Source organism: Brachyhypopomus gauderio, chromosome 2 (assembly GCF_052324685.1).
Source record: "Brachyhypopomus gauderio isolate BG-103 chromosome 2, BGAUD_0.2, whole genome shotgun sequence".
Taxonomy (NCBI): Eukaryota; Metazoa; Chordata; class Actinopteri; order Gymnotiformes; family Hypopomidae; genus Brachyhypopomus; species Brachyhypopomus gauderio.
Genome location: NC_135212.1, coordinates 41333882 through 41465692, shown reverse-complemented (window position 1 = coordinate 41465692; position 131811 = coordinate 41333882). Strand labels below are relative to the sequence as shown.

The window sequence follows — 131811 nt, the reverse complement described above, 5'->3', positions numbered from 1 at the left end:
GGGATGGAAAAATAATTTTGGGCCGGATTTGCGCATGAAACTCCTGGGCTGAAAAAGTGGCCCACTCCGGCCATGCCTGTACAACACATACATAACACACATCTGTCATCTCCTTCGCATTCTGCGGGTTTTCTGGTGAGGATGGAACCGAATCGGTTCAGTGCTACTGGTGTTTACAAAGGCCTGAACTATGAATAACTAGTGATCCAATGCAAAAGTCCAGAACACAAATAAGAAATAAGTTCACTAATACACAAATAAGTTCACTAACAAAGTAGCACAGTTAGTGAAAATACATATTCAGTCAACATGGCATGGCTCACAGTTCCCCTAGATTTGAATTTCTCATTGCAGAAAAGTTTAATTAAATAAAATTTTAAAACTGCTAATACTAAACCCTTGATGAGGCACTTGATGAGGTCTATATTACAGAATAAAAGCAGAATGAAAAGGGAGATGCACTAAGCTCATGGCCCATTAATAAATTAACAAAAATGAGCTGAAAATGTTTAACCAAACGAAACTTTGACAGCCATAAACTCTGCCCTGCATGATCACACTCAATACATTAATTAACCACTCACCCCATGGCCTATAAGAACTTTCTTGGTGTAAATTAATTTCCATAAGAGACAGCAAATAAATGTTGTCCAGCCATAAAACATCCTGACCCACAAGATGAGAAGCAGTATGGCATTGTTCTTGACAATTATTAAACACTAAAGTTTTTTCATTCTCAGCCCTACTGGCTGTCCTGTCAGTCCTCAGTCCTTTACACAGATTCACTTTTTCAAACAATTATTCTGCATCGAATTACATTATATGCACCGTCAGTCAGGTATTCAGCAAGGAATTTATCCATAAGGTCTTAAAAAAGGTTGGATTAGACCTCTTCTGAAAAAGTATTATTCTCAGCACTTACAGACAAATTTCAAATATATAGGTAAAATAATCGAAAATGGAATTGTCACAATGCCGTCTTCACGCTGACAGATACCTTATGTTTGATTGTACCTTGTTTGATTGCCCACATCTCCCTCGGGTGTTGGTAATTATTAGTCACACAACCTATGATAATGATGTAATTATGTTAGTCCTTATGTAAGCCTGCTGTGTCTGTCGTTATCATGACATATAGTTTACTTTTGTTCTTAATTGTGCACGTTTATGTTTGGTTTCATTCATTTTCAATTCAGTTGGAGACCTGGCCCTTTGCTTCCTCCTTTTTAGTATGTTCTTCACCAGTGACAGAATGGCTGAACAACTCAGGAATTATTTTGTTTTCGTTCCTTTTTTTTCTGTGTGTGTGTGCATGCATGTGTGTGTGTGTGTGTGTGTGTGTGTGTATGTGTGTGTATGTTCTCCTCTCTCTCCCTTTTTTGTAGTGTACTCAGTAGTCAAGTACATCAGCGCAGCTTCCCCTGGCTCTTTCCGTGTGGACAGTGTCACAGGTGGCACGGCCTCTGCAGTTAGAAGTGTTAGTGTGAAATTTGTGCTATGTGTGATAGTTGAACTGCTGTGGTCATTAGCTAGAACAGAATAGAATAGAATGGAATCTTGATTGTCATTGCAATTAAGTTTGAAAGAATTTGAAAGATGGCGGTGGTGTGTGTCTGTTACTCTCGCTTTGGTTAAGGTAATTATTGTTGTTACGCTTTGGCACCTTGCATATTAAAGCACTATTGATGTATGATCCCCAATCTCTGGATTTTAGACATAATGTCAGATGTGTGTTTAAGCATAGTGGACAGAAATCTCTGTCCATGTTCCTATCTGGAATCTTGACCCACCTGTAACAGGCCGCGGCTAAAATCCCCCCAGCGGAAGTGTTTAACTTTTTAAACATTAATGACTGTTTTAATTTAGAGCAGAGGTTATCTGGTCCCATACATGGACATGGACATACCTTAGACCTTGTTATTTATCATGTTTTATCTGTGTTAAACTTAGAGATCTAATGGATTCTCTGATCACATGCCTGTTCTGTTCTGTGCTGCAGTTAAATCTCACACTTCTGCTTGGCTCTGTTGGAGATTTAACCCCTTTGCTGTTGGTTGGTTCTCTGCTGCTTTCGATCAGCTGTATGCTCCACTTGACTCAGACTTTGTTGATATGGAGGAGCTTAGCACTTGGTTTCACTCCACCTGCTGAACCTTACTGGACTCAGTGGCTTTATTACGAACCAGAAAGCCTTAAGTTAAACCTGAGCCCTGGTTTAGTGATAGAGTTCAACTGTCATGAAACTGAACACAGATGGAAGAAAGACAAGCTGCAGGTTTCATTTCAAATATCAAAAGACGTATTCTTACTAGAATACTATCAAAGAAACCAGAAGAGAATACTTGTCAAATATTATCTTGGCAAATCGTCATAACCCACATGTGTTATTCCAAACCATGGATTCTGTTGTTAATGTCCCACAGTCTGTTTGTCAGGAGGCATCCCCTGTATTGTGTAATGACTTTCTGCATTTTTTTATTGATAAGATCGTTACCGCATGAGCTCCTGCCTCTGATCCCTCTGACTCCGCCCCCTGTCTAGCTGTGTTTGACAGGTTTGAGCCTGTGACTCACTCTTGGGGGATGTGGTGGGCATTATAAGGCCCACAGGTTCACCCTGTGATGCTGTTCCTGCTCACTTGTTCAAAGAAGTTCTGCCTAGTATATGGCAGCAGGTTCTGTCCATTATTAACAGTAGTATGGTCTCGGTCTAGGGTGTTGTTCCTGTGAGTTTCAAACATGCTCTACTTAAGGAACCCGACCTTGAACATGCAGTACTGGCTAATTACAAGCACATTTCCAAGCTGCCTGGAGAAAGTTGTTTATACAACTTTTTTGAATTTTTTTCTAGATGATCATAATATCCTGGAGTTTTACAATCTGGTTTTAAAGACTGCATAGTACAGAATTAGCATTGCTAAGAGTTTTTAACAACATTCTACTTGCCAATGATTGTGATGATGTGGCATTTGGATTACAACATTTAAGTTTTCCAGTTGCAGCACTTAGTGGGCATCTGTGATAGTGCTTTGGATTGGGTTAGGTCCTATCTGTCACACAGAGTGTGAGTTTTCCTCAGCTCCCCTGTCATATGGGGTTCTACAGGGCTCAATTTTAGGAAAGAGCTCTTTTCCTACTTTCTCTGCTTTTTATTCTGGTTCCTGTTTGAAAAAATATACCATCTGCTTCCATTGTTACACTGATATACATTCCACTGAAGCAAAAAGAGACCTCTATTAAATCAGTTATGTCTTGATGACATTAAAACCTGGAAAGCTTTAAACATAATAATTTTAATGAAAAGAAAACTGAAGTATTGACTTGGGCCCTTAAACTCTCTCAGAGGTCACCAACAGGCGGACCACGGTCCGGATCCGGACCCGAACGCAGTCCTGTCCGGGCCCAATCTCATTCCTGATTAACTGGATACGGACCCAAATGCCATCCCATCGGGTCCCAGAATAAATTGTTAAAAATATTTTTTTATTTTGATGGGAGAATTAATTGTAAAACGGAGCATTTATTTCAGGGCTATTGAAAAACACTTCATCACAAGTGTTACGTTCGCCGCCACCTCCCCTCAACAACAACTTACGTTCGAATGCCCCCCCCCCCGGACCGCAGGTCGGAGCTATCTGCCTATGTGAAGCCAACAATATAATTTGGCTTGACAATTATTTTGTGAAAACCTTTTTTCAAAAGGTAAAGTCTATCCTTTCACCTGAGTAATCCACACCTTCATCATGTCTCAACTTGATGACTGTAATGCACTTTATTTTGGAGTCAGCCTGTCCACTTTCAAACGCCTCCAGTTAGTGCAGAATGCTGCTGCCCAACTTTTACCTGGATCACACAAGAGACAGCACATAATTCCCATTCTGGCCTCCCTCCACTGAGAGAGAGCACATAACTCCCATTCTTGCGTTCCTCCACTGGCTGCCTGTGAATGTAAGAGTTAATTTTAAGATTCTTTTATTTGTTTTTAAATCTTTACATGGACTTTCCCCGCCCTCCCTCAGTGAGCTGCTCCGCCCCCACGCTCCCGCTTGGTGAATCAGGTTAGCTGATCAGATGCTCCTGGAGGTCCCAGGGTCAATGCATAAGCTCAGCTTTTTCAATTGCAGCTCCTCACTTGTGGAATGATCTACCGTTACAAATTAAACAGGCCTCTTCACTACCCATTTTTAAAAGTCTTAAAACCTATTTTTACTCTTTGGGAAAATAAGACTTTAAAATTTGCCTTTGGGTTTTTATTATATGTATGTATTTTTATTATTTTTATTTGTCTTAACTAATTTTATTCGGCTTTTACCTTATGTTATTTAATTGGTACAGTTAGTTTTGTGCAGGACTTGAGTTGAGTTGAGTTGAGAATTGTGAGACAATGAAATTCTCCAGGTGCCAAAATATAAATAACACAACAATAAGAAAAACAATAATGACTTCCTGAAGGCAGGTGAGTGAATAACCAGTGTCCTGGATGTGAACTGTCCCTAGTAACAATCATGACACTCTTAATGCAGGACTTCTGGTAAATGTCCTCTAGCCCAAGAAGCTGGGTGCCACTGATCCTCTCAGAAATCTTGATACACTGGAGAACTTTCCTGTTCTCTGCAGAACAGCCGAACTACGGCTGACCTGTAGAAGCTCACCAGCAGCTGATACAGGAGTTGCGCCCTTTTCAAGCACCACAGAATGTGTTTTATCTCCTCCTGACGTCCATTACTCTGTACAATGTTCTAAGGTATCTCATTGTTAATGCCCGTATTTCCTATGCTTGTATCTTTCTTGTAGTGCTTGTACATACTCTTTGTACTCTGTCCAGGGCTCTTGCTTATCTCATGGTTAGTATTCATGTATTTCCCCTCTTATAGTTCCTACTCTCTTGTTTAGTAAATCCTGTTCATGTAGTTCCCTTTTCTAGTTCCTGCTCTCTGGTTTAGTTTTCCTGTCAAGTGTTATTCCCTGTTCTAGTTCCTGCTGTCTTTTTTAAGAAATCCTGTTCCTGTATTTCTCTATTATAGTTCCTGCTCTCTAGTTTAGTTATCCTGTCAGTGTTATGCCATGTACTAGTTCATGTACTCTTGGTTGGTAATCCTTGCTTGTGTAAAACTCTGCTCCAGTTTATGTTCCCTCATTAATCCCTGTCCTCGTTATATATATTCCCTAGTTTCGGTTCTCATTCATGTTAGTATGTTTGTTATCTAGGTTCCTTCCGTTCAGTTGTCACATATCTAGCCAATCACGTGTCCTTTGTGTTTGGCATGGCGATCCTCTGTAATAAAGCTTCTCCAAATTGTGTACCCTCCATGTTGCTATGGCGATCCCTAATGATTGTCGACCTTGTTAGTGATGAACCCTGTCCTCTATTGCTCGCATATCCACCTCCTGAGATGGTGCTGAGTTTGACTTATAATCAATGAAAAGCATCCACACATAACTATATCAGTGATCTAGCTGTGTCAGGGCAGTGTGGAGGGCCACACTGCATCCTGAGTTCATCTGCTTGTCCTAAGCAAACTGGTGCTGGGCCATGCATTAGTAGTTGTACTGTCTGGAATGCTATTGTAATGCCTGAGTGTTACCTGATCTACCTTCATAAACCAAACAGCCCCAACTACGTACAAAACATACATTTTATTAAATCATACATTGCAATAGACTCCTCCAGATGAACAAACATATCAGGGCATAGTCAATACAAAATTCTGGTCTCTCGTAGTTAAAACAGTCTGTTAAAACAGACACAGGCCATTACCTACAAATCAAAAACAAAACATTTACACCATAAAACCATACATTCACCACTCACCCCCAACCATCAATACCAACACTAGGCACAATATATTAATTATATTACATTTTGGATAAAAGATTAGCACTCACGTGAGGGGCAAAACCACCTCTGTGTATCTTTGCTCACTGTAGCTGCCACACCTCACCATCTGTAGTAACAACAGAATCCATTTACCAAACCCATACAAATAATCTAAAAGACAAATACTATGCACACAATCTAGCAGCACACATACCCACCAAGGACCAGCACAGATCTTCAAGGGCAGCCCATATTCATTTTGGGAATTATGCTAGCATCACAAATTCCAACCATTACACTCTTTTCAATCAAAAAAAGAGCCGTCTTGATTGCACATTGCCCTCAGCGGTGTTACACTAAAGTCCTTAATAGACGTGCCCAACATAAATGAATGAATGAATGAATGTTCAATTTGTATAGCGCCTTTCAGGATACCCAAGGCGCTTTACAATTGTTACCACAGGTACAAGTCTCACACATCCAATCACACACACACCGGCGTGTGCCCCCACTACAGTATTTATGTCCCTTGTGATAGAGATGTCCCTTGTCATAGTATCGTGATCGTGAGCCTTGTTGAAGCTGTGTTGTCTGTTAACTGTATCAGTTAACAGACTGTATGTAAACAACTTTTGTCCTGTTAAGTTTTGAGTGTAGCAGTTGTAGTGTAGTGTTTTTGAGCAACCATTTATTGAGGAGTCAAACCCATAGCCTGCAACAGCTACTCCAGATGACCTGATACCTGGGATGGATTGCCCTAGGGGACGTCCAGGCCTGTACTTTTTGATTTCTTTTTTTTTCTGCACGTTCTTCACCTGTGAATGTAGCACATCCTGGCATGAGGATATTGTGGATATTTGCATGAAGTTTGGAAATTCTTGTTTAAAGACCACCACCTATTAAATATAATATTAGCAATATGCTTTATTTATTACTTACTTGAATGATACCACCAAAGAATTTTTTGTCTTAACAGTAGATTCCTGTTAAGGCATATGGAGTTTTAACAGGCCTTGGAGTCTGAAGAATTATATCGCAAATACAAATGACAGTCTATGTTTTTAAATACTTCAAAATCCTCCAGGATGATGCAAAGACTGTGACCCTTTTTAAGGAGCTTCCACTCAGATGCTCATCAAAGTGAGATTGTACTGTGCAGTGGCAGTTCTGGGGAGGGGGGCCAGTCACAACATCCTTGGCCCCCCTAAGGCCCCTAAATGAGGTGTGGCATGAGACACATTATTTTTGTGAATATCAATAAAGACTAGGTTAGATTAGATTTGTAGTGTTGTAGTGTGCCTTCTCCACATGGCATGAGACACTCTGCTGTTTTAGAAAATATTTATGAGAGTATAAGTGAACAAGTGAATAGAAGTGAATAAAGTTATTGCTCATCATTATTGCACTTTGTCCAGTTGTGTTGTGTTGTGGTGGTCTGGTCCAGGTTGTATTAACTGGTTGGTTATACATTACTCTCCTATTACATTGTTACCCCTCCTCCCCACCAGAGAGGATTTGTACAGTCTGAAATGGCAGCTAAGCCAATTTTCACGCTTTATTTTGTGAGTATTCAGACTAGAGGTGTATTTAACTAAGGATTTTCATAGTCGAATCTGATTCGTCAGGTTTTCCCTTTCTTTAGTCGACTAATAGTCGAATCAGGGTTTTTTTTTTTATCTACAGCACCTTAAACGGGATCCCGTTCTCATTCAGGACTTTTTTCCACTTCAAAGTAAAAACCTAAAACACTCAGATAAATGAATAAACATGGTAGGTTGGCTTTATTCAGCTTTATATATATATATATATATATATATGTGACGGATGTTCGACGTCAGGGATCCCTGCTGTGTTCTCAGTTCTCTGCGTTGTGTAACAGCTGCAATAAGTGTAGCGACCACAATCATTTAATTTTTATTTCGTCTCAGCACGCAGGATTTGTGACAGTATACAAACATTTCTGTCGCGAGTATCCCCTAATCGGGATAATCGTAGCTAACAGTTAAAAATAACAAATTATAATGTAACTTCTCCAGCCACAGGTAGCATAAATCACACTTGCTCTGTGGCTGACTCAAACTCTTTATGGTCTCTTACTGCTGACCATATAAGACAAAAACAGAAGACACATATAACCGCTTACCTGCAATAAGTGTAGCGACCACAATCATTTAATTTTTATTTCGTCTCAGCACGCAGGATCTGCCCGTAAAATGAAGCTAGTTAGCCAAACTAGCATCATGTATTTTGACAACAAACCTTAAAATATAATCTCGAATTAATGCCCATTTAATCCTAACCCTGTATATTACTCTATTTAACAATTTACAGATTCGTTATTGACCTCATCTTAAGTAAAACCATTTACTTAACACTCATTTAATTTAACATGAGCGGGAGGGAATACCTACTTGTGACAGTATACAAACATTTCTGTCGCGAGTATCCCATAATCCCCTATTCCTAACGGCTGCAGTGCTGACGTCAGATTAGTGGTGGCGACTTATTTTAGCAGGAATTTCACAAATTATTCCACACTGTTACATACACCCCCCTGAAATTCTGCTAACCACAAAAAAAGGGGAAGGCACAAAGTCAAATAAGACAAGTCCAGAGCAATGATGTACAACAATGCCAACATCAGAAATTCTTCCATAAGAAGTGCTTAAGGATAGGGAGGTACCAAACCCTACACTTAAAACAGGCAGAAAGAGATGCCACTTACATCTCACATGTGATTACATACAACTGCTCACTATGTGTATCAAAGAAACATCCATAGAGGAAGACGAGGAAAAAAAAAAATAAGTCAACATGTCACTTATCATCTAAATTGAAAGAGAACTCTTCACAAACTCAAGAACAGGGCTCAAAGATGACATATTAACAACTCCTCACAGATAAGCCTCTGTGTGGGCCTAACAGTCCTCCCAACTCTAGTGATGACTGAAACAGCTTTCGAACTTTGAGGCTGAATACCAACTGTCTCCCCTGGCCTAACTCTAACATTGGGTGAAGGGTCACTAAAACTACGGGAAGGTGAATCAGGTAAGTGTGCGGTGATGCAAACTGAATCTTGATCTGTGTTTGCGTCTGTGTGTAAGATGCCTCCCGTGGCAGGGATATCAGGGTCATCATGCAGCTCTTCAACTAACTCTACGCCCGTCACTTCAGACAGGTCATCAGCGACATCTGAGGTGTCTGAACCTCTCTGTTCCTCATCTCCAGGAGACTGTGCCAGCCAAGCCATAGTGCGTGAGTGTGAATCTGCCTCATCTTGCACTGATTCATGGAGAGATGCACTCCCGCACATCGCATCATCCGTCTGGGAAGCCTCAGACGACCTCTGGCCCTCATCTTTGTCCTCTGAAGTCAGAAAAGCCACTGGCAGCAGCAAGTTTCGATGCACAACTTTCTCTCTGCCGGTGCGGACGTCTCTGATTCGATACACGTTGACCTCAGGCCTGACTGACAGTACATCGAACAATGTGGAGTCCCATCTGTCAGCTATCTTAGTCTTCCCTTTTCCACCTCGATTGGCTAAGAGCACCTTGTCTCCTACATCTAAAGGTGAACCTCTGACCTTGCGGTTATAGAGCTCAGTGTGGCGTGCCTGTTCTCCCAAGGTGTGCTCCCTTGCAATTCGTGCAGCCTCGAGCATATCTTTCTTGATACGCTGGACAAACTCATGATGACTAAGGACCCTGTCATTCTCTAATACATGGTGAAACATTATATCAACAGGCAAACGTGGGATTCGCCCAAACATCAGGTAAAAGGGGGCGAAGCCTGTGGTCTCATGCACGGTGCAATTATAACTGAAAGTCAGCATCCGAAGCATCTGAGGCCATTGAGACTTGGTCTTAGGAGGCAGAGCTCTAATCATGTTACCTAAGGTTCTGTTGAAGCGCTCAGCAATCCCATTACCCATGGGGTGATATGGGGTCGTGTGAGATTTATGCACGCCTGCCATCTCCAGCAGATCCCTGATAAGCCTGCTCTCGAAATTAGCCCCTCGATCAGAATGAATGCGCTTAGGGAAGCCGTAGATGCAAAAAAAGTCATCCCACAAGCGTCGTGCAACCTGCTTGGCTGATTGGTTCCTGCAGGGGAAGGCATGGGCCATCTTTGAGAAATGGTCGGTGACAATAAGAACATCCACGTTCTTTTTATTATTCAGCTCTGCAGTCCAAAAATCGATGCATACCAGCTCCATCGGCTCTGAGGTACGTATGCTTTCCAGAGGTGCACGATCATGGGGCTCAGGGGTCTTCCCTAAAATGCATCGTTGACAATGCTTCACATAGTCCATGATATCTCTAGTCATGCCAGTCCAGAAAAACCTCTCACGGGCCAAGGAAAGAGTTCTTGTACATCCTTGATGGCCTGCGACATCATGTACGCCATGAAGAACTTGCTTCTTCAGAGGCTCAGGTATGACAAACTGAAAAACCTTCCTGTTCAGATGACGATCTTTCATCATTCTGTATAGTATTCCATTCCTAATCCTCAGTTTCTTCCAATGTTTCAGAAGCCTGACTACACCAGCAGACTCTGTTGCACTTTCAGAACGGGTAGGTCTCTTATGTCGCTGTACGTAGTACACGACTCTGTTGATTACAGCATCTTGTTCCTGTAAAACCAGCAGCCGACTGTGTGGTATAACAACGGATGGATCTTCCTGAGGAAGCTGCAATGACGTTGTGCTCACACCAGACAGTTGCGAAAGGCCACCACTGAGTTGGGCGTCCAGGACTGCTGACACTTCGTCAGCAGTGATAGAACTACCAGCAGGTTGCAGCGAATCACATGGAGTTGGTGCACTTCCGGCACTCTTAACTGCTTGGCAGTAAGTAGTGAGACGGAATGCATCTTGCACCCCATCCTGTACGACACCGCTCACCTCTCTCAACAAGGATGCGTAAGGCTCCTTCACCACACGGTGGCTTATGCAGGACCGGACAAATGGTTCTCGGCTCAAAGCATCAGCAACAACATTTTTTGCACCCGGCACATACTTCAGGTCAAAATCGTATGCTGCAAGCTTGGCCACCCATCTCTGTTCGCAAGCATCTAATTTTGGTTTTGTCAGGATGTACATTAAAGGGTTGTTATCTGACCATGCAGTAAAATGACCTCCCTTCAGCCAGTGACTGAATTTGTCACAGATTGCCCATTTCAAGGCTAAAAATTCAAGCCGATGGGCGGGATAATTCAACTGTGATCGGGATAGTGTTTTACTGGCGAAAGCTACAGGTCTCGCAACTGTTTCTCCAGGTGGGACCTGGGAAAGAACTGCTCCAATCCCATCAAACGATGCATCCACAGCTAAAATGAAAGGTTTTGAGAAATCTGGATGGGCCAATGTAACACTGTGCATGAGACTGTGCCTCAGGGAGTCAAAAGCTTCCTGACACTCAAAGGTCCAGTCAGCTGCTGAGAGCTTGACTGGAACAGAACATCTCTTGGCCCGCTTTCCTCTACGAGCTGTACCATTCGTCTTAGTTTCAGAGATCAGTCTGAATAGGGGTTTTGCCTTGGCTGAGCAGTCTTCAATGAAGTGCTGGTAGTAAAGAACCATGCCCAGGAATGACCTCATTTTCTTCTGAGAAGGTGTAATGCCATCACTTTCCATTAGGTCGGTCTTCTGGACACGACAAATGGCTTCAACCTTGCCAGGATCAGTCTGCACTCCTGATTCACAAATGACATGGCCGAGGAACTTCACAGACCTCCTCAGAAAATTGCACTTCTTGGGTGCTAACTTGAGGTTGTGATTCTTGAGGCGGGAGAAGACCATCTCTAGGCGGTCAAGGGCTAGCTGTTCTGTCGGGGCGAAAACCATGAGGTCATCCAAGTAGCACAAGACTGAAGTGAAGTTCTCATCCCCAAAAATAGTCAACATCATTCGCATAAATGTTGCTGGGCTATTCGACAAGCCTTGAGGCATCCTATTATATTCATGTAACCCGAAAGGAGAGGAAAAGGCTGTGTATTTTTTGTGTTCCTCATCTAAAGGTACATTATAAAAACCAGAAATTCAAGTCCATGGTGGAAAAGAAGACATTTCCCCCGAGCGCAGCAAGAGCATCTGCCTGGTGAGGCAGTGGGTGTGCATCTTTCACAGTTCTTGCATTGAGCCACCGAAAGTCTGTACAAATCCGCAGGTCGCCATTCTTCTTCCAGACAAGAACCAATGGTGAAGCATACTCACTGCAAGACTTCCTAATAATGCCCTTCTCTTCCATCTCGCTCAAAGTTGTTTTCAGTTTCTCATAGTGACTTGGTGGCACACGACGGTAGGGCAGACGGAACGGCCCCTCGTCAACTAGGTGTATTTTATGCACGAAATCCGTAGCCTCCCCACAGTCCATCTTGTGTCGTGAAAAAATAGACTCATATTTCACAATGAGATGTAGAAGTCTGTCTCTCCACAGGTCAGACACTTCACATGTATTCAAATCCAATTCCTGTAAACCTAACTTCTCCAACACCACCTTCACCTCATCCTTACATCTGACAGTGGGGGAATCGATCAGACCTTGATGGTTGACCTGAATGCTGTCGGGCCAAGAAAGGTCCTCCACAGCAACACATGGAAACACATCTGCGATTTTTGCATTTTTTCTCAGGGTCACAACTTCATGGGTGAGGTTAACAACTTTCACCGGCAGCCATCGATCTCCCCACATGGGTGTAATGACTCGACCGACCAAGATATGTCGTGGTCTGCATCTCGCTTGGCTAGGCTCTACGATCACAGTGCTGCCCACTGATATAACTGTTGACTCAGGCAGCCTGCCCCAGACAAGGTACTCCTGTTGTGGCTGAAGTGAGACACATTGTTTCAGTCTGAGGGTGCCGACCCTGTCAGGCACAGACTGGCCTCTCCACCTCTCGACGCAAGAGATGAGGGAAAGGAATTGGTGACACTCATCATCCCCGGTACTGACAGACTGACCCATCATCCGCCAGTAGCTGTCCGTCTGTCTCATCAGCTGTATGAGCATTCTAACAGCATTGCTACCCAGAATCATCTCATCATTCTGGCCAGGGACGACGAACACTGGGATGAGCATCTTGCAGCCGAATACAGTCACCTCCAGCTCATACATAGCCTTTGGTCTGAACTTGTGACCACCGCATCCAATCATCAAAACATCATCGGCAGGACATCGATGCAAACTAGGGTTGTGCTGCAGAAGACGTGCTGCAGTGGACTCGCTCACTGTACACGCCATGGAGCCACTGTCAATCATAGCTCTTAGGCTCACTGTATCTGCTACAACTACTGTGGTGTAAAATAAACTATCTGACTTGTGAATCTTTTGCACATTCTGAAATATAATAGTCTTGTCTGTCGGAACGTCAGAGGTAAAAGATCTATATATGGACTCAAAATCATCTGTAGCAGCACTGGGAGGGTCAAAAACAAGATCTGCATCGTCCTCCCCCTGATGCAGATCCATCAGTTTCCCATAGACTGAGGAGGAACTGACCTATTTCTCTCAGGGCACTTGTTCTGTGAATGATCAGGTGAATGGCACTGGAAACAGAGCTTATGGTCCCGGCAGTGAGTAAAAGCAGTGTGCGTGCCATCACCACATACAGAACATGGCATACTATGCAGACCACTGACTTTAGGGAGGTCAGATTTGCGCCACTTCTTAGGGCTGGCTGGAAAGGTAACTGACTTTTCTGTCAAAATTTTCTCTAGCATGCCAATGACGCGCTCTAGAGCAGAGGAATCAGCATGTTTATCCACATGGGAATTCTGAGACTCTGCTGATGATGCTAAACCATGGGACAATTCCACTGCATTCACAGACACTCTGCCATCAGGTTTGGTGATTTCGCAGGCAGTTTTCAAGTTCATCTCAGAATGATACTCATCCAGTGTGTCCTGAACCTCTTCAGCAGACCACTTGTCAATCGTCTTAGACCTGAACGTCACAGCAAGTTCCTTAGAGGGGCAGTTCCTAATGAACATGCGCGTCACTTCTACATCCGGGCAGTCAAATGTTTTACCCTGTTCTTTCAGTCTGTCAATAGCAATATCTACTGCCTGATTGAGTCTGAGCCAATAATCATAAGCATCTTCATTGGCTTTAGGGAACGTGGTATAAAAATCTGCCAGGGGGAGTGGCGAGCGAGGGACAGAATCAAAGTGCTTGCGCAACAGCCCGTAGATGGCTTCAGGACGTGCAACAACATCAATGCCACTATTACGTGTTCCAAATTTGACGACATCTCTTGCTCGTCCCCTGAGACGAATGAACATCTCCTCAGCTTGATGCTCAGTCTTAATGTCCCCCTTTTTAATGTAGTCTTTCATTACATCTTCCCACTCACGCACCGTCACCAAGTCCGAACTATCTCCCCTAAAAGTAGGTGGTTCCTTCAGCTTCCTGTGAGACACTAACTGAACTTGCGACAGATCAAGACGCTGAGCTGAAGAGTCAACATGCTCATTACGTACATCTGCAGTATTTGAAGGGGTGGAAGTGCGCGGTGAGCTAAGGTGGGTAAGAATACTGTCTGCTAACTCCCGCCCTATGTGTCTGATCAGATCTCCCATTTGACTAATTACTTCAGCAGACTGAGGACCAGGGCTTGGATTACATGTACTGTCAGCCTGAGGGTCAAGAGCAGCAGTACTGCCAAGTGTTTGACAAGGGACCCTACTCTCAATACTCAAGGGAGCCCCCACTGGGTCTTGAATCCTCCCCTCAACATGAGTGCTACCCCTCCCAAGCGGGCTGTCAAACTGCAGTGTAGCTGCAACACTCCCTAAACCCCTACCTCTACCTGCACTAAAATGCATAGGTGTCCCTGCACGACCTCGCATATAACTCATGGCTAAAATGTAAAGAGCACACAAAAAGCTAGCAGGATTACATACAATTCCAAACTAATGAAACAATGGCAGGGAAACAGAGAGAGAGGAAAAAAATATATAATAATAATAAGAAAATGAGCGCACAATTTAAGACACGGGTGAAAAGTCCAACCGGCTCAGCACAGCAGTAGAACCGTTCCGATGCAGGAAGAGCTCTATCCCGATCCGGGTCACGGCACCAATGTGACGGATGTTCGACGTCAGGGATCCCTGCTGTGTTCTCAGTTCTCTGCGTTGTGTAACAGCTGCAATAAGTGTAGCGACCACAATCATTTAATTTTTATTTCGTCTCAGCACGCAGGATTTGTGACAGTATACAAACATTTCTGTCGCGAGTATCCCCTAATCAGGATAATCGTAGCTAACAGTTAAAAATAACAAATTATAATGTAACTTCTCCAGCCACAGGTAGCATAAATCACACTTGCTCTGTGGCTGACTCAAACTCTTTATGGTCTCTTACTGCTGACCATATAAGACAAAAACAGAAGACACATATAACCGCTTACCTGCAATAAGTGTAGCGACCACAATCATTTAATTTTTATTTCGTCTCAGCACGCAGGATCTGCCCGTAAAATGAAGCTAGTTAGCCAAACTAGCATCATGTATTTTGACAACAAACCTTAAAATATAATCTCGAATTAATGCCCATTTAATCCTAACCCTGTATATTACTCTATTTAACAATTTACAGATTCGTTATTGACCTCATCTTAAGTAAAACCATTTACTTAACACTCATTTAATTTAACATGAGCGGGAGGGAATACCTACTTGTGACAGTATACAAACATTTCTGTCGCGAGTATCCCATAATCCCCTATTCCTAACGGCTGCAGTGCTGACGTCAGATTAGTGGTGGCGACTTATTTTAGCAGGAATTTCACAAATTATTCCACACTGTTACATTATATATATATATAGGATGAGACACGGATCCTTGCTTTGGCGACCAACGTCACTGCTTTATTTAGTAGATGTTGCGCAATAGCGCACGAGTAACATCAAACACATACACGTAACGGGCAGACTGAGACAACGACGAGCACAAGACACCGCGCAAACGCACATTAAATAGACAGACCACATTAGCCCCGAGTGATTACGAGATGAGCCACAGGTGGGACGGATGAACACGGATGTTAGAAAACATTAACAAAAAAAGTCGCCGTCAGTGCGCATATGGAACTGTCAGACAGGCATTGTGCAAAATGTCTAAAATATTTTAAATAAAATATGCCTGCCTGAAAATATCAAAAATTGCCACACAACAGCAAAAAATGATAAGTAAAGGTTCAAGTAACGGGGTTTAAAAAGCAAACAAAAACTAAAAATGTTTATAGGCCTACTTCCGAGACGCACCGCGAGGAGACGACACGACCAAAACGACAAATGGCTGAACTGTTTTTTTCTTACGCGTTTTAAATGGTATGCCATGTTGGTTGTTTACTTTGTTTGATTCATCTGTATCTTTTTCAAAATACTCCCACGCATTTGAAGTTTTTTTGTAGCCATTATAATCTCGGTAGATGCTGACTATCCTGTAGCGTGTTTAGCTCCGCCCGTTTGGATTGTGCAACTGCAGGGTGTGATTTATTAATGTGTAGTAAGGAAGATGCCTATTGTTAATGTGCACACATCATTTAAAAATATTTATTAACAAAAATTAAGATGATTTTATTTGACCAAAGGCTATATATAACGAAAACAAAGACATTTCATGTAACAACTAATGCTTAGCAGCATCCTTGGGCACCCTCATGCAGTTAGAATGGTACATTCAAATATGACGTTCATAGTCGACTAGGGGGTATAGTCGACTATAGTCGAATCAGCGACTATTGCAAGTCACCCCTAATTCAGACCTCTCTAGCTACTCTTTTAGGGGCTTACGGCAATTAGCGACTTTCAGTCACGTTACCCCCCTACCTCCACCCCCCCAACAGACCTACCCCCCCCCCCCCCCCCCCCCCCGGTTCAAGGGAGGCGAGGGTGTCAGCAGAGTGTCTTTAATATCCATAGCAACTGAACATAATAACAAAGGCAAGAGAGTGAAAAGCGCTGTTGAAGATGCAAGATGTGTATCATAATTAAACAAGGTAAAGTCCGAATGGCAGGAGGGCACAGTAATAGAACTCCAGCAGGGCAGAAGTGTCAGGGCTTCAACAATGTGCAGAGCTGAAGATTTGGACCTGTGGATTTAAATTGAGAGAAGAATGGCAAACAGAATGGAGGAACAGGTGTAGGTGATGACTGGGCATGTCATAAAGTGGGGGACTGAGAATGAGGGAGGTGTGTGGGTGTGTGTGTAGGTGTGTGTGGGTGTCTCCCCTGCGCTCTGGGACCTGCCCACCATGAAACCTTGAACCAGACTACTACTAAACAACAGGAATTAAAAGCAACACCTAGAAGTGCAAATAAACATAGCCATTAATAAACATACAGTGTAAAGTTCAAGGACAAGTACTAATCTACTTTGTTAGGAAGTACTCAACAAACAGCTGAGTCTTTGTATACGTTTGAATTTCTGCAGTCCAAACAATTAGTGGAAGATTGTTCCACCATCACCGAGCCAGGACAGAGAATAGTCTTGAGCGTTGTCTTCCGTGAGACTTTAAGCATGGTGATTCAAGATGTGCCATATTTGAAATTTGGAGTGCTCATGGTATAGATAGGGCTCTGACCATGGAAATCACATAGGGAGTGGCTGGTCCATTTTTGGCTTTGTAGGCAAGCATCAAGGTTTTATATCTGATGCGTGAAGCTACTGGAAGCCAGTGAAGAGAGGGCAACAGTGGAGTGACGTGTGAACTTACAGGACATGTGAACACAAATAGGGAGTTACAGTAGTTGTCAGGTGTCAATTGTCATCACCCATTCATTCTCCTGCCCCACAGCAGGAGTCATCTACTGTTTCACTTGCAAGAGATCAGTTTTACATTTGAGAAATCAAGTGAAAGTTTGCTGATCAGTTTGTGAAACACATTTGGACACATTTGTTACTTTCAGAGGCAAGACACTTCAATATTAATGGACAATGTACTAATGACATATCTGTTTGCACTGCCAGTTTTTACTATGGCAGCAATTAAATTAGGAAACTCAAAGAAAATGAACTGAACTAGTGTTGGTACTGTAGAACCCCGTAGAATGGATGTGACATATACATATATCCTCCTCCTACTAATTCAAAAGTGTGCACAGCTGCACAGCTGATGAAGAACCTGTCTAAAATACAAGAATGATTGTATTCTTCACTACAATTTCTATTCTCTATACATCATACATAATACACAATTCATATCATATATATAAACCTTTGCTTTTATTTTATTTACATTTCCTCATATATATATATATATATATATATATATATATATATATACAGAGGCAATATATATATATATATATATATATATATATATATATATATATATATATATATATATATATATGAATACATATATATATGAATACATTATGTACATTGTTGTTGTCACGTTGTTCACATTTTAGCTTTTAGCTCACAAATCCACACACTCACATGTACATGAACATACAATATACTAATAAGACATTTTCTTTAAGACCAATAATATATGTTCAACAACAACAAATAAAAAAGGTTTAGACTTGGAGGCCTTCATATATTATACACTGCTCAAAAAAATAAAGGGAACACTTAAACAACACAATATAACTCCAAGTCAACCACACTTCTGTGAAACCAACCTGTTCAGTTAGGAAGCAACACTGATTGTGAATCAATTTCACCTGTTGTTGTGCAAATGGAATAGACAACAGGTAGAAATGAGAGGCAATTAGCAAGACCCCCCCTATAAAGGAGTGGTTCTGCAGGTGGGGACCACAGACCACTTCTCAGTACCTATGCTTTCTGGCTGATGTTTTGGTCACTTTTGAAAGTTGGTGGTACTTTCACACTCGTGGTAGCATGAGACGGACTCTACTACCCACACAAGTGGCTCAGGTAGTGCAGCTCATCCAGGATGGCACATCAATGCGAGCTGTGGCAAGAAGGTTTGCTGTGTCTGTCAGCATAGGCGCTACCAGGAGACAGGCCAGTACACCAGTAGACGTGGAGGAGGCCGTAGATGGGCAACAACCCAGCAGCAGGACCGCTACCTCCTCCTTTGTGCAAGAAGGAACAGGAAGAGCACTGCCAGAGCCCTGCAAAATGACCTCCAGCAGGCCACAAATGTGCATGTGTCTGCACAAACGGTTAGAAACCGACTCCATGAGGATGGTATGAGGGCCCGACGTCCACAGATGGGGGTTGTGTTCACAGCCCAACACCGTGCAGGACGCTTGGCATTTGCCAGAGAACACCAGGATTGGCAAATTCGCCACTGGCGCCTTGTGCTCTTCACAGATGAAAGCAGGTTCACACTGAGCACATGTGACAGACGTGACAGTCTGGAGGCGCCGTGGAGAGCGATCTGCTGCCTGCAACATCCTTCAGCATGACCGGTTTGGCAGTGGGTCAGTAATGGTGTGGGGTGGCATTTCTTTGGAGGGCCGCACAGCCCTCCATGTGCTCACCAGAGGTAGCCTGACTGCCATTAGGTACCAAGATGAGATCCTCAGACCTCTTGTGAGACCATCTGCTGGTGCGGTTGGCCCTGGGTTCCTCTTAATGCAGGACAATGCTAGACCTCATGTGGCTGGAGTGTGTCAGCAGTTCCTGCAAGATGAAGGCATTGAAGCTATGGACTGGCCCGCCCGTTCCACAGACCTGAATCCGATTGAGCACATCTGGGACATCATGTCTCACTCCATCCACCAACGTCACGTTGCACCACAGACTGTCCAGGAGTTGGCGGATGCTTTAGTTCAGGTCTGGGAGGAGATCCCTCAGGAGACCATCCGCCACCTCATCAGGAGCATGCCCAGGCGTTGTAGGGAGGTCATACAGTCACGTGGAGGCCATACACAATACTGAGCCTCATTTTGACTTGTTTTAAGGACATTACATCAAAGTTGGATCAGCCTGTAGTATGTTTTTCCACTTTAATTTTGTGTGTGGCTCCAAATCCAGGCCTCCATTGGTTAATACATTTGATTTCCATTGATGATTTTTGTGTGATTTTGTTGTCAGCACATTCAACTTTGTACAGAACAAAGTATTCAATGAGAATATTTCATTCATTCAGATCTAGGATGTGTTATTTGAGTGTTGCCTTTATTTTTTTGAGCAGTGTATTTCAGGACAAATAATTGCTGTTTTTACACTGGAGGATCTAACAGAAAAAACAAAAACATTTTGTAATTCGGGTGTAATTTTATGTTCTCTCCATATCCATGTAGGTTTCCTTCCATGGTCCAAAATGACAGGTGACTACTTTAAAATATCCTGATGTGGATGACAGTATGTCTGCATGCCCTACACCCAATGCAGCCCCCCAGGGTTTCTGCATGAGAGCATGCAGTGTGTGATTGACTGTGGTTTCTGCAAGACAGCATGCTGTGTGTTATTGGCTGTGGTTTCCGCATGACAGCATACTGTGTTGATTGGCTGTGATTTCTGCATGAGAACATGCAGTGTGTGATTGGAAGCAGTTGCTGGTTGAGACTGTTGATTGGACGTAAAAAATGTGATGTGTGATGTAATTAGGAAATTGTGAAAAAATACTTTATGAATAATTAATAAATGCTTTCATTTGCTATTACATGCAAATTAATCCAGTAGTCTTTTTCTTTCAGTCTTGCTTCCAGTAATCCATAAATACTCTTATCGCTTGATTGGAGAAAAACTGTTTCCTCAGGTCCATTTATTGACAGTACCTCACAAGTGTAGCCAATTTGAACCAGTCCTCCATTAAGCAGGTTCTTGGTTCATGGTCCAATTCCAGCACAAATCACTATGCCACAGTTTCAAATTGCCATTGGGCCAGTTTGTTCAGTGCTGTAGACAGTTGATGATGAGTGAGGGATCTCTCAGCTGCCACTAGAGATTGTTCTAGAGAGTAGGTGACACTCCTCTGCAATTTTTGGAGAGATAAAAATGGAAACAAATTAGTGCAATAGTGAAGTGGATTCACAATTGCGGTCGACATACTCAGTAACAACATTGCAACAAAGAGATGACTGAAGAAACAAACCAGCCAGGAAGCCAGGTCTGAGTCTCATGAGTTCATTGTTTGGTAATGTTTTTTATTACATTAATTAGAGTACATCATACATTCAACTGCAACTGTTTCTCTCCACCTGCTGCTTCTGCTAAATGCTTGTGTGTTTGTCTGACATTAAAACTTCATTCACTTGTCTTCACTTGTTCTCTGTTCTGTTCTTATCTTACAGTCATTTTAACCAGTCTTTCTGGCTTCATCACATCATCCTCTGACATTACGATCACACCTAATCAACCAATGTAGCGGTTCTAGTCCATTTGGGTTCGTAACTGTTCCACAGCATGGATACTTCCTGTGATCTGACTCATGAAGGACTCACTACTGTTGATTTTTAAATTAGATTTGATGTGAGGAAAGTGTTTGACAAAAGGTCTCTCTAACCTTTTAGAAAGGCTGTACAAGTTTGGAATTTCACCACACAGGACTAGTTTACCTTATCTGACACAAAACACACTGCATTACTCTACACACGTTACGCAAGACAATTATCAGTTCCTTTCTCTTCAACATATTATATGGCATTTTATTTTAAACCTTCATGCTGGTAACATAATAATCTATAGCAACATGACCAAATTATTACATACTGGCCGTTTTCCTTATTGGATCTGCACTTCAAAAGCTTTTCTGGCACCTTTTAAAACAACATATTCACTTCCAAACACTCACTTCTTACTTACAAAACCATTAAAAGTCTGGATACACATATTTTCCTTCACCCCCCTATCAAATCACCAGTTCAAGTCACCAGCATTCACTGCCAGTTCAATGCGTCACCGCTGATAATTCACTCTATTTGTTGTACTATTTACACAGTACTGTGCCAATAGATTTGTTTTACCAATATATAATCATATTATAATCATATTACCTCCAGTTAATGTATTCACTTTTGTAGGTGCCTTTTCAAACAAATTGAGCCTGTGATGACCAAGCTTGCAATGACCAAGACAGCAAAGATTGCAAACAATGGATCTGGAAAAATGAGAAGATGTTATCAGTGAAGAACCTGGACCATCAGGCAGGCCAACATATAATGAAATTCATCAGTGAAGAACCTGGACCATCAGGCAGTCTGTAATACCACGGGCATTGAGTGATTTGGACATGAACACGTGCTGAGAAGAGCCAGATTTAATATGGGCAAATCCAGAGTAAGAAGTTATTATTTGAAAACAAATACACAGGGTTTAAATATACTACTTAACAAGGAATTAAAGACACAGCTGGAGAGAATGATGAGTGGGTGGAGTAACAAATAGACAGGAAAGGACAACCGAAATGACAACAAAAGCATATGGGAAATGTAAACACAATCACATGGAATGAGGAAACAAGGAAAGAAGAGACATGATTGGCAGGTGGGGGCGGGGCCAGACGTGGCACAGTCTAAGGGCGTACTCACACTAGGCACGGTTTGCTGGTTCCGTGCTGGGGCCCGGTTATCCCCCCTCCCCACTCCCCCTCTGGCCTGCACTCACACTCGCTTCATCAACCCGGCCCGAGCACGCTTACGTCATCACAACGCCGCTTTATTTGGAAAAAAGCGCGCTCGCACAACACTATGGAGTTCACGATTCTCTTTTTATTGTATTTTTGGAGTCGTTTTGGGAGTGCAGAAACACGGTGCAAGCACAGATTTATCGATAATTTAACACAACGATTGTCTGCTAATCGCTTTGCCGCTATGACTGTTTAACGTGAGCGTCGCATCACTGATGTCATGTTTGAGTTCCAGCGAAATGAACCAATCAGACGAGGCACCAAGCGGGCCCGGGCACGGATAGCGCTCACACTAGAAGCGAACCGTGCCCGAGTCCACATGAATCGTGCCCTGGCCCACCTCTTCAAAGCGGGCCCGAGCACGGTTAACTGATCCGGGCCCGGGCACGGTTGGAGCGCTCACACTAGCCAAACGAACCGTGCTTCGGCAGGCAACCGTGCCCGGGCCCGGATCGCAGAGCCTAGTGTGAGTACGCCCTAACATATAATGAAGTTCCATAATTTGTAATTTTGTGGTGTAATCTTTAATTTTATCAAATATGAAAAAAGGCATCAACCAATATATTTTCATCATTCCCCCAAAATTAAGATGGTCAGAAAACAGATTCAGAGGATAAATTGTTAACTAATACTGTAATAAAGCTGTTCTGTAGATCCCATGACACATTCATGGTTTCTAAGGGGATTTCTGCCTCTAGGAATGTCAGTCAAAATTTCTATTGGTAAGCATATTTAGTGTCAGGTTTAAAGGAGTGTGATATAAAACACTTACTTTTGGGAGTATCACTTACAAAGTCTGAAGAGTCTGAAAACAATATATAAAAATATTAAAGTTTAAAGTCACTGTAGGACATGGACAGAGTGGGACATAGAGGGACACAGAGTGAGACACCAACAGAGTGGGAGACAGAGTGGGACAGTGCATCAGGAATGTGATCCTGAAGCTCTGAAGTGTTTGTTGCTGCTGTATGATAAATTATGGAAACAAAGGTTCTGTACTGTTAGATTGAAGGCCCACAGAAGTATTTAAGGTTCTTTGTTAAACATACATGACGATCAACTATCTGTTCCTTGCCTTTACTTACACCATAACATATAGTGGAAGAATTGACAATATTTATTCATTTAAACCTAGTTGCATTAGGTAAACCTATTCATTACCTATTCATTAGGTAAACTGTTGACTTTTGAACTTCTTGTCTTCTTCATGAATTTGCCTGGGCATTGATTCTAGAATATGCTGGTTGTGTTGTACAGAAATGTTGAATTACGCTGAAATAGCCAGATTGTGCAATTGCTGCAAAGTGGATGTTTGTTTTTTTGCTATCATGCACTTCTATCTCATCACCAAGATGAATGATAAGGTTGAAAGCAATGTGGTAAAACCTCAGTCACGTTCCGGAACATTGGATCATGGTATGTGCACTTCTATCATGCTAGAATTGTTAGTTTGACTCTGGGGAAACTTTATATATATAAGCTATCTAAGGTTGAACTAGTTGTCAACAGTTCCATACTGGATATCCATATTGGATATCAGTATGGAATGTCAAAACATTCCTTGCACCACCCCACTGCCAGCATTGGCCTGTAGTGTGAACACCAAACGGGGCTTCATGAATTCATCCTGCTTGCACCACATTCTAATCCTTCTTTTAGCAGAATCAGAATGTGGAAAGAAAACTTGGATTCAAAACACAAAAGAAACTTGGATTCATCCAAACAGGCAATTTTTTTCCACTCCTTATCAAGTCTTATTTGTGCCTGAAAGAATCAGGACCCAGCAATGTCTCGAATGGACTACAGCTGCCAGAGAAAAGTGATCAGTGTTGCATTTCCCATCTGTTTGGGAACACTCTGCATCCACCTCTGCCTTCTCCTGATCCACATAATTTTCAGTAAACAAAAGTGTAGCATATGACTTGGAACTTATGGTCAAGTGTACTTAATAAACCACCATGGCAGTGTTCATGCTGCTACAAGTGTTCATAGAATGTGGTGGAAGGCACTTACGTTTATCAGTAGAAGTGGGAGATGTTTGTAGCACTAAAAACACACACAACACATAAGTGAAATATTTAGTACTATAACGTGACTGTATAGAAAAATCACAAGTTACAGGTTTGTCATGTAACTATCTGAAAGGAAGGTAGTGCATAGAGATTCATTACTAATAGCCACTGAAAATGTAGTAATATGCTTAAACTCCTGATATGCTATAAAATTTCATTTATCGATCTGGCCTAATGATATTAATTTCATTATATGAAGATGGTTTGTGTTGTCTGGCTAATGAAGATGAATGTCTAGATCATATTAGGAAAATATATTACCATTAGTTATATGATACAGTATGTAATAAATGTTTATACTACATTCAGAAAACTATCTGTAGCCTATGAACATGACATTTGTACACAACAAAATACAAACGTGAGTAATTAAATATGGTGAAATGTGAATAATGAAACATGAAACAAAATGTTATGTTTCAGGCAGGTCTTTCTTAATTTGCCCCTGCCTGTCACGATATTGTCTCAGGACTGCACTGTTCTGTTTTAGCTGTTCCCAGTACTGCACACTTCTTGTCAGAGATCTTGGATGTTGTTCCTGGGATCTGCAGGAGCCATTGTCCCAGTATGGAGGCTCATAGCACCTAGTATTCCAGTTAGCACAGGAACCACTGTGGCTTTCACTTTTTGCAGCTCATCTTTGAGCCATAAATATTTCTGAAGCTTTTCGTTCTTGCTCCTTTCTGTCACTTGGGATTGCTACATATAACACTATGGCCTTTTGATGTTTGTCCATCGTTGCTATCTCCAGGTTAACCATTACCATTTTACTAGTCTGTATCTGTACCTCCCACTGGGTCTTAATTTGGTCACTCTCCATCACCTTCATGGGTGTTTGCATGGTCAGTGTAGTGCATGGGTTCATTGGTTCTTGGTTCAGGGTGTGGGGGTGAGGATATCCCTCCTTTTGAGAGAAGATTATATGTATGTATGTGTGTGTGTTTGTGTTTGTGTGTGTGTGTGTGTGTGTGTGTGTGTGTGTGTGTGTGTGCGCAGAGCGAAATTTCTAAAGAGTGAAGGAGTGTAGTGTGAGAGACTTACTTGAAGTTGGAGGAGCTGAAGAAATTGAAGGGCCTAACAAAACAAAACAATGTTTCGGCATTAAACACAGTAACAGACTGACAGACAGACAGGATTACAGCTAATAAAAGCTTTAATTAAAAATTTATTTAAAAACACAGATGCAAACTACACATACACATGCACAAAGGGAGGGGTGAGGGGATGTACTGTGACATATACTGTTTGTTTTTACTTTAGAAAACTTACTGTTTTCTAAAATTAAAGGAAAGGAAACTAAACAGGCTGAACAGAGCTGATGAACACAGCACAGGCTAATAATGACACATGAAAACACAACAGAGCACACGGTAGCGGAACAAAGACGTAGAGCATAGGCAGCACAACGACCACAAACCACAGCTTTCTACTGAGGATAGAACAATGACCAGCAATGAGATATAGAAAACACATACTTTAAATGTGCACGCTAAAGAAAAAATTATGAAGATGTAAAACCAATTAAGGGCAGGAAAAAATGAAAACAAGGAAGTAAAACCATATGACCAAAAGATATGAGGCAGGGCCATTCCAGCAATGGAGGGGGCGTGGAGGTAGAGATGAATGGTTTTGAATTTAAGGGAGGAGTAAACTGTTTTAAATCTGATTAGTGAATTCCACTACAGAAAAGAAAGACTCACAAACTCGCAAGCATTTAACACATAAGTCAGTCATAAGAACAGCACTCTTGCATGTTGTAGCTGTTGTAAAAAAATTATTATTTGCTCACTGATCTACTGTCAATACACTGAGGTAGGAGGAGCACCTGGTCTGTCTAAAACAGCGGTGCCCAATACGTCTATAAGCAGTGAAAGCCTGCTACAAAGAATTAGCAGGTGTTTATGCAGACATCTATAACACCTCACTGTCTCTCTCTATCGTGCCAGCTAGCTTCAAACTAGCTACCATTGTGCCAGTCCCAAAGTCAACCAGCATTACCTGTCTAAATGACTGGCGACCTGTTGCCCTGACCTCCATCGTGAGCGAATGCTTTGAGAAGCTGGTCAAAGACATCATCTGTTCCTCACTGCATGCCACCCTGGACCTTCTGCAATTTGTGTATAGGAGAAATAGATCCACTGACAATGTAATTGCGCTGACGCTGCACACTGCCCTCTGCCCTCTCCCACCTGGACAAGAAGGACACGTATGTGAGAATGCTGTTTGTAGACTACAGTTCAGCATTCAACACCATCGTTCCTTCGAAGCTCGACAGCAAACGCCAGGATCTGGGTCTGAACAGCACACTGTGCAGTTGGATCCTGAACTTCCTGTCAGACCGACGGCAGGTGGTAAGGATCACATCCTCTCTGACCCTCAACATCAGAGCCCCCCAAGGTTGTGTGCTCAGCCCACTCCTGTACTCTCTGTACACCCACCACTGCACTGCTAGACACAGCTCCAATGCCATAATAAAGTTTGCTGACGACACAACGGTTGTGGGCCTGATCTCCAATAATAATGAATCGGCCTACAGGGAGGAGGTAAAAATCCTGGAAAACTGGTTCCAGGAGAATAACCTCTCTCTAAACATCAGTAAGACCAAGGAGCTCATCGTGGACTACAGGAGGCAGGAGAGACTACACCCAGTGATTCACATCAATGGGACTGCGGTAGAGAGGGTCAGCAGCTTTAAGTTCCTGGGTGTTAACATCAGCGAGGACCTGACATGGGCAGTGCACACCACAAAGATGTTGAAGAAGGCCCACCAGTGCCTCTACTTCCTCAGAAGGCTGAGGATGTTTGGTCTGAACCCCAGCATCCTCAAGACCTTCTACACCTGCACGGTGGAAAGCATTCTGACTGGCAGCATTACCACCTGGTACAGGAACTGCACTGCTCTTGAGAGGAAATCTCTGCAGAGTAGTACGAACAGCACAGTCCATCACCGGGGTACAGCTCCCTAACCTCCTGGATCTATACATCAGCCGCTGCCTGAGGAAGTCCAGAAGGATCATGAAGGATCCCTCCCATCCTAGCCACTGTCTGTTCTCTCAGCTGCCAAGTGGTAGGAGGCTCAGAAGCTTTAAAGCCAGAACCAGTCGGCTCAGAGACAGCTTATTCCCCCATGCCACCAGGCTACTGAACAGCCAGTAATCTCGGATTTGACCAATACACACCCTCCATTACATGCATGAGCACACTGCACCTCTGCACTGTGGGACTTTTGGACTTAATAATACCAACCAGAGACAATACTTTACCCCTGCACTCCCATATACTCACTCCATACCTTGCTCTGACATCACTACAGCATCATAAATCATTGGGATTATAGACACCTCTATACAACATTATAATCTCCATAACCTGTTACATTCATCTCCATTCTCTGTGCAATATCACATGTATATTTATTATATATGTATAAAATATATGTAATAATATATATGTAGGCCTCGTGCCTACGACCGCAGCACAGCTGTCATGGTGAGGCGGCCCCCTACCGGCCGCCTCTGTCCACAGCGGCTGTGTTGTTGTTTTGTGACGTCGTGTACGCCCCTCAGGTGGGCGGAGCCCGTGATCCGTTCCCACCTGATGGTCGTTTGTCTGTCTATATATGTCTTGTCTTTGTACCAGTTGACCGCTGGTCATTATATCCTTAATTCGGATCTATTGCACGGGTTTTAGGTTTGCACACTTTATATTAAACCATCCTTTTTCCCTGAGACTTGGCGTGATCGCTTCCTTTTTGTTGCTCACACCTGCCCGTCACAGAATGACCAGCCACCCTTCGGAAGCCGCCGAGTCTCTTTTTCTTTCTCCTTCGTTCGTGGTCATGTCTCGTGGTAAGTGTTTGTCTGCGTGGTGTCTGATTGAAGAGATCCGCCGTGCTTTTGTGTTGTTTGTGGCACGGCGAGGGACAGGGCTCTCGCCCTGGAAATACTCTTCGTGTTTGTTGTTTGTTTGTGTGTGTGAAGAGTTCCGCCGTGTTTTCGTGTTGTGTCCGTGGCACGGCGAAGACCAGGAATGTCTTCCTGGCGATAACTCTTCGTGTTGTTGTGAATGTGTGTATGCGTGAACGGACGTGTCGATCGATATGCGCGCTCGTTGTGTTATATGTTACATGTGGTGTGTGACGCTGGTGCCGCTCCTCACCATCGCCTCGCTCCCCTGTTGTCTTGTGTTTTATGTGGGGAGCGACTGCGAACGTGAGCGGCGCGTCACTGTGTCTGTTTATGGAGAGCGCGCGTTTGTGGGTCCCGTCTGTTTGTGTGTACGCCGTTTTTTGTTTGCTTGTCTAGTCTTTGCGTGTGTGTTGTGTCCTAACGTGTTGTCTAATGTTTGCGTGTAATTCCACGCATGCTCCTCCCCCTGAATGTGTGTTTGGGGGGGGACCGGCTGTGGTCCCGTGCCATGGGGTGTGGCACGGAGGGCGTCTCTCCCAAGGGAGGCCCTGAATAGGGTAAGGCGCGTTTGTGTTTTGTGTTTGTGTGTGTGTGTGTGTGTGTGTGTGTGAGGGTGTGTTCTTTGTGCAGGTGCTTCTCCTTGGCAGTGTTCCTGGACCTTGTGGGGGTCTCCATCTGGCAGGAGCCCCCTTGTGTTGTGGGGTGACCGGAGCCCGATCGTGAAGAGCCCCTCCCTAGAGGGCTGGGGCCCCCGGATGTTTGGGGACCATGGGGCTCCGGTCTGAAAAGCTCCTGCTGGGGATGGAGATCCTCCCTCCTGCCCGGGGTGACCAGGAGGCCCTTGGGGCTGCTCCCTAGCCCGCGTCGGGGGTGCTCTGGGCCTCGGTCTCTGGCGCTCCTGGGTTGGGTGGAGGAGTCCACCTTGAGATGAGAGGCCCCGGGAGGGGTTGGCTCCCCAGGAGGCTGGGGTGACCCCTAGCAGAAGGCAGGGGTCAGCTCTGGGAGGAGGTAGGTCCAGGAGGTGAAGTAGCCACGCCTTGGAGAGGTAGCCTGCACACCCACACACACACAAGGGACGAGAGAGGAGCCGTAGCCCCTCGTCCTCACACCCATGGGGCTTACCAGCTGAATGCCGGTTAGGGCGTGAGGGCCCTGTGACCGACTGGGGCATGGTTTTGTGTTGTTAACGGCCCGGTCGGTCCAGGGTCCCGCCCAGGGAGGTGAGCTGACTAATGTTATGTGTTTTGTGTTTCAGCTCGTGGACTGCAGGAGGTGTGTCCCTGCCTGTCCTTGCCTTCCTGCCCCTTCGTGTTGTTGTGCAGCCGCTGTGTGCCACACACCCAGTGGAGGGGAGTGCGGCTTGGTGGGGGGGTCTGTCACGGTGAGGCGGCCCCCTACCGGCCGCCTCTGTCCACAGCGGCTGTGTTGTTGTTGTTTTGTGACGTCGTGTACGCCCCTCAGGTGGGCGGAGCCCGTGATCCGTTCCCACCTGATGGTCGTTTGTCTGTCTATATATGTCTTGTCTTTGTACCAGTTGACCGCTGGTCATTATATCCTTAATTCGGATCTATTGCACGGGTTTTAGGTTTGCACACTTTATATTAAACCATCCTTTTTCCCTGAGACTTGGCGTGATCGCTTCCTTTTTGTTGCTCACACCTGCCCGTCACAACAGCAGTGCCAATATTACACTCCCTCTCGTGTATTATTGCGTAATTAGAAAACATTTTGATTATAAATACATTTTAAAATATTACTAATACTATTACTGATATCACTAATAACTCCAGAAATTAATTACTAATAATTACGAATACTAATATATACTATATATACTAATCATGATGAAATGTCAGGTAAAAATAATTGCTATGTCACAGGCAGATAACATGCAAAAATGGAAACAAACGTTCCATTTTTAAAAAATTACAATTGACAAGAGACAATTATGAAACAAAACCAAACATGTAGAAAAAGAATCTAAAGAAAGACAACGCAATGTTGCTGTCCAGCAGTCATTCTACATAAAGGGTTATAAAAGGACAACACAACGTTACTGGCCAACAGTCATACTACACAAAGAGATTATAAAAGGACAACACAACGTAGCTGACCAATAGAAACTTGCTGGTGTTGGGGCAGACAGGACAAGCAGGATGCCACTCATACGTGACTTATAGCTGACCATGATTACTTGGTGTTCCGTAAGACACACATGCCTTGTACAAAGGTCCATCACACAAAATAAAAATCAAATATCCTAGAATGGTACAGGTTATGGCTATGATATTTGCCTGCTTGTGCTCTCTGAGGTCTTGGATGGCTCAGATTCCCAGACATACTGTAACTAAATTCCACTGAAGAGCTTGAATTCCTCTAGTCAATGGGAACATCTCAGAATATAGTGGGCTGTCTGAATTTTCAACACAATGTGGCACATATTGTATGATTTTTTAAAATGAATAAATATTCTGTTACTTACTCTTTATTGGGGGACATTCTGGAGTCCAAATGAGTCACAAAAAACACAAAGAGTATTTTACTGAGCATTAGAAAATTGTAATTTGAAGACAGTTTTAGATATGAAAATTCACATCTAAACAATGTGTGACATACCTGGCCAGGGTGGACTCAAAGAGCATATGTCGTAATACTTGGATTCAAAGTCAGACGAGCTGATGTAATGTTTTGCATAGAATTTGTGGCAGTTATGTTTGTCACAAAAGTCTTTGATAGATTTTAGGCTAGATTTTGTCATCTAGAAAAAGCAGGAGAGATGATATGGTTAGAGATAGACTTTACCAGGGGTGTCATTAGATGTTGTCTAGGTATTTAATGTTATTCTTTCCCCAATTAAGCATGCATTATTATTTTATGTCACGGTATGGAGGCCCCCTGCTGGCCACCTCTGTCAGCAGTGGCATTATTTATTTTTTTCTTGTGTTTGTGACCTCAGGTCGGTGGTACCATTAAGGAGTTCACCACCCGAGGGTCGTTTGTCTGTGTATATATGTTTTGTGTTGTTACCAGCTGGCTGCTAGTTATTGTGTCTCTTTTTGTGATTGTCACATGTTTTGTGTTAAGTTCACCTTTCTGTTTCAAAATGACAATTTTTTACACTTTCTTTGCCAGTCACACTTTAAATTATAGTAATTATAATAATAATACTATAGTATACTATACTATAGTATTATAATAATAGTTCGACTTTATTCTAATTTTGCCGCCATGTCTCCAAATTTAAAATATACTGAAATTAAACTAAAATAACTAAAAATATACCTTCACATTTTGAGCTGGTGGTAATAGACAGCTTTTCCTTTCTCATTTTGCTACTATCCTAGAAGGTTAGACAACCATTTGAATGAACAAATCTCGATTGACACCTCTCCATTTACTGCAGAATCCCAACCAGTTTGTGTTGCTCTGTGTGATTGAATGTCTCTGTCAGACAATGCTTCTGAAAACTATACAGGAGTATATACATGGTCTAGCAATTGTCCGAATTGAAGTGGAGGAATCCTAATTAATGAAAAAATGCTAATTAACCATTACTTAAAAAGCAACCAAAAATTACTTTAGCATCAATCAATGCAGCATTTAGGGCAAGTGTGAAGGATTTTTTTAATTTCTTCAATTCTCCTGGGGGGCTTAGATCCCTTATTCATATTTCTAGTGATGCCCCTGGACTTTATCATAAACGTGCACAAGTTGATGATAACCCAATGTCCTTGAATTTTAAAGGATTGTCCTTGAGCATGAATCTTTTCCAAATATTTCCAAATCACGTATCCAAATTTAACTAGCAGTATACTTACAAAGAGTTCGAGTATATGTTCAAATGTCCATATAACTTTGTCACGGCTGTCAGGGCAATTCTTTATATCCTGCTTACATCCATCATTAAGTATGTCTTTATTGTTCTTCCAGGTGGAACAAAGAGTATTTATGACTGAGAGAAATATATGCTGCTTCTACAAAAGAAACCGAAAAACAGTGAAAACGAATTAACTGGATTAATCAAGCCATGTCTGACAAAATGTGCAAACCTTCAGCCAGCTTTTTAAAGTTAAAGTTTAAAAGCCTGAGAAGGAATAAGGAAACATGATGAAACAATTGTAAAAATGTATAATATGTAGTGGTTCAGGTATTATAAAACAGGTGATGATCATATTTAAGAATATAAATGAAAGGACTACAATACATATAATTTAAATGCTTTGGTTTAAGTGAGTTCATACCAGTTTGGCAACATACTCTCTAGCTGCCTAGATACTATTATTCCTGTTATATGGAAGGTTTTTTTTTCAATGAGAAATAACCTTTATGTTTTTCTGGTACTTTTCTCCTGTCACAGTACAACAAGCTCCATGCAGGAGAGACATGCAAATACACACAAACAGACTCAGAACACCTGGCCCACCACAAATCACCTGGATACCCATCACTGCCCACACCTGATCCCCATCATACTTTCTTTTGTTCTCCTTTATATATACATCCATCAGGTACGTGCCATCATTGCCGCACACTGCCGTTTTGAGCCGTACGGCTGCCACGTGATTTTATCTACAGTGGTACCTCGAATTACGAACAGCACTTACAAATGTTTATAGTTTTATAGTTATAAAAACTAAATTTTTGCTTGAGTTATGAATCTTGCTCAAGTTATCTGAGTTCACAGATGCAGGCGCATTGCTTTCATTCCCACAAGGCCCTCTCATTCATGAATCATGTTCTTCTCACGTGTTATTGTGTGAGATTTCTGCAAATTTACATTTTATGTAAAGAAAGTGAAATTGTTTTGTTTACTGTAAAATGTACAGTTAGTGCTGTATCTATGCTTCGTTCCGTGCCAGTCTGTAGCCTACCTGTACAGCACAGTATGTATCCCTTCCTCCCTCCCTCTCTCCTCAGCCACTCTCCGTTAGTCTGGCTTATCTGCCGCCAAGGTAAGATTACAACGTATTTTATACATTTTTCTTTTATTTATTGATTTATTTTGTTGTGTAATTTGAAGTTTTACATTTGTATTTCTTAATCAAAAACATGTATTTTGTCATAATTTAGGAACTATTGGTGGCTTGTCAGAGGGCTGGAACGGATTAATCACATTTCCATTATTCTAAATGGGGAAAATTCTTTCGGGTTATGAAATTTTCTACTTATGAACATGGCTCTGGAATAAATTAAATACGAAACTCGAGGTACGACAGTAGTTGTTGTTTTGTTCTTGCACTTATGGAGAATAAAGACTCTCCTAAACTTTGCTTGTCTCTCACTCCCTCTGTGATGTCATCGTAACATCTCCACTGCTAAAACTAAGTCCCAATTAACACATCAAGCAAGTAGTATCTTACAATTATCTACTCACAGATGCATTTATAATGCAATTCATACATCGAGTTTATTTATAAAATACTGTAACGCATTTATATTCTTCCCATAAGATCTTACAAAGCCAGCAATCTGATTATACTGCATGCAGCATTGCATTTATACAATATAGAATACTCTATATTCAGTGTTTTAATGTTCTTTATTCTTCTTATATCCTATATTCGGTTCTATTGTGAAAAAGCTTCTGCTCCATCCTACCTTTTCAGACTCATGAGGATTTGTGAAGTTCTTGACTTCAAACAGATGGTCTCGTAATAAATTACGTGTCTATACATATACAAAAACACATACACAACGAATGCTAATGTTATCAACCCACATCCAAATATAAAATAGTCCACAATCCTTACATTTTTAATGAGCACCAAATATATTGTAATGCAGCTCGAGCTGCCGAGTGAGGAGGCGGATACAAACGCTAAGGAGAGCGAGATATTTTAAAGGGAATTCTATATTTGAAGTCGTTAGTACAGGCACGGGTCATAACGGGAGGGCAATCAGTGTACGACAGGTAGATGGGCATAATCACACAAGAACAAAACGAGGCAGGGAAACACCGAACAAAACAGAGACAGTGAAATCCACAAGGGGCATGAATGAGCAAATGAACAAAGAAACAAAACAACCGATAACAGACTAGGGGAACACAGGGATTATAAATACACTGGACTAAACTAGACACAGGTGGAGACACTGAAGACATGGGCATGGCAGATGAGGGAGAAACCATGGAGACAGACACGCAGGGAACAACACAGACACGAGGAGCAGCAACCCAAAGTGACAACTAGAGAGGGGGGCGTAGCCCTACGTGACATATATCAGTAACTCAATAAACTTGACATAAAAGTTAAAATAACTGGTTAATAATGAAATACTTACTATGGTTTTATTCAAATTCTGTTCACAGAGTTTTCCACAGACAGTGAGTATTAAAGTAAGTCCCTGTGAAAGAGGAGATCAGACAGTGTTCAGAATAAACCCAGTTCTGAAACCCAGGTCAGACTGAACCCAGTTCTGACAGACACTGGAATTCTACCCTAATCTGACTTACTTCTTCCACCTTTCCTCTCATGTCTTTTACCTTTAGATTTATTATTTTATGCTCTATATGATCTTGTTCTTTTTTACATAAAACATTTCTGAAATATTCTTTTGAATGTGATATACTAATACACTTACATTGCCTTGTCTAATCAATTCTTTTTTATTAATTAATTTATCATTTTGCAAAAGTACAAGTAAAATGTATCTTTAGCGCAAAGAAGAGTTTAGCATTCAGCATTAAGGCCCAGGTCCATATGTAAGCAAAGGTTAAGGCACTACATTTGCATCTTTATAACACAAAGAAACTCAAATATAAATAACTACTTTCAAACATTTTCAGACCTTTGGGTGATCAGGACATGAGATCATCAGGACATCAACCAACAACCTACACCTGAGCTATGACATGAAACAGATGCAGTAGAATCATGTAAACTCACAAGAAACACAGTCCAGAAGGGTTTGCTGCTCATTACGTTAATGAGGCCACCAGGAGAGCTCATGTCCTGCTGGTCCTGTGCACCTTTGACTTGGTGCAAAGCATGGATGAATGGAGCAGTGTAGTGAGCCTAATTACCAAGCCCATTGACTTCTGTAGGAAATGAGAAATAAAAAAGTATTCAAAGTCCTTTTAGAGTATGTGGCATCATGGACATCATGGAAGCTGCAGGAGTCAACAGAGAAACAGTACAGCTCACAGAGTAATGTAGAGCCTATGCAAATGGAGCACCAGAACAATATAAGTGTTTAGATCAACAGGTGCAGGTGATGAGTGAGGGGTGTGTCAGTAAACCGGTGACTGGGAGTGAGGGATTGACTGGTAGAGGTGTGAAACTGAACGGGCATCTCTCCTGTGCTGTGGGACTGGCCTACCGTGACAGAGTATTGTGTTTGTTAATGTATAACTGGTGTCCTAGTTATACATTCAAAAAAATAACTCAGCTTGGCAGTAAATATTACTACATACTACTTTTTTTTAAGTTAAAATGCTAAGTAATGGGATTTACTTGATCTTTATGAGTTTCATATTTAATTTATGCTAGTAAATTGTGTAAAAAAAATTAAAGTGTATGTTTCACTTAAAGTACTGTATTACATTTATTCTACAAGCTTTTTGTAGCATCTCGGAAAAAAGATAAATAAATAAGGAATTTTTAAACTGAAATCCTGCTCCTATTGCACATACACAAATTAACAGATGAGGCATTTAAGAGAGAGCGAGGGAGGAAGAATTTGGTCCACAGTTAGCGAAGCTCATCGTAAGTTACATTTTAACTAGTTATTCAACTGATTTAGGAACAGAATAGCAACGAAAACCTTATAAACCATATTGGTGTTGTCATTTTATTTTACATTCACTTTTTTGGCATTAAGTCCGTACATAAAGTAAAAGTTGCCAGCGATGCACTTTCTAAAAATCATATTCTGTTAATAGAACAATTTTAGACCACAGACGAGATCATATGAACATTTTTATTACCATAGGCACAAAACACTGATTGGTTTGCAAGATTAATGCTTCTTTCATTTTACCTGTAATTTGGTTTGTGTACATAAAAACAAGGAACAATAGATTTTGCATAACATAGTGGAGTACAATGTAAGATGACTTGGAAATGTAGTGGAGTTGAAGCAAAATGTCATTAAATATAAATACTTGAATACAGATACTGTACCGAAGTATTTTTTTGATGTAACAAATTACATTTACTTAGTTACTGTCCACCACTGCATGGGATATTATGCTGATATGCTGTTTTGTTTGTGAATTTGCAGATTATGAATAAAACTATGCATCCAAATTGGAGTACACTTTTGAAGTTTTTCAAAAGATTTTCCTTCAGTTAGATGCCATGAAGATGTCTCCAAAATTGGTGTCTTTGCGAAGTAAAGTCCTTTCATGACTGGTTGGCCACTGCTGTTTGGTTATGCTTTTGTGCAACTTAATTCAACTTAAAAGCAGGTTTTCTGAGGCGCTGTCTGAGATATTTTCTGAAAGCAGCTGTTATACTTGACCATGTTTTCTAGAAATGTACCAATAAGAAAAAAAATTATGTTCACATATTTACTAAATCAGTTTTACTTTGTTTGCCTTTTTAACATTTTACTATAAATTACTTAAATTTGCTCTTTTATAAGAAAAATATCTTCTGCTGTGCTAAAACGATTTGTTCAAAGATCAGTTTTCAAAGCCTTTGTAAATATGTTTAAGTATTTGAATGCTGCAGTGTTCACCTTCAGCTACATTCTTATTTTATTTTATTTATATACTGCCTTTGAACACAAGAATTTGCGTTCCATGTTCACATAAAAAATAAGGAATCTAAATGAGCCTAGAGCTTATTGCATTTTGTAAATAATTGAATGGTTTATAACTATGAATATTTACATTTCACCAGAAGTTTAATAGATTATTCATAATAAATTATTGATGATTTGAAAAATGTTATTAATATTGTGTGCAAAAATGAAGTAAAGTTTACTAAAAGAAATGGCTGATTGAGTAAAAAATGAAGTAACGTTTACTTACTAAGAAATGATATACTAAAAAAAATTAATGACTGAAATTCAGTTCACTTTGGTAATCTATGTAACATTTAATTCTTGAATCCGAGTTACTTAGTTATCTGAAATTAAATTTCCACTTTCAGTGTAGGAAGACCCCAAACGAACAGCAGCCAAACCACCACAACCCTTGATAAACAATGGAAAAAGACACAATGAAAACCATCCATTGCGTCCACTGTGCTTTTTTGGGAAAGGCTGTGGGAGTCACTTGACACAGTGAACACACTGACCACATGAGTCAGACAAATTATATCATAAAGTGCATAGAGGACTGTAACTGGAGTGATACATTTATTTATAATTAAGTTGAAATTCTCTCTCTATTGCTTTTTTCATATATGAAATTACAGAGTATGAATGCCTGTTAGAATAAATGTGAATAAATTACCTATTTATTCGAATGCTCGTAGGATAGGAGTAAAAAGACCTTACCTCCTGTGAGAACTGCGAACTTTTGAACGCACAAGGGTGTATGTTTTAAATTGACAAAATTTAAAGTGACAATTTTTTCTTCGTCTCATTTAAATCCTGCTTTTGGTCTGATCCTAGAAGCGTCAATGAACGTTTCTGCGCTTCACCAAATTTCAGTTCTCTTTTCTATAGGCTTTGAAGTCCCAGCCTTCCCTGGCCTCGTGTGACGTTGTACTCTTTTACTTTCGATCTTGATACTGCTCGAAGTTTTATGTTATGTTCAGCCTTTGGAAAGCCCCCCTTTTGGTCTGCGATGGCGCGTAAAAAATCCCCTAAAGTTCGATTTATAACAAATGTGAATGTTACTGAATGGAGGTTGTCGTCAAAAGGTCAAAATGTTTGCACAAAAATGCACGAGTGGACTGTCGGAGACTTCAGAACGCATGAATCACACCTGTAGACCCAAAGCGCAGTGCTACGCTAGTGAACATAGCGTGTCCAAGGTAACATAATAGGCTTTGAAATCGTCTCTACACGAAGGTTATAGCCATCAGGGTTCACAAACAGCACTATCAATCTGACCAGCCCTCAGTGTTCTGAAGCCAGCGCTGAGGAAAGAATTTTAATAAGGAAGACAACTAATTATTAAAAACAGTAGAAATAAAATGCGTCTTAAAACAACTGGTTCATAATAATAAAATATATGTATGCTTGCTGTTGATGTTGTTCTCTTTGCAGGGTAAGAAGGTACATTGGAAACAGTCAGAAGGAGGAACTTTGGGGGTGATGAATATGTTTACCAGCGAGTAGGAGTTTGTGCTTGGGGGAGGGGGGTGGTTTAGAGACAAAATTCCCCTAGTCCCCCAGCACCAACCCTGTACCATCATGAAATGTACACAAATCAACTGATATTCTTTTACAACCAAATAAAAATAGCTAGGAAGACCTATTTTTCATTGACATCCATACAGACAACATTGAACTCCTCTTTATCACGATCAATATGTTGAATGACCATGGCCCACAAGAATAGTTTTTTTTACAATTTTGATGAATTTACTGACTTTTTTTAGTACTACAATATTTTCCATTAGGGAACATGTTTGCAATAAATTGCAAATAAATATTACCCAGCCACAGCTCCTGATGAAAAAACACTATGTGAGAGTTAATCATGAAACACTTAGTGTTTTCACTTCTCAGCACTACTGGCTGCCCTCTTAGTCCTGTACTCATTAACATATTCAAACAATTAAACATACTGTCAGTCCTGTGCCCATTACCATGTAAAAAATTTAACATACTCTAGTACTGTGTCCATTAATATATTCTAACAAACATACTCTTAAATAATATTATAGGCATTGTCAGTCAATTCAACAAGGAATTTATCAAGTCTTAAAACAGCTATGATCAGCTCTCTTCTGAAAAAAGATAATGGAATAGAACTTGTTTGCATATAAAATTATGGGCAGTTTAGTCATTAGGAACAGAAAGGCAATGCTGTGACGGTATTCTTCCTACCACCACCACCCTGTGGACACCTTGTTGACTGCCCAACTGGAGAAGCTACAAGGGCAATCACAGGAACAATAAATCCAGTGTCCAGGTCCTGAATTGACCTCCTGTCAATGACTAGAATGAGGAGTTTGTCAGGGAAATTCACATGAAAGTCCACAAAAGCTCAGGATCCATAATATCTCAAAATCATAGCAGAAATCCAGCAATACTGCTCAGCGATACTGACCATATCCATCCCCATCGACTATATGGTGGAGATCTCATCATCTTCTGTAGTGTAGTATTTGTTATATGGGCATTCTGTCATACTCGATAGGAGAGGGTGGTGTGTTGCTGTGCAAGACCTCGTTCAAGACCAATTGAAGAGACATGGAATGCATGTGAGGTGTGAAAATGCAGATGAAGGTTCAGTTGATAGGTAACATCATAAAGGCACTTGAGAATATGAAAAGATCCAATGTGTCTGTGGGAGTTAATACTGGGTGTAACCATGTTCTGTCTTCTTTATTACAACACTGCTCTTACCTTTTACTAAAGGCATCCATCTCTAACCTAAAGGGAACTTCAGAATCAGGATGTTTTGGAACTCGGGACTGGCCAGTTAAGCTTGATAACTGAACAGATGAGTTGTATGTGATGGGGGTTGGGGATTATAAATTAGGATTTCCTTACATAAACAATAATACATCATCTGAGTCACAAAGGACATCATTAGTACAATCCTGAAACACAGACGCTGATATGCTAAGATCATAAAGCATCTCTGTGTACTTATAGTGACCTCTAGTGGTTATGAAGGCAGTTTTCCACTCCTTGTCTTCCTTTTTGAACCAAACTGTAAGCACTTCTGAGATCAAGTCTAGTGAAGTACAGCTGCACAAATTAGCAGTAGAGGCTAAATATATTTCTTGGCAATTTAATTTAGATTATGGTAGTCGATGGATGGGGCGAGACCAAAAACACAACACAGACGGATCACAAGGTCTGATCATTTCGTCATTGGCATGCATCCATCAAAGCGATGGATAATGGATTCTCTCAGTGCCAACCAGACAGTTTGACATGTGCTAAAGGAAAAGTGCAATGCTATTTGTCTGTAGAGTTGGCATCATTATAACCACTGTATTTTTATTGTTATTCTTTTAACTGTTTTGTTTACTGCTTTTGAAACTGCCCAACGTTTTGATCAAGTTCAGTTTTAGGACACGTCCTTGTAAACAAGTGAGGGACGAAGCAGGATGCCGAGGCAACAGTGCTGTATTTTTAGTTAAATTTTTATTCACAACAAAAGAACACGCAACACGTACCCAGGAAACTAGGACAACAACTGACAAATGGTAAGGACAACATGCACATTTAAATACACAAAAACACATACACGCAACACATAACGCTACCAAGACAAGGGAAAGGTATAACAAATTTGTTAAAGTGAGCGAGAGAAGGGACATTTATTATTATAGTTTTTCTCAGTCGATTTGGTTCATTTCTCAGATCAGAATTGAAATTCTCAAAACTGTTCATTCAATCTCCACATCTCCTTGTCACTTGTGCACATCATAATTGCATTTCTTATTGTGTTTGATATTTTGCAAATGCTTCTGTACTTCTGCAAATGGACAAGGACAAGTGTCTGTGGTTTTTTACATTATCAGTTGCTTATGTCACATTTATCAAAATGTGTTGTATGGATTGTCTGTTGAATTGTCTTACACTCCAAAACCTTTAGTCTTTAGGTCATTGCCTAGGTCATTATGTGCAAAAGTGCTGAACATGTTGTCATAATCTTTAAGGCATCATTTTACATTTATTTATTTAGTTTATTTTTTTGTTACATTTTGGTCATTTATCCTAATTTGAACATTCAGTTACAGTAAGAAAGGGAGTTTGTGAAGGTTTAGATCAACCAATGGTTTCAAGCAATGGTTTCAAGCAATGGTTTCAACCATAGGTCAGAGCTGCGTCTCATGAACCTTTACAGTTTTTCTCAGTCGATTTGGTTCATTTCTCAGATCAGAATTGAAATTCTCAAAACTGTTCATTCAATCTCCACATCTCCATGAAACGTGTGTTGCAGTAATCCAGTGTAGAAGAAATTAAAGCATGAACCAGTTTTTCAGCATCAGAGACATAGAGGGTAGGACGAAGTTTGGTGATGTTTCTGAGGTGATAGAAGGAGGTCTTGCAAAGATGCTTGATGTGTGCTTCAAAAGTTAGATGAGGGTCCAACTTTATTCCGAGATTGGTGATTGTTGTGGATAGAGGAGTAGTTTGACCAGACAGAGTTACACTGGTTATGGGAGAAGACTAGATCTGATGTGAAGTGCCAATCAGCATCGCTTCAGTTTTTGTGCTGTTCAGCTGAAGAAAGTTGTTCTTCATCCACATGTTTATATCCTCCAGGCAGGAAGTAAGTGTAGCTAGGGATGTTGAAGTATGGACAATTGTGTCAATTCTCATGTAGATTTGTACATCGTCAGTGTAGCAGTGAAATGATACACCATGTTGATCAATAACTTGGCCCAGGGGGAGCATGTATAGATTAAAAAGGATGGGTCCAAGGACTGACCCCTGGGGGACCCCACAAGTCACTGCTGAGACCTTGAGTTTCCAGTGGAAATGGATTCTAATCTGTCTGTAAGATAGGATTGGAACCAGGTACATGCAGCATCTGTAATTCCAATGGTGTTATTTAACCGGTTGAGGAGTATGCCATGATCAATCATGTCAAATGCAGCTGACAGATCAAGAAGAATGAGCAGGGATGGTGAGCTGGAATCGACCATCCTCAGAATGTCGTTGGTGACTTTAACCAGAGCTGTTTCAGTACTGTGAGCAGAGTGAAAGCCTGATTGGAATTTTTCAAAAAGATTATTGTATTTGAGATGATCCTGAAGGTGCGTGGCAACTACTTTTTCCAATACCTTTGACAGAAAGGGAAGGTTAGATATCGACCTGTAGTATGTAAAAACTTCAGGATTAAGACTTGTTTTTTTGAGTAGTGGTCCAATTATGGCAGTTTTCAGTAAAGATGGCACATGACCGGCTTGGAGAGAAAGATTTATTACCTTTGTGATCATAAGACTAATGGTAGAAATGTTTGCTTTGAGCAATGCAGTTGGAAAGGGGTCCAAAGCGGATGTGGAGGGTTTCATCTTCCTAATAATGTCTTCAACCTTTTGCTGTGAGACTTCTGGGAAGCACTTGAGAGGCTTGGAGACCTTTGGCCTTCTCTTCTGGGAGGATACTGATGCGTTCCCAAGACAGCTGAGAGATATAATCTCTCCAGTGTGTCCTGGGTCTTCCAAAGGGTCAACCACCTCAACTAGCTCCTCTCTACGTTGAGGAGCAGTGACTCTACTCCAAGCCTCTCCCCTCTCGGATGACCGTGCTCCATACTTTATCTCTAAGTGAGAGCCCGAACACCCTGCGGAGAAAACTCATTTCGGCCGCTTGTATTCGCAACCTCATTCTTTCGGTCACTACCCAGAGCTCATGACCATAGGTAAGAGTTGGAACGTAGTAAATCGAGAGCTTTGCCTTTTGGCTCAGCTCTCTCTTCACCACAACGGTCCGGTCCGCGATACTGCAGCCGCAGCACCAATCTGCCTGTCAATCTCTCTGTCCATCCTTCCCTCACTCGTGAACAAGTACCCAAGATACTTGAACTCCTCCACTTGAGGCAAGGACTCATTCCTGACCCAGAGAGGTCACTCCACCCATGTCTGACTGAGCACTATGATCTCAGTTTATGTTTTAGAGGTGCTGATTCTCATCCCGACCGTCTCGCTTTCAGCTGCAAACTGATCCAGCGAGAGCTGTAGGTCCTGGCATGATGACGCCAACAGGATCGCATCATTCATAAAAGGGAAAAGCAGAATCCTGAAGCGAGACGTGGAATCCTGAGGCCACCAAACTGAACCCCCTCCGCCACTTGGCTACGCCGAGAAATTCTGTCCATAAAAGTTATGAACAGAATTGGTTACTATATCTTTACTATATCTACTATATATTACTATATCTTTTCCTTTTCTTTATTTCTTTCTGTTTAAATTGTTGTTGTTGTCATGGTGACCGGTGTCGGCCAGAGGAGGATGGGTTCCCCCCCTGAGTCTTGGTCAGAGGCGGACGAAGTACTCAATTTCATTACTTGAGTCAAAGTACAGATACCACTGGTCAAATGCTACTCCAATACAAGTGAGTTGCATGTTCAAAATCTTACTTAAGTGAAAGTACTGAAGTACTTGCTTTTAAAAATACTTAAGTATTAAAGTACACCTTCCGTCACATTTGTAAAAAAGTTATAGTTTAAAAGTATTATACATCCTACCAAATCCTCTTTGGGCATAATATTCATACAGTCTTTGATAATAATCCATAAGGCATATTCCAATGATGTACATCATTCAGGTAGTGGTAGCAGAAAAGTTTAACCTACACTTTAGTTTAAGGAACAAAAACATTTTCTAAAACCACAATTCATTGATTAGCCTAGCCTAACCTGTTTAAGCAAATTATGTTACCATATTAAAAGTCAATAATAAAATGACGGTTTTCTCTCTTTGCTAGTTAGGTATTCAGTCATCCAATACAACATTATGCTACAGTCAATATAAACAAAGACAAAGTAAAATTAGCAGTGTGGCATCTTGGTAGTCTAACCTTGCTACAACCTTTTGCAGTATGGCTAAAGCCCACCAACTCCATGCCACCCAACATGCTAACAAACTCTTTTCAAAGTAGAAATCACAGCCACATTATAATTATTGACATTAATTCTACACTGACATTAGAATGGAAACATTATTTGACAAGATTCGATTAACCCACACGGTTTCCCTTATTGATGTTTCCGTAGTTTGAATTACTTGCCAATATAATGTTAACATTATTTATAGTGATCCTAGCAGACCTAGCAGTGGAGTGAGCAGGCAAAGTCATTTCACTAGCCTTACTGCAAAGCTCCTGACTACATAGTCACTTAACAAAACATTTAGGCTGCATACCGTAATATACTTCCTCAGGTGGGACGGTGAATTTTGGTATGCAGTGATATAGTTTGTTTTTGGCAAACAAAGCATGCATTTAAAACGATAGGAATGATTCATCCGTTCAGAAAACTGGAACATTTTGTCGAGATACGGCCATGGGTGCAAAAGAGCATGCCAGGGTTGCCAGCTCTCACGCATTGAGCGTGAGACACACGCATTTGACCGTTTTCACACGCTCTCACGCCACAGTTCCGATATCTCACGCCGAAAAAAAATCTAGTTTATTTACCTCTGATCTATATCTATCAACCACCGGCGATTGCGATATAATACTTAATTTGTGTCCATTTTTCACCGCCCCGGTAACGTTCGCCACCCCCCGATCAACAATTTACACTCGCCACCAAGTCCAGGTTCAAATCTCCCTCCAAGCGATCTTGAAAAGTTGGCAACCCTGGCATGCTCCATCACCGCCGTCTCCGCTCATGTTGCTGTTATTTAGGAAAAGAACGACTAGCGACACCAAACTTGATTTTACACCTCACAGACACATCCTTGATTGCTGATAGGCTGTCACCTGTGAAAATACTATCGGGGGAGAGGAGGAGAGTTGTGTGTGGAAGTAACGAGTAACGAGAGCTGGACAGAAATGTAGTGGAGTGATAAGTACTGTATTTGTTATTCAACTGTAGTGAAATGAAAGTCATAAGTATTTAAAAAAAAATCAACTTAAGTAAAGTACAAATACTCAAGAACTGTACTTAAGTACAGTACTTAAGTAAATGTACTTCGTTACTGCCCACCTCTGGTCTTGGTTCCTATCAAGGTTTCTTCCTCATGGAGTTTTTCCTTGCCACTGTCGCCCTTGGCTTGCTCACTGGGGGCTAGGACTCGGCACTTGTAAAGCTGCTTTGTGACAACAACTGTTGTAAAAAGCGCTATATAAATAAAATTTGATTGATTGATGATTGATTGAATTGGTGACAAAGGGCAGACCTGGTGGAGTCCAACTCCCTCTGGGAACCAGACTGACTTACTGCCGGCCATGCAAACCAAGCTCCTGCTCCTTTTGTACAGTGACTGGATTGCCCATAGCAGCGGGCCCCGTACCCTATACTCCCGGAGCACCCCCCAGAGGAATCCCCGAGGGACACAGTCAAATGCCTTCTCCAAGTCCACAAAACACATGTGGACTAGTTGAGCACACTCCCATGCACCCTCTAGGACCCTCGCAAGGGTGAAAAGCTGGTCCAGTGTCCCACAACCAGGACGAAACCCACACTGTTCCTCTTGTAATCGAGATTCAACTATCGACCAGACTCTCTTCTCCAGTACCCTTGCAAAGACCTTACCAGGGAGGCTGAGGAGTGTGATCTCCCGATAGTTCTTAAAAGGGGGAACCACCACCCCGGTTTACCAGTCCAGAGGCACTGCCCCCGATGTACACGCAATGTTGCAAAGACGTATCAGCCAGGATAGTCACACAACATAGAAAGGCGCTTTACAAATAAAATATTATTATTAACATACCAAGCCTTAAGGAACTCAGGGCAGATCTCACCCACCCCCGGAGCCTTGCCGCCAAGGAGTTTCACAACAACTCTGGTCACCTCAGCAAACCCCCGTCCCGAGTCCCCCAGCTCTGCTTCCTCTATGAAAGACATGATGGTGGGATTGAAAAGATGACCACCTAATGACATCTCCAGTCCAGGTCAGCAGATCCCCAGCCCCACTGTATACAGTGTTGGTCGGGAACCGCTGTAACCTCCTGAGTTGCCTGACGGTTTGCCAGAATCTTCTTGGAGTCACTTTCCATGGTCTCACTGAACAGGCATATTTGGACTCAATGTCTCCGGCCTCCCTCAGGATGCGGTCAAAGCTCTGCTGGATGTGGGAGTTAAAGATCTTTCTGACAGGTTCCTCTGCCAGACATTCCCAGCAAACCCTCATGATACAATTGGGTCTGCCAGGTCTGTCCGGCATCCTCATCTACCATCTGATCCAACTCACCATTAGGTGACAGCTCAGCACTTCCCTTGACTCAATTGTCCAAGACACATGGTCACGAGTCACGACTATTACAAAATCGATCATTGAGCGGCAACCTAAGGTGTCCTGGTGCCATGTGCACTTATAGACACCTCTGTGCTCAAACATGGTGTTTGTTATGGACAGACTGTGATGAGCACAGAAGTCCAATAACAAAACACCACCATCAGAAAGGCCACTCCTCCCAATCACTACCTTTCACGTATTACTGTTACCCACATGAGCATTGAAGTCACCCAGCAGAACAATGGGATCCCCAGAAGGGGCACCTTCCAGTATCCCCTCCAAAGACTCCAAGAAGGCCGGGTACTCCGAACTGCCATTTGGTGCATAAGCACAAACAACAGTCGGAGCCCGTTCCCCAACCCAAAGGCATAGGGAAGGAACTCTTTTGTCTACTGGGGAAAACCCCAACACACAGGCAACAAGCTGGGGAGCTATGAGTAAGCCCACTCCAGCCCTCTGCCTTTCACCCTGAGCAACTCCAGAAAAGAATAAAGTCCAGCCTCTCTCGAGAGGATTGGTTTCAGAACCCAAACCATGTGTTGAGGTGAGCCCAACTATATCTAGCTAGTATCTCTCGCACACCAGCTCAGGCTCCTTCACAACCAGAGAGGTTACGTTCCATGTCCCAAGAGCCAGCTTCAGTAACCGAGGATCGGTACACCAAGGCCCCCGCCTTCGGCCACCACCCAATCCACAATGCACCAAACCCCTAGTACTACCTCTCCCACAGGTAGTGGGCCCATGAGAGAGTGAACCCATGTATCTCCTTTGGGCTGAAAGTCAATTGCGTTGTCAGGGCTGGCTCAGCTGCCGCTCCTCCTAACAACACTAGAGGCACCCGAGTCAGTCCTAGACTCTACAGGTGCAATCAGCAGTGATCCGTTTTAGCTGTCTCTATGGCTTCTTAAGGTAGCTTAGTGAAATGGATCACTGCTGAATCGTTTTGGCTCACCTTCACATCCTCAGCCCTTTCTCTGTGATCTCTGGTTGCGTTTCTTGTGTTTAGGTGTCTCGCCACCTTATGCTCCCTCTCATCTCTCTTGCTTTTCTCCTGCGCTGCTTACTAGCCTACCTCAAGTTTTCCCCCTGCTTTATCTCTTTCTATCCGTTCTTCGTTTATTTTGAGAAGGGTTTTTGTTTCATCACGGCATTCTGCCTGTGGGATCCTGTGGGCATATTGTGAGTAGTGGAATCCTGTTGCATTTTAGTTTGATTTGTGGTATCTTGTGGGCATTTAATTTTGTGTGCATTTTGTTTTTTGAATAATTTGTCATTAAAATTTCTTTAAATCCCAAGAATATGTTTCCTTACGTTAGAAATGCTGACGAATTCAATCATCATGTACAAATCGCGTACCAGTGGTGGACAGTAACTAAGTAAATGTAATTCGTTACTGTACTTAAGTAACATTTCCATGTATCTGTACTTTACTCAAGTACTTTTATTTGGTAAGACTTTATACTTTTACTTCACTACATTTCAAAGCGAAAATTTGTACTTTTCACTTCGTTACATTTACAGAAACATCTCGTTCCTTTTTCATTTTTAAATCAACGTTTAATAAAATACCGAAAGGTAAAAGTGTACCATGTCACAGACTATAACCAATCAGCGCTCAGTAAGAGATTAAGATTTGTACGCTAAATGGCTGAGTATTTGACATGGCTGCAACAGATGTCTTCCCCCAACACCCCTGGCCTTATTTAGCCGAAGTGTTTGTATTCCTCGAAAAGAAGAATTATTCGTATTCCTCCTCTGCATTCCGAAGAACACATCGCTGTCATCATTTATGAACTCGCTGTCAAACTTGAAAAAACACATCGAAGTAAGTTCACCATTAGATTAGTAGGTTTATATACCCCGGTTAATTATATCACATTGAAGTACACTACATTTAACAGATGCTTTTATCCAAAGCAGTGTGCTTGTACCCGAATTGCAATCTGTGGAGATGCTAAGCGCCAGTTTAACACAGGAGACTCCCACATCAAACGTTAAAGCCGGGGACACATACACGCGAATTTGGCCAAGCGAAGCGAACTTCGCAATTTATTCCTATGAGGGAGGCGAAGGCAAGTAAATATGAGCGAAGCAAAATTATTAAAATTATTATTAAAATTATTATCAGGGTTGGGGGCGGGGCGGCGGCATGTGTGTAAAATGTTGGCGGGGGGTGGGGGTGGCGGCGAGTGTAAATTGTTGGACACAAATTAAGTATTATGTCACGATCGATCGCCAGTGGTTGGCGCCACAGCGAACTAGTAACTCATTGAATCATAGATGTAGATCAGAGGTAAATAAACTAGATTTTTTTTCAGTGTGAGAAATCGGATGTATGTGAAGTGTAGTGCGAGTGAAAACGGTCTCTGGTAAAGACAGTCAATGCGTGTATCTCACGCTCATTGTATGAGAGTTGGCAACTCTGATTATTATTATATTAATTATTTGGCCAAGTTTAATATTATGAGTTCAGTAGCTTCTAGCTTCCCTGTCCCGCCATGTGGTGGACAACATAGAACCTCAGAAAAAGTCCCCCAAGCTAGGACTGAAGTGGCCGGTTCGAAATTACTGTTTGGTGGTGAATCATGTTTTCATATTAAACGGTTTGTCCACTTGTCTACCTTTCTAGTGTGAATTATTAATATGGATAAAGTTTGGAGATGAATGTTGTGAGGATAATATAGGCTAGTTTTGTGTATTTTGTGTTTGCTAGTCAAATGTAAGGCACTGTTTCCTGTTCACTTTTTGATCGAGTAGGCCTAGGGGTTTTGATGTGACGCTAAGAAAAAAAAGGTTTTTACTTTTACTTTTAATACTTAAGTATTTTTGAAGGCAGATACTTTTGTACTTCTACTCAAGTAAAAAATTTAGGTGAATACTTTTACTTTTACTTGAGTAATATTCAATGCAAGGTAACTGTACTTTTACTCAAGTACATAATTGGTGTACTTCGTCCACCACTGTCGCGTACAATTGGAACGACTTGAATTAGAAACCATTTTAAAAAAGGAATGCTTTCATTAAATGTTAATTTTTTTTCTACATTCACAAAATCAGTATGGGAAACAATAACCTCTTACATGTATGCTGCACGTTTGTTTAATCTATCTCTTTTAAACAAAGTGTGCAGCAAACACGCATCGTGAACACAACCTTTTTGAATAAGGAACCAACATCAGCCGCTGAATAAGGAGCTGCGAATAAGTAACCAAACAAATCTCAAACTGCGAATAAGTAACCAACTTCAGCATCGTCAGCACAGTGGAGTGTTGTGGAGTGCAGTGGACTGTAGTGGAGTGTTGTGTACGATAAGCTGAGGCAGCGCAGCCTCCACCGTAGCCCATCTCAGCAAAGCGGTCGCTCTTTCTCATGCTGTACGCACGAGAACATTGTTAGTTTTTTTCTATACTGTATGATCAAAGCGTATCTAAATCTAGGGTCACGCTTAACGACGAAAGCTGCTTTACGACGGACTTTTCAGTCTCTAAACCCATCGTTAAGCGGGGACTCATTGTACATTTAACTGGACTGATCCGTTTCTGAACTGTGCCTGACAGTTCGGAATTCATGCCTGTAAGGTCTTTCGGCCGATGTTGTGTTGAATTCCGACTCCCCTCGTTTATCCGCGCATAAAGACGCTACAGACTATATTGTCAATTTATGTTTCTATGCATAAATAAGAGCTAGACTTTAGTTATCCATCACAGCAAACGGCACAGAATTATCTATGTCCAAAGCCACATTGGCTCAAGGGTGTTAATTATTTTAAATAAAATACACACTGGCTATACGAAGTTTACCTCTGACCACGACTTTGCTGTATTACAGCAGTATTATGTCTAAATATCTTGTTAGGACAAAACTAGAGTGCTCAATGAACTAAGTTATAATCACTGTAACTCCCGAATATCATCTGTAGCGTTTTTATGCGTGTGCAAACGAGGGGAGTCGGAAAACGTTCGTTTGAAAAAAATTCTCCGTCGTGCCTGCTGCTTGCATGTGTTAAATGAAAATGAGCACTTTCTTCTTTGATTTACAACTTTGTCCTACCACCTGATTAACTTTCTGTTCCACCCCTGACGGGTGAAGAAACATCTACAGAAAAGCCACACTTCATTATAAGTCGCATGGTTCAAAGCGTGAGGGAATAAGTAGCCGTTTATAATCTGGAAAATACGGGTAGTGTAACGGGTGTGGATCTAGACTTTATGGCGGTCAGGACTGTCCATTCGCACTCCCGTTAACCCATAAATACTCTGCGTTGTGTTCTGGGGGATCTGTGAGGCATGAAGGAAAGACTCAGAGCACGGCCTCTGCTGGTTCGGGTTCTTTATTATGGCTGGTGTTATCTGTATAAACAGATAGATAAGCTCTTAAAGCTCTGGAGTGAACATACAGCTCAGGAGTGAACATACACACTGCTCTCTCTCATACATGCAGGTTATCAGCCTCCTCCTCTCAGCTAGCTATTCACAGAGTGAGCTGATTTAAATATTCTCTAAATTATATGGGCACACTTGCGTTTGTATAATAATGAGTTGGCATTCTACACATGAAAATAACATAAAAAGAAATTTGAATGTCATGGTGACAAACCAGCGCTGACTTAAAAGCTCTGTATGTAATTACAGTTATCAAGAACACGGTAACTTAATAAATGCATGTTTTAAACAGTGAACAGATATAACTGAGGGAACTACATACCTGTATAAACAGATAGATAAGCTCTTAAAGCTCTGGAGTGAACATACAGCTCAGGAGTGAACATACAGACTGTACTGCTCTCTCTCATACACGCAGGTTATCAGCCTCCTGTTAGCAGAAATGCACGTGTCAGTTATAACTCGACATAGAAGACATTTTATAAAGTTTCAAGCTACTACATATTTACATGTTCACAACCCTGCTTCTAGCATTTAACACTGTTTACTGCCCATTTTATGTTGCTTACATAGAAAATTATGTGTTTTAAGCACGACCATCAGAGCTATGTACCTCCTCTCAGCTAGCTTTTCACAGAGTGAGGTAGCTGCGTCTCTTAAAGGAACAGTACACAATTAACCAACTCTTTAAAATAAAAGCTTCCCCAGTACAAATATGAAATACATGGAACACAAAACAGATATTTATACAAAAATCAGGATTTTATGGAATTTTAACAACAAAAACCAATCGCTGGGGCTCCGCACCAGCCTCAGTTTGTCCAATTAGACTGTTTATTTCCTCTTTTATTCTGTCGTGAAAAGACATTTCTGCTGCTTTCAAGTCCAACTACGAGCGATTGCTTCTGACTGGAGTCTAAGCCCCGCCCCAAATTCTGGCGAATGTTCCTATTGGAGAGTGATTAGATTTTATTCTGGCACGACTACAGCGCTGCCTCTAGATGGAATGCAATCCTACACATTGTGATTTGCTTTTGCACATTCGCAGAGACACACAGTGGAATACAATGACGTTCAGTCGATTGCATTTCAAGGTGGCTTCTGGCACGAATTCAGCGTTTCTTTCTTTAAATACAAATCCACACACACTGGAGCTTTTACTTTTCATTGTGGCATGTTTTCATCACATCAGTGTTTAAATCAATCTCGTGATCATTACATTTAAAGGAGACATTTATGTCTGAAATGCCGTATGGTGAAAAGCAATACGTCTGTGCCGTGATTACTTTTAGAGCTGTATTATATTCAATTCTGGCACAAATTCAGTGTTTTGGTTTTGAATGCAAATTCTTGTGTATTGTTTTTCAATAAAGAGATAAAGTGCATTGAAATGTAATGTAATAGTGTTTTGCATTTCATTATGGCACGTATTCCATTCTGTTTGTATGGAAAAGCAATGCATTTTGTGAATTGCATTTCCATTTTTGCCTAGTAGGGATTACATTTCATTTTGGCACTGATTTCTCTCCATATGCGCTCTCCACAAATGGCGCATTTCCACTAGGGCCTGCTTGGCGCGGTACGGTTCGGTACGGGTCGATTCGCAACGGAACGGTACGGTCGCGTTGTGTTTCCATTACAATGGTGAACCACCCCAATGTGGGTGGAGTCGCTGTTGGCGCGCGGGTTGTAGTGTCGTGACATCATTTGTATACGACCACAACACCGGTCGACGCCCCTTAACACATAGCATTATTGTATCTTATTTATCTTTATCTTCATTATTGTATGTGGTTGCTCTAATTATTGATAATAATTTGGTATTACTCAAACAGGCTGAACACACCCTGCATAAAAAGCATCAGTCATACAATCAAATGAAATCAAACTTTATTATGAAATATAGATATTTAAAGTACAACATATGTAAATAATATAGTTATAGTTTTTAAAAAGTGCAAAAAGCAAATATATACGTATAGCTTTATATGAAATAAATATTTATAGTACTACAAGCAACATTTTGTGTGCTTTTACTGGCGTCTGTCTCGCATGGTGTTCACAAGTTCGCCAAGCACCCCGAGGAAAGCCCGGTTGAAGGAAACATTTTCCGCCAACTCCGCTCGCCTCGTCAGTGGAAGGGGAATCTTGAACGTAAAAAATAACAAATATTAAACACAAGCATTCCCGTGAAAGCAACAACAATATAGCGTAACTGCACAAAATGTGTAGCACGTCATCGCTGCTCATGCTGTGTTTATGGCTACAGCTAACTAGCAACTAGCAAGGCTAAGAGCTATTGTACAGTAGTGACTGTGGTGGTAACATTAACTACAAACACAGCTCTAAATTCCTGCGTTTACAATAGATGCGTTCATATTACGTTCATATTACATCTTTTACGAGCCTAGTAGTAAAACTGTGAAATCACAATACACTCACCATTCTCCGTGGCCTCCAGCACCGACAATGTCCAGCACGTTTTCTCTTCCGTTACTGGCTGGCCGGTGACCGTATATGACATCCATTTGCTGGAACCATTTCCAGTCTTTGCGGTTTGCTCCGCTGCATCCGTTATGGTCCTTCACCGCCCGGTAATCGCGTTAAGCTTTTTTAGCTTGGACCGACCGGCACTGCTGAACGGACCGCTGGTAGCCATGAGTGGCCATTAACGCGGAAACCTCGCTAAAAACCTTTACATTTCTAGTGGCCCCGTCCAGTTCGCCCTGGATTTTTTGATCGCTGATTATTAACAGAAAGGTTTGTACCTCGGCGTTTGACCAGGGAACAGACTTCGCTCCTTGGGTTTTAAAAATGGCTGAGGAGTCCATAGCATAGCGGAGGAGTCGCTCTCCTGACGCAACCTGTGACGACACTCCCTGGCCAATCAGTGTCATGCTGTTCCTCCACGTCACAGAACTGTACCGCTTCGGAACGGTTAGAACCTCAAGCGAGTCGGTACGAAAAAAGTACCCAAAGGGGCCGGCTCACAGGGTACTGGTACTAATGGAAACACTCACAAACCGTCGCGAATCGAACCGTACCGCGCCAAGCAGGCCCTAGTGGAAATGCGCCAAAAGGCAAATTCCTCTGTCCATTCTCCCTGATTTTACCCGCACGTTGCGTACGGCGGCGGAGTATTTTGTTCTCTCTGGTTATCTCCCGCCCACCCAAACCGCGGTGAAGTTAGTTTCAAGTTGGATATTGGATATTCAAGCTCCGCGGAGATTGTGGCATCTACCTCACGGTTGATCCGAATCAGGCACTATGAACTCGGCCAGCCGCTCTCTGTCGCTCCCTCCTCTCACGCACGGAGGTTCACTTAGGGACCATCAATAAATTTCCCAACTAGACACTCTTGAGAAACCAAAATAATTATAAATCATTGTCTTATGACCACATGAGTGGAAAATGATATCAAATCATGCCAAAAAGATTACATCAGTGAGGCACACTCATTTAAATGCCATTTTAGGCTTTTTTCTATTTTTAGCGATTTTTTATTTGAAAATATCACGATTTATCTTCAATAACTTCAAGGTCATGTGACCCACTGACTCAAAATTGGACTGAAAATACTCTGCTACACTGGACAGATGAGGCACACTCATTGATATGGCATTTTAGGCTTTTTTCCATTTTTACCTATTTTTTATATGGAAAAATAGTGATTTTCCTTCAAAAGCTTCCAGGTCATTTGACCCACTGACTCAACATTGGACTGAAAATATTCTGCTACAATGGACAGATGAGGCACACTCATTTATATGCCATTTTAGGCTTTTTTCCATTTTTAGCAATTTTTTATATGGAAATATCGCAATTTTCCTTCAATAGCTTTCAGGTCATGTGACCCAGAATCAGAGTGAAAATATTCTGCTACACTGGACAGATGAGGCACACTCATTTATATGCCATATTAAACTTTATTGAACAAAAAATATACAAAACAAACAGGTTTTGCATTAAAGAACAGCGCATCAAAAGCAATGCCAAGATATAATATACACTGCTCAAAAAATAAAGGGAACACTCAAATAACACATGGCTCTTCAAATCCTTGAAGCATCAGGTACCCATATATATGGACTGGCCCCTCCCTACATGATGTCCATGGTAAAAAGCCGATCTGTACAGCGAACACTTAGAACCTCAAGCTTGGCTCGACTTGAAACTCCATGCTTAAAGTCTCATGGAAGACAAAGCTCCAAACTATTCTCCGTCCTGGCTCCAAGATGGTGGAACGATCTTCCATTAGCTGCTAGGACTGCAGAGTCTATTACTATCTTCAAGCGTAGACTGAAGACTCACCTGTTTATTGAGTTCTTACCAGAGCACTAATTCAGCTGATACCACTTGCCGTTGTTCTTAAATTGTATGTCTGTTTATGGTTATTTATGCTTCTAGGTAAATGTCTAACTTGCAAAACACTAGGTAATGATACTGACTCCTGTAGTTTATTAGTAGTCTGACTCAATGGTGTCTTGAATTCTGGTCTATTTGTACTATTTCCTAGGATGTATTCTGTGACCAGATGCAAAGCACTTTGTAAGTCGCTCTGGATAAGAACGTCTGCTAAATGCCGAAAATGTAAATATATAACATCCTTCAGCATGATTGGTTTGGCAGTGGGTCAGTAATGGTGTGGGGTGGCATTTCTTTGGAGGGCCGCACAGCCCTCCATGTGCTCACCAGAGGTAGCCTGACTGCCATTAGGTACCGAGATGAGATCCTCAGACCCCTTGTGAGACCATATGCTGGTGCGGTTGGCCCTGGGTTCCTCCTAATGCAGGACAATTCTAGACCTCAGGTGACTGGAGTGTGTCAGCAGTTCCTGCAAGATGAAGGCATTGAAGCTATGGACTGGCCCGCCTGTTCCCCAGACCTGAATCTGATTGAGCACATCTGGGACATCATGTCTCGCTCCATCCACCAACGTCACGTTGCACCACAGACTGTCCAGGAGTTGGCGGATGCTTTAGTCCAGGTCTGGGAGGAGATCCCTCAGAAGACCATCTGCCACCTCATCAGGAGCATGCCCAGGCGTTGTAGGGAGGTCATACAGTCACGTGGAGGCCACACACAATACTGAGCCTCATTTTGACTTGTTTTAAGGACATTACATCAAAGTTGGATCAGCCTGTAGTGTGTTTTTCCACTTTAATTTTGTGTGTGGCTCCAAATCCAGGCCTCCATTGGTTAATACATTTGAATTCCATTGATGATTTTTGTGTGATTTTGTTGTCAGCACATTCAACTTTGTATAGAACAAAGTATTCAATGAGAATATTTCAGTCATTCAGATGTAGGATGTGTTATTTGAGTGTTCCCTTTATTTTTTTGAGCAGTGTATATTATATCTTGCCATTGCTTTTGATGCGCTGTTCTTTAATGCAAAACCTGTTTGTTTTGTATATTTTTTTGTTCAATAAAGTTTAATATGGCATATAAATGAGTGTGCCTCATCTGTCCATTGTAGAAGAATATTTTCAGTCCAATTTTGAGTCAGTGGGTCAAATGACCTGGAAGCTATTGAAGGAAAATCACTATTTTTCCATATAAAAAATTGGAAAAAATGGAAAAAAGCCTAAAATGCCATATAAATGAGTGTGCCTCATCTGTCCAGTATAGCAGAATATTTTCACTCTGATTCTGAGTCAGTGGGTCACATGACCTTGAAGCTATTGAAGAAAAATCGTGACATTTTCAAAAAAAAATGGCTAAAGATGGATAAAAGCCTAAAATTCCATATAAATAAGTGTGCCTCATCTGTCCAGTGTAGCAGAATATTTTCACTCTGATTCTGAGTCAGTGGGTCACATGACCTTGAAGCTATTGAAGAAAAATCGCGATATTTTCAAATAAAAAATAGCTAAAAATGGAAAGAAGTCTAAAATGCCATATAAATGAGTGTGCCTCATCTGTCCAGTGTAGCAGAATATTTTCACACTGATTCTGAGTCAGTGGGTCACATGACCTGAAAGCTATTGAAGAACAATTGTGATATTTCCATATAAAAAATTGCTAAAAATTGGAAAAAGCCTAAAATTGCATATAAATGAGTGTGCCTCACTGATGTAATCTTTTTGGCATGATTTGATATCATTTTCCACACAGGTGGTCATAAGACAATGATTTATAATTATTTTGGTTTCTCAAGAGTGTCTAGTTGGGATTTTTATTGATGGTCTCTCAGTGAACCTCCGCGCGTGAGAGGAGGGAGCGACAGAGAGCGGCTGGCCGAGATCATAGTGCCTGATTCGGATCAACCGTGAGGTAGATGCCGCAATCTCCGCGGAGCTTGAATATCCAATATCCAACTTAAAACTAACTTCACCGCGGTCCCACACAACCACCTTCCCGTACTTTGTGTATGGCGGCATTAGTAGTAATAAAGTAGTAATAAAATTTAGTCGTTAAAATTATGTTTTTTTATTACTATTTCGATGAGAATGCTAGTTAAAGTATCATAACTGTCCTCCCAAGGTTTCTTCCTAATCCCCGCCATCGTATGGAGTTTTTCCTTGCCTGTTGCCTCTGGCTTGCTCATTAGGGATCTGGACCCATACAATTGTAAAGCTGCTTTGTGCCATGTGTTGTAAAAATATATTATATAATAGCGCTATATAAATAAATTTGACTTGACAATGGATCAGCATCCAAAAGCATAAAGTGGTATGGTTAATCGGACTGTAACTGTAACTTAAGTTATATTTTCATTTATAATTAAGTGAAGTTAAAATTATCTCTTTTGCTCTCATCATCTACATTGGTTGTATTGTATGGATGCCTGTTATAGACACAAACGTTCTCATTCACGTTTGAATAAATTACCACAATACATTTGCAGAATACTCATAGGACAGGAGTAAAAAAGACCTTACCTTCTGTGAGAACTGCGATGTTGAACGCAAAACGGGATTTCTGACGTTTGTTTTAAAGTTACAAAATCTGTATTCGCCTCATTTAAATCCTGCTTTTGATCTGATCCTAGAAATGTCAATAGTTTCTGCGTTACCACAAATCTCAGTTCCCCTTTCTATATCCGTCACCTTGTCACATTTTACTTTCGATCTTGAAAATGCTCGAAGCTCTTAACAAGCTCAGTTATGGGATGTCTTCTTGTTTAAGCTAGATGGAGATACCCGTCGCTGCAGAAGCAAAAGTTCAGGGGGTGGAGCTGGATTAGATCCAACTCCTCCCACCATCGTGTTTTCATTGGTCTGAAGTAATTGCACTACTACGCAGAGTTGTATCAGATCAGCCATTCCAAATCACCGTTGTCGTCCTACATTACTATTCTTATTTACTCACATGCTGTTCATTTGTGAACAATCATGAATGTGAAAGTAGGTTAATAATAAACCAATGTTCATCTCGCTAATTCTAGTAACTAGTTTCCTTTGGTGATTATACTAAATCTGACTATTTCTGTTTGCACAAACAACCACTGTTAAGTTTATCAAATCTAGGTGTCTAAGTAAGTGACTGTAAAAACTGCTGTTAGAAGACGAGCGGTTAGCTAAACAGAATACAGATGTATTAAATACTTATGTATGTTGTGTTCTTCATATTGGACATAAACTGTTAAATTAATTCGTGGTTGCTGTAGTTACTTAAAATTTGTAATGGTTGTGCTGTTCGGTACCGCATGGACACTTCGAGGGGGATTGTTATTCAGTAGTGTGTGCATGTAACGGCCATGATCCTCATTAACCAGTTCACTGAAAAACTTCACAACTAATATAATGCTATTTATATTTTTCCATCCATCTATAGATGCATATCACGGTTTTGAAAAAAAGACAGATGCTTTCAGTTGTGCAGTGCACTACTTGTTGCAGTAAATACCACTGTCCATTCTGCATACCTGAAGTGTACCGTCCTAACGAAAAAAGTAATTTTATTAAATGTAAAAAAAAAATGAAATAGTACATATTTAAGAAATGTACTGTACTTTATTATGTTGGCAATCACAGATCATTATTCATGTCCACTTTTACGTTTTCTTGTAAACTTAAAAAAACATGTATTGTGTTATTTAAATAACATTCAAAGAACATTTTGATCTTTAAACGGAAAAAGGGTGAATTTATTGGATTTCTATTTCCTGGTCGGGAAACGTAAGTGTCACGTAGGAGGAGTTGGATTAGATGCAGCTCCGCCCACCCCCTGGACCGACCAAAAGAAACTATGGACGGTGGGAGGAGTTGGATCTAGATGGGTTCGAAGGGTTTGTTCGATCCACCCCCTCCCCCTCCCCCCGTCGCCCCCTGCCCCCTCCCTCGTACACACATGCCCCTCAAGATAGGTAGGCTATTCAATTAATGAATTGGTAATCTCCGGTGAATATACATCAAATCTTAATTTACAATATCACATCCAGACTAATAAAAAAGACAAGTAGACTCAGAGAAGTGAGGAGTAAGAAAAATGGTTAATGTTTCTCTTTACACATTTTGTTCAGACTGTTTTACACCAATCCAGTAGGTGGCGGTAATTCCCCCATTTCTGTTGTTAGCTAATGGAAAGAATAAAGACGCATTTCCACACGGGCCTGCTTGGCGTGGTACGGTTTGATTCGCGACGGTTTGTGAGTGTTTCCATTAGTACCAGGTACAAGTTTGCCGATACCTTCAGGTACTTTTTTCGTACCTACTCGCTCGAGGTTCTAACCGATCCAAAGCGGAAAACTTCTGTGACGTGGAAGAACAGCATGACACTGATTGGCCAGGGAGTGTCGTCACAGGATGCGTCACAGGATGCGTCACAGGATGCGTCACAGGATGTGTCACAGGAGAGCGACTCCTCCACTATCGACTACTCCGCCATTTTTAAAACCCAAGGAGAGAAGAATGGAGGACGAAAAGTCTGTTCCGTGTGTTGTGGTCGCATACAAATGATGTCACGACACTACAACCCGCGCGCCAACAGCGACTCCACCCACATTGTGGTGGTCCACCATTGTAATGGAAATACAATGCGACCGTACCGCTCCGTTGCAAATCGATCCATATCGAACCGTACCGCGCCAAGCAGGTCCGTGTGGAAATGCGCCATAAGAATCAGGGGAATAAGTTACTTGAGAAAAGGTGTAAAAAAGAAGACAAGGAGTGAAAACGGAAGAAATCGGCAGCAACATTGTCCCAAAACTTTGGTGACTTGTTCAAAAAAGGCCCAAAATCTGTAAGCTGCTGAGTGCAGGGCTTCTACTTCTTTACAACTCCCCTGCGTTTACAGTGCCGGGCTCGGCATAGCCCAATAGTATATTGTACCGTACATGTAACACCGGATTATTAGTGTTATTATTCAGATAACTCCATAGTCTGGATTATAGTGGATTTTTAAGAAAGGTTAAGTGACAATAACATTCTGTCACTCACTTTGCAATGCTGATGATCAAGTTAGGGTTTATTTTACTGTCAACATGCCTTTTGCTCCTAAGGCCATAGTAAATAAAATACAGTATAGAGGTGTAAAAAGGGGTTAAATATGGAAATGTTAGCTCTTTTCTGGCTCTACAGAGTACACAAACATTGAACTCAACAGTTAGCAGAGTATATTAAAATACTAAAATCTGAATATTTAAAAAACTATATTTTAAAATGGTCAGTATCTTTTCCACACATAGCCTGCAATGTCATGAACAACCTCTGAAATATTAGTGCCAGACTCATGCAAATGCAGTTTTGGAGTTCTACATTGCTACTAAAAAAGCACACAAAGTTTGATGAAAAGTTTTAATGGTAAGTTTTAATGACCATGTACCTCATGAAGTAATTTTAATCTATTTATGTCAACAGTAGATAGATAGGCAATAAAGGACAGCAACATCAGAGACAGACAATGGAGGGCAGCCACAGAGACAATGGAACAAAGCAACAGACAACTGAGGTGAGCAACAGAGACAGACAATGAAGTCACATCACAGATGTAGGAAGTTTGAATAACACTTACATTTATATCAAATTTATGTTAACAGTGGGGAGCAACAGACAAACAAATAAGGACAGCAACAACAGACTCACAACAAACTTATAATGAATAAAATATGTCTAAATTAAAAGGTTTGATGTGTGCTCGTGTATTTAGGGGACATTGGAGTAGAGAGCCAAGTGAAGTCCACTTTTGGGGGAAAAGATCCCCCCACCCCCCATCACAATGCTGGCTACAGGCCTACGTATGTCACATTAATCCCCCAATGTTCCTTTTATAATTCATAACACAAGCTAATGTTACTTAATGAAATGTCATATGAGTGTTTTATGCTTAGCATTATTAACTTGGCTTGATATTTCATCTTCTTCGTTGTCTTTTTTTTCCAACGTTAAAAATGACCAACGCTATTTCATCTAGTTTTATAGCTAGAATCACCAACTTTTGCAGAAACCTCCATCGTGTAGCCTACCCGATGCCTCCAAACCGATCACTTATTTTAAAAGACCTACGTGGCTCTTGTGAGCCTGCCTGAGCTCTGTTTTGCCATATTCATTCATTCATTTTGTGAGGCACATCGCTGAAGGTAGTCCTATTGGTGCCGACATTACCCGCATCTCAAAATAGAGCCGAAAATCCCATCACTAGTCGTCACCTATGTCTGACAAAAAACAAGGATACTCTCACACTGACACAGGGTTGGGGGGGGGGGGGGGGGGGGGGGGTTAATTGTCAATTGGGTTGTGAGTGTAAATTGTTGACATTTCACATAATACATTTGTATCAGCTCTACTGAACCACTGATTCATTTTTTACAGTGTAAATCAATATTATTATTCCTTGGAGGTCTGGATTTGGAATTATACTCAAAATCAAAGTGGAAAATCAAATGACAGGCTGATTCAACTTCAGTGGAAATTCCTCAAGACAAGTAAAAATGAGGCGCAGTAGTGTGTGTGTCCTTCATGTGCCTGTATGACCTCCCTACAACACCTGGGCATGCTCCTGAGGCAGCGGATGTTCTCCTGAGGAATCTCCTCCCAGATCAGTCGACTCCTGGACAGTCTATGGTGCAGTCTGTTGGTGGATGGAATGGGACATGATGTCCCAGATGTGCTCGATTCCAGTCCATAGCATCAATGCCTTCATCATGTAGGACCTGCTAATACACTTCAGCCACTTGAGGACTAGACTTGTCATGCATCAGAAGGAGCCCAGGGCCTACTGCACCAGCATATGGTCTCACAATGGGTCAGAGGATCTCATCCCAATACCTAATGGCAGTCAGGGTACCTCTGTCTAATCCATGGAGGTCTGTGCAGGCTATTCCAAGTACAGTGAACTCATTGTCATGTTCAAAGTCACTTAAATCACCTTTCTTCCCCATGCTGTTGCTCAGATTAAACTGCAGCAGATCGTCTTGGCCATGTCTACATGCATAAATGCATTGAGTTGCTGCTGTGTGATAGACTGATACAACATTTGCGTTAATGAGCAGTTGGACAGGTATACCTAATAAAGTGGCCGGTAAGTTTATGTAGTTTGTAGCCAATCATGTTAGGCCACAAGATGCCTGTTCAGGAGATGATGTTCCTGAAAACAATAAATATTGTCTCTTACCAGGTTATGTTTAGTCTATTTTGGTGAATCCTTTTTAGACATACTGCAACATTTAGCTCACCCGTGATAAAATCTCTTACTTATCACTAGGTAGTCACTGCTTATATCACGGGTAAAGAGCTAAATGCTCCTTAAATGTAGCTAGGTAGCTAGTCATTTAGACAGAAACCAAGGCTTAAAAACCCTGAAAAAAATCCCATTTAACACATCTTATTTTCCATCTAAATAGCTAGCTATGGGAATTAACTAATAAAGCTCTTTAAATATAGCTAGCTATATACGTTTAAAGACCTTAAATGTAAAAATGTAAATGTGCCATATTTTGTCAATTGTGATTTTTCACTGCAATCGAAATTTGTCCTCTGCTTTTTACCCATCTGTGCAGTTAGAACACACACTAGTGATTACTAAGGGGCTGTGGATCACACGTGCCCAGAGAGGTGGGCAGCCCTAGCCCACGCCCAGGAGCAGTTGGGGTTAGGTGCCTTGCTCATGGGCACCTCAGTCATGGCCTCAGGTCTGGGAATCGAACCCACGACCCTCCGGTCACAAAACCAGTTCCCTACCACCAAGCCATGACTGGCCCTTAAATCCCGTTCAACGTAATGAGAAACTGTATAACAACTTTGTTTATGACTAAAAACCTACAGAGTCCCCGCATAAAATGATTAGTCCAGAAACACTTCCGTTGTGTTGTGGGCCACTTCCATTGTTTTGTGGCTGGATTTGCAGTGTTTCTGAATTTGCAGCGCATTTCCGAGATGTGGGGCTCGCGTTGTCATTTTGATGAATTTGCTTTGTGCAAGCAGGTTCTTGGATCCCTCTAGCAGCTCATTTCAAATGCACATTTGTTCTGCAGTTACTGTACTCAACAAGCAGCTGGTGCTGCCGTGAGCCACTCCCCCATCTGATCAGGCAGTCAGTCTCACAATAGCTGCTGTCCGAGCTGAGAGGAGACCAACACTGCACTGCACATCCAGACTGTAAATGAGCCACGATTCTGTGCTCACTTACAGAGCAGAACGTAAATATTTATTGAGTGTGACACTAATATAAATCTCAGTCTCTTATTCAGCTTATCCACAGTGTGTTGCGCCTCTCTGTGAAATAAGCTAGCTCATCATGTCTCTGTCTAATCTGTTCATACAAAAATACAGAAAGGAGTGGGAATCAAAGCCTGAATTCAAAGGCTGGTAGAAGCCATTTATTGGTGATGATCTAAAAATGATTTCACTCACTTTTTGTCTCTCCCACCACATTATTCTTCTCTTCTACAGCATCAATTACACTCAAATGGATATTAATGCGTATTAGGCGATGACATCACTTAGCGATTTCTTGCGACTTTTATGACAGCCAATAGTTACTTTCTTCATTGAGGAGTTGATGACACTGCCCGCAGGAAGGAGGAGGAGGAGGAAGAGGAGGTAGCGTGGGGAAAGAAAACAGAAGGGAGACTCCAGGACTGGTGCACCAAACAAATCATGTTCCAGCCTTTTCCTCTACATGCAGCAACGAACATCAGGCAGCAACAAACATTATCAGAATGATCTTAATTAGATTCAGTATTTGATAGGGAGCTGGTGGAGATGTTGATGAAGAGGTGTATTATGACGACAGGAGTGAGTATAAGTAAGAAGACGGGCAGCAGAATTTTGAACCATCTGTAGCCTATGAACAGAGTTCAGAGAAGAGTTAATACCAAACAGAAGAGAGCTGCAATTATCCAGGTGGCTAGCGATGAAGCACATGAGCAAGGGTTTCAGCAGCAGACTGAGGGATCACCTCATTTATTCATTGGTGCACAGATTTGACTGTAGAATTGATATGAGCCTTGAATGAGAGACTCAAATTGTAACACCCGGGGTGCCAGGGAGCGATGAGGCGGACACGTGCTAAAAAGAGCGAGGTGTGGCAATCCAAATGAGGGTCGTAAAGACAGGCTAAGGTTAAATCTGTTAGAAAATTATTCATATTTAATAATAATACAAAATCTAAAGAAAACAGTAGCTAATTTACAGACACAAACCACAGGGCTGTTACACAAAACAACATGCCTACAAACAATGACCAGCCCTGACTACACAGGGACTAGGGTTTAAATACCAGACACACCAAAGAAAACCAACAATTTATGACCAGTTTTCCTTGTGCTCCAGCCCGGTGTATTCATCTTTCAGAAAAACCCTTTGTGTCTGTTCCTTGTCTGTGTACATTATCTCCCTTATGGTGTTTTCTTCTTGTCTTGTGCTTGTCTTACTTTGTAGTTACTCTGATGTAGTCTGCAGGCTGTTCTAGTTTATGTCCCTCTTCAGCTGGGTTTCATTTTATTTTGGTCATTACACTTCCTGAGTATTATTTTGAGTATGTCCTGCTGCTGTCATGTTTTCTGCCTAACCTATCTCTCACATTTTCTCACGATGATATGAACCACTTTGCCTTGAATAAACCCAATCTCTCTCAGCACTGGTGTCCGTCCTCCTCGTAACCCAAACCCCGAACCCTGGACATTACAGTGGCCTATCTTGCACAGGTGCATTTTTTAAATGTATATTTAGGATAAAACTTGTAACTGGCTGGAACTCATCCTGATAACAACCTTGTAATGCAGCTGAGGCTTTACAGTTATATTTTCACCATTATAAAAAAATTTTATACTGACCGCTCCACTCCTACTCTCTATTTACATCTGCCCATCTTTGTTGAATTTCTTTGTTGAATGAGCACGAGTTAGAATGTGTTTCATATACATATTTAATATTGTAAGGAATGCCAGCTGATTTGTCCCTCCCAGCCTCACCTGCCACTAATCACCACACCCCTTTTTTGTCATACATATACACCTTCCCACCACTTCCTAGTCGCGAAGTATTGCCGTTCCCATGCAGCATACCGAGCGGTTCCATTGCCTTCGATCACCTGTGTTCTGGCCCTCCTGTGAGAGAAATTATTGATTATTGACTAATCATCATTGATTAGATCATGTTTAGTTATTATAAGAGATCATTATGAACTTTATGATTTAGTATTTGTCCATTCTGACTAACCAGAAGGACTACAATAATGAAGTAGTGTGATATGTGCTATACGTGACCCAGGTCAGGGAGAGTGCTGAGGGTAAGAGCACTCTGTTAACTGGTAGTCACTAGGCTACTAGTCTTGGGTCATTTAGCTTTCTCTGTGTTCAACTGATACATAAGTTGCTTCCGCTAACTCTAGGGAAGTCCATATTAGGAGATACACACATGTGAGACAAAGTAGCCTGCTGGACGCTTATGTTTTGGAACATGATGTGCTAAAGATAACCTGCTGTTAGAACTGCTGAATTGTGTTTAAGATTGTATATAAGCAGGGGGACTGCCCCCCTGCCTTCAGAGTTGTCATGCTTGAATGAGACTCTCATGTCTGTGTCTGTCTTGTGTCTGTCTTGTATCTGTCTTTGTCCTATTTATATATATTTATATTTTTGTGATAAATTAATCATTTAACCACGTCTGAGTCCTCATCCATTTATTAGAAAATTTCCATGACACTCCCCAGACCTCACCTCCTGCCTAGCCCTCCTGTACCTTGCAAATTCTGCTCTCCCGTTATGACCCTGGACCGTCCCGACCACCCAGAGAAAACGCTATTGCTATTACTCCTAGTGCTAGTGATTCATGTGCCGTTTTCTGCACATGTGATTCATTTAAATAAAAGCGGTATACTTCCGCAGTTGGATCATTCTCTGTCTGGTCAATACATTGACACACAAAAAAACACTTATTGTATTTTGGACAAGTCCAAGTCGACTAGTGCAGGGGTGGCCAACCCGTCATAGACCAAGAGCCACTTTTTTTTTTTTACTGTTACAGCAAAGAGCCACATCATACATATGAGCACACTTGAACATCACCATCCCTTCCTTTCTCACACACACACACACACACACGCACACACAGAGAGACCTCTGCTCAGATTTATTGTAAATGTCACACACAAAGAGTGTGGGGTTTAATCATGGTCTGATATTTAGGAAACCAGTCTTGTGACCAGAGGGTCCTGGGTTTGATTCCCAGGCCTGAGGCCATGACTCAGGTGCCCTTGAGCAAAGCACCTAACCCCAACTGCTCCTCAGGTGCCAGGCTAGGCCTGCTCACTCAATTAAGAACGATCTCTGTTAATCTTCATATTTTTGTTTTGCATATTTGGGTAATTTTTTCCCTGCCATTTTGAGAGCAAACTTGACACAAATTGTTTATTGAAATTATCTTGTCCTGACTGGGAAGCTTGGCAGTGTTTTCATCTCACCTACATGCGCGTTTGACGAAATTACCGGGGTGAACTCAAGCTAAGCAAACAGCACATATAAAAAACAGAAACACAAACTTCAATATAAACATAAAGCGTCATATGCTTCAGGACTTTGGCACGGTTGGAAGAGGTGGGCCACGGCACGGCGAGGTTGCTCAAGCATGCATGCACGAACACTACGAGCACTGTAATGTACGCAACTGTTGTTTCATAAGTAAAAAGTGGATAAACTCTGTTATCAACACTCGTTACAACTCCACTGACCTGCACTGACCTTTAGGAAGAAGAGAACAGACAGCGGCAGTAGTTTTGAAGTAGTACCGGGTTGGACCCCCTTTTGCCTTTACAACTGCCTTAATCCTTCGTGGCATAGATTCAACAAGGTACTGGAAACATTCCTCAGAGAGTCTGGTCCATATTGACATGATAGTATCATGGAGTTGCTGCAGTCAACAAGGCATTTGCGCACACAGAACTGCAGCTCACTGGACATTTTCAAAGTCTTTGTAAATCCTAGAGATGGTTGTGCATGAAAATCCCAGTAGATCAGCAGGTTCTGAAATACTCAGACCAGCCCGTCTGGCACCAACAACCATGCCACGTTCAAAGTCACTTAAAGCACCTTTCATCCCCATTCTGATGCTCGGTTAGAACTGCAGCAGATTGTCTACATACCTAAATGGATTGAGTTGCTGCCATGTGATTGGCTGATTCAACATTTGCATTAATGAGTAGTTGGATAGGTGTACCTAATAAAGTGGCCGGTGTGTGTATATACACTATATTGCCAAAGGTATTCGCCCACCCATTCAAATGATCAGAATCAGGTGTTCCAATGACTTCCATGGCCACAGGTGTAAGCATCTAGGCATGCAGGCTGCTTTTACAAACATTTGTGAAAGAATGGGTCGCTCTCAGGAGCTCAGTGAATTCTAGTGTGGAACTGTGATAGGATGTCACCTGTGCAACAAATCCAGTCATGAAGTGAATCCATCAATTCCTTTTTTTGTGCTTCTCACCTTTCACAGAGAGTCATTAGGGACAAGTTTCAAGTCAAGTTTGAAATCTTTTTCTAGGAGACTTAATTGGCAAACAATAAAGCGCTTCAGAGGGTGGTCAGGACCACAGATAAAATCATTGGTTGCCCTCTTCCCACTCTCAAGGACCTACACGGTTCCCTCTGCCTCCAGAGAGCCCAGATCATCTCAAAGCACACATCCCACCCTGTTTACTATCTGTTCCAACTGCTTGCTACCATCAGGCATCAAAAAAAAGAAAAACAGACTCAAGAACAGTTTCTATCCCACAGCCAGTGATGTCAGTAATACGCGTTACTCTAATCTTACCACTTTTTTTGGTAACAAGTAATATAACGCGCTACAATTTCCAGTCCAGTAATCAGATTAAAGTTACTTATCCACATAACTGTGTGTTACTATTTTTATTCTCCCTAGTAAAAATATATATTTTTGCTTTCTTCTTGGCTCAGTTCTACTTTTGCGTCTGACCGTAGTGCTCGACTCCACACGCTGCGCGCGACCCTGTGAGAGCGTGAGCACGTTCAAGTAATTTTTTTGCAGCGTCATCCCGAAACGATATGTGGTCGTTTAGAGAAACACCCCTCAAAACAGTGGAAGGAACATTTACCTGACCAATTTTAATGTTGCTTTGTGTTTCAGGTGAAAAGTGCTGGAATTTTGACTAATGTAGCCTACTTTAAAATGCTTGAAATTGTAATGGTATTTCGTTTCACAACAAATAGCTGTCTGACTGAACAGTTCGCTTGTATTACGTTAACAAATAAATTTACAAATAATACAGCGCAGCTACACAAACGTAATGTCAGGAGATACTGTAGCGACTACTACTCCTAACGGACAGACACTTGGCCACTTGGTCTTAGACCTTTAAGTGACAATGGGGGGGCGGAGCCTGCGCGCGCCAGGGTTGCGTTATCAATAAAGTTTCCCTCCTCAGGATTTTTGGATTAAGCAGTTTCTGCCTCGGTTACCGAACCTGCTTCAATACATTGTTACTGTTAAAAATGCACTTCCAATAAAGTGAGTATTGGAAAAATTAATTTTGCTGCTAAATGTAACTACTAAAGTAACTTGTAATCTAACGTAGTTACTTTTAAAATCAAGTAATCAGTAACGTAACTAAGTGACTTTTAAAAGGAGTAATCAGTAATCGGATTACTTTTTCAAGGTAACTATGCCATCACTGCCCACAGCTGTACACATTATAAATAATCAATTAAAAAAGGAAAGTCACATTCACTTTGCAATATCCATGCAATTTCTTTATTAGAATATAGAGATATTGTGACGATCGAAGGAGGAGGCACGATGACCGAAGTTACAGTGAAACATTAACTTTAATACAGACTCAAGTGAAGTCCAGCGCGATAGCACAATCATACAAAACACTCACTCACGCAGGCATGAACTCAAGACAAAGACGAGCACGAGACATTGCGCGAACGCACATTAAATAGTTGAATAACACATTCCCCCGTGATCACAAGACAAGGCACAGGTGAGACTAACGAACATGCTCACAAATGAGCCACACCCACGGAACTACAAACATGGACATAACTAGACGCAGACAACGTAATAACACGCCCACAAGGAGGGGTCTGGAGCGGTCACCGTGACAGCAGCCCCCACTCCCGGAGCGTCCCGCACAGCTGGAAAGCCCCGAACCTACACCGTCCGCAGCAAGTCTGGAGCCGCCGGGACCACGAGCCTCAGAGAGCCGTCTCCCCCGATGGTGGGACCAGCCACGAGCCGCTCTAGAACACCCTCCCTGGGAAGACAGGGGAAAATACATTGAACACGGGCATGTTAACAAGCACACACACTGGCACATTAAACACAAACGGTACAAAATTAGGGAAAAACACTGGGACGGACAAACAGACAGGCACAAGCAGCCACGAAATCATTCTGGCTGCCTGCCAGAGCGAAGCGCTAGCAGTGGCGTGACCTCTGTTATGCAGGGACACGTGAACGCGCACAAACCACGTCTTGTGCGGTGGTACACGAAAGTGCATACACCGCGTGGGGTTGTCATAAACCCAAATGCCAAAACCACAAAAACAAAACAACAAACTGAAACCACCGCCAAAAGGCTCGTGGGAAAAGAAACAAAGGAAAACGTCTTCGTGAAAGAAGCACAAAGGAAAACGCCAACAGAAGAAAATACAAAACAAGGACACTGAATAAGCTCAATGCGAGGTAAGTAGCCTACAAAAACACAGCATGCAATACCAACGAAAACGCGGAAGTACTCAACGCGATGTAAGTGATAAACAAAAGAAATGGAAAACATAAAACAAAAGAACGCGGAAAAGCTCAACGCGATGTAAGATGACAAAATGGAAACAAAAACCGCCAGGGGAAGAACCGGCTACCCAATCTGGAAGGCGAAAATAAAAACTTCCCAAAACGGACAGCGAGAGAGACCCAAAAGGGTGCAAAAGTGAAAACACTTGAAAAACAGCTCGAGAGAAGAGAGAGGCAAAAGACAACGGGGAGAATACCATGAGAAACGTTACCGGCTGGCTGCTCGAGAGAGAACAAACAACTCAGCAAAGAAGAGATGGCAGCGGCCTCCCTAAGTAGGGAGAAAATCAGCTGCATCTCATCTTTGCTGATTGCGTCTACTAGATGTAGACCGCAAGCGCCCTCTGGTGGTCATGGGCGGGGCAGCGCTGGGGCCTGCCCTGACAACCTCTCCTGGGACCGCAGCTGAGACAGGCGGCGGAGTCCCTCCGGTCTTCGGGACCATCTTCCGAGCGTGCGTTGCGCTGTTCGGTGTTCCCGCTGACTGGACGCCCGGTCTCCTCTCGAGAGACGGCCCGGGTGCTTTTTTAGGCGCTACCAGAGGGCTTGCCCTTCGCCGCTCACTGGCTGCTTTACGCGGCGCCTCTGAGGGCACTCCGGACCTCCACATAGGGTCACGGACTGTGCCATCGCCCACTCGCGCTCCCGGGGACAGTGCCGCCTCACCCCTTGACGTCTCCATCTCCTCCTCTCCCTTGGAGTCGCCTCGACCCAGCGACATCGGCTCCTCTGAGGTCGGATAACAGGAACAGCTCATGTTGCTCCCTTCCAAGGGGGCACGAGGAACTTCCTCTCCCCTCGGGCACCCCTTCTCAGACCGCACGGTCACCTCCGAGTAGACAGAGGCACTGTCCTCTTCCTCGCTCTCACTGTAGTGCTCGGAGGGGGGCGAGCAAACGGACGGAGGGAAGCTGTCGTTTTCCTCCTCCCCGTAATACTCTGTGGACTCAGTAAACGGACGGAGGAGGGCTGACTTCCTCTTCTTCCCTGTAATACTCGGAGGGGGCCGAGTAAACGGATGAAGGGGGGCTGACTTCTTCCTCCTCCTCACCGTACTGCACAATAGGGTCCAAGCAAATGGAAGGAGGAGGGCTGACCTCATCCTCTTCAGCACCAGGGTGCTTGTTGGGGGTTGAGTGGACTGACGGAGTGGGGCTGGCTTCCTCCTCGCCCTCCCCGTAGTACACCGTTGGTGCCGAGTACAACGATGATGGGGGGCTGACCCCTCCTCTTCCGACGTCCGGGGAGCTGCAGACACGGGGGGAAGCAGCTGGCCTCGCCCTTGCTCTCCTCTTCCGAGTACACGGGGGGGGACGGGGGGGGTACTCTCCTCTCCGGACTCTCCGCTCTCAAACTCATACTCGGGGGGTCAGGGCAAAGGCACCTGTACCCACCACTATAGGCTCACAAGACCCCTCCTCAGGGTATGCCAGGGGGATAATCCTCCTTCATGAGCACGAGGTATCCCTCTCTCCACGCCGCTTCAAAAAACATTCTTCTCCCTCATGTACACCGGGGCAGAGGAAGACGTGTGACGGCGCTTAGCCATCTTCTTCCCCTTCTTCCCGCGAGACATGTATCCTGGCATTTTGGTGGCTCGTCTTTCTGTGACAATCGAAGGAGGAGGCACGACCAGAGGCGGTCTTTGCATAGAGGCGTGGCTAGGCAACTGCCTTGGGCCCCTCCCACTGCAACCCACTGTAGGGGCCCCCGATTAAGCCAGGTTCACACTACACGACTTTTCAGTCATCAGGTTTTTGTGCCATTCACACTACATGACTGGTTGTGCTGTAATTGCGAGTCTTTGAGTTGTTGTGGCTTTCACACTACATGACTGATCGGCGACGCGGGCTCACGAATTAAATGACTGGGGAATCGCCGACTCATCTGGCTGCCGTCCAAAAACACGAGAACATGAAAATGAAACTCTCGCGAGAACCAGCAACACCACATAGAAGAAAAAAACAATGTACATGTACTCCACATTTTCGTTATTATTTTTTTTACCGTTTAAACTCTCCATAGTCCCAAGTTGCCAGAATTATTTCATCTCTCCGTTGCAGTGAACATAGATATAATCAATCCCACTATTTCTCCAGTGCTGTCACAATAACTTAAACACAGTGTTGTAGTAAAGTTGTAAGAAAGGTGAGGATTTTTTGTGTTTGCTGGGTTACTGTTTTGAAAGCATTCTTGAAAGTTTTTTACATTCTTCAGAGATATCTTCAGCGGTGCCACGGTTCTCTCTCCTCATTCCCATTGGCTGTAGCTAGACGCTGCTGTTGACTCAGTCGCCGACTGGGCTAGATATTAAACATGCTAGATATCTGCCGGTCGTCTGCGATGAGTCGGCGACTACACAACTTCACACTACACGACTGAGCGAGCGCCAATTTGCCTCCGACCACAGTTTCTGTCGGTGATCTACAAAAAACAGTCGGCGACTGAAAAACCAGCCTAAAATCGTGTAGTGTGAACCTGAACTTATTTCTCACATATTAATGTTGATGGGCCCCCTAGCTAAATTCGCCTTGAGCCCCCAAATTGCTAAGTCCGCCACTGGGCACGACGACCGAAGTTACAGTGAAACATTAACTTTAATACAGACTCAAGTGAAGTCCAGCGTGATAGCACAAGCACACAAAACACGGTCACTCACGCAGGCACGAACTCAAGACAAAGACGAGCATGAGACATTGCGCAAACGCACATTAAATAGGTGAATAACACATTCCCCCGTGATCACAAGACAAGGCACAGGTGAGACTATCGAACACGCTCACAAATTACCCACACCCACGGAACTACAAACATGGACAAAACTAGACACAGACAACGTAATAACGCCCACAAGGAGGGGTCCGGAGCTGTCACCGTGACAGATATATGCTATTTAAAATTTTTACTAACATTTTTTTATTCTTTATTATTAGCTTTGATTTATTGCTTGTTTGAACTGTGTGTCACCTAATTCTTGTAATACGTTACAATGACAAACTGCATAAAATGTATAAAGAGACTGAGAAATAATTGTAGAAGGTCATAACCATGGCTATAACAACACGTAATGGTGGCAGAACACTTTTGCAGACGTGCGTGTGCACTATATATATATGTAATTCACTCTGTAATTAAAACTCACACATACTCACTCTCATTCTCACTCAGTCTCACTAGCTGTCACACACAGTCTCACACTCACCCTCCGTCACTCACTTCAGAGACGTTTCTTCTCTTCCGGTCCTCTACAGTCCACGCTGAACAGAGAAATCATATCTGTTAGCGCCCGGCTAATCTGCGAGCCAAACTTATGGGAATCCTAAAAACACAGAGAAAAGAAGATTCAGAAGAACAGAAGATAGTCTGCTCAATTTCCAGCATCCTGCACAGTATTACAGAATGTCACAAAGGCGGATATATTGTCTTGCTGTCATTTCTGAACTGTGTGTTAAAGGAACACTGCAGTGCTACTTGCATGTAGAGTTAAACATTATTTTGACCACCATTGTAATGCAGCGGAGCGAGGGGACGGACACAAATGCTGAGAAGAGCAAGATTTATTACAGGGCATTCCATCATCGGAGTCAGAAAACCAGTCCGGGTTCATAACGGGAGGGCAGTCAGAGAAACAGGCATAAACAGGCATGACAAAACAGGGAACACCGACAAGGCAGGGAGACACAGAGAACACGAGAAACAGGCGATCGGAAATTAAGACTGGAACACACCACAAACAACCAAACATCCAAAATAACCGACGAAGGACAAGGGAGACTCAGGGGCAAGGAAGGAACAGGTGACGGCAATGATACAGGGGCGTGGTAGACAATAGGGAATTATCAAAATAAACAAGCAGGGCGGGACAAACGGGCAAGGAACACAGACACGAGGGAACCCGGAGTGACAGCTATGAGAGGGGGCGTAGCCCTACGTGACAACCATTGTTTTGTTGATGTTCTATTTACTGCTTTGTTGCTTGGCGTCCCAGAGACTCCGGTATTTCATGTGCTTAAAGAGAAAAAAAATATATTACCCCTTTCTCTTCAAAATATTTTTATATCATTCTATACCAAAGATTTGCAAATTTCAGAAAAGTTGGAAAATGTATAAATTATCAGACAGCCTCAGTATTTAGTCTAAACAGAGACAGGAAAAAGGCCCACCAGACCTTTGACCCCTGGACAAGGCTCCTTTCACCTAAGCTAAAACCCATATGTAAAACACATGTTCTTCAACCTCTTTGTCCAGCTCAATTCACCATAAGAAGAAGAGAAATGAATTTTAGACACAGTTTAAACTTAATCACTACATAAAGTATTACATAAGCTCAGACACTACACAGGTTCATATGAACAAATTACAGTATACAGTACAGAATTACAGTATCACAGAGACAAAGGACACATTTGTAAGATGCAGGGTACAGTTGCTTCCGCCTATAAGTCACGTCCTTTTTTATTCTCCTGTGAGCTAATGTTTTGATTCTCATGTGCTTGTCCTACTACTCCCATGTCACTTGTAACCCACTAAAACACATATTGCACTGTGAGTTGCATAATGGTAAGCACAAGTAGCAAAAGTGAAACTCAAATAAAGCACTGATCTTACAACTTAAACACAGCCACTTTAAATTGATCACACATGAAAAATGATCTGAAGAAACCAATATTAGCCAGTAGAGGCAGAGTAAGGGTAAGAGGAGGAAAAAGACAAACAATAATTTCAGATTAAATATGGGCAACCATCATTGACCACGTTCTTGCCCATGGATTGACTATAAGGGGAGGGATTCAAGTCCACCATAGTCTGAACATTCATAGAGGAGACCAGGTAATTGCTTTATTCATTTCATATATGTTTACAGTATGACTCAATACAGATCTGTAAAAAGGTGTTTCATTACATGAATTTCCTAAAACCTTTGTAGGCTTAGTGCTGTATGTAATATTTTGTAATGGTGTGTTCTTTTGTAGAATCGCAAGACTGCCACATCAGGGGGGAGGACGTCTATGTTGAACCCACACCAAGAGTCCCTCATTGTTGACATGGACATGGTTACACTTGACGGAAGAGTCAGTGTAACTTTTCACTGCATGAAAGTGACAGGACGGACGAGGAAACTGTTGTCGCTGGCCGGAGGGGAGTGCGGCTTTGGTGGAGGGGTCTGTCACGTTGCGGAGGGCCCCCTGCCGGTCGCCCACGTCCACAGTGGCAGTTGTCCTGTAGTTGTGGTGTTGTGTTCGTCCCTCAGGTGGGCGGGGCCCGCGATCCGTCTCACCTAAGGGTCGTTTGTTCATCTGTATATGTCTTGTCTTTGTACCAGTTGACCGCTGGTTATTATATCCTTAATTCGGATCAACTCACGGGTTTTTGGTTTGCACACTTTCTTCATTAAACCATACATTTTCCCTGAGACTTGGCGTGATCGCTTCCATTTTATTTCGCTCACCCTGCCCGTCACAAGATGTCTATTCATATTTCATTTACACATTCATTTTGCTGCTTTAGTTGTGCCTTTATTTAAATGAAAATGTATTTCCCGATTTGAATTATGAAGTTTCATGTGATCATTCATGTATCAGTTATAATTAAAATGTTATTCACTTAATATGCATTTGCATTCTGTGATAATGTATTTGAAATGTATTTTTTAACCTCACCACCACCCTAAAAAGATGTCAAAATTCAAATGTTAAAGGGGAAATAGCGCCTCTCTTGTGGTCTGGAACTCTAAAGTATTTGACTCTTAAACTCTATTTTATATAATCCTAAATGCTGATTTTTAAATATATGTACACTACAGGCCAAAAGTTTGGACACACCTTCTCATTCAATGCGCTTTCTGTCACTGTACAGCACCTGACCCCTCCCCTTTGGGCGTGTGTTTATGTTGTCTACATCTAGATGTCTGCGTCTGTGAATCTTCGTGGGTGTGGATGTGTGAGTGTGTTCATCGGTCTCACCTATGGCTCATCTCGTGATCACTTGGGGCTTATGTGGTTTGTCTATTTAATGTGCGTTCGCGCACTGTCCCGTGCTCGTCTTTGTCAGAGTCATAGATGTGTGAATGTTATACGTGCGCTGTCTGCGCTTATTTGTATTTGAAATAAAAGTGACGTTTGTCCAAAACCATTGGACTAGTGCCTCGTCCGTCTCCCTGTGCCCAGCGTCACACTTTCTTTATTTCCATGACTATTTACGTTGTAGATTCACTGAAGCCATCAAAACTATGAATGAATACATGTGGAGTTATGTACTTAACAAAAAAAGGTGAAATAACTGAAAGCATGTTTTATATTCTAGTTTCTTCCAAGTAGCCACACTTTGCTCTGATTACTGCATTGCACACTATTGGAACTCGCTCAGTGAGCTTAAAGAGGTAGTCATCTGAAATGGTTTTCAGGTTTGCCTTATCAGGGTTAATTAGTGGAAGCTCACTGAGAGTACATAACTCAACATGTGTTCATTCATAGTTTTGATGCCTTCAGTGAGAACCTATAATGTAAATGGAAATAAAGAAAGTGCATTGAATAAGAAGGTGTGTCCAAACTTTTGGCCTGTAGTGTATATATATATATATATAACTCTGCAGTGTTCCTTGAACTATATGATGATGCATGAGGGAGTGAGGCCTGCACACTTACAGTCTCTTTGCAGGAGTGCTTGCAGGACACATGAAAGTTGATCATATTCTCCCCAACGATAACGTAGGACACTCCATACCCATCATCAGCCACCTAACGGAAGAGCACAGTGAGACGCAGGAGCTAGTCATCTAAAAATATTTATTTGTATAACTTCGTCCCTCATAATGTACGTGTGTGTAACTCACCGGGCCAAACCCTCCACCCAGTGAGATGTAGTCAGGGTGATTCACCAAGTCAAAGAGGTCCAACTGCTGTACAGGAGTCTGAGAAGTGGATAAACGCCACGGTTCGGACAACACCTGCACAGGAGCAGACAAATGCATGCACACACACACACACCAATACTTTGATGTTATGAAGTGGACATCCTGAGAGATGTGTTTCATTTATTCACTTGCATAGCAACGATGTCCTGCTGTGGCTGTAGTGGCTGATCTTGGAACTGATTGGATTACAGTTTTTGCAGAAAATTCAGTCATGGCTCACAGCAAGTCATTACACAAATAAAAGCAGACCTAGCAAACCACTTGTAAAGCTGCTTTGTGACAACAACTGTTGTAAAAAGTGCTATATAAATAAATTTTGATTGACTGAATTAGGCACGACCATTTCTAATGAAAAAGGAAGCTATTAGTCGTGGTCCCATGGCCATTTCAGGTTCTCCCAAATGCTGAGAATGTAAGAAAAGTAGAGCTGGAGCCCTTTCAGAGTGGGCGGAGATGCAGGCATGCTTAATTCTGGCACTAAACTAGACACAACCAGCAAGTCCCTTTTCCCACACACACTCAGAAGACATGCACTCTTGCAACGCCCAAAAGACCCAACAATGACAATGATAACATGAAACACACATGACATTTCAGGCCATAGTAGTAGATCTGATAGCACCTAGTGGATCTTATGGTACCTAGTGGGTCTGATGGCACCTAGTGGAGCTGATGCTTCATGGCCAATCACGTCAAAAGGAGGACTGCACTTTTTTATCTCTGCATGGCGAGGAAGCAGACTGAAGAACATGTTCCAATACTTACCTTTTTGAGGAAAGGTGACTCCACCCCCAGATATTTTGAGACAACATACAGGCAGAAGAGGTGCCTGTCAATGCCAGATCCTGTCATGGCCAGTCGATAGAGGTTCTGGTGCGTCTCAGCAGCCTTACGAAGCAGCTTGCAGCATTCTTCTCTCCCCTGAAAAATGCAGAACCAAGCAGTGAATAATGTGAATGGCACGCAATTTAAGGCCTTCAGATATTTGGTCTCCTACATACAATCATCAGCCTGTGATTCATGAACCCTACGAACATTCCAGCTGGTAAATGTTAGGGCGTGACCCTTCCTACTCGAATTCCTACTTTGCATGTTCTCCCACTTAGTCATTCAAAAGACCTACTTTGTATCTACATTTATTAGCAACATCATTAGGCATATTTGTCTTACAAGTGCTTGATATTAGATTACAACTACAGACAGTAGCCTATCTGTCATCAACCACAGTCCATCCCATTCATTAGTTATTTTCTCAACATGCTTACAGACAGGCGGACAGGCAAATCAGTGCTGCGGCTGCAGTATTGCGGACGCTGTATTGGACCATTGTGGTGAAGAGAGAACTGAGCCAAAAGGCAAAGCTCTCAATTTACTGGCCAATCTACATTCTGACTCTTACCTATGGTCACGAGCTCTGGGTAGTGACCGAAAGAATGAGATTGCGAATACAAGTGGCCGAAATGAGTTTTCTCTCAGGGTGTCCGGGCTCTCCCTTAGAGATAAGGTATAGAGCACGGTCATCTGGGAGAGGCTCAGAGTAGAGTCACTACTCCTCCAACTGGGAGGAGACCCCGGGAAAGACCCAGGACATTATATCTATGTGCCCCTGCGACCCAAACCCGGATAAAGCGGATGACAATGGATGGATGGATGGACTGCTTACAGAATATTACTTAGAGATGTAACAGTATAAACACTAACATGGTTGTGTGATGAGTGGTATGAGTTTATCAGACACAACTGTATTAATTAATTAAAGTACAATCACTTCTGGACTGAGAGTGATTCACCACCCAAAAATTCAGATTAAAGGTCAGACAGCGATCAAGACTAGAGCAAAGCCTAACAAAATCTGAACCAGCCTTCACAATGCTCCTAGTAAAACAGTGTGTCCAACCAAGAACATGAGAATAATGACAGCATTGTGATCTGGGACAGCTCAGGGTGTCCTACCTCTCCAGAGTCGTGCGCCTGAACGAAGGCGCAGCTCTCACTGGTACAGGAACGCACAGTCTCAGTCCGGCCCTCGCGGAATAGCCGCGTCATGGAGGCTTCATATGTCAGACAAAACCCACCTCGGTCCTACAAACACAATTTGTGTTCACAAAACAATTTGTGTTCACACACATGCTTCACATGAGCTAACACATTCTTCATATTTTTTCACACGATTTCATTAAAAGCTTGAATGTGTATGTGTGTTACCAACAAAAAGTCATAGAACATGGGCAGAAAATATTAGATTCTGCAACTGATAGTGAGACCCAAGTCCAGCTGACAGGGCCAGCCCTTCCATTAGGCGATATAGGCAAATGCTAGGGGCGCCGGCTGTCCAGGGGGCGCTCGCGTGCATGCGTTTTTTTTTTTTTTTTAAACAAATAAACAATAAATGTGAAAACAAGCAAAGTCCACATAATCATAATTTCATTGTTTAGTAATATTAGTCAAATTAATAATTCTTATAATAACAACACACGACACCTATCACCTGCGCGCCAACCCGCCCTCCCCCGCGCGCTCTGCGCACCTCGTTACTGTTTCTCTGTACACCACAGAGTGAGTGACATCTCCCTGTAAAGACCTCAAAAAGGCAGAAAAACAGGTAATATAATGGTAATATGTGCTGAATTAACACATTGGCGAATCATCAGGGACCTCAACGCCTTCTCTGAAGGTTAATTGATCTTAAAAAGGATGCTTTATCTATTATATGTAATATATGTTAATAACGCTTCACCAATAATTTGTATTTTTCCTATAAATCGGCTTTCAAATCCACTTTTCGTACTTGTGCTTGAAAAAAACCTCAGCAGTGAAATAAAAAATCAACCAATCAGAATATTTCACACCGTTGTTTCTAGGTAAAAGAGAGAAAGGCCCTTTTACATTGAGAGCTTTTATTATAGATTGGCAGTTTTATCAACCAATCATATTATCGAATTAGAATCGTGGGGGCGTGCTCCAATGGTCTCTCATTTTTATTTGAAACAAATCCAAAATGTTGCCAATCTGTAGCTGTTGTGTTTTTCTTTGAAACCAGCTCGCTTGACTCACAACTAACACTCAATCGTCATTGTGGCTTTTTCCCCTCTGTATGATCTTAGTGAAAACCGCCACTGTCATCATACTGCCCAATCCTAGTAGGTGCTATGATTAGCTTAGCTTAAAATAAATATATACTAAAACACACATATGCTCCTCTGTTCATTGCGGATGCACTTTTGAAATAATAATGTTGCAGTAGGCAAATTGCCCTGATTTGCACTGGTGGTAGTTGTTGTTTGTAATTTATTTTTTTATTTATTATTAATATTCAGAGCCGGAGTGGCTAATCGGGAGATTCGGGAGGAATCCCGATGGGCCGGCTCATGTCAATCTCTAGTTTGGGCCGATTGGGAGGGGAAAATAATTTTGGGCCGGATTTGGGCATGAAACTCCCGGGCTGAAAAAGTGTCCCACTCCGGCCCTGTTAATATTTAAAAGTTGTTCTCTGCACTACGTTATGTAAAATAGTTTTTAAATATTTTTGTGCAACACCTTTATATTTATTGCTTGTTATATGGTAATATTTAAGTCATTTGCTTTTTATTTGTTTCTTTAATAGTGACACAATCAACCCGATGATTGATGATACAGGGGGCACCAACCAAAATCTCGCCTAGGGCACCACATTGGTCAGGGCCGGCTCTGCCAGCTGACAGCTGTCCTCTCAGTTAAGGTCTCCAGAGGTCTTCACCCCCTTAATTCTAGCACCTGCTGTAGCAACAATTATCTCCCACACCTGATTCTTCTCAGGAGAAGGCCTGTAAGCACACCATGAGAAACATGGCCAGTCACTGATTTGCTGCTGTCCTGAGTGGTCGATGCTGAATTGGTGGTTCCTGCTGTTTTTGCCTCTCCTCTGTCCTCCATGACTCTTGATCATACGATTTCTGGTTTATCTGAAGGTTTTGTGCAGCCCTCCTGTGTTTCTCCCCTGGATTTCTTGTGGGTTTCCCATAGTGTGATCCTCTGCCTGCACTACTATTGGATCAAATTTTGTCCAGACCATTGGGACAAAACCATCCCTACCCCCCCAGGTCTGATGCTTCTGCTTCTACAACGTAGGGCGAGGAGATGTTTGGGAGCTGCAGAATGGAAATAGTCATAAAAGAGGGTTTGAGGGTTTTGAATGCATGTTTTGCCTCTGGGGTCAAGATGAGCCAGATCTGACCTTCAAAAAGGTCAGCAAGTGCTAGGGCTATTGTGCTGCCCTTAGGACTTTTCCCTAAATATGTATGATTAAAATATGTATGTTTATTGGTTTAAATTGAGAATGTAAAAATGTTAGTGGTTATGTATTTTTAGATTAATTTTTAATCAGTTATGTGTGCCATATTTTGAAGTATGCAGAGATGTACCTGCGGTTTCTGGTGTTGTACTTCCGGTTTTCCACTAACAAGCAACTTTCTATGTGCAAGTAGCGGTATGGAAGCATAATCAGTAGGGGTGCAGGAAAAAATTGATTTGAGCTCGAATCGCATTTCTAACATTGAACGATTCAGAATCGATTCTCATTTTCAAAAAATAGATTTTTTTTCGGGCGCATGTGTGCCTTCTCAGCCACCGTAGTGCTAGGCAAAACAAGGAAACAGCTTTGACTATGTACAGGTATGCTAGTAAAGCTACAGCGGGTTGTGTAGTGTACGGTATTTGTTGTTGCGCTGCTAAAGTATGAAGTCCAAACGGCTCCGCGGTCTTTGAAAGCAACCATTTGAAAACACTTTAGATTTTACCGTCAACCCGGCCTGGGTAAGAATGGGCTTGATTGTTTGCACACGCATAAAGACGCTATAGACGATATTTGGGAGTTACGGTGATTATAACTCCTGGTAAAATAAAGTTGAAATAAAAATAACTTCAATAAGTTCATTGAGCACTCTAGTTTTGTCCTAACTAGATATTTAGACATAATACTGCTGTAATACTGCGAAGTCGTGGTCAGAGGTGAACTTCGTTATAGCCAGTGTGTATTTTATTTAAAATAATTAACACCTTTGAGCCAGTGTAGCTTTGGACATAGATAATGCCGTTTGCTGTGATGGATAATTAAAGTCTAGCTCTTATTTATGTATAGAAACGTAAATCGACAATATAATCTGTAGCGTCTTTATGCGAATAAATGTGGCAAGTCGGAATTCAACACAAACACTGTCGCACATGAAATGCTACAGGCCCCGTTCAGAAACTGATAAGTTCAATTAAATGTATTCAGTTAAGTAGATATATGCAGCTTTTAGAAAATACGGTATAAATATCAGTAGCGAACCGTGTCCATTAAACCTGGGCCCGCCCCCATCCCCATAACTGCAATAAAGAAAAAAAAACTGAGATGACAGTACAGCTTTAGAAACGCAATAAACAGTAATATCTGTACTAGATAACTTCTTAAGTAAAATAAGGTTCCAACAAAATAAGGTTCACAGCTCCGTGTTCCTCGGAAGCGGAATATGTAAACAACGCGCACGAGGACATCAAAGGAATGAATCGAAATTAGCTAGCGGTGGTACGCTAACGCCAGCTAGCGTCGCCACAGCGGGCGGAAATTATCATACAGTTAAGCCTGCCCACTAAGAGGGAAGATATGATTGGTCAATTTTGCTGTCATTTGAAACTGGTATTGAGCTGAATTATAATTGCCAGGCCCTCTGTAAACAAACAGCAGGCATCACAGTCCTGATAGGGGGAGACACAGGCTCACAGGCTTCCTCTTAACCCCTCACCTTCAAACACAGATTGAATAGACATGGTTGAATGATGTATTTGCTTATATTTTTGTAATAGTTTAGATGTCGATTGTCAAACTGTAAGTAGATAAAATAAAATTGGATAATTATATTATATATATTTATGTTTTAAGGGGCGTAGAGGGCCCTGACGGTTCCCCACTGATATATATATTTTTTTCATCTGTGAAGTGGAAGTTCTGGCAGCTAACGTAAGCCTACCCATTTTATTAATGTAACAGCACTTTTATTTTTGGAAGCACTTTCATATATTTTTAGTTTTTGTGATTTGTTAAGGAAAAAAGTGTAATTTTGTTTCTGGAAGTGGCAGAAATAGGTAGCTAGCCTAAGCCTAAGTCTTGTACGAAGCAATTTGTTGTTTTTACAGAAAGAGCAGTATTTTTGTATAATCAAATTTTTGAGTAGTGGCCAGTTCTGGCAGCTAGCCTAAGCCTACCAATTTTATTTATTTTACTACAGTTTTATTAGTTTAATGTAGTGTTCTGAGTGTCAGCCTCAAACAGACATGTTGTCTTGGATTTACCTTTGTGTGTTTACATTATTGCAATTTTTTGATAAAACCTTTACAATTATAATATCTTTATAAATGTACTCTGTTTTCATGCCAGCAGACCGGAGTAGCTCGTTTTGAATCGAGAATCGTTTTTTAATCGGAAAATAATCGTTTTTGAATCGAATCGTTGGGATCTGATAGAATCGGGAAAAAATCGAATCGTAACCCGAAGAATCGATTCTGAATCGAATCAAGAGGGATTCCCAAAGATTTGCAGCCCTAATAATCAGGCAGGCATGTTGTAAGTGTTAGTAAAGGTTAATACAGATGAGGTTTTTTAATATAAATGTTTTTTTTTATTTTACTAAAATGCGAATTTTATTTAGCTCAATGCTTTTATGTTACGTATGTAATCCTCCACGATGAGACTATATTTTATGAGAATATATTTTCTGACATTACAGTTTTGTCATGGTACGGCGGGCCCCCTACTGGTCGCCCCATCCACAGCGGCAGTAGTCTTGTTGTTGTTGCGTTGTGTTCGTCCCTCATGTGGGCGGGGCCTATGGTCCGCCTGACCTGACCGTCGTTTGTTTGTCTATATATGTCTTGTCTTTGTACCAGTTGACTGCTGGTCATTATATCCTTAATTCGGATCGTGTCGCGGGTTTTTGGTTTGCGCACGTTATACATTAAACCCTCCTTTTTTCCTGAGTTTTGGTATGATTTTATTTCGCACTCCCTGCCCGTCACAGAATGACCAGTCACCATTCGGAAGCCGCCAGTCTCCTTTACTTTCTCCTTCGTTCGTGGTCATGTCTCATCGTAAGTGTTTGTCTGCATGATGTTTGTTGTTTGTGTATAGAGAAGAGCTGGGTCATTTTTGTTCGTCCCGCTGTGCTTAAATGTTGTGGGTGGCACGGCAGTGACTAGGGCTGTCGACCCTGGTGAAGCTTTTTGTGTTAAGTGGCTGTATCGTTGTTGACTTTGTTTACGTGTGTAAATGGGCGTATGGATCAGTGTGCGCTGCTCACTTGTGTCAGATGTTTCATGTTATGTGTGCGTCACTCGAGTGCTGCTCATCACTGTCGCCTCGCTCCCCATTTGTCTTGTGTTATGTGTGGGGAGCGACTGCGAACATGGAGTGGCGCGTCACCATTATGTGTTGAGAGCGCACATGTGTCTGTTCATCGTTTGTACACTGTTTTTTGTTTGTCTTGTCTTTTCTTGTTCATTTGTCCTAGTGTGTGCGTGATTTGTTTAATGTAATTCCCCATATGCTCCTCCCCCTTAAATGTGTGTTGGGGGGACCAGTGGCGGTCCCGTGACACAGATGGTAGTACGGAGGGCACAGCTCCAGAGGGAGACCCTTCCCCCGTGGTAGGGGGATCTGGGTAAGTGCACGTTTGTGTTGTGTGTGTGTGTGCTTGAATTATTTGTAGGTTGTTGTTTTCCTGGTCCGTGTGGAGGTCTCCAGCTGGCAGGAGCCCCCTTATGTTGTGGGGTGACCGGAGCCTGGTCTGAAAGAGCCTCTTCCACTAGGGCTGGGCCCCCCCGGATGTTTGGGGACCATGGGGCTCCGGTCTGAAGAGCTCCTGCTGAAGATGGAGATCCTCCCTCCTGCTCGGGGTGACTAGGAGGCCCTTGGGGCTGTTCTCCCAGCCTGCAATGGGGGTGCCCTGGGCCTCGATCTCTGGTGCTCCTGGCTTGGGTGGAGGAGTCCACCTTGCTATGAGAGGCCCTGGGAGGGGCTGACTCCCCAGGAGGCTTGGGTGACCCCTAGCGGAAGGCAGGGGTCAGCTCCGAGAGGAGGCAACCTGCACACAGAGACACCACAGACGAGTGGGGAGCTGTAGCTCCTCGTCCGCACACTTTTGTGGGGCTCAGCAGCTGAATGCCAGTTAGGCCGTGAGTGCCCTGTGACCAACTGGGTGTGGTTTCTGTCTTGTTGACAGCCCAGTCTGTGAGCTAATATTTGTGTTTTGTGTTAAGTAAGTTAACTCAGAATTCATGGAAACTCAAGGTTTTCCGTTCCAGAAACCGAGCTTATAGAGAACCTGAGTCAGTTACTATAGCAACTTATGCTCTGAAGCTAAACTGCTCGCTGGCAGGTTAACTTGAACCTAAATCTCTCCAGATTTTTATACATCGCTCTTCGTTTTTTGCTAGTTGAAGTTTTCTTTATAGTGTAGGAGATGCGGAATCTGTCAGCAAAGCTACTGTATATCGGTCTGCCCAGTTTTGTTGTGTTTCCTGGGCATAAGCCAGTTAGGGACATCAAAGAGGAATTCCACAGCATCGTTGGTTTGTCTTTAATTCACACGGACAATAAAGAAATTAAGCAAAGGAGAAGCAATATATAACAAACTTCATTCCATTTACATTTTTAAGGATTTCTTAGAGTGATTGGCTGCATTGATGGAACCCACATATGCTACCTATTCCATCACCATTAGAACATGAAGGCGATTACATAAACAGAAAATCCATCCATAGCATTAATGTACAGGAACTAACCTTTATAACCCTTAATGAATAATGTACTTATCTTTAATGGTAACAAGAATAACGTAGCTATTGTAACTGACTGTTCTCCCCATCAAGATCATATGTGATGCTTCCCACCTCATCACAAATGTTGAAGCCAGATGGCCAGGATCCGTGCATGATTCCACACTGTACAACAAATCTGAACAGGGTAGGCCTGATGTAGTTATGCTAGTTGTTCACATGCAGTGTAATAGTTAAATCATTGCAAACCCTAGTGCGATTATAGGACACTATGATGTCCTCCATCATGGAGACAGAGGGTATCCCTGCCTGCCCTATACCTTATGACTCCGTATTCAGATCCTGCACCTGGACCACAGTCCCGCTACCATCAGGCCCACAGCAAAACCAGGGCAAGAACTGAAATGACCCTAGGAATCCCTCAAGGCCAGGTTCCAGTGCCTGAAGGGGCTCAGAGTTACCCCTGATAGGGCGTGCCACATAATAATGGCATGTGTGGTATTACACAACATTGCAACCATACAGGAAGAGCGACAGCCTACCATCTCAGACATGCCCACAGATGAGGAACCTTACATGTATGTGGGTGACAACAGAGATGGTGGAGTTGTCAGAGACTCCATCTGCAATCACTGCTTTCCACATTAAATCATGCACCACCACCCACCCTGTAACCTTTTAATATACATTACAGTCAAATTCACTGTTGTGTTTCATTATTTCATTATTCCTGTAAATATATTTTAGAATATATTTTAAGAATAAGATATAGTTATGTACAGCCATACCACTTTGTACTATATTCTTATAGGCCTACTTCATTTTTATCTGATGCCATGTGTGTTTCACATCATTCAGATTAGACCTGGAATTAGTAAGTGTTCAATTAAAAATATATTTAAAAACTCAATACAGTATTATAAATTTGGAGAATATAATAATATAATTGTGCCCTTCTGCTAAATTTAAAAATATAATTTTCACTCGCGCATTAACTCTGTTGGCAATTTTTTGACATGCTGACTGCCTTTCTCTAGCAGGTACCGCAGCATTACATTTACATTTAATAATATCTATATATTCTGCATATGCAGTCATTAATACGTCAAGCTACAGTGGTGTGAAATACGATGCTCGGGTGATTTTCGCGTTTATCGGTGCTCCATTAAGAATGCCTTTAATAGTTACACATGAACACGCTTCTGTCTGGGTCAACCTACTCAGAGTGACCCTGATTACTTTAACTCCGTTTTGGAACCGAAAACTCTGAGTATGTCAGATCAGGGTAAGACAACTCAGAGTTCAGGGTTAAGTTTAGAGTTTGTTAAACCCGCTTTCTGGAATACCCCCCAGGACTGCAAGGGGTGTGTCCCTGCCTTGTCCCCGCCTTCCTGCCCCTTCATGTTTTCATGTGCTGCCCCTTTATGTTTCATTTCTGTTTCATGTTTCATGTAACATTATCTTATTGATGGTTGCAAAATCCATGAATACATTTCACAAAATATTTGAACAAATACCATAAACATCTGTGCTCCATATTTGGTTGTTGTTAATGGGCTGGTGACACAATATCTAATGTTTATGACTGGGGTGACATATGTAGCCTAATAAAAAAATATTCTTCATAAACTTTTTTTTTCCATACATGACTCTTCTAAGAGTAAAAGCATCAGCCATGTGTGAAGTCAATGTTAGGAAACATGGTAAGACAGATAAACAGTTGCATTATATGTTTGAAAGTGTGTGTATGCACAAACAAATGAACAAGGACAAGAGTGAAAAAGAGAAACAAGAGAGTAAGAATGAATGTAAAAGGAGAACGAAGGTGGGTGAGTGCATGGACGTAATTTTGATTTCATAAGTGGGGGGGACACAAACAGGGGTGGCGAACGAAAATTGTTGAGCGGGGGGGGTGTTACCGGAGCGGAGCTCGGAGCGATCGTTTTCTGCATGGTCCTAGTGCTAGATTCGTCGCTATTTAGATATTTGGTTTTAACTGTAAAAACTGGGGGGGGACCAAAACCGGCTTTTGAAAAAGTGGGGGGGACATGTCCCCCCCCCCCCCCCAACTACGTCCGTGGGTGAGTGGGAAAGTCCCAGTGTACCCACCCGGAAGTACGCCAGCTGTAGAGCGATCTGAATGAAGGCATCTGGACTAATCTTCAGCCGTTTGATGCGGCCCTTCCCAAAGTCTCTGAAAGGAAACACATGGCAGTCGACGTCATCAGCAAGGGCTTGAGCCACAGCCAAGGATTCGATCTCCTGCTTCTGCACCTGGAAACAGAAAAAGGTCACAGCAGGATTAATAGTCAGTTCTCCCATGGGTCCTGCACCAGTGTTGAAGGGGCAGTAGTAGGGGTGCAGGGCAGTGTGGGAGGGGCAGTAGTCAGGGTGCAGGGCAGTGTGGGAGGAGCAGTATCTATTATTATTTATAGCTAGGGTTTATTTACAGTTAAGTATAGATTAGTAAGATGCCCTAATTAGTGAAGTGTGTGTGTGTGTGTGTGTGTGTGTGTATATATATATATATATATATATATATATATATATATATATATATATATATATATATATATATATATAAATAAATAAATGGTGAGGGACCTGTTCAGTTAGGAAGCAACACTGACTGTGAATCAATTTCACCTGCTGTTTTGCAAATGGAACAGACACCAGGACCCCCTTCTGCAAGTGGTGACCACTTTTTCTCTGTTCTCATCCTTTCTGGCTGATGTTTTGGTAACTTTGCCATTTTGTCAATTCTCTCACCATAGAAACAGCATGATATGGTGTCTACAACCCACAGAATTTGCTCAGGTAGTGCAGCTCATCCAGGATGGCACATCAATGCGAGCTGTGGCAAGAAGGTTTGCTGTGTCTGTCAGCAGTGTCCAGAGCATGGAGCAGTACACCAGGGGGGTATTCCAAGAAGCGGGTTAAGCGAGAAAACCGGGTAAGTTAACTCAGAATTCACAGAAACTCTAGGTTGCTCTCTAGGCAATCTAGAATGCTCTATTAAGCATCACATTTCAAATTTTACACATCGTGGATTAGCCCTCAATTCTCTCCAGATTTTTATACATCGCTCTTCACTTTTTTGCTAGTGGAAGTTTTTTTTATAGTGTAGGAGATGCAGAACCTGTCAGCAAAGCTACTGTATGTCGGTCTGTCTGAAAACTATGTCTGGCATTAAAGCAACTAGTGCGCAGTTTTGTGGTGTTTCCTGGGCATAAGCCAGTTATGGACATGAAAGAGGAATTCCACAGCATCGTTGGTTTGTTTTTAATTCACACGGGCAATAAAGAAATTAAGCAAAGGAGAAGCAATATATAACGAACTTCATTCCATTTACATTTTAAGGATTTCTTAGAGTGATTGGCTGCATTGATGGAACCCACATATGCTACCTATTACAGCACCATCAGAACATGAAGGCAATTACATAAACAGAAATCCATCCATAGCAATAATGTACAGGTACTAACCTTTATAACCCTTAAATGAATAATGTAATTGTTATGACCCGCCCTTGTCTAGGGTAGAGGCGGACCGAACAAAGAAAGACACATAGCAACAACCAGGGCAAGAATTGAAATGACCCTAGGAATCCTTGAGACCAGGTTCCAGTGCCTGAAGGGTCTCAGAGTTACCCCTGAGAGGGCATGCCACATAATAATGGCATATGTGGTATTACCAGTGTTGGGAACGTTACTTTAAAAAAGTAATTAGTTATAATTACTCACTACTTGTTCAAATAAGTAACTGAGTTAGTAACTGAATTACTCTATAATAAAAGTAACTCGTTACCAGGGAAAGTAACTATTTGCGTTACAGTTTAAAAAAAAGTTATATGCCAATGAATTTTTTTTTTTTGAAAAAGCAGTTTTTACAGTCAGTTGAAATGAGTAGATCAGAAAGGCGTTTAACGTTTGATATTTATTGCACATCCACAGACCAGTGCAGGATAAAATCCTTTAAAATCCCAAATCTTTGTAAAAAATAAAAGCAAAAGTAAACAGTTACACTATATAAAGTGCATTTACATCTATCAAATTAAAATAAATTCTCTCAACCTGAGACAACTGGTCTGTTCACAATAGAAGTAAACTTAACAATAAAACCTATATTTTTAATTAAATAAATCAAATACCCAGTCTGGTAGACATTCAGGAACTTCAAGTATTTTCTTAAATAATGTTTATATCGCCACCTTGAAAATGCAAATTTTTCTTTGGCTTGCTTCTGACTCGCTATTTCTGTCTCTTCTCCGTTTGTGTCGTGTCACTGGAGTATTTCGCCGCGCGTATAAAAACACTGGCTCTGATTGGCTACCATAACGCTGCCTTAACAAGTCAGTAAGCGATTGGCTAAGTTAAACAGGTGTTACACCGAGAACTGTGACCTATCTGTTACTCCTCACTAGCCTGGGCAGCGGTCCGCTCGCATTACTGTTAGTATATCAATATATAGTAACGCACCGCTTTTAATGACCAGTAACGTCAACGGCGTTGTAACGACAGGAAAAGTAATTAATTATATTATCCCGTTACTGACAAAATGACGCCGTTACCTAACGCCGTTATTTTTAACGGCGTTATTCGCAACACTGGGTATTACATGACATTGTAACCATCCAGGGAGAGGGACAGCCTACCATCTCAGACATGCCCACAGACGAGGAACCTTACATGCATGTGGTTGACAACAGAGATTGTCAGAGACTCCATCTGCAATCACTGCTTTCACATTAAATCAGCAAAGACTCAAAATCATCCACCTTATTGGCACTACACCATTTATCAAAGAGTACACTCTTATCACGACCAAACTCGACATACGTTTGCGTTGGCTGCTTCATCAACTGTCTAAAGCGTTGTCTATAAGCTTCAGGGACTAATTCATATGCCTGTAGAATAGCTGCTTTAACAACCTCATATTGTAGACTATCCTGTAAAGACAGGTTAGTCAGGCACGCACCCCTGCTCATCTGTCTGCCAGTCTTACTGCTCTTTGCACGCTGCTCAACAATCTACCAAAAATCTCCCTGCTCGTTCCACGCTGGTTTAAAACAGGTCTGCGAGTCTTACTTCTCATTGCACGCTACTCCCCATTTAAAATCAAATCCACATCTTCAATAGGCAGTGTATCACATACCGCCAGTTTACACTCACCCGCCACTAACTAAGAGCTTTAGTGTACAGTAATTATCTGCATTCTATTAAGAATGTCTTTAATAGTTACACATGAATGCGCTTCTGTCTGGGTCAACCTACTCAAAGTTGAGCTACATTGATTACTTTAACTCCGATCCACCGTTTTGGAACTGAAAACTGAGTATGTCAGATCGGGGTAAGACAACTCAGAGTTCAGGGTTAAGTTTAGAGTTTGTTAAACCTGCTTTCTGGAATACCCCCCAGTTCCTGCATGATGAAGGCATTGATGCTATGGACTGGCCTGCAAGTTCCCCAGACCTTAATCCAATCGAGCACATCTGGGACATCATCCACCAATGCCACATTGCACCACAGACTGTCCAGGACTTGACTGATGCTTTAATCCAGGTCTAGGAGGAGATTCCTCAGGAGAACATCCGCCGCATCAGAAGCATGCCCAGGTGTTGTAGGGAGGTCTTACAGGCACATGAAGGCCACACACACTACTGAGCCTCATTTTAACTTGTCTTGAGGAATTTCCACTGAAGTTGAATCAGCCTGTCATTTGATTTTCCACTTTGATTTTGGGTATGATTCCAAATCCAGACCTCCATAGGATAATAATGATTTTTTATATTTTATTCTCAACGCATTCCACTATGTAAAATTATAACATCTACTCCGCCCCAACCTATGTGATGTCTTCATGTTTCCCTTAATTTCGTTTTTAGTTGAATCTCCGTAGCGTTCCCCTGTCACGCCCCTTAGTCCCGCTGCCCATTATTAGTCCTGATCAGCTGTTTAGGTTTAACTCCTTGATGTGTTTGGTTTATATTCCAGTGTGCCCAGTCCTTCCTTCTAAGTCAGTTTGGTTAAGTTACGGTTGCAAGACTTTGTATGTTCTGTTCCCTGTGTTTGTTATCGGATCTGCCCTTAGTCTTCTCCTTGATCATTGTATGTTCAGCTTTTTGTATTATCTATTAGATCTGTTCCTAGTCATTTCCTTGATCATCGTATATATGATTTTCTGTGCTCTTTAATGAGTCTTCTCGTTATTGTTCCCTGATCGTTCTTTAGGTTTGTTACATTCACCAGGTCTGTTTTGCATTAGTCTGGTTAATTGTATTTTCATTTTGAATGTGTTTGTTTGTTTACTGTCTGTGTGATAACCCATTCGTCTTTTGTGTATTCTCTGTCGTGTCCGAGAGGTGTTATTTAAGGAGCCTGTTGTACTACAATTCACTTAAGAAGTTTGTCGTTGCATTTGCAGTGTCAAGTTGTCTGGAAACTCCGTATGTGTATGTAAATATAATGCCTCACCGTTCAAGAGCGATTAGAGTTGATGTGGTTAGGAGACAGGAGGTTACTCCCGCTCCTTCCAATAAATCTGACTCTCGGCAGCATTTGTGTCCTTCTCCTTGTTCTCATTCGTTACATAAATAAAGATTTTTAACTGGAATATTTTATTCATTGAGATCTAGGATGTGTTTTTTTAGTGTTCCCTTTATTTTTTTAACAGTATATATACACACAGTATATTGACAAAAGTATTAACTCACATTCCTTAACTCATTTATGAGCTTTAGTGACATCCCATTGCTAATCCACAGGATTCAATATGACATTGGTCAACCCTTGGCAGCTAGAACAGCTTCAACTCTTATGGGAAGGCTGTCCACAAGATTTAGGAATGTGTTTTTGGGGATATTAGACCATTCTTCCAGAAGCGCATTTGTGAAGTCACATACTGACTTTGGACAAGAAGACCTAGTACTGAATCACAGCTCTAATTCATCCCAAAGGTGTTCTATCGGGTTGAGGTCAGGACTCTCTCCATGTCTTTATGGACCTTGCTTTGTGCACTGGTGCACAGTCATGTTGGAAGAGCAAGGGGCCAGCTCCAAAAAAAGTTGGGAGCATGGAATTGTCCAAAATATCTTGGTATGCTAAAGCATTCAGAGTTCCTTTCACTGGAACTAAGAGGCCAAGCCCAGCTCCTGAAATACAACCCCACACCAATTGGAACACAGATTGGAACACCTGATTCCAATAATTTGGATGGGTGAGTGAATACATTTGGGAATGTAGTGTATGAGAAAGAGATGCATTTGTCAAATGGCGCATTTCCACACGGGCCTGCTTGGCGCGGTACGGTTCGATTTGCGACGGTTTGTGAGTGTTTCCATTAGTACCAGGTACAAGTTTGCAGATACCTTCAGGTACTTTTTTCGTACCTACTCGCTCGAGGTTCTAACCGTTCCAAAGCGGAAAACTTCTGTAACGTGGAGGAACAGCATGACACTGATTGGCCAGGGAGTGTCGTCACAGGTTGCGTCACAGGAGAGCGACACCTCCGCTATCGCCATCTCGTCCATTGTTGTACGGTGTTGTGGACGCATACAAATGATGTCACGACACTACAACCCGCGCGCCAACAGCGACTCCACCCACATTGTGGTGGTCCACCGTTGTAATGGAAATACAACGCGACCGTACCGCTCCGTTGCGAATCGATCCGTATCAAACCGTACCGCGCCAAGCAGGCCCGTGTGGAAATGCACCAAAAGTTCACTGGCTAAGCGATGTGCACTGAGAGAGATGTTTTATTACTGTTTTTTTCAATTGTTAAAACACAAAACTCTGTTGTCTGAACCAAATTCCCAGTGTCCTAAACCCATTTATTGAAATTGTCACCAATTTGGCAGAACCATAAGCACATTTTACCTAGTTAGTTACAACAGGTTCACCCGTTTGGCAGAACCTTAAGCACTTTGTTTGGTGTTGGTAGCACGTTACTCTAGCAACCGGTGTCTCAACACCATTTAGTAAGCAAGTTATGCCTTTTTGCATGTAGCATCTGATTACTGAACTGACAACTAAACACTCAAACACCAGTGGAAAAGTCACACTGTAGGCGAAGATGCTGAGGAAATCCCCACCTGACAGATAAAGGCTGCAAACACGGCACTTGCCTGTATAACTATGAGTGTGTGCATGTGTGTATTTACGTTGAATGTGGGTACATATGCAAATGCATCCTGTGTGTGTGTGTGTGGGTGTGCATGTGTATGTTGAATGCAATTGTGAAAGCATGCTGTGTGTGTATGGGTGTGCGCTAACCTCCTGTGGAATGTCCCAACTCAGCCGCTGAGGGGGAGGTAAAGAACGTTCCACTTCACCTCTGCAGTTTCCGTCTGTGTCATAGCCTAGCTGGAAAGCATCAGTGGCCAGAGTGAACTGAGAGAGAGAGATAGAGAGAGAAGGGGGGGGAAGAGTGTAACACTGCTGTGTTGGAGGCTGGACGCAAGTGCAACAGTCAATCGGTTTAGTGAACAAATCATCAATACCAACAACAGTACGTAAACATGAAACAAAGAAAACTACAATACAAAGAGACAGGAGCGAAGTGAAATACGGACATGTCTCGGGAAATACGGACGTTTGGTCACCCTACATTACCATCTTCCTGTACATCAGACCATGGTCCTCACGGGTAGGTCAGAGAATGTACACCACTGGGTGTAGACTAGATGTTCTAGATCAGGAGTGGCCAACCTGCAGCTCGCAAGCCGCATGCGGCTCTTTGCCTGGTTTCATGTGGCTCCCCAGCCGGTCCAAACTCTCACCTGCACTAACGGTCTGTGTCGTGGCCCAGTTACCTCATCAGCTCTGAGGGCGACACATTGCTACATCTTCGTGCTGCGCGGTTTGTTTACAAGCCTAGCGAGCCGTTAAAGCCTGGTTTATACTTTCGCGAGTGACCGTAGCGCATGACTCCGCCCACCTCGCGCGAACGGTGGAAGCGTTTATACTTTCCGCGTGCAGTGTTCTCCGAAACGATATGTGGTAGTATAAAGAAACACCCCTCAAAAACAGGGGAAGAAACATTTACCTGACCAATTTTAATGTTGCTTTGTGTTTCAGGTTTGAAAGTGCTGGAATTTAGGCAAAAATACTTGAAAATGCTTGAAATTGTAACTACTTCGTTTCACAACAAATGGCTGTCTGACTGAACAGTTCTCTTGTATTACGTTAACAAATACCAGCCTCTTGTAATTCCAGGACGAAACATGAGAGAACGTGAAGATGTTAAGATTGGGCGTTTTGAAAATAAACCACCATTAAATAATGTGATTAAAAGCGAATTATTTAGAGTATATGTATAAATATTTAACTTATTTAAGTTTATAGTGCTGGGAAATATTGAAATGGACCTTGAAAGTGACGTACAAGTGCTTGAATTCCACCTTGTAAAGGTGTATGAACCTTTCAAACACGACTTTGTTCATTGGGCTGAGGCGCGGCGTGCGCGAAGTTACAAAATTCGAGAGGTGCCCGACCTCGCGAATCGACTGCGAGCGATTACGTCATTTTCTCTGACAGGTTGGCCACCCCTGTTCTAGATATTCTAGATGTTTGACCTCTCACCTCCCACATATGAGCAACCGTAGGGGCATCGGCCCAGGAATGCTCCGCATTCAGACCCGTCTTCCCGTTCTTAAAGACCACCACTGAGAAGGACTTGTCAAACCACCTGAGGGAGGAAGGGGAAAGAGAGAGAGAGGTGTTCCTCCAGAAACAGACATATGTTCCCTTTCATGTGATAATACCCCTTCCATCTGTATTACAGTTTTTCCCAGTTGCGAAAACACAAAACTCTGTTGCCTTCTTGAATATGTAGGTTCACATGTGTCCGTGTTTATGTATATGTGTGTCCCTTTTCTCATCTGCTGCTTCTTTCTAATGTTTTTAGTTATTTAATGATTTATTTTAAATTGTTGACTTATTCTAATCCTTTTTAGTTTATTTAATCTCTTGTTGCCTATTCCCTTGTAAAGTGTCCTTGTGTGTCTTGAAAGGCGCTTATAAATAAAATTCTATTATTATTATTATTATTATTATTGTCTGAACCAAATTCTCAGTGTCACAACATGTTCACCCTTTTGTCAGAACCTTAAGCACTTTTCACCTATTAAAACACAATTTACAAACGTATTTTCACAAATTAAAACACATTTTGCACTGTGATGCACTTGGGTTGCATAATGGTAAGCACAGGTAGCAAAAGTGAAACTCAAATAAAGCACAAGTGTCTAACTTAAACACAGCCACTCTTAATTGATCACACATGTGGCTAATGATGTGAATAACCCCATATAAGCCAGTACAAAGAGGCCTGGTAGATATTTCACTATGGATAGAAACAGTCAGAGAGGCAGAGTAAGGGGAAGATGTGGAAGAGGAGGAAGAAGAAGAAGAAGGGGTGGGACGGCAAAAAGAACAATAATTTCAGATGAAATACGGGCAACCATCATTGACCATGTTCTTGGATGGATTGATGGATTGACTATGAGGGAAGCAGGACTTAGAGTTCAGCCCAACCTGAGTAGATTCACCGTGTCCACCATAGTTCGAACTTTCAGAGAGGAGAACAGGTAATTGCTTTATTCATTTCATATGTATGTTTACAGTATGACTCAATACAGATCTGTTGCATAAAAAGGTGTTTCATTCATTACATGAATTTCCTAGGCTTGTAGGATTTGTAGGCTTGGTGTTGCATGTAATATTTTGTAACGGCATATTTTGTAGAATCACAAGACTGCCACATCAAGGGGGGGAGGACGTCTATGTTGAACCCAAACCAAGAGACCCTCATTGTTGACATGGTCCGTCAGAACAATGCAATCACACTGCGTGAAATACAGCAGAGAATCATTGACGACCATGTCAACTTTGAAAGCATCAACAGTATAAGCCTTTCCACTATTGACCGTGTCCTAAAAAGCAACAGAATGTGGCTGAAGCAACTGTACAAAGTACCCTTTGACCGCAACTCAGATGGCGTCAAGGAGCAAAGATGACAGTATGTATAGGTAGGTGTTCAATACTGCAGTCTACACAAGTCAATCTTTCTTTTCCACTTACAAAGCTTTATCTATTTTTTTCATAGAGATAGTTTCAAATGGATTCCTCAGACTGTCCACATGAATATGAATATATTTATATGGATGAAGCTGGGTTCAGTCTTGCCAAAAGGAGGAGGAGAGGCTGGAACGTGATTGGCCAACGTGCCATTGTTGCAGTCCCTGGCCAGCGTGGTGGCAATGTCACGTTATGTGCTGCTATCAGAAATTTTGGCATTTTTGAGTCACCTTCGAGATTGTGTTGGGGCGTGAGCAGCAGGATCATGAACAGACAGGGCATTTTGTCTACGGGACAACTCACCGTGCCATCCAGGTCAGAGAGTGGTTCAGTATCAACCAAGATACCTCTATCTCAAACTGCATAGTCCAGACATAGAATCCAAGATGGCCACCAACCCAGTCCTTTGTTTGTTTGTGTCTTTTGCATGCGAGTTTGGATTTTAATATCTTATTGTTTTTAGTAGTGTTTTAGATTTTAAACTAATAGCTAAGTCGCAGAAGTGACAACTTGGCATTTTAGGTGAAAGAAGTGGAGTTGCAGCTTTCCTCAAGCTAAACAAAAGAATTACTGCTACTTACCTACAATCAATGTGTCTACACTATTTCTTGGAATTCCAAGATAAATGAACTGATCTATGTGTGCTTCCTGAAGACTTGAATCAGTTATCTAGCTAGCCTGCTGATTTATTGTGGATTACCGGATCTCTGGAATAATTTGAACATTAGGATCCGTTTGGATACTGGGTGTTATGCCCCATGATAAATCCGTTTAGACAACACAATGGATCCTGAACTCTACTATACAAGGCTATCCGAACACCACTACTTCTAATCCTGTGGATTTCTTTGTAGGCATCATGCATCTGTTTGTTTATTTATTTTTTATTTTGTGCCTTCATGGATCTTCTGATTTGAAATGGGTGAGTGATTACTCCTCTTCCCATATTACAAACTATACAAATCATCCAACTACTGATTGATTTTCTCATCATCAAGATATTCATCCTCTACATCAAGAAAGGCTCTACAGCTCCCAATTACAAGCAAACATTCTGTTATTTCTACAATCCATGAAAGCCCTGAATGATGTTTCTTTTGAGAGAAAAGTCTCCCTACGTTTTGCGACTAGAGACACTGGATGTAACATCAAATCATATTCTGGGCAAATAAATCTACACCAGCAGAGTTCAAAACAAGATCAGGACTTGGTTTGATGCACCTCAATGTGAGAAGTCTTCTTCCTAAAATGGACATGATAAAGCTCTGGGTTATCACTACAAATGTGGACATTTTGGTTATGTCAGAAACTTGGCTAAAGAAATCTATTTCTGACAATCTCATTGCTATTGATGGTTACAATGTGTTCAGATCAGATAGGGCAGGTAAAGGTGGTGGAGTTGTGATTTATGTTAATTCTAACTTAAGCAGCTCCAGGCTACAAACTATAACTAAAGCCAAACAGTTTGAACTACTCGCTGTTAAAGTGAATATATCTAAGAATAATCAGCTAATTGTAGTTGGCTGTTATAGACCACCATCAGCCACATTAGAAACCATCTCTTCACTTTCTGATGTTTTACATTCTTTTAATGAATCAGAATTTATACTTATGGGTGATTTGAATTGGGATTGGCTTTCATCTGCTTCTGATTGCATCAAGGAATTATGTGATACTTTGAATCTTACGCAATGTATTGATGTTCCAACTAGACTCAATTCAAAAGATCAAAGTAAGTCCACATTGCTAGATATTATTCTTACAAATGCACCTCATAAGTACTCATCAACTGCAGTATTTTGTAATGATGTTAGTGATCACTGTGCTATTGCCTGTGTACGAAACCTGAAATTAACTAAACATAAACCGCGCTATATTTTTAAGAGATATTTTAAAAGATTTGATGAACAAGCAAGATATTTACAACAGTGATATAGACAGAGTCAGTCTAATTCCTGATGTTGAATGTGCTTGGAAGTTTTTTTGCAATTCTTTCTTGGCTATTTGTAATAAATATGCCCCTATAAAGAAATGTAGGATTTCTGGGAAGAGTAATCCCTGGGTCACAGAATCACTTTCTACCTTGACGAAGGAAAGAAATATTGCATGGGCCAGGGCAAGATCTACTAACTCTAGTGCTGATTGGACTGCCTTCCGAGTTTTAAGAAATAAATGTACATTGCAAATTAGGAAATCTAAATCAGATTACTATTTAAAATCTATTTCAGAAAATCTAAATAATCCTACAAAGTTTTGGAAGCAGATAAAATCTTTATCAAGCTCCGATTCAAATTCACGCCTTCCTGAGCGTATTTTTTAGTTAACGCTAAAGAAATAACATCTAAAGTTGGTATAGTGAAGCATTTAAATGAGCACTTCATAACAACTAAACCCATCTCAAATACATTTACAGAAGAAAGGTCAAATTCTATAAATGTGACACAGCAAGCCAATCAAATCAGAGACGCTTTTGTTTTTAATCCTATTTCATAAATAGAGACTTGTAAAGCTTTGAAGTCCATTGACCATAAAAAGTCTTGTGGACCAGATAATCTGGATCCTTATTTTTTTAAACTAGCAGCTGATGTTATTGCTAAACCTATCGCTCATATTTTTAATCTGAGCCTTCAAACAAATACTGTTCCCAAAATTTGGAAAGCAGCATTTGTTCTCCCATTACTAAAGGGTGGGGACCCATCTGACTTAAACAATTATCGTCCTATTTCAAAGCTCTGTATCCTTGCTAAGATATTGGAATCCCAAGTAAATTCTCAATTGAAACATTTTGTGACTGAACACAACATTTTAAGTGAAACTCAATCTGGCTTTAGAGCTGGTCATAGCACCATCACAGCAGCTATGTTGGTAACAAATTATATTGTGAGGGCAGTGGATGAAAAGCAACATTGTGCAGCTCTATTTGTTGATCTATCTAAGGCATTTGATTCGGTTGACCATAAGGTATTTATACCTTAGAGAATACTGAAATAGAAAGAGTGTCATCCTATAAGTACCTGGGTATCTGGTTGGATGAAAAGCTTTCTTTTAGAATACATATTGAAAACCTAGTGAAAAAGTTAAAGATTATTCTGGGTTTTTACTATCGGAACAGGACTTTACGCAACTTAATGAATCCGCTCCTGCTGGATATGTTTACATCTGTAAACCACGTGACTCTGGCCGAGGAGAAGGTCTTGCGATATTTCACCGGAAGGACCGAAAAATCTCTCCGGTGTCTGCGCCTGTCTTCGCCTCCTTTGAGTCACTGGTCTGTCAACTTGCTGGTTCCACACCTACCATCATTGTGAACATCTACCGGTCTCCTAAAGGTAACAAAGACTTTCTTCAGGAATTCGCTGCGCTGCTAACTCATCTGATCACTCTCTCACCTGCTATTATAGTTATGGGCGATTTTAATATTCATATGGACAGCACTAACAATCCCCTCACCAAAGACTTTATATCATGTCTGGGGAGCTTCGGACTGGAACAATATATTGACGTTCCCACACACTGTAAAGGTTACGTTCTTGACCTCGTTTGCTGCTCTGGTGTCACTCCTTTTAACCATTCGGTTGAAGAGCTAGCTATATCTGACCACTCTCTCATCTCCTTTAATGTCAGTTTGCCTCTCTTCATCAAGAAGCTTCCCCGTCTCATCACCTTCCGTAATATTAAGGATATTGATTCTGTCTCTCTGTCCTCCAATATAATCTCCCACTTGGATTTCCAACAACAAATGGTCCCTGATGAACTAATGTCATCATATAACACTGGTCTTCAGGCCATTCTGGAATCTCTTGCCCCGTTGAAAACGCGTATGGTTCACTTCTCACGCTCAGCCCCATGGTTTACACCTGAGCTTCATCTCTTGAAAACCAAGGGACGACAATATGAGCGATTGTTTCGCAAAACTGGTTTATCCGTTCATAAGGACATGTATAAGGACCATATGCTTCACTATAAGGACTCACTATCACAGGCTAAATCGGACTTCTATACTGGATTAATTAATTCTATGAATGGAGACACTAGATCATTGTATGCATTTTATAAAAAAACTGTGCAAGCTCCGGACTCTCTTCCATCGTATCTCTGTTCTACTTCTTTCTGCAATTCTCTTATGTCATTTTTCAATGAAAAAATTAAGAAGATTTACAAGTTTTTCGAATCTCCATCTACTACATTGACTATCCCTAATTATTTTAATTTTTCCTTACTTTCTTCTACATCCTTCTCAGCTTTCTCTCTTCCTCCTACCTCAGAACTCTATGATCTCATTACTAAGGCTAAGCCATCTACCTGCTCACTGGACCCTCTTCCCACTAAACTGGTAAAATCCTGTCTTTCTTCCCTGCTTCCTCTTATTACTGCAATCATTCACTCTTCTCTCACAACTGGGACTGTACCAGCGGCTTTGAAAACTGCAGCTATCAACCCAATTTAAAAAAAGCCTGGTGCTGATCCTACCGATTTTAATAACCTATGCCCTATCTCCAATCTCCCATTCATTTAAAAAATACTTGAGAAAGTTGTAACAGCTCAGCTTCACTCCTATCTGTCACACAATGATCTTTATGAAAAATTTCAGTCTGGTTTCCGTTCCTCTCACAGCACAGAAACAGCACTTGTTAAAGTCACCAATGATCTACTCTGCACAGCTGATTCCGGTCAAATTTCTATTCTTATTCTTTTAGATCTGAGCGCTGCTTTCGATACTGTCTGTCACTCCACTCTTCTTCATAGACTGTCCTCCATCGGCATAACTGACACACCGTTACAATGGTTCAAATCATATCTGTCAAACCGCACACAGTTTATTCAGCTCAAAACCTTCACTTCTCAACCTTCTCCTGTAATTTCTGGTGTGCCTCAGGGTTCTGTCCTAGGCCCCCTTCTTTTCATAATCTATCTTCTTCCCCTTGGTAACATCTTCCGTAAATATCATATCAACTTTCACTGTTACGCGGATGACACACAGCTCTATTTCTCAAGTAAGCCTACTTCCAATCTTCCTCTGCCCTTCCTTACAGATTGTTTAGCTGAAATAAAAACATGGCTCTCTCTCAATTTCCTCAAATTAAATGGTGATAAAACTGAGGTTTTACTTGTTGGCACTAAATCCAATCTATCCAAAGCTAACAGTTTTTCTTTCACCATTGATAATTGTTCTGTCTCTCCCTCTGCTCAGGTAAAGAGTTTGGGTGTCATCCTGGATAGTACCTTATCACTTCAGTCACATATCAACAATATTACCAGATCTGCTTACTTTCACCTTAGAAATATCAATCGTTTAAGGCCTTCTCTTTCCTCCCACACTACTGCTATTCTGGTCCACAGCCTTGTTACATCCCGCATAGATTATTGTAATTCCCTTCTTTTGGTCTACCACATAAATCACTTCACAAACTTTAACTGGTTCAAAATTCAGCTGCACGTATCATTACAAGAACTCCCTCTTCTCACCACATCACTCCTGTCTTACAACAGCTGCACTGGCTCCCGGTTAGGCAACGCATCATCTACAAAATTTTACTTCTTACTTTCAAAGCTATTCATAACATTGCACCTCCGTATATAACAGATCTCATCAACATTACCACTCACTCACGATCTCTGAGATCGTCTACCTCCACTCACCTGTCTGTTCCCGCTGTCCGCTTAAGCACCATGGGGGGCAGGGCTTTTAGTAACTCTGCTCCTAGGCTATGGAATGTCTTACCACCCGATTTAAGAAACTCTGACTCTATTACATATTTTAAGTCAGGTCTGAAAACGTACTTGTTTAGAGTTGCTTTTAATGTATGATTCTGATCTTCTGTCTATTTTTTCCATTATTTTAATTTATTTGTATCTTTTCTCTGTCTTAATTCTTATTATTGTTATTATGTAAGGTGACCTTGAGTGTCAGAAAGGCGCCATCAAATAAAATGTATTATTATTATTATTTTATCCCTAAGTGACACACAGGACACTTCCTGGATGCAGTCAGGTGACAGTTGTGAATTTGTTTGTACATGTGACCTCATCAGCCCCGTCGACAGGGGGGGACAACCGGGTCTGTTGTCCCGGGCCCCAGCGCCAGGGGGGCCCATCCATGAGCCCAGCAATTTATTTTTATTTAAAGTCTATAGTTTTAAATAATCTTGAAATCTTTCATTACTATGAATTTCTGTACTCAAAATAAGCTCAATGGCTAAAATATATGTTTTTTTTTTTTTTTTTTTAACCTATCTGCATATTTTCCATTAAGTGCATACACCCCCACCTCCCACTGAAAAATGGTTTGATCCAGCACCGACTGTAGCCGGCTGGTACCCGCCCAACAGCGGGAAACACAGAGGTGGATAGTTAAAGTAAACAGAAATCTGGAGCGCAGAAAAGAAAGGAAAAACATTTACCTGACGAATTTTAATGTTGCATTGTGTTCCAGGTTTGAAAAGTGCTGGGATTTGGGCTAAAGTACTTGAAAATGCTTGAAATTGTAACTACTTCGTTTCACAACAAATAGCTGTCTGACTGAACAGTTCCTGTATTACGTTAACAAATATGAGCCTCTTGTAATTCCAGGACAAAACATGAGAGAACGTGAAGACGTTAAGATTGGGTGTTTTGAAAATAAACAACCATTAAATAATGTGATAAAAAGTGAATTATTTCGAATCATTTCGAGTATATGTATAGATATTTAACTTAATTAAAAAATGTTTTTAAAAAAAGTTTAACGTGCTGGGAAATATTGAAATGCCGCGACGCGTCAAGTATAAACCAGTAAGCTGTCAGAAACAGCTTTTATGTGTGGCTATATTATATACTGCTACAGAGGAAATTCAAATGATGTAAGCGGGGGGGGGGGCACATGAAACTTTCTTGTCCTGGGCCCCAGCAAGACTGTCAACGGGCCTGGACCTCATTTCCAAAATGCAAAATGGTGGTGTGCTTGATTGACACAATACACAAAATCTGCTCATTTTTAAAATGCCTGATTTTGTTTATAAAGGTATAACATGTCCTATATTACATATATTCTGTTTTGACCCAATTTCTTGAACAAAATTATGAAAAAGAAGTTAGGAAAAGGTTCTTGTGACATATGTCACATGGGGATTTTAACCTTCAGAGAGTTATGTAAGATGCCATGTGACATATATGTCACAATAAGAAAAATGCTAATAAGATAATCAATTAATTCAATTGTTTTCAATCAGTATTTTCTGATGTTCAATTCAAGGCATATTTAAACAAATATAAACCTAAAATAAAATTAATTTCAGATAAATTTAGTATTAAAATGTATTATTAAATAATTATTGCATAACAGTATATCGCTCCATGGTTTTATGTGACATTTAACACAAATAAGACTTTTACTGTATGTTGACCGTATTTCAACATAATTTTAATGATTTGTAGTATGAATTCCAATAAGCGATACAGTGTTCAGGATTTACTCAATATTATCACTGGAGATGACAGTGAGTTTGAGGGATGTGAAGAGAGCTCAGATGAAGACCCTGAAGAACCACAACCACAATTACATCTCACACACACACACACACACACACACACACACACACACACACACACACACAGTCACACAGTCACACTGACACACACACACAGACACAGTCCCACACACAGACACAGTCCCACACACAGTCCCACACACACACACACAGTCACACACACACACACACACACACACACACACACACACACACACACACACACACACACACACACACAGTCACACACACACAGTCACACAGACAGACACAGTCATACACACACACAGTCACACACAGTCCCACACACAGACACAGTCACACAGACACACACAGTCACACACAGACACAGTCTCACACACACAGATGCTGACACACACAGACAGTCACGCACACACACAGTCACACACAGACACAGTCTCACACACACAGATGCTGACACACACAGACAGTCACGCACAGACACAGTCACACACAGCATCTCTCTCTCTCTCACACACACACACACACACAGCATCTCTCTCTCACACACACACACACACACACAGTCACACACACACACACATACACAGCATCTCTCTCACGCACACACACACACACACACACACACACATACACACACATAATATGATGTAATTTTATACGGTTTGCACAGTTTTTATATGTTAACAAATACATTTGAAAAAGAATATTGTTAGTTTTAACCAGCAGTGTTGTTATAAATGCAAATAAAAGGGAAAATCTGATTTACTAAGAAAAAACTCAACTCAACAAATCAACTTGATGTATTTTCAGACTAGGAATAAATATACCACAAAGACCCGATGTGACATATTTGTAACATTACAGATGTTTGATACTAAAAGGTAAAATCTCAAAAACAAATTCAGAAATGTGTTCCTTGTGGTCCATTCAGTCTGTTTTCCATCCCACATAATTTTCCATTAGGGTGATCTGGGTCTGGGATCTTATGGGTTAAGTGTGTTAGATTGTGGGGACATATATACATATATATATATATATATATATATATATATATATATATATATATATATATATATATATGCATGCTGACTCCACTGTACTTCGCTGTTTGGATTCGGTTTATCATAGTGCCTACGTTTTATATCTAACTCATTTAGTCGAACACATTGTGTACTTTATGAACTTGTTTCTTGGCCTTCCCTAACACTAAGAAGAAAATGACACTGGTATAATTTTATTTATAAAGCCTTACTGGGTATACTCCCTTTTTTTTTATACTCCCTTTTTATCTGTGTACATTTTTGTCATGAGTTAGGAGCACCTATGACACTCGTTCGTCTAAGAGATGGCTCCTTGAAGTACCTAGAGTTAACTCAGAATTGGGGAAAACAGCCTTTTCATATTATGCTCCCTGGTCTTGGAATAATCTGCAGAAAGCCTTACAGATGGACAATGCTGTTTCTTTAAAGGACTTTAAACTCCTAATAAAGAACAGTATAACAGAAAAATGCAACTGTTACATATAAGCATGACCCTGTGTTGTATTATGTTTGATTATACCACAGTTAGTTCCGACCCTACAATGTGATTGGCTGAGAGGCGATCTAGGAGTGCCGATATTACATGTTATAGCACTGTAACCGAAGCTCTCCATGTATTACTCCGCCACAAACAGGTAACCTAGCAACGAAGCAGCGTTTACAAGCCAAACAGCGCAACTACAAACAAGCAGCAACATTATCAAAATGAATTACAGGGAGTTCGTTAAATCTATTGGCTTCGAAAGCATTTGTTTCGATCTGAAACTGGAGGATGAAGCTATAAATGACCAGCCTGATTCCTCCAATGAGCCAAGGTTTGTCACGCTTACAAACAATGATTTGGATGAGCTGGAAATTCAGAGAAACGAAGTTAATACCGTAAAACAAACGTCCTGGGCTCTTAATATATTTACATCCTGGTTAAAAAGCAATGACATTGCAGTCGATTTTAGTATTATCAACAAAAATGAAATGAATCAGCTTTTACGCCGTTTTTATGGATCCGTCAGAAACGTGAAGGGAGAGTTATATGGCATCAGCTGCTTCGTTGGTTTAAGAGCTGGACTGAACAGATACCTGAACGAACATCCGATCAGCCGTGGATGGACAATAATTGTTGTACTTTATTTTTAATAAATTCAACTTTATCAATAGTTGTTTTTGTGTATATTTACCTCTATAATATTTATTGGGTAAGGCTGTTCCAGTGTTGTGTAAGTTTAGCAGCGAGCCATTGAATGGAACTATTTTAACTGGCGGAGTATTTTACCAAACAGGTCGTATTTTCTCATCCTCTTTTACTCAAAATCTTTCAATAAACAGCGATAATGGAACTGTGGTATAATCGCAATAATACACTCGAGGTTCGTGCTATAACGGGTAATATCGGCACTGCTGTGCTGATCTACGGCACTCGGCCTGCGGCCTCGTGCCTACGACCGCAGCACAGCAGTGCCGATATTACCCGTTATAGCACTCCCTCTCGTGTATTATTGCGTCAATCTACTGTTATTATTTGAATGTCTTGTTGTTCTAAATTTTGTAACTGTAAACGTTGGGCTGTCTTGGCCAGGTCTTCCTTGAAAAAGAGATTTTAATCTCAAGGGACCTCCTGGTTAAATAAAGGTAAAAAAATAATAAATAATAAAAAAAAAAGATTTCCTAAATCTTTTTCTTCCACCATACTCCCCTTTCCTCAACCCAACAAAGGAGTTCTTCTCTTGATGGCGTTGGAAGGTCTATGACCGGCAACCCTACACCAGGGAAAATCTCTTGTAGGGCATGGAACTGGCCTGTAATGACATAGGTGTGGATGCATGCCAAGCATGGATCCGGCTTACTAGAAGTTATTTTCCACACTGCCTGGCCAGGGAGAATGTGGCCTGTGATGTTGATGAAGTCCTGACCCAGCACGTCGACATATTGCTGCAGTAGAGTAGATACTGTATGCACATCTGTTGTAATGTATTTATTTCTTTGTATATATTTTTATTCATTGTTGCTAAGCTAACTCAAGGCTTGGACCACATTGTTTGGTTTTGAGCACTGCTTGAACTGTTCTGAGGCAATAGTTTGGTTTTGCAGGAAGAGTCAGAGGTTTTGACAATTTAGTGTGTGAATTGGGTTTTGTGTTTACAGTTTGGAGAAACAAATGCATGGTTTCAGGAAATGTCTTGGCAACTGAGAAAAACTGTAATTTGGTATTAAAAATGTAAATAGAATTTTTATAGAATGTTAGATAAATAGAACGTTTATAGGACATGGGGATATCGCAAGATTTGTGAACCTAGCATGACCAGATTGCACATCAGACTCCATCTCCATGTGCAGAGCTTCTGGAAGCTGTCACGGTAACAGCCCCTGATCCCTCCCCGTGGGTGTGTCTATTCATGTTATTCGTTGCACCTCTCTTGTTATGTCGTGATATGCTGCACTTGTGTCTTGTTTGTGTATTTAGGTGTGTATAAGTGTGCTGTCTACCTTTATCCTTTCTTGTTTTTGTTTAGTGTAGTGTGCTTTAGTGTGTGTAAAAATAGATGAAACATTGCTCTGTTCGCCTCAGCATCATTCCTGAATCCTTTCGGGATGGTAGTGCTTACCACAGGACGTCCACTCATGCTTCAGCCACTCAAACCTCAATGCCGCTTTGTGGTTTTCCATCTCTGCTCTGTCTAGATCGTGCCTGTCTCGCATGAAGAAGCTTCCTCATTGTTTCTCATTTGATAATTACCTAATGTTATGTTAGCTGCATAAGAGTATGAAAGGGGTAGAACAGCATTTAAAGGAAGACTCCCCTGCCCTGCTGAGGAATCCACACATGGGCTCTCCCTATAGTCACTCTGGTTGATGGGGGGATGGTGTCTGTTGAGCATTTGGCAAGGGTAGACTTGTCAAAACCATATCATTTTCAAATTTGAGCAAAAAAACGTTTGCTTGTTTTTAAGCATTTCGCCTAAAAATGGCATCTGACCTTTTAGCACACCAGATGCCAGTGGGTTCTGAGGTTCAAAAAGTGTCAAAACCTCTAGGATGCCCCATTGAGAGTAGCAGGCAAGGAAAGAAACAATATTTGGGTAAACATGGGAAAGCATTTTATGCAGAATTCATTCCTCTTCAATCTGCCAATGACATACTGTGTTACACATTGGCATAAAAGCAGCTCCTAGCAGCTGCTTTTATGGGTCAGGTCAGGACGATACTCCCCCCTACACTGCACAGTCTGCAGTTTGCACACCACCCAAGCCGTTGCACAGAGGATATGCCTGCCACAACCTGAGTTTCTCTGCCTCCTGGAAAGCCCTGTAAACCCTGCAGCACCATCACCATGTTGACACTGATGGCCTGCAGCTGTGTGCTCAGGCAGCTGACCAACAAATTGCACTGCCACAGAATCTCAGGACAGCAAGTGCAGCCAAATTCACTCTAAATTATCATTACTCTGGGAAGTTCTCACATAGCCTCCCACATTTTGTGTGATTTCTCCTCATCCCTCCTGATGTTCCTCTCAATCTTCAGGCAGAAGGTTCTGCTGCATCTGTTAATTGTTCAATGTTGGTCTAACGTTTGTCTAAATGTCTGATATTGATTGATGTGTCTGATAACTTCAGGGGGTTAAATACTTTTGCAATACATGGCACATCTAAATAAAACATTTTTATTTTATAGTGACATCTCTCAGCTATTCAATAAAGGGGAAAGTCCATGTCATGCTCACCTATCATAGCATTTGCCATGCAAGAGGGACTTGGCATAGCGGTCCAGGCTTCCTATTGGGTCATCTCCCATCATGCCTTCCTGCTGGTCGTCAAGAGTGATGAAGAAAGCAGCTTTCTCAATGCAGTCAAGCGATCGCCTGTTTGGCCCACGACTGAAGTACTGCTTCCGCACACGGGCCCATGGATCCCTGACCACAACCGCGACATACACAGTTTCACATCCCATACAGTGAAAAAACATCTGTAAAGTCAATGATAACAGAAAATATCTTCCCTTATTGCACTTCAGAGAGTTGCTGATTGCATTTACAGTGGGGAAAATAAGTATTTAGTCAGTCACCAATTGTGCAAGTTCTCCCACTTAAAAAGATGAAAGAGGCCGGTAATTGACATCATAGGTAGACCTCAATCAACTATGAGAGACAAAATGTGAAAAAAAATTTGAGAAAATCATTTTGTCTGACTTTTAAAGAATTTATTTGCAAATAATGGTGGAAAATAAGTATTTGATCAATAACAAAAGTTCATCTCAATACTTTGTTGTATATCCTCTGTTGGCAATGACAGAGGTCAAACGTTTTCTGTAAGTCTTCACAAGGTTGGCACACACTGTTGCTGGTATGTTGGCCCATTCCTCCATGCAGATCTCCTCTAGAGCTGTGATGTTTTGGGACTGTCGGCAGGCAACACAGACTTTTAACTCCCTCCAAAGGTTTTCGATGGGGTTGAGATCGGGAGACTGGCTAGGCCACTCCAGGACTTTGAAATGTTTCTTACGAAGCCACTCCTTTGTTGCCCTGGCAGTGTGCTTGGGATCATTGTCATGCTGAAAGACCCAGCCATGTTTCATCTTCATTGCCCTTGCTGATGGAAGGAGGTTTGCACCCAAAATCTCACAATACATGGCCCCATTCATTCTTTCATGTACACGGACCAGTCGTCCTGGTCCCTTTGCAGAGAAACAGCCCCAAAGCATGATGTTGCCACCCCCATGCTTCACAGTTGGTATGGTGTTCTTTGGATGCAACTCAGCATTCACCGTCCTCCAAACACGACGAGTTGTGTTTTTACCAAATAGTTCTACTTTGGTTTCATCTGACATTCTCCCAATACTCTTCTGAAACATCCAAATGCTCTCTAGCAAACTTCAGACGTGCCTGGATATGGACTGGCTTAAGCAGGGGGACACGTCTGGCACTGCAAGATCTGAGTCCCTGGCGTCGTAGTGTGTTGCTGATGGTAGCCTTTGTAACGTTGGTCCCAGCTTTCTGCAGGTCATTCACTAGATCCCCCCTTGTGGTTCTGGGATTTTTCCTCACCGTTCTTGTGATCATTTTGACCCCACGGGCTGAGATCTTCCGTGGAGCCCCAGCTCGAGGGAGATTAGTAGTGGTCTTGCAGGTCTTCCATTTTCTGATTATTGCTCCCACAGTAGATTTCTTCACACCAAGCTGCTTGCCTATTGCAGATTCAGTCTTCCCAGCCTGGTGCAGGTCTACAATTCGGTTTCTGGTGTCCTCCGACAGCTCTTTCGTCTTCACCATAGTGGAGTTTGTAGTGTGACTGTTTGAGGTTGTGGGCAGGTGTCTTTTATACTGTTAACGACTTCAAACAGGTGCCATTCATACAGGTAATGAGTGGGGGAAAGAAGAGCCTCTTAAAAAAGAAGTTACAGGTCTGTGACAGCCAGAAATCTTGCTTGTTTGTAGGTGACCAAATACTTATTTTCCACCATTATTTGCAAATAAATTCTTTAAAAGTCAGACAAAATGATTTTCTCAATTTTTTTTCACATTTTGTCTCTCATAGTTGAGGTCTACCTATGATGTCAATTACAGGCCTCTCTCATCTTTTGAAGTGGGAGAACTTGCACAATTGGTGACTGAAATACTTATTTTCCCCACTGTACATAAATTAATTGTACCAATTGTGTAGCCACTGAAGACTGATGTTGTGTTCACTGTGTTTAGAGTTTTGAAAATGTGACTACAAATTGGACAACGCATGTAAGCAGTCGTAAAAAAATTCCCCACTTCTTCCACAGCAATGGTGTGGGGAACGTCTCAGCTCCAGTAACATGCGTACTAGACTAACTGGGAATTCAGACCCTTTCCAGTGTCTCCCAATGTAGAAATTCTTAGTGAAACAGATAATTTGTTTTCCAATGTAGTGTGTGTAGTGTAGTGTAGTGTAGACATGGCATGCTAAAAATGCAAAGAGCTTACTGAGCTAACAGAAATATAATTAAACATATAGATGCTCAATATTTTGAGAGATACATTCTGATTAAAACAGAATTTTAAGTCCTAAAAAGTATAAAGACACACTCCTGCACTCGCATTCTCACACACACACACAGACACGCACACAGACACATGCACAGACACACACCTGTTGCCCGCAGTAAGAGCTCCCAGCTTCTCCTCTCCTGGCTGTGGGGGTGAGGGATCGTCTAGGATCCTCTGGACCTGGTACTGTATCTCTCTGGGGGAGAGAAGGCGGCCGGCACGATACACCCACAGCCTGAAATACCGGCCCCTGTGGTACAGAGCCACATACTCACTGTCCTGCCAGTGCTGCAACACATCTGGGGAAGGGGGATAAGGATTAAAAACAAATTAATAAAGGGGTTACACGGCTCATAGAAGTGTGTACATATGTGTATGTGTGTATACATGTGTATGTGAGTGTGAGTGTGAGTGTGTGCATGCTGTAACCTGTCTCCTCTCCAGGAGTGCGTGTTGTGTTGAACATGCGTTCACACTGGGCTGCACACAGTGGTATAACAGTACCAGGGACACGACTCTAAAGGGCAAGAGAATGCAAGACAGGAGAGAGACAGACACACACAGAGACAGATAGAGAGAGGAGAGAGACAAACACACAGAGACAGAAAGAGGAGAGAGACCAAAACGGACACACGCGCACACACACACACACACACAGAAGAAAGACGAAGACAGACAGAGGGAGAGACAGACACACACATACAGACAGAGAGAGAGGAGAGAGACGGACACACACACACACACACAGGGAGAGCATGAACAAGAGAGGAAAATATTAGTTGAGGCAGGACACCTGGAGTCCTTCAGTCTCTCTAAGCACTTGGTTCAGTTCAACAACTCTTTATTGGCATGAATGTAATAAAATACACTGTTGCCAAAGCAGTTAACAAAAAACATGTAGGTATTAATATAAAAGACAGTATTATAGACAGCATCATAGACACAATTGTAGGTTAGAATATAACACTAGTAAGTTATTACTAATCAAGAAAAGAAAAAGGAAATATGAGCCAAAACGATTTCTAAATATGTAATAATAATCATTAGTCTGCTTGTCCTCACTAATATGTACAGCAGTTTCTAATGTGTAGTCTCGATTTAGGGTCAAATAGTTGTTGTGTAGTTTCAGTCCAATAGGTGATATAATTTTGTGTTTGGTTGGTGATACAGTGGGGAAAATAAGTATTTAGTCAGTCACCAATTGTGCAAGTTCTCCCACTTAAAAAGATGAGAGAGGCCTGTAATTGACATCATAGGTAGACCTCAACTATGAGAGACAAAATGTGAAAAAAAATTAAGAAAATCATTTTGTCTGACTTTTAAAGAATTTATTTGCAAATAATGGTGGAAAATAAGTATTTGGTCACCTACAAACAAGCAAGATTTCTGGCTGTCACAGACCTGTAAATTCTTTTTTAAGAGGCTCCTCTTTCCCCCACTCATTACCTGTATTAATGGCACCTGTTTGAAGTCGTTAACAGTATAATAGACACCTGCTCACAACCTCAAACAGTCACACTCCAAACTCCACTATGGTGAAGACGAAAGAGCTGTCGGAGGACACCAGAAACCGAATTGTAGACCTGCACCAGGCTGGGAAGACTGAATCTGCAATAGGCAAGCAGCTTGGTGTGAAGAAATCTACTGTGGGAGCAATAATCAGAAAATGGAAGACCTACAAGACCACTACTAATCTCCCTCGATCTGGGGCTCCACGCAAGATCTCAGCCCGTGGGGTCAAAATGATCACAAGAACGGTGAGGGAAAATCCCAGAACCACAAGGGGGGATCTAGTGAATGACCTGCGGAAAGCTGGGACCAACGTTACAAAGGCTACCATCAGCAACACACTACGACGCCAGGGACTCAGATCTTGCAGTGCCAGATGTGTCCCCCTGCTTAAGCCAGTCCATATCCAGGCACGTCTGAAGTTTGCTAGTGAGCATTTGGATGTTCCAGAAGAGTATTGGGAGAATACCATATGGTCAGATGAAACCAAAGTAGAACTATTTGGTAAAAACACAACTCGTCGTGTTTGGAGGACAGTGAATGCTGAGTTGCATCCAAAGAACACCATACCAACTGTGAAGCATGGGGGTGGCAACATCATGCTTTGGGGCGGTTTCTCTGCAAAGGGACCAGGACGACTGGTACGTGTACATGAAAGAATGAATGGGGCCATGTATTGTGAGATTTTGGGTGCAAACCTCCTTCCATCAGCAAGGGCAATGAAGATGAAACGTGGCTAAGTCTTTCAGCATGACAATGATCCCAAGCACACTGCTAGGGCAACAAAGGAGTGGCTTCGTAAGAAACATTTCAAAGTCCTGGAGTGGCCTAGCCAGTCTCCCGATCTCAACCCCATCGAAAACCTTTGGAGGGAGTTAAAAGTCCGTGTTGCCCGCCGACAGCCCCAAAACATCACTGCTCTAGAGGAGATCTGCATGGAGGAATGGGCCAACATACCAGCAACAGTGTGTGCCAACCTTGTGAAGACTTACAGAAAACGTTTGACCTCTGTCATTGCCAACAGAGGATATACAACAAAGTATTGAGATGAACTTTTGTTATTGACCAAATACTTATTTTCCACCATTATTTGCAAATAAATTCTTTAAAAGTCAGACAAAATGATTTTCTCAATTTTTTTTTCACATTTTGTCTCTCATAGTTGAAGTCTACCTATGATGTCAATTACCGGCCTCTCTCATCTTTTTAAGTGGGAGAACTTGCACAATTGGTGACTGACTAAATACTTATTTTCCCCACTGTAATTTGATTGGGTCTGATGTTTTGAGTGAGAGTGGCTGTGGACAGGCTGTGATGGTGTTTGGTTTTAGGTCACTGAGACTCAGGACCATCTGACTGAGGGGACTCCTCTCCATGTTCAGTTCCTGACAAAGCACTCTCTCTCTAAGCACTCTATCTCTATGCTTTCTCTCTGAGCTCTCTCTCTAAGCACTCTCTCTGTATGTCAGGGCTGGCTCAGATGCCACTCCTTCTACCACCAGGAGCGCTCTCTCTCTCTAAGCGCTCTCTCTAAGCGTTCTCTCGCTCTCTCTATGCGCTCTCGCTCTAAGCACTCTCTCTCTCTCTCTCTCTCTCTCTCTCTCTCTCTCTCTAAGCGCCCTCTCTCTCTAAGCACTCTCGCTCTCTCTAAGTGCTCTCGCTCTCTCTAAGCGCTCTCACTCTCTCAACACTCTTTCAGCGCTCTCTCTAAGCGCTCTCTCTCTCAGCGCTCTCTCTCTAAGCGCTCTCTCTCTCTAAGTGCGCTTGCTCTCTCTAAGCGCTCTCTCGCTCTAAGCGCACACTCTCTCTCTCTAAGCGCCCTCTCTCTAAGCGCCCTCTCTAAGTGCTCTCTCTAAGCACTCTTTCTAGGCGCTCTCTCTCTAAGCACTCTCTCTCTCTCTCTAAGCGCTCTCTGTGTCATGAACAGAGATCTGCAGAACTGAAGAACTGAGAATTCATGACCTTGGAGTCCAAAGCAATTTGCACATAGAACTGTGAGCATCGTTACAGACCTATTAACTACCATCTGATTGACTATAGCAAGTGCAGCCAAGACAGGGAGGGGAGGGGCTACATACAGGGGCTACATACAGGCTTGAGCTCCTCCCGGTTGACCTTCCGACGGTACAACAGCAAGGCCATGATGGTGTTTCCTGCTCGAGCTGCCTGATTGGCCGTTGGTGTCACATACAAGAAGTCCTGGAAGTCATAAGCACACAAGGAGAAAAGGTGGAATGGTCAGTCATGCGAAAGCAATGCATATAAGTATATGCATATGCATATACACATACAGAGGAATTTAGAGAATAGACTATCTAAACTATCAGTAAGTAAGGATGCTTTTAAATTCAGTTTTTACTTATTTTTAAGCAAAAAATAATTATATATAAACAGCTGTGTAATTATCACACTATAACAACTGAATTTTCTAGCTTCACTAGAGAATTTCAACTGTTTGGGGAATGAGCTTAGGACATTTTAAACATGAGAGAAGAAAAAAATGGACTAGACCAGAGAGACAAGAATACCATTCCGTAGTAGTTACTGTTGACCATGATGGGAGTCCGACCCCGAAGGTACACATACTCCTCCCACCAGTCACTCACCTGGGGGTCAAGAGAGGAGAGGAAAGAAGAAAGAGACAGAGGTCAGGAGATGAAAGCACAGGCTGTTAGTCTTGTTAGATGTGCAACTGACCTATAATGTTTTCGTACAGTAACTTAAAATTCAGAGTAATGCAAGAACTTTATTTTTCTTCACTGGCGCTGAATCTAGCAGGACTATATGTGATGTGCAGAAAGCAAGCACACAGCTCATCCAGCACCAGAATATTCAAGCTCAAAAATCAAAACAGTCAGTTTACTGAATCTACTGAATGGGAGAGCGGCGTTTGCTATGAGAGGTCAGAGGGGAAGGAGGAGAGGGGTCATGAGGACGCACATAGTTGGAAGCCCACAAGGCCTTCAGCTTGAGGTATCTCTGAAGGCGGTTTCCCAGAGTCCTTTCAAATTCAGCAGCCAATCGGGTGGTGCGCTCAAACTCACCATCACTCAGCAAGGGTCGCACGGACACCAAATACTGCCACAGAAACACAGACATGGCCACTTTTACATGTGCATTTTACTTTTACACATGCACAGGGTTTGGGTGCTGATATACATAGGGTATAAGGACATTCCACTTGCATTAAGTGCACACACAGCATTACTCACCCTCTCAAGTGTGTCTTTAATTGTTGGGACAGGAAGGTGTGGTAAGGACATCTGGTAGCTATAAAGTAGTGGCTTCCTGCTAGACAGCAAGTTCAGCAGAGTCTGTCGCCAGGCAACAACCCCCCCACCCCCCCGACACACACACACACACACACACACACACACACACACACACACACACACACACACACACACACACACACACACACACACACACACACACACAGCGAACCTCAGATGGTGAGCCAGCAACAGGTATAAAACAACACTTTGAAAGACATTACAGAAAATGCCAATGCTTACATCACCTCTGAAAGCCTACCTTTGGCTTAAAGAATCGGGGTGGCTTTGTTTACTGAAACTTAACTGAGTACTCAGCACATACAACGGCCTTCAGAGGTTCATAAGTTACTTCAGAAAGAACTGAGTGTTTATGCAACTTCAGAGTGGAGGAGCAGCAGGACATCATGTTCCTGTGGCTGATGCAGGAGTTGAGTTTCATGCATGCAACCATGGTAAACAGAGGCTAAGTGTGGGGGCGTGTGCCTCGAGGAGTTCCCATAACATAACAGAAGTGGGGCTGTATTCCCGTAATACCAGTATATTTGCCAGGCAGGTTTGGACTTGGTTTAGACTGCTGGTTTTGCAGCATGCTGTGTAGTGGGAAAGGTGGCATCTTCACATCTACAGTCACACAGGTTACGGGTTACATCACTCACTGGGAAAGAATGTTGACCTCACTTCAAAGGTGGAGGTCCTGTGTGTAAATGTACTCTATGTGTAAATGCACTTTGTTGTCTATACCTGATTCCCATTGGTCAACCTGGTTTTGATTACTGCTGTTCCTTTGGAATACCAGGGGGTATAAAAGCAGGAGGATTTTGAATTTCTCCCACCTTGAGGCACTCTGCATTGGTGAAAATAACTTTGTTTTCATGGGGTATCTTTTATTACTTTGATTTAAAGTAATTGTTGTTAATTTTATTGCTGGTTAATTAATAAATATGGTTAATTGTTTAACCATGCTCTCTCTTGGTTATATATATATAGTAGGCCAGATTAACTCATATAAGTATCAGAAAGAGGTAAATGTATGCTAACACTGATTCCCTATAATGTATCCTATCTGCTGTGTACATTTATTAGGCCATTCCCATAAGTGAGAAAGGGTAAACCTCTAACAAAGCAGGCTAATCATAGTTTCATAGCTTTCAGTTTCATAGTCTTTTATGACTGCAAAATGTTATGACTGCAATTTTATCATCAAGCATACCAGGGGGGGAATCGCAGAGGGAAAAACACAATTAAAACTGTGCGTCCCTCTGTGGTAAGCGTCTGTATTCCTTGCACAGCTGGAGCCTTTAGCCAAGGCCAGGATGTACGTCAGCAGGACAAGGCACCTTTCTCTTGGCTTTATCATCGCTAAGCCATAATCCATAACCTACATCCCTGGTTCTCAGTAGTGAAGACTGGACACTAACCACCCAGATTTTGGTGGTGGTGGAGATCCGGCCATGCTGTTCAAACATCCAGTGGTGGTAGGACAGTAGCAGCTTTAGACAGAACCTCAGGGCCAAGATCACAGAGAGCCAGAGCAGGGTGCTGTACAGCAATGCCGATACGACTGTCTGCCCATGGCCACTCAGAGACACACTGTTGAGGGGGGCAGTGAGAGAGACCATTACTAACCACTGCAATGCAAAACAAAATAAATTTAAACAAAATAAATTAAAATTCACTATCATTTACCAAGCTGAAATAGTCATAACAGACCATGTTTTTATTTATTAAGTTAAGGATTAAGTTAATCCTTAATAGAATTTTAAAAGGGAATACCACTTGTTCCACTAGGTGACACCAGGGAGTTAAGTTATTTAAAAAAACATGCTGATGCAGGAATGGGTTGGCTGTGTCACACTGGCTTTCTGTTAATAAGGACTATTCAGAGTGCCATTATAAGATGGCTGTCATTTTGTATGCTGCTAGGCCTCTGCTAAGACACAACCTAAAGTTAACTCCTAAATCTTTACAGCATTATTCACTAGAATGACATTAACCCACTAAAGCCTCAGGCAGCAAGACTCAAGGAGAATAGGTACTGTTACCTGAGTGGGAGGTGTTTCTGGATCACAGCAATGAGACCCATTGAGGGATCAGACTGTAAGTATAGACTGGCCAGGATTGCTATGACAACAAAGAGCCAGGAGGAGAGGCTAGCAGGGTAGACACCCTTCAGGACTCCGTTCTGCCCAGAGAGAAGCGTCAAAGGCACTCAGTAATGTCCACATAGGTGCATAACACAAACAAGCACGCACATGCAAAGAGATCTGATATACATGCACACATGCACAGAGGTCTGAACTCTGCAGAATTAAACAGAAGAATGTAAAGGTAAAATTAATTAAACTCATTTAGATTAATGAAAAAGCCAGAAAAAAAGTTAACCACACATAGCACATTCACAGAAAGATACAGAGCAAGATTGTTCATAATGTTGCCTTTCCAACCTCATTTAACTACACGTCCTTTTAAGTGTTCTGCCAGAGAGAAGGGTCGTGTGTCGATTAATGTGGAACAGGTGTGTGCACACACAAAAATAACTCAATCTAAACTTTAGTTAATGGGATTCTATGGAAATGTTTAGGTTTAAATAATGTGATTTCTTTAATTAAAAACAGAGAACTTGTGTCTCAGGGATTAACAATGAAAGACTTAAAAAGGTATCCCAAACACCATCAGTGCAGTAATGCATGCACTACTCAAAAATTCAGCGTCAGTGAAGTCCCATGAAACAGCAACTGTGTAGAAATTTTAAGTAGATGCACATCCATGAATCAGGTGGCTGCCAAAATGAACCAGGTCATAGTTCACCTTCATTCTGCTGATTCGCTTCTTCCAGGAGCGCATGCCTGACAGGTAGATTTGCCTGAGCGCCTGCCGAGAGAGCTGCAAGTCGATGCCCTCTGGAGTGATGGTGAACTGGAACGCCACTGCCTGGTGGGCCTCCGCCATGACAGCAAACACAGCCAAACTGCATAGTGTGCACACACACACACACACCACATAGGGTTAGGCACATTGTTTAGTAATAAAATTGGAAGCTTTGCAGACAGACAGACAGACAAATCCATGACTGAGTGATCATGTCACTGAATTATCAGTAAATTGTCTTTACCAGCTCAGAGTATCTAAAAACTAATGACTTTTAAGACTTTGTTAAAACCTCTGAGAATAAAAACACCATTACCACAGCAGGGTTGCCAACTCTCACACATTGAGCGTGAGACACACGCATTTGACAGTCTTCAAACGCTCTCACGCCACAAAACCGATTTCTCACGCCGGAAAAAAAATCTACTTTACTTACCTCTGATCCACATATATGATTCAATGAGTTACTAGTTCGCTCTGGCGCCAACCACTGGCGATTGATCGATCGCGATATAATACTTAGTATGTGTCCATTTACACCCCGCCCGGTAACAATTTACGTTCGCCCCAAATTAAATGTAATGCCACTCTTCGGAAATGACCGAAATTTAATACTGTAAGATTTGCTCGGGTAATCACAAGCGGTTTTCTCTCCAACGATTTATTCGAGTCAACAGCAAGTTCTCGCACTCGCTTCCCTCATTCTCTCTCGAGGCCCTGTTTGGACCCCCATTCACACACAACAACTTAAAGGAACATATAATAATCCCTTAAGGATCATTACAATATGTTTTAAGACCTTAAAATTGTATATTTTATTTAAGACCTTTCCATGCATTTTAAGGATACGCAATGGACCCTGCAGGTCTTAATTACACAAATTTCTCCTTTTCATTCCAACATGTAAATTATAGCTACATATATAACTATACAAATCATACAACATATCTCAGACTTAATCAAACACAATGCAGCACACTCAGAGCCTCGCACTGCCATCAGCTAACAGACGAGGCTGAAGTTGGTTACTTATTCGCAGTTTGAGATTCGTTTGGTTACTTATTCGCAGCTCCGCATTCGGCGGCTGAAGTTGGTTACTTATTCAAAAAGGTTATGTTCACGGCAGGGTATCTGCACATTTTTAAATCTCAAATTCAATGACTTTTAAGACCTTTTTAATACCTCTCACAAGAAAAAATAACACTATTACTGGGGATGCAGGTGTGTTCCACATCGTTGACGGGGGGGGGGGGGGGGGGGGGATTGCTGGCGAACGAGAATTGAAGTTCACATCGCGCCAGAACAACTGAACAACACACACTTATAATAATTTAATGCCTCCCCTCATAAAATTCCAGACATTTTAAGACATTTTTAGGCCTTGAATATGGAAAACTAAATTTAAGACATTTTAAGACTTTTTAAGGACCCGCGGGTACCCTGACTGTTCACGATGCGTGTTTGCTGCGCACTTTGTTTAAAAGCGATAGATTAAACGTTACATTAAACGAGCGTAGGAGCAGACATTTAAGAGGTTATTGCTTCCCATACTGATTTTGTGAATGTAAAAAATAAAAATATAATGAAAGCATTTCATTTGTAAAATGGTTTCCATTTCAAGTCGTTTCAATTGTATGCAGTTTGTACATGATGATTGAATTCGTCAACATTTCTAACGTAAGGAAACATTCTTAGATTTGAAAACTAAAAACACAGAAATGCTGTTCTAAAACACAAATAATCGGAAGAAGAAATACCAGCACACAACATGGCATATTGAGCAGTGGGCAGATAGGTGAACGCATTTTAAAGGGGCAGTTTAAGAGGATTATTGAAAGCCTTATTGATGGTGGGCCAGAGAAATAACAAATGCATCATAAAGAACAGGTCACTCCCTAAAAGAGGAACCTGATTTTAGCCTGATCCAACATCATATTATACCTTAAATCTAACTGGAAACACGGCATATTGAGTAGTTAAGTGCACAGAGAGCGCACTGAAATGGTTCAGAGGGGCAATTTCAGAGGTGTGCTGTATGCCTATAAGGCGTCGGGCCAGACAAATAACACATGCATCATACATAACTAGTTCCTATATGTATGAGCAACCTGATTTTGGCCTGGCCCAGAATCATTTTAGCCCTCAAATCTAACTGGAAACATGACATATTGAGTAAGCACACAGGTGAAATGGTTCACAGGTTCATGTTCAGAGGCCTGCTGTATGCCTGTAATGTCTTGGGCCAGGCAAAACTCAATTGTATCATACATAACTAGTTCCCATATGTATGAAGAACCTGGTTTTGGCCTGGCCCAGAATCATTTTAGCCCTCAAATCTAACTGGAAACATGGCATATTGAGTAAAGCGCACAGGTGAAATGGATCAGAGGGGCAAGTTCAGAGGCCTGCTGTATGCCTGTAATGTCTTGGTCCAGGCAAAACTCAATTGAATCATACATAACTAGTTCCTATATATAAGAGAAACCTGTTTTTGGCCTGGCCCAGAATCATTTTATGCCTCAAATCTAACTGGAAACATGACATATTGAGTAAGCACACAGGTGAAATGGTTCACAGGTTCATGTTCAGAGGCCTGCTGTATGCCTGTAATGTCTTGGGCCAGGCAAAACTCAATTGTATCATACATAACTAGTTCCCATATGTATGAAGAACCTGGTTTTGGCCTGGCCCAGAATCATTTTAGCCCTCAAATCTAACTGGAAACATGGCATATTGAGTAAAGCGCACAGGTGAAATAGTTCAGAGGGGCAATTTCAGAGGCCTGCTGTATGCCTGTAATGTCTTGGGCCAGGCAAAACTCAATTGTATCATACATAACTAGTTCCTATATGTATGAGGAACCTGGTTTTGGCCTGGCCCAGAATCATTTTAGCCCTCAAATCTAACTGGAAACACGGCATATTGAGTAAAGCGCACAGGTGAAATAGTTCAGAGGGGCAATTTCAGAGGCCTGCTGTATGCCTGTAATGTCTTGGGCCAGGCAAAACTCAATTGAATCATACACAAGTAGTTCCTATATGTATGAGGAACCTGATTTTAGCCTGGCCCAGAATCACTTTATGCCTCAAATCTAACTGGAAACATGACATATTGAGTAGTTAAGCACACAGGTGAAATGGGTCATACGGCCAAGTTCAGAGGCCTGCTGTATGCCTGTAATGTCTTGGGCCAGGCAAAACTCAATTAAATCATACACAACTACTTCCTATATGTATGAGGAACCTGTTTTTAGCCTGGCCCAGAATTATTTTAGCCCTCAAATCTAACTGCAAACATGGCACTAATTCAGCCTGGTTTATACTTTCGCGAGCGACCGTAGCGCGCGACTCCGCCCACTTCGCGCGACCCTGCGCGAGCGGTGTAGGCGTTTATATTGACTAGGGGTGCCGATTCACATTTTTCACTTCCGATACCGATTCAGATATCTGAGGCTTAGTATCAACCGATACTGATCCGATACCGATCTGATAGAGTAAAACAGTGCTGAATCGACTTAAAACATTTTTTTTTTAAACACAGACATACTGAATTACAGTTTATTGAAAACTCTGCACCAGTATAGCACACTTAAACACACATAAAAACATATAAAAACAACACAACTTGCATTTGTTCAGTCAGTGCAATTATGAATATAACATTGAATGTAAAATACCAAAGAACCTGTAACAGACAAAAACAATAGGTTCACAACTTTGGTCAAACATGAAAAAAATAAACTGCAAGAAACCTTTGAAATGGTTCAAGAATTCGAGAGGTGCACGACCTCGCGAACGGGGCGGAGCCACAGCGATCCTGACGCCGTGTGTGTAAGAGATATTAAATGCTGGATGTCTCTAAACTTCCTCCAACTAAATGAGGACAAAACAGAAGTTCTCCTTGTGGGCCCTAAGGCCGCTAGACAAAAAATTCCAGATCTAATGCTTAATCTTGCAGACTATCCCATTACACCTGGCACAGTAGCCAAAAACCTAGGCGTCATACTCGACTCCGACCTATCATTTGATAAATACATAGATAATACTACTAGGATAGCTTTTCTACATCTCCGCAACATTGCCAAATTAAGAAATGCATTATCACAGGATGATGCAGAAAAATTGGTGCACGCCTTTGTTAGCTCTAGATTAGACTACTGCAATGCACTACTGTCAGGATGTTCAAATAGGAATCTAAAGGAATCTTCAAATCGTTCAAAATGCCACAGCCAGAGTTCTGACCAGAACTAGAAAATTTCAACATATTACACCAGTCCTATCAGCTCTGCATTGGCTCCCAGTTAAATTCTGTATTGATTTTAAAATTCTATTATTAACATATAAAGCACTGCACGGGCTTGCTCCTGAATACCTCCAGGAACTTATTTCCTACTATGAACCCCCACGTCCACTAAGATCACAGGTTGCTGGTCTTTTATTAGTTCCACAAATTAAAAAGGTAACAGCAGGGGGAAGAGCCTTTTCTTATAAGGCCCCCCAGCTTTGGAACAACCTTCCAAAATGTGTACGGGACTCTGACACAGTCACAATCTTTAAGTCTAGGTTGAAAACCCACCTATTTGGTTTAGCATTTGATAATTAACATCCCCCCTTAGATAAAGGTACAGCTAGGCTGTAATAATTTAATTTAATGCCGGAGTTGCTGCCACACTCCAGAAATGTGTCCTGTATATGTCCTCATACAGAGCTAATTTTCCCTGTTTTATTTTCTCCACATGGCTGCCCGCCTGCTCGAGGAAAAATGAGATGAGGAGAGACAAGCGATCCATCCAGTGCCAGCCACCTACTGCCTGACCGGATGAGCCTACACCATGATGGACATTACTACATCTTTTCCTTATTTCTTTCTGTTTAAATTGTTGTTGTTGTCATGGTGACCGGTGTCGGCCAGAGGAGGATGGGTTCCCCCCCTGAGTCTTGGTTCCTCTCAAGGTTTCTTCCTCATGCAAAAAAAAAAAAACTAGGCAGTTTTTTCTTGCTACTGTCGCCCTTGGCTTGCTCACTGGGGGCTAGGACTCGGCACTTGTAAAGCTGCTTTGTGACAACAACTGTTGTAAAAAGCGCTATATAAATAAAATTTGATTGATTGAGACCAGCACAGAAGAGTGTGACTGAGACAAGAGAAGTCTAACTTAATGCAATGGTACTCACGCATCACTCTTCTTTGACTCAGTGAGTGTCTGTGTATATCAGATCAGCCCAGGACTGGGCCATCTGCTAAGCCACCTTGGGCCACCAGAGGGAGGCAAAGGACAGCTTCAAGATAATCAGGAAACTTGGTTTCCCCTCTTTCTGAAAAGTAGCTCACAGATTTCCTGCGGTTCAGTCTTCTTGCGAAAAACTAGGCTGGTATGGCCCTCACAGGCTGCTTCGCTGGCTTTCCATTCCTTCTTCCCTTGCCTCCACAATGGAAATAAGTAATTGGTTTGTGTTATTCCTGAATGTTTCTACACCATATGGTATGCAATGTGGATATCATTTGTGTAAAATACAAAATGGTCTAATCAATCAAGTCAAATCGTCCCCCTTTTTAACTGGTACGGCCCATTTTTGTTCAGTTTCGTTTTCCTTTTGCTATACCGAGTGCACCCCCAGTTAGCATAAAGGAAACAACTTTCAGGCCACCTCTCCTCCGCTGGTAATGTGTTGGCTAGCTGAGAATGGTGACTCTAACTCTGGGTCTTTTAAAATGGGGGAAAAAAAAAATTTTATGTGCCGTATTTGGTCAATTGTGATTTTTACACCGCAATCGAAATTTGTCCTCTGCTTTTAACCCATCTGTGCAGTTAGAACACACACACACACACACACACTAGTGATTACTAGGGGGCTGTGTACACGTGCCCAGAACGGTGGGCAGCCCTAGCCCGACGCCCGGGGAGCAGTTGGGGTTAGTTGCCTTGCTCAAGGGCACCTCAGTCATGGCCTCAGGTCTGGGAACCCATGACCTTCCGGTCACAAGACCAGTTCCCTACCACCAGGCCATGACTGCCCCCTCTCCCTGGAGGACCTTCTGCATTAGTCCCCCATTTCCAACCAGAGATGTCCTGGTCGAACCAGAGCTAGTCACCTGATATTTTTTCCATTTCCTTTTAGGTTCTTGAGCTTGAGCTCCAGCCTGCACTTGGATCGTTATCATTAGGTGATCAGTTTGCCCTGGTCTCCCAGTTTGCCCTGGTCTCCCAGTCTCCTGTGTTGGTGTGAACATCGGAAGCTTTGGTACACCTAGCACTGAAGGATCTGAAACCTGCACACAAGCGTGCATGCTCTGCCCTGTTTGGGAGGAAATTCAATCGTTTCCCAACACATGGGTTATCCCATAAACCCACAAACATATAATGAAATAATGAAAATAGAATAATGCAAAAACAGAATAAACAGAATAATGCAAAATTGGGGAGGGGCTCTGAATTCTCTCTCTAGACTAGCTTTGGGTTTTGTATCTAGAGTATCTAGAAAGGCTATATAAGTTGAACATTCATTCATTCATTATGCAACATTTAAGATCAAATTCATTGAGAGAATACTGAACAATTCTTTAAAGAACATGATCACGTTCAGCAGCTACTGTCAAATACTTTAGAGCAGCTTTTGATGCCATTGTTTACTATCAAAGACATAATGAAGCAATAGTCTACTGTCATTGTGTCTATAACTTAATGGATCTCAAAGGCACCACACAGACTCTTTTTACCTTTGGATCCATAGCCAGTGGAGTGGTAGAGGAGATGCACATTGCACTAAAACATGGAATATACATTTGGAGGCACAGGAACGTGCTACCATGTGGCACCCAGGTGTATTACAATCACAACATACCTGTTTCCAAGGAACTTGGAAAACCTGCTTTATTTGTTTTTCTGGTTCTCTGATGCAATTTGTTGTGGGGGGGTGCGGCGGTGACGAATGTAAACTGTTGAGGGGGGGGGGGGGGGGGGGTTTAAAATAAGAGCGGATAGCGCGATTGAAAAAAAATTATTAAAAAAACATTATGTTCACAAACATAATATTCACAAACATTATGTGTCTCTCCCCCATATACTGATATAATGGGGTGGTCCAGATAGGCCAACCTAAGTGTTGCATTGACTGACAATACAGTGTCCTGTTGTATGACACTGGCATGCTTTTTTATATAAAGTACATAAGACCACAAGTGCCTTCAGCCAGAACTCAATGGTGCACTGGAACTGTGACCCTAATGGTGTATACACAAAGGACATACAGCTGCTGTTCTAAATAGGACAGAACCCTCTCAGCATGATCAATAACAGTGGGTATGGATGCATATTTAAGAATGGAAACAGCCTCCTCCTTTACACGGATAACATCAAGCTGTATGCCAGGACAGAAAGGAAAATTAATTAATTGGAAAATTGATAAAGACAGAAGGAAGCAATATACCACAAAGCCCCATAACAGAACTGGAGGGCAGTTGAGTTAATGCCAAGGTTGCCCCATTGGTGACCGCAGCATTTGGTGCTGTGACCCTTAAAACTGGAAGAGTGTCTCTATCCAATCCCAGGAAACATCAATCTGAGTCCAACAGAAAATAGACTCTGGTAGAAGGCCCGGGCGTGAGGAAAACACATGACCACCCACTGGATTTATTAACAAAACAATTTTAACTGTTAAAGTGACTAGCATAACTGTGACAGTAGCTAAAATATGAAGCTTAGGTTGCTGCAGGTTGCTCTAACCTCCATCCATCAGACTCCAGTACACTGAAGTACAGGGGAAAGACACACAAACACAAACACACTCTGTTCTATACTATCAGTCGTAATTCTATGGTAAATTCTTGACCAGCTTACCTACACCAAGAGAGATCTGCCTGCCAGGGACAGACAGAGGTAGGGGGTAGTTATGGTGATGGCGTGCAAAGAGTGCTAAGAACTCTCTGATATTTGAGAGTGGAGGCAGGCAGAGTCGCTGCATGTAGACGGAGCATTTGAGAGTCAGAGTCACTGCGTGTAGATGAGAGGATTTGCTTTAGTCAACACAGCCATTCAACTCCAGTCACACCCTCCTCCGCACAGTGTGTCATGAAGAAACACTCTGGATGTTCTTAAATCAATAAACTCATACTGAACTGGAACAAGTTGTGTTAAGCTGTGATTTCTGCCATAGTAAACTGCCCAGTCTGCAAAGTGGATTCAGACAGCACTCAGACCGCAACCCTGAAGGATCTGTGACACACGCATGGCACACTTTATCCAATTATCGTAACCATTAGTATAACAAACAAACAAACTGAAATCAGCGTTACTACTTTCCATTGTGGGTTCATGAGGACTAGTACACCCCCCACCCCACCCCCTTTCCAGCTGTTTATAAGCATCCAGCCGTGTGTGCGGGGCTTGCCTGTACATCTGCAGACATGTAGAAGTATTTGTCTTCTCATAATTGCTCTTGGCTCAACAAAAGAAAAACAAGCATTGCTAAGCCATAATCCGTCAAAACAAGTAGCCCAGTCGCATCTTTCTGGAGAAACAACAGTTACCTTTTAATGAAAACGAAGTACGTTTTAATAACTTTAGTAATAATCAACATATTATTTTATCAGATGGGAATCATTTAAGGACGTCCTAAACATTTGTTGACTACAAATAATAATGCTGCCAAGAATGTAAAAGATTATCTTCAGCATGTCGTTATTACGAGATCTTATGTCATTATTACGAGACAAGAGCATAAAACAAGTTGTATTACATTAGTGCATCCAAACGATTGTGGTAGTATAAAGAAGTATAAAGTATACTTGAAAATCCTTGAAACTGTAACTGTATTTCATTTCACAACAAATGGCTATCTGACTGAACAATTCGCTTGTATTACGTTAACAAATATGAGCCTCTTGTAATTCCAGGGCGAAACATGAGAGAATGTGAAGACGTTAAGATTGGGCGTATTGAAAATAAACAACCATTAAATAAAATACAGTATATTCTATCTTGGAAAACTAAGTTAGCTACCGCAAAATATCCTAACCAAACTAGCATATATTTTAAGTATACATTAATACACCAACAAGCTTATGTAATACACATATTCTTCTGCTATTACCAAACACGGTACCCTCTTTTTAATGTGATAAAAAGTAAATTATTTCGAATAATTTCGAGTCTATGTGTATTTGTATAAATTTGTAACATAATTAAATGGAAGGTGCTGGAAAATATTGAAAATGGACTTTGAAAGTGTCGTACAAGTGCTTGAATTCCACCTTGTAAAGGTGGAAACATGACTTTATTCATTGCGCTGAAGCGCAGAAAATCGAGGTGCACGACCTCGCGACACGACAGCGCGCGGGGCCAACGCGCATGGGCGGAGCCATGGCGATTGCGTCATTTTTGACGCGCGGACCCTCGCGCAAGTCTCGATGCGTCAAGTATAAACCTAGCTTTGTCGAGGTGACTTTAGTACATTCAAAATAACATGTCAACAATTTAAAATACGTCTATTCCTGACGTAAACAAAGTTGTAGGTGTTTGTTTTGGTTGGCAGAAATAAGAATTTGTATATTTTGACACTTTTGCTGATACTGTCTTGAAGCTATTGAAGAAAGTTTTGCGAATATGCGAACATGAAACCAACTTTACCGCAGTATGTCGTTTAACGACATAATATATCATAAAAACGAGATATTTTTTCGTAATAAAGAGATAAGATCTCGTAATAACGACATGCTGAATATTTTTTAACTTTTCTTTCTACGGAAATAAGTTTCCGTAGTTGACCAGCCTTTTAACCATAAAAAATAATCCCGAGTCTTAGCCTAGTCACTGTGTCTAGAAGTCTATATTGATGTGGAGGGATAATACAGTTAATCTGCGACGCAACAAAATCTACTTCGGAAAATATCAACTTAACCCACTATATCACCAATTAATTTTAGGCAGACATGCGAGTGAACGCCGGTCTCTGGACTTCACCCATGTAAATTACTCATGAAACTTCAGATGATACACGAGATAACGCGCGAGATAACGAGATACTTTTACATACTGCGCTACAACTCACAGTATAGGATACCAGTACCAGTATGATAACCAGGCATATAGCTACTCTATGGACTTTTTTAAATATATCAAATATGTTGTCTTTGAGGTACAATAGGTATTTGAATGAAACGTATGGTATTTGTGCTAACTTTGTTTGGGGGAGTTTGAATATTTGCGTCGTGCGTGAGAAACAGTCATCTCTAATTTTGGCTAAAACACGACCCAAACATTCACAGTTGATTACTTAAATATACACTACTCAAAGAGCCTTCTTAAAATGTTATGGGCTTGCCTTGAAAAACCTTCGAGGACCAAAGATGAATTGAAATGTTTAATCTGTCAGTTGACATTTTTCTGCTACTTGTAATTCGTAGGCAATAATTTTTAATATTGAATCTCTCTTGGTTCGTCAAACGAAAGCACGCGCGAACAGGTGTCGTTAAAATCTTTACAAGAAATATATAAAAAGAGTCCCTGTAAATATTACGTATGTCCTCCTGCAGCAAACAAAAATAATTAAAAGTAGTCCATCATACCTGTAAAGAGATTATCAGGGCAGGAATTTCAGAATATATCCGAAATAGAATTTCCTTTCCCTCCTGGTTGTAACACAACACAACAGAAAACACCCAGCCGGCAGCGTCCCGTCTCGTCTTAAAATTCACTGTGATCATTTCCTTATTTACGGTGGCCTAGACAGGCCAGCGAACTAAAAAAAGACTTATTAATTTAAGACTTGTTTTCCACCAAATAAGACAAATCGAAAAACCTAAACAAGAGAGATTTAAACAACCTAAACAAGAGATATAAAGTCACTTTAAAGATAACTGTAAAAAATGGCAAGATTAAATTTAGCTGGTAAATTCATGGGAATCAGACAAGGAAAGCAACAAAGCCCCACAGACATGGCCACTTTGAGCTGTGAACAGAGGCGTAGCGCAAAATTTTGGGGCCCCACCGCAAGGAGGCAATGAGGAGGCCCGTGCGTGAGCTAAAATCTCGCAAGCGACCGTAGCGCGCGACCCTGCACGAGTGGTGTAGGCGTTTATACTTTCGCGAGCGTCGCGAGCGTCACTGCAGTGTAAATATGGCTTTGCAGTGTTGTCCGAAACGATACGTTAACAAATACGAGCCTCTTGTAATTCCAGGACGAAACATGAGAGAACGTGAAGATGTTAAGATTGGGCGTTTTGAAAATAAACAACCATTAAATAATGTGATAAAAAGCGAATAATTTCGAGTATATGTATTAATATTAAGTATATAAATACTAAGTTTAACATGCTGGGAAATATTGAAATGGACCTTGAAAGTGATGTACAAATGCTTTAATTCCACCTTGTAAAGGTGTATGAACCCTGCAAACATGACTTTGTTCATCGTGCTGAAGCGTGCGAAGTTACAAAATTCGAGAGGTGCACGACCTCGCGAATCGACAGCGCGCGAGGCCCTCGCGCACGGGCGGAGCCACAGCGATTACGTCATTTTCGCCGCGCAGACCCTCAAGTATAAACCAGGCTTAAGCGTGGGGGAAAACATTAACATCACCCAGGAGGATGACTAAACAACAAACTCGTCCTAAGGCGGGGCCCACCTGTGTTCGGGGCCCCCCCGCAGTGCGTGCCTTGCGTGCCCCTCCCCTACGCCAGTGGCTGTGAATTTAAGCATATCTGTATAATTTTCACATGAAAAAAAACATGATTCCAGAAAATGGACAAGATCATAAACTCAGGGAAGCATATGCAGAATCAAACAAGCTAGCTTGCAGATGGAAGTCCTAGAAGCAACATCTCAAAATGTCAGGAAACAAGCATGCCGTCATTTAGCAACTGCCAAAGGATCTGTCGCAATTGCATGCTCTGGGGAAGTGTTACTACCCTTGTCTGGGCATGGAGATGTAACAGCAATACATGGTTACGCTTGAAATTTACTGTTGAATGTAATCTTGAGTAGTAAATAAACTCGCAAACAAACATGGCGAATAACTGATATTAGATATTGTTTAAGCACTGGTATGCTGTCAGGAGTAGACATATGCCAAAAATAAGCAAAAATCTAGGAAATAAGAAAATAAGCCAATATAACTTGAAATAGAAACAGAAAAAAACCTCAAGTTCCAAACAAAATGTCACCACTCCCTACAACCAATGACAACAGATATTTACACTTCCCACACACAGGGCACACACACAAAACTACACAAAAGCGCACAAAAAACTACACAAGGACTCACTCAAAACTACATAAGGGCTCACACAAAACTACACAAGAGCTCAAACAAAATTACATAAGGGTGCACACAAAACCAATGTCAAAGTCAAATTTATTTATATAGTGCTTTTCACAACACATGTTGTCACAAAGCAGCTTTACAATCGTATGGGTCCAGATCTCTAATGAGCAAGCCAAAGGCAACAGTAGCAAGGAAAAACTCCCTATGATGGTGGGGATTAGGAAGAAACCTTGGGAGGACTGAGACTCAAAAGGGAACACATCCTCCATTGGGCGGCCCATTAGCACAAGTCCGTGGTGCACAGGATGGTTCTACAGATAAAGTTAAGGTCCTTGTTCCCCGGCCAAGTATTCACAGTCCCTTCGGTGTAGATGGTGAGCCTCAGGTGGGAGCTAGCATCAGCACGTTCTCTTGCGGAAATGGCACATCCAACTCCGGCATCAGTACATCCACCGTCAAGCCTCAGGTGGGAGCTAGCATCAGCACGTTCTCTTGCGGAAATGGCACATCCAACTCCGGCATCAGTACATCCACCGTCAAGCCAGACCATCTCCCAGGTACTTGTAGGTGTAGAGTGATGCCATGACACAGCTGGATGACAGCATCAACATTTCAGATTACCAGAAATCTCAACATCTGGGGCCCCCCGAGCCCCACACCTT

At 41.9% G+C, this 131811-nt stretch overlaps 2 protein-coding genes and 1 long non-coding RNA gene across 5 annotated transcripts; all 3 read right to left on the bottom strand.

Moving 5' to 3' along the window:
- Window positions 1-5617: 5617 nt before the first annotated feature.
- LOC143508904 (uncharacterized) lies at window positions 5618-6105 on the bottom strand. Its single transcript, XR_013129529.1, has 3 exons — window positions 6036-6105; window positions 5886-5944; window positions 5618-5757 (listed from the first exon to the last, which is right to left on the bottom strand). It is a non-coding gene; the product is annotated as an uncharacterized LOC143508904 (long non-coding RNA).
- A 12095-nt stretch (window positions 6106-18200) lies between these two features.
- Window positions 18201-38214, bottom strand: LOC143506358 (uncharacterized). Of its 2 annotated transcripts, XR_013128319.1 has the most exons (13): window positions 37799-38214; window positions 35239-35390; window positions 34634-34696; window positions 33950-34018; window positions 33223-33292; window positions 32170-32325; window positions 30968-31109; window positions 30834-30851; window positions 25485-25517; window positions 24385-24417; window positions 23144-23176; window positions 21740-21843; window positions 18201-20718 (listed from the first exon to the last, which is right to left on the bottom strand). XR_013128319.1 is itself a non-coding variant. In XM_076996330.1 (12 exons), the coding sequence occupies exons 2-11, from the start codon at window positions 35299-35301 to the stop codon at window positions 21755-21757; spliced, it is 699 nt and encodes a 232-aa protein (XP_076852445.1). In that variant the 5' UTR covers window positions 35302-35390; window positions 37799-38209; the 3' UTR covers window positions 18201-20718; window positions 21740-21754. The 2 variants fall into 2 exon arrangements, 1 of the variants encoding a protein (XP_076852445.1); XM_076996330.1 differs by lacking the exon at window positions 33223-33292 and having other exon boundaries at window positions 37799-38209.
- Window positions 38215-68855: 30641 nt separating this feature from the next.
- Window positions 68856-129600, bottom strand: cpt1a2b (carnitine palmitoyltransferase 1A2b). 2 transcript variants are annotated; one of them, XM_076996321.1, is made up of 20 exons: window positions 129453-129600; window positions 118833-118992; window positions 118067-118206; window positions 117443-117614; window positions 115962-116063; window positions 115690-115827; window positions 115278-115355; window positions 114841-114948; window positions 111670-111757; window positions 111344-111539; window positions 108952-109140; window positions 95210-95315; window positions 93902-94018; window positions 87738-87902; window positions 78792-78920; window positions 77604-77759; window positions 76758-76871; window positions 76570-76662; window positions 73128-73244; window positions 68856-69386 (listed from the first exon to the last, which is right to left on the bottom strand). In XM_076996321.1, the coding sequence occupies exons 2-19, from the start codon at window positions 118971-118973 to the stop codon at window positions 73143-73145; spliced, it is 2334 nt and encodes a 777-aa protein (XP_076852436.1). In that variant the 5' UTR covers window positions 118974-118992; window positions 129453-129600; the 3' UTR covers window positions 68856-69386; window positions 73128-73142. The 2 variants fall into 2 exon arrangements, with proteins under 2 accessions (XP_076852436.1, XP_076852439.1); XM_076996324.1 differs by having other exon boundaries at window positions 73142-73244.
- Between the last annotated feature and the right edge of the window lie 2211 nt (window positions 129601-131811).

Coding starts and splice junctions, on each gene's coding strand:
- LOC143506358 (XM_076996330.1), bottom strand. CDS start 35,301: ATGAGCTCTCCTGGTGGCCTCATTAACGTAATGAGCAGCAAACCCTTC. Junction 34,019..34,633: donor AGAATTTGAATAAAACCATA/GTAAGTATTTCA, acceptor GTATATGTATAG/ACACGTAATTTATTACGAGA. Junction 24,418..25,484: donor TTCAGCTCCTCCAACTTCAA/GTAAGTCTCTCA, acceptor GTGTGTTTTTAG/TGCTACAAACATCTCCCACT.
- cpt1a2b (XM_076996321.1), bottom strand. CDS start 118,973: ATGGCGGAGGCCCACCAGGCAGTGGCGTTCCAGTTCACCATCACTCCA. Junction 118,207..118,832: donor AGCGAATCAGCAGAATGAAG/GTGAACTATGAC, acceptor CTCTCTGGGCAG/AACGGAGTCCTGAAGGGTGT. Junction 87,903..93,901: donor GTTGGGACATTCCACAGGAG/GTTAGCGCACAC, acceptor TTCTGTTTCCAG/GTGCAGAAGCAGGAGATCGA.